This window comes from Phacochoerus africanus, chromosome 2 (assembly GCF_016906955.1).
Source record: "Phacochoerus africanus isolate WHEZ1 chromosome 2, ROS_Pafr_v1, whole genome shotgun sequence".
Classification (NCBI taxonomy): Eukaryota; Metazoa; Chordata; class Mammalia; order Artiodactyla; family Suidae; genus Phacochoerus; species Phacochoerus africanus.
Window position 1 is genome coordinate 128,652,766 of NC_062545.1, and position 140,637 is coordinate 128,793,402.

General features: G+C 40.1%; 3 protein-coding genes, 1 long non-coding RNA gene and 1 pseudogene across 8 annotated transcripts; 1 reads left to right on the forward strand and 4 right to left on the reverse strand.

The window, feature by feature from the left end:
- Positions 1-247: 247 nt before the first annotated feature.
- On the reverse strand, positions 248-33,363 carry TERB2 (telomere repeat binding bouquet formation protein 2). Its single transcript, XM_047769446.1, has 7 exons — positions 33,282-33,363; positions 33,072-33,153; positions 31,936-32,075; positions 29,613-29,674; positions 23,574-23,659; positions 13,702-13,790; positions 248-647 (listed from the first exon to the last, which is right to left on the reverse strand). The coding sequence occupies exons 1-7, from the start codon at positions 33,343-33,345 to the stop codon at positions 505-507; spliced, it is 666 nt and encodes a 221-aa protein (XP_047625402.1). The 5' UTR covers positions 33,346-33,363; the 3' UTR covers positions 248-504.
- Positions 33,364-41,259: 7,896 nt separating this feature from the next.
- TRIM69 (tripartite motif containing 69) lies at positions 41,260-88,589 on the reverse strand. 3 transcript variants are annotated; one of them, XM_047769447.1, is made up of 7 exons: positions 88,183-88,589; positions 68,854-69,330; positions 67,863-67,958; positions 64,861-65,094; positions 63,775-63,797; positions 63,568-63,692; positions 41,260-41,856 (listed from the first exon to the last, which is right to left on the reverse strand). In XM_047769447.1, the coding sequence occupies exons 1-7, from the start codon at positions 88,186-88,188 to the stop codon at positions 41,315-41,317; spliced, it is 1,503 nt and encodes a 500-aa protein (XP_047625403.1). In that variant the 5' UTR covers positions 88,189-88,589; the 3' UTR covers positions 41,260-41,314. The 3 variants fall into 3 exon arrangements, with proteins under 3 accessions (XP_047625403.1, XP_047625405.1, XP_047625406.1); XM_047769449.1 differs by lacking the exon at positions 68,854-69,330; XM_047769450.1 differs by lacking the exons at positions 64,861-65,094; positions 68,854-69,330.
- On the forward strand, positions 60,805-61,180 carry LOC125121178 (uncharacterized protein C12orf31 homolog; annotated as a pseudogene).
- A 6,984-nt stretch (positions 88,590-95,573) lies between the features above and the next one.
- On the reverse strand, positions 95,574-102,790 carry LOC125119467 (uncharacterized). Of its 2 annotated transcripts, XR_007133105.1 has the most exons (3): positions 100,748-102,790; positions 96,371-97,015; positions 95,574-95,758 (listed from the first exon to the last, which is right to left on the reverse strand). It is a non-coding gene; the product is annotated as an uncharacterized LOC125119467 (long non-coding RNA). The 2 variants fall into 2 exon arrangements; XR_007133104.1 differs by lacking the exon at positions 95,574-95,758 and having other exon boundaries at positions 96,053-97,015.
- Positions 102,791-112,382: 9,592 nt separating this feature from the next.
- On the reverse strand, positions 112,383-118,881 carry LOC125119468 (beta-2-microglobulin). 2 transcript variants are annotated; one of them, XM_047766474.1, is made up of 4 exons: positions 118,736-118,881; positions 114,760-115,035; positions 114,168-114,195; positions 112,383-113,160 (listed from the first exon to the last, which is right to left on the reverse strand). In XM_047766474.1, the coding sequence occupies exons 1-3, from the start codon at positions 118,800-118,802 to the stop codon at positions 114,182-114,184; spliced, it is 357 nt and encodes a 118-aa protein (XP_047622430.1). In that variant the 5' UTR covers positions 118,803-118,881; the 3' UTR covers positions 112,383-113,160; positions 114,168-114,181. The 2 variants fall into 2 exon arrangements, with proteins under 2 accessions (XP_047622430.1, XP_047622431.1); XM_047766475.1 differs by lacking the exon at positions 112,383-113,160 and adding an exon at positions 113,183-113,512.
- Between the last annotated feature and the right edge of the window lie 21,756 nt (positions 118,882-140,637).

The following is a 140,637-nucleotide window of genomic DNA, read 5'->3' on the forward strand; positions in this document are numbered from 1 at the left end:
CTTCATGTATTATTTAAATGTTTTACTTTTACTTTTTTACATATTTTTCAGTCAGAAACAGTTATTCAAAACTTAACTATTGCATTCTAATTTTTTAAATCACAATAAGATGGCCAGAACCGTAAAACTTAGCATTCACAGCATTAAACCTAGGAAAAATATATACGCAATTAATAGAATATTTAGGGCAACATCTGACACACAGAGAGAAATTGAGATTTCTTATTAAGAATGTTTCAGTGACAATTATTCCATAACAATGTGCATAATTCACTATGCACAGAATTTGTGCACACAATGTTACAAGCTGGGGAAAAGTCCAGCCCAAATGTCAAAACACAGAGCCAAAATGATTCTGAATTTCCTGAAGATATATTTTGAGGAAGAAAGAGAAGAATTCTCCCCCATTTCCCATCTCCCTGTCCCAAAGGATAGAATTTAAAACTATGCACATCTTTGGTAATATTTTATAGAAAACAAATGCCCAGATAGGACAATATTAACTTAATATTTCCTCTTCAATTTGTTCTTTATAGCAGACATGTTAATTTCATTTTGAACATGGTATGCCAAATAACCTGAGCTTCCAGGAATGAAGTCATGTAATTCCCCAAGAAATTTCTTCATGGCATCAATTGATATATAACCTAAAGAATAAAAAATATATATATTTGAAATTCTAGCATATGATCTGCTTTTCAATGTCTTTGATTTATTATAGCTAAGATATCTAAAGAATGTGTTTAGGAAATGAAGTAAAAAGAAGAAACACCAGTGAGAAGATTCTCCACGAAACTTGATAATTATTAGGAAATACCCTCATCCCCCTTTTCCCACTCCCCCTAGCCTTCTACCTCCTTTCAAAACACAGATACTTGATTAGTCAGTTTAACTATAAAGACTGTGACGTATAGGTTGGGGATGGAACATAAAAGCACCTACACTGAAATAACTAGGAAGTATATCTGGCTAATCATTTAGAACTATCCAACTAGCTCCTAACAGCACAGCTAGCTCCCTTTCCCTGGTAGATCTGGCAACACTTTCCTGCCCTGTTAACACTGAGATAATAGTCTTTAATAAAAAAATTAATGGAATTGACAGAATATTGTAAATCAACTAGAATAGAAAAAATAAAAAATTTTAAAAAATTTAAAAACCATAAAAAGGAGTTTATTCGAAAAAAATAATAGGAAAATCTATATCATTGTTTGGGTGTGAGAATGGCAATGGGTGTGAGAAATTCTGAAGTCATTAATAATCTGAAATAAACATGAGTATCAAAAAGAAAACCTAGAATGAGGAGAGATTAAGGACTCAATAACTTTAAGCAGTATTACCTTGATAGCAATTGCTTATCTGAGTGATAATGTTTTATGTATAATATTAGCATTTGGAGTTTATACTATTTGAATTGAAACCTAATTTAAAAATAAATACTGAGCGTTCTTGTCATGGTGCAGGGGAAACAAATCCAATTAGTAACCATGAGGATGTGGGTTCAATAGCTGGCCTTATTCATTGGGTCAGGGATCCAGCACTGCTGTGAGCTGTGGTATAGGTCACAGACGTGGTTTGGATCCCACATTGCTGTGGCTGTGGTCTGGGAATTTTAATGTGCTGTGGGTGTGGCCCTGAAAAGCAAAAAATAAAGTAAAATAAAAATAAATACCGTATGAAAAAAATTCTCATAGAGCTCAGGAATGAATGAATTTAGAACACCATCATCATCAAAGATGCTCCTCATTGCTAATTATTAGAGAAATGCAAATCAAAACAATAATGAGGTCACACTGGTCAGAATAGCCATCATTAAAAAGTCTACAAATAGAAGTTCCTGTTGTTGTGCAGGAGAAATGAATTTGACTAGGAACCATGAGGTTGTGGGTTTGATCCCTGGCCTTGCTCAGTGGGTTAAGGATCTGGTGTTGTCGTGAGTTGTGGTGTAGGTTGCAGATGAGGCTCAGATCCTGTGTTGCTGTGGCTGTGGTATAAGCCGGAAGCTCTAGTTCCAATTAGACCCCTAGCCTGGGAACCTCCATATGCCATGGGTGTGGCCCTAGAAAACAAACAAACAAAAAAAGTCTACAAAAAACAAGAGAGAACCCAGAAATACACCAGACACCTACAGTCAATTAATCTTCAACAAAGGAAGCAAGAATATAAAATGGGAAAAAGACAGTCTTTTCAGCAAGTGGTGCTAGGAAAACTGGACAGCTGCATGTAAATCAATGAAACTGGAATGCACCCTCACACCATGCACAAAAATAAACTCAAAATGGCTTAAAGACTTAAACGTAAGACAAGACACCATTAAACTCCTAGCAGAGAACATAGGCAAAACATTCTCTGCTATTGACCTTACAAATGTTTTCTTAGGTCAGTCTCCCAAGGTTACAGAAATAAAAGAAAAAAATAAACCAATGGACCTAATCAAACTTAAAAGCTTTTGCACAGCAAAGGAAATCATAAAAAAACACAAAAAGACAATCTACAGAATGGGAGAAAATAGTTTCAAACAATGCAACTGACAAAGGCCTAATCTCTAAAATATACAAACAACTTACACAACTCAACAGCAAAAAAGCCAACAACCCAATGGAAAAATGGGCAAAAGACCTGAATAGACATTTCTCCAAAGAAGATATACAAATGGCCAACAAGCACATGCAAAAATGCTCAACATCACTGATTAGAGAAATGCAAATCAAAACTGTTATGAGGTACCACCTCACACCAGTCAGAATGACCACTATTAATAAATCCACAAATAACAAATTCCGGAGAGGGTGTGGAGAAAAGGGAACCCTCCTACACTGCTGGTAGAAATATAAATTGGTGCAACCACCATGGAAAATAGTGTTGAGGTACCTCAGAAAACGAAATATAGAACCACTATATGACCTAGCAATCCCACTTTTGGGTATATATCCAGACAAAACATTCCTTGAAAAAGACACATGCACCCACATGTTCACTGCAGCACTATTCACAATAGCCAAGACATGGAAACAACCTCAATGTCCATTGAGAGATGAATGGATTAAGAATATGTGGTATATATACACAATGGAATACTTCTCAGCCATAAAAAAGAACAAAATAGAAGAACAGAGACAGGATTAAGATGGCAGAATAGAAGGACTGGAGCTAAGCTTCTCTCCTAAAAACAACAAAATTCACAACTAAAGACTGAGCAATCTCCACCCAAATGGACTGGAAACCTTAAAAAAGATATCCTACTCCAGAAGAAAAAGAGGAGGACACATCAAGAGGTAGGAGGGGCGATTTCGTGATATAAACAACCCCATACCTCCTGGGTGGGAAGCTCCACAGACTGGAAACTAACTGGTTCACAGAGACTCACCTACAGGAGTGAGAGTTCTGAGCCACACATCAAACTCTCACGTGTGGGGATCTGGCACTGGGAGAAAGAGCCCCTGGAGCACCTGGCATTGAAGGCCAGTGGGGCTTGTGCACAGGAGCTCCACAGGACTGGGGGAAACAGAGACCCCATTCTTAAAAGGCGCACACAGACTTTCACGTGCACTGGGTCCCAGGGCAAAGCAAAGTCTCCAAGTGAATCTGGGTCAAACCTGACTGCAGTTCTTGGAGGACATCCTGGGAAGACAGGAGTGAATGTGGCTTGTTGTGAGGGAAGGACATTGAAAGCAAAGCTCTCCAGAATATTCAGCAACAGTGCCTGTCTCTGGAGGTGGCCATTTTGGGAAAATCTGGTCCCACCCATCAGTCAGCTGCTGAGAAGCCCCAGGGATCACAGCCCCACCCCTCAATAAACAGGCTACCTAAAGACCCCTCAGGCACAGAACTGCCTCTAATCCCATCCAGAGACTAAGCCCCACCACCAGAGGGATTAGAATCCTCTCCACCTACCAAGGGGCAGGCATCAGCCCCTCCCATCAGGAAGCCTACAGCAAGCCCCCATACTGACATCAGCCACAAGGGGGGCAGACACCAGGAGTAAGAGAGGCTACAACTCTATTATCTGTAAGAAGGTCACCACACCAAAAAGCTATAAAAATGAAAAGACAGAGAACTATAACTCAGATGAGGGAGGAAGGAAAAACCCCAGAAAATCAGCTAAACGATGAGGAGATTCTTAGCCTCCAGGAAAAAAACTTTAGATTGTTAATGCTGAAGATGATGCAAGACATTGGAAATAAACTGGAGGCAAAGATGGATAACTTACAGGAAACACTGAGCAAAGAGATACAAGATATAAAACTTCAACAAGAAGAGATGCAAAATTCAATAACAGAAATAAAAAATTCACGAGAAGCAGCTAACAGCAGAATACAGGAGGCAGAAGAACAAATAAGCGAGGTGGAGGACAGATTAGTGGAAATTACGGATGCAGAACAGAGAAGAGAAAAAAGACTGAAAAGAAATGAAGAGAGTCTCAGAGAACTCTGGGACAATGTGAAATGCACCAACATCCATATTATAGGGGTGCCAGAAGGACAAGAGAGAGAGAAGGGGACAGAAAAAAAATTCCAAGAGATAATATTCCAAAAACTTCCCTAACATGGGAAAGGAGCCACTCACTCAGATCCAGGAAGCACAATGAGTACCATATAAAATAAACCCAAGGAAGAATACACCGAGACACATATTAATCAAACTAACCAAAATTAAAGAAAGAGAAAATCTTGAAAGCAGCTAGGGAAAAGAAACAAATAACATACAAGGGAACCCCAATAAGATTATCAACAGATTTTTCAGCAGAAACTCTGCAGGCCAGAAGGGAGTGGCGTGATATACTTAACGTGATGAAAGGAAAAAACCTCCAACCAAGATCACTTTACCCAGCAAGGCTCTCATTCAGATTTGAAGGAAAAAGCAAAACCTTCACAGATAAGCAAAAATTGAGAGAATTCGGCAACTCTAAACCAGCCTTACAACAAATACTATAGGATCTTCTCTAGGCAGAAAAGAAAAGACAGCAACACGAAACAAAAATTCCACAAATGACAAAGCTCACCAGTAAAGGTATATATACAGTAAAGATACAAAATCATCCATGCACAATTATACCACCAAAGTCAGAAATCATGAGAAGAGGTGGGTGCAAATGCAGGACACTGGAGATGAACTTGCAATTAAGAGAACAACAACTTAAAACAATCTCATATACATATAGACTCATATCAAAACTTCAGAATAACTGCAAACCAAAAATCTACAATTGATACACAAACAAGGAATCTCTGGAGAAGAAATATATCTCATAGTAAATAAGTGCATAATCCACCATGAAGGGGGTCATTTGACATCATTCTTGGAATGATGAAATCTTCTTAGATCTGATTCTGATTTCCTCTCTATCAAAGAATTTATGATAATTATAATTAAGTAATGCATGCTGGGAAACCTGGACAGCTGCATGCAAAGCAATGAAACTAGAACACACCTTCACACCATGCACAAAAATAAACTCAAAATGGCTGAAAGACTTAAATATACGACAGGACACCATCAAACTCCTAGAAGAAAACATAGGCAAAACACTCTCTGACATCAACATCATGAAAATTTTCTCAGGTCAGTCTCCCAAAGCAATAGAAATTAGAGCAAAAATAAACCCATGGGACCTCATCAAACTGAAAAGCTTTTGCACAGCAAAAGAAACCCAAAAGAAAACAAAAAGACAACTTACAGAATGGGAGAAAATAGTTTCAAATGATGCAACTGACAAGGGCTTAATCTCTAGAATATATAAACAACTTATACAACCCAACAGCAAAAAAGCCAATCAATCAATGGAAAAATGGGCAAAAGACCTGAATAGACATTTCTCCAAAGAAGATATACAGATGGCCAACAAACACATGAAAAAATGCTCAACATCGCTGATTATAAGAGAAATGCAAATCAAAACTACCATGAGATATCACCTCACACCAGTCAGAATGGCCATCATTAATAAATCCACAAATAACAAGTGCTGGAGGGGGTGTGGAGAAAAGGGAACCCTCCTATACTGTTGGTGGGAATGTAAGCTGGTACAGCCACTATGGAGAACAGTTTGGCGATCCCTTAGAAATCTATCCATAGAACTTCCATATGACCCCGCAATCCCACTCTTGGGCATCTATCCGGACAAAACTCTACTTAAAAGAGACACGTGCACCCGCATGTTCATTGCAGCACTATTCAAAATAGCCAGGACATGGAAACAACCCAAATGTCCATCGACAGATGATTGGATTCGGACGATGTGGTATATATACACAATGGAATACTACTCAGCCATCAAAAAGAATGACATAATGCCATTTGCAGCAACATGGATGGAACTAGAGAATCTCATACTGAGTGAAATGAGCCAGAAAGACAAAGACAAATACCAGATGATATCACTTATAACTGGAATCTAATATCCAGCACAAATGAACATCTCCTCAGAAAAGAAAATCATGGACTTGGAGAAGAGACTTGTGGCTGCCTGATGGGAGGGGGAGGGAGTGGGAGGGATCGGGAGCTTGGGCTTATCAGACACACCTTAGAATAGATTTACAAGGAGATCCTGCTGAATAGCATTGAGAACTTTGTCTAGATACTCATGTTGCAACAGAAGAAAGGCTGGGGGAAAAATGTAATTGTAATGTATACATGTAAGGATAACCTGACCCCCTTGCTGTACAGTGGGACAAAAAAAAATTAAGTAATGCAACTGTACAATTAAATAATACAGTTCTACAATTGTATTATTAATAACCATTTCTCTCCATGGTACAATGTAAGGTCTATGATGTCTTATTCATCACATCACCTGGAATGATGTAATGGCTATACAGAAGAATCAATAAGATGTAACAATTGTGAGGACATATTTATATAGTTACACTGTTTTTTAACCAATTTATGCATTTTATATTTTACTTATTTTCAGAGGGTATATTATTTTTGTTATTCTTACCAGTTAAGTTATTCTTTTTATTATCCTATATAAAATGTTTAGTGGTATATAAGGCTGTCTTCTTTATAAATTTTAGTTGCATAATATAACAATTTTAATATAATGCTAATTTTTAAAGAAAAATTGAAATGTAATAGATAATACTAAATAGTAAGGATGAAAGCCATACAAATGGGATAAAGTATAGAATAAATTTCCTATTTGTCTCAGCATATTTTCCATTCCACTTCTCCAGAGGGAGTCACTTAATCTGTTTCTTAAGATCCATGATATAATAATCTGTGTGAATGTAATTGTGTTTAAATGTATTTTATTCTGTAAAAAATAAAAATAAAATTTCAGAATAAAAAAAAAGAACAAAATAATGCCATTTGCAACAACATGGATGGAACTAGAGACTTTCACACTAAGTGAAGTAAATCAGAGAGAGAACGACAAATGCCATATATCACATATCTGGAATCTAATATACAGAACAAATAAAACTTTCCACGAAAAGAAACTCATGGACATGGAGAACAGACTTGTGGTTGACAAGAGGGAGGGGTAGGGTTTGGGGCAGACTGGGAATCAGGGGTTAATAGACGCAAACTATTGCCTTTGGAATGGATAAGCACTGAGATCTTGCTGTATAGCATTGGGAACTATGCCTAGTCACTTGTGATGGAGCATGATGGAGGATAATGTGAGAAAAATAATGTATATATATGTGTGTGTGTGTGTGACTGGTCACTTTGCTTACTGTACAGTAGAAAATTGACAGGACATTATAAACCAACTATAATGGAAAAAATAAAAATCATTTAAAAACATAAAAAAATAAACTAAAAATTCTACAAATAACAAATGCTGAAGAGGGTATAGAGAAAAGTGAACCTTGCCCCACTATTGGTGGGAATGTAAATTGGTGCAGCCACTATAGAAAACAGTATGGAGCTTCCTTAAAAAAAACTGAACATAGAGTTGCCATATGATCCAGCAACCCTACTCCTGGGCATATATCCAGATAAAACTATAATTCAAAAAGATACATGCACCCTTATATTCATAACAGCACTCTTTATAACAGTCAAGACATGGAAGCAACTTAAATGTCCACTGACAGATGAATAAAGAAGATGCCATACATCTATATTTATGTCTACATATTTATATATGTACATATATAATGGAATACTACTCAGCCATTAAAAAAGAGTTAAGTAATGCCATCTGCAGTAACATGGATGGACCAGAGATTATCTTACCAAGTGAAGGAAGTCAGAAAGAGAAAGACAAATACCATATGATATCACTTATATGTTGAATCTAATATATGACATAAATGAACTTATCTATGACACAGAAACAGATTCATAGACATAGAGCACAGACTTGTGGTTGCCAAGGGGAAAGGAGGATGAGGGAGGGATGGACTGGGAGTTTGGGTTTAGCAGATGCAAACTATTATATATAGAACAGATAAACAATGAGGACCTACTCTATAGCACAGGGAACTATATTCAATATCCTATAATAAAACCATAATGGAACATATGAAAAACAATATATATGTGTAACTGAATCACTTTGATATGCAGGAGAAATGAACACAACATTGTAAATCAACTATATTTCAGGAGATCCCGTCGTGGCTCAGTGGTTAACAAATCCGTCTAGGAGCCATGAGGTTGTGGGTTCAATCCCTGGCCTTGCTCAGTGGGTTAAGGATCTGGCATTGCCGTGAGCTGTGGTGTAGGATGCAGATGCAGCTCGGATTTGGCATTGTTGTGGCTGTGGCATAGGCCAGCAGCTGTAGCTCCGACTGGACCCCTAGCCTTAACCTCTGTATGCCGCAGGTGCGGCCCTAGAAAATACAAAAAGACAAAAAAAAAAAAAACCAACAAAGAAACCCCAGCTGTATTTCAATAAAATAAATTTTAAAAAACCACTATCTTCATCAATAGGATATCTATGTGTATAGCTTGACCATTTATAATAATAGATAATTCACTGTTAATAAACTATGAAGACAATCATATAAAATTGATTACTATTTTAAAATTTACTTATTTATTTATTTTTAGGGCCACACCTGGGGCACATGGAAGTCCCAGGGTAGGGGTCCAATCGGAGATACAGCTGCCGGCCTACGCCACAGCAATATTAGATCCGAGCTGCACCTGCCACCTACACCACAGCTCATGGCAAGTCTGCATCCTTAATCCACTGAGAGAGGCCAGGGATCGAACCTGCATCCTCATGGATCCTAGCTGGGTTCGTTAACTGCTGAACCACAAAGGGAACTCCCTTTAAATATATTTAAGTCATAGCAACTTACTTCAGAAAAAAAAAAATATTTTTTTAATTTTATGGCCGCATCCACACTATACAGAAATTCTCAGCCCAGTGATTGAATCCAAGCCACAGCTTCCACCTACGCCACAGCTGTGGCAATGACGAATCCTTTAATCCACTACACTGGGCTTGGGATCGAACCCATACCTTCACAGCAACCTAAGCCACTGCACTAAGATTCTTAATCCACTGTGCCATGTGGGAACCCTCAGAAAATGTTTTAAAGCACTATTACTATACTCCCATATGGTTCATGGTCTTGGCCTAATGGCTAAATTTCTATCTAAAATAAAATAGTGCATAAAAATGTTAATGTTTAATTAATTGTGTATGTATACCGTGTGAAGTTTCTAAAGATATGTGAGGATAGAAAAATTTTAAATTATTACTATATTAATAAAAATATGCCTGTAAGTTAAAGAAGAATAGGATATTTATGCATCAGAAATGGATTACTATAGCAGTTTTGAAGTGGTTAGGACTTTAGGCTAAAATTGACAGATATCCAGTTTAAACTAGCTTAAATACAAGGGGCATCTACCCAGAAGAACATGGCCATATCAACCAAACTGTGAGGAAGGCCTCAGTTATAAACAACTAGAACCAGCTCTCATGGCCATCTCACTGGTCTCCAGTTTTCCCTCTGCACATTAGTTTCATCTTCCTCTCTTATGGCAACTTGGCTTTCCTTACATGTTAGAAAACGTGGCAGCTGATACCGCTCTACCATAGAGCTATGATCACTTGAATAAGAATGATGTGGGAGTCCCCGTTGTGGCTCAGTGGTTAACAAATCCGGCTAGGAACCATGAGGTTGCAGGTTCGATCCCTGGCCTCGCTCATTGGGTTAAGGATCCGGCGTTGCCGTGAGCTGTGTTGTAGGTCCCAGACACAGCTCGGATCCCACATTGCCGTGGCACTGGCATAGGCCAGTGGCTACAACTCCAATTAGACTCCTAGCCTGGGAACCTCCATATGCCATGTGAAGAAGCCCTAGAAATGGCAAAAAGACCAAAAAAAAAAAAAAAAAAGAATGATGTGACTTGCTGCATTCCATGTCTAGAAATACAGAGAAAGAGCTGTGATTGGCCCAGCTCAAATCAGGTATTCTCTCCCAAAGCAACTGCTGGGGGTAGGAACTAGATTATGTTTTAGAATATGACTGTTCCTACGTATCCCAAATGAATTGGGAAGAAGAAAAGAGAATTCCTAGGAAAGGCATTCTTGGTGGACAACTCCATATAAGACTGTGGTAGCTAGCCTCCCAGATGGCCTTCAATGATCCTTATCTCCTGGTATTCACAAATTTGTTTAGTCTCCTTCCACTTTTTACTTGGGTTGGTCTATATGATCAACAGCACTTGACAGAAATAATGATATGTCACTTCTGAGAATAGAATATAAAAAAGACAGTAGCTTCTGTTTTGGCACACTCTTTCTCCCACTTGCATTTCTCACTCTGAGGAAAGCAAGCTACCATGTTGTGAACTGCCCTTACAGAGAATACTGAAAACCAGCAAGAACCCAAGACCTGATCACAACCACATACATGAGCTTTAAAACAGATTTTCCAGTCCCAGCTGTCCCTTGAAATAATTGCAGAAAAATTGACTGCAGCCTTATTAGAGATTTTGAGGCAGAAGTATCCAACTAAGATGCTCCTGGACTCCTGGCCCTCAGAAACTGAAATAACAAGCACCCATTGTTTAAAGCTGCTAAGTTTTGGAGCAATGTGTTACACAGCAATAGATAACTAATACAGTATCTAAGTTCCCAAACTTTTAATTATCAGAACTTTTCGGTTTGAAAATTTTTGTCTGTCAAGATATTTATAAATTATTAATAATTTTTTCCTTTTATTAATCACAAATGTAGCTATTAATCAGAACTTTTTATCATGGGTGATATCCAGTGACCAAGGGGATTTAATTCCAGTTAAAAGCAAAAACAAAAAAATAAAGAGCAGAAAATAAAAAGCAAAAATAAAATCCCTTGATATTCTATGGGACAGTCAACAATGTTTGGAGGTATTTTTGACTGTCACAACTTGGGGGTTGAGGTGGGGGAGGGGGAAGGACAGAGAGTTCTGGATGGGATGCTACTGGCATCTAGTGGGCACCGGCCAGAGCTGCCCTCTCCAACAAAGAATTATCTGACCTAAAATGGCTATAGTTCTAGCACTGAGAAACTCTGTTCGAGGGTATAGCTCCAACTTGCATTTTCTAAAACCAAACATATAATGAGTTCTATTTTAAGAGATTTAACATTCATTGAGTTGACCTCAATGCATTTTGAGAAAGAGACAGTCAAGTTACAAAATTGATACTATTGCCTAAATTAGAACTCTCACTAACTATATTGTCAGTAGCATAAGCTTATTTTTTCCCAACAAGAAGTTATTTCTTCCAGTAAAGCAGATGGGCATGATAAAAAAGGAAGGACTGTCAATTCACATCAAAATTAAAGGCAAATTAATTAACCTTTTTAAAAATGAAGTTTTCGGAGTTTCCACTGTGGCTCAGCAGGTTAAAAAGCTCGAATGGTATCCATGAGGATGTGGGTTTGATCCCTAGCCTCATTCAGTGGGTTAGGGATCCTGTGTTGTCACAAACTGTGCAGATGCATCTTGGATCTGTCTGTTGCTATGGTGTATCCGGCAGCTGCAGTTCCAATTTGACCCCTAGCCTGGGAACTTCCACATGCCATGGGCATGGCCCTAAAAAGACAAATAAAAAGTGCTGTTATAAAGCCTATTTTATATTACTCAAATGAACAGAAGGAAAAAAGTAATAAAACAAGTGGTTAGACAAATTGGTTAGAAAGAATAGCAGAAGACATTTAGGAATTTATGAACTTGTTATAAGAGGTAATTTTGACACTGCTAAATAGAGAAAATAATAAATATTCAAATGATTGTTAAATGAAATCTTTAAAAAAACCCTATTCTTTTTAAATTGCAGGGATTTGGGGGGTTTTTTTGTTTGTTTGTTTTTGGCCACACCCATGGCATCTGGAAGTTCCTGGGCCAGGGATCAAACCCATGCCACAGCAGTGAACCCAGCCCAAGCTATTACAGTGACAACACTGGATCCTTAACCCACTGTGCCCCAAGAGAACTCTAAAATTGCAGTGTTTTATTTATTTATTTATTCATGTATTTATTTATTTTTAGAGCTGCACTTGTAGCATATAGTTTCTGGGCTAGGGGTCAAATTGGGCCTATGCCACAACCACAGCAACTCGGGATCCCAGCCACATCTGTAACATACACTGCAGCTCTTGGCAGTGCAGATCCTCCACCCACTAAGTGAAAACAGGGATCGAACCTACATCTTCATGGATAGTAGTCGGACTTTTTTTTTGTTCCTTTTACGGCTGTACCTGTGGCATACGGAGGTTCCCAGGCTAGGGGTCAAATCGAAGCTACAACTGCCACTACACTACACCTCACGGCAACACCAGATCCTTAACCCACTGAGGAAGGCCAGGGATTGAACCTGCAGCCTCATGGTTGCTAGTCAGATTTGTTTCTGCTGCGCCACAGTGGGAACTCCTAGTTGACTTCTTAATCTGCTGAGCCACAATGGGAACTCCAAAACTGCAGTGTTTAAATTTTTTTTAAATTATCAATCACCTTAATGAATACTACCCAGATCAAATTATCCAAATATAATTTATTCACCTCACCTCAGCCCTATCCAAATCCCAATGTCCACTTTTCAACTAGTTCCCATGTTTGCACCCTCTCAATGCCAACCTCAGTTAGCTGTCTTCTCTTTATGTTGGGCACTAGGAAACCCAAATGTGGAGTCTATCAACACTTGGGTGATCCATGAATGGGCTTCTGGTCATATGGGAAACTCTTTAATTATACGTAAAGTTTGTTTGTTATGTTTGTGTATGTATGCTTAGGGAAAGAGGACGATGTTTCATCAGATTCTCAAAGAAAACCATAATTAGAGTTGTCCATACAATTCATCTTCCAAACTGGGACACTAAGAGTAAAAACTAATGCCAGAAAACAGGCATAAATGGACTTATGCAAACAGGTATTCACCCTACCTATAGACTAACATTTTAACACAGAAAAAACATGGCCTATCTTAGGTTACTTCTGTAGATTAATTTATTTAATGTGTGAATGGTGTCTCCTATTAGCATATATAATAGAGAGGGCTCTACTTGCTAGGTTAGTACACAATAGCTTTTTTTTTCTTTAAGGGTTGCACCTATGGCATATGGAATTTCCCAGGCTAGGAGTCGAACCAAAACTGCAGCTGCCACCTACATCATGGCTCACAGCAATGCTGGATCCTTAATCCATGAGTGAGGCCAGGGATCAAACCCATATCCTCATAGGTACTAGTTGGGTTCATTACTGCCAAACCACAGTGGGAACTCTTCTAAATTTTATTTTAAATTACCTGTTACCATGTTGTTCACTGGATAATTCTGAAGAGGGAAGTACATCTGCTTTTCTACAACTGGAGTCCTTATAAAATGCTTTTCTGTGCTATAAGATGAAACATATAGAAAGTCATATTTAAATTTGTTTTTCTGGACCTGTTTTACAAATGAGAAATTAGTCTAGGCAATATATATAGTAATCTAATTATTCTCTAATCAGACTTCAGTCTTACTGGATGAAAATGTTCTTTTGAAAGAAAATGAACTTTTGTGGAGTTCCTGTCGTGGCGCAGTGGTTAACGAATCCGACTAGGAACCATGAGGTTGCGGGTTCGGTCCCTGGCCTTGCTCAGTGGGTTAACGATCCGGCGTTGCCGTGAGCTGTGGTGTAGGTTGCAGACGCGGCTTGGATCCCACGTTGCTGTGGCTCTGGCGTAGGCCGTTGGCTACAGCTCCGATTCAACCCCTAGCCTGGGAACCTCCATATGCCACCGGAGCGGCCCAAGAAATAGCAACAACAACAACAACAACAAGACAAAAAGACAAAAAAAAAAAGAAAATGAACTTTTGTGTTTCTAAGTAATACAAGGGCCCATACAAATATTTTTGGTTTTCTTGGGTGCTTCACAAAACATATTTATTGAGTAAATAAAGACTTGGGTCTTTTTCTCAATATGCTTGAAAGCATAATAACTCAAAATACTTTATAATTAGATAAAATATATATATATACTTATATAATCTTAAATATACTAAAAAGAAAAGCAAGAAGAAAAAGCTCTATTTTTTTTTTTTTGATCATGCCTGTGGCCTACAGAAGTTTCCAGGCCAGTGGTTGAACCCATGCCACAGCAGCTACCTGGGCCACAGCAGTGACACCTGATTCTTAACCCACTGCACCACCAAGGAACTCTGAAAAAGCTCTATTTTAAATAAGCACAGCATTTATTGTTATTCAGTAGTGGTCAAGTAACTGGAATTCTATTATTTTGTCCTTTCATATTTTAAAATAAATTAAAAGTTATGTCTGTGGGAGTTCCCGTTGTGGTGCAGTGGTTAACGAATCCGACTAGGAACCATGAGGTTGCAGGTTCAATCCCTGCCCTTGCTCAGTGGGTTAAGGATCCGGCGTTGCCGTGAGCTGTGGTGTAGGTCACAGACCTGGCTCAGATCCCTCGTTGCTGTGGCTCTGGTGTAGGCTGGTGGCTACAGCTCCGATTCAACCCCTAGCCTGGGAACCTCCATATGCCGTGGGAGCGGCCCAAGAAATGGCAAAAAGACAAAAAAAAAATTATGTCTGTGAAAATCATGAGAAATGCTAAATGACTTCATAGTTAAAAAAAAAGCTATAAATTATTTTGAGTGTGGCTCTATAGTATAATTAACTATATTCTAATTTTTAAAGAGCAAAACATTTTTCAACTAAAATATCTTATCAACTAATTGTGCCAAACAGCAATATTTACTATATTTAGACTACATATAACCAATAGGTAATTGTATGAAAATTAAAACTTCAATAATAAAGAACTGGAGTCATCCTTAAATTTATTATTTTCATAAAAATCTAAAATTACACTGAGATAACAAATGTTTTATTTTCAATTTGTTTAGAAGTTAGATTTCACCTAAACTCTCTAAAAGAAACTATAGCTTAATTAGGATGAGAACCTACAAATAAAGCAAAACAGTGTTCCCAGAAAAGTCAGGGACTAAACAAAGATACACATTATCATTGTTATTGTTTATCATGACTTTAAAACTTCTTTTTTTTTTTCTTTTTTGCCTTTTTCCAGGGCCGCACCCGTGGCATATGGAGGTTCCCAGGCTAGGGGTCTAATCAGAGCTACAGCTAGCTGCCAGCCTATGCCAGAGTCACAGCAACACCTGATTCGAACTGCGTCTGTGGCCTACACCACAGCTCACGGCAATGCCAGATCGTTAACCACTGAGCGAGGCCCGGGATCGAACTCGCAACCACATGGTTCCTAGTCGGATTCGTTAACCACTGAGCCACAATGGGAACTCCATGACTTTAAAATTTCTGGCCAAGCAAAAAGAGACAGGGAAGGGGAGAGAAAGAAATTGGAAGGGATTTCTAGGGAAATGGAACAGTTATCTAGTGAGAAGAAAGAAGCAATACATTCATTATTAACAAATGACTTGAATGTGTACTCTGAAAGACCAAGAGAATCAATTGAAATAGTTTTAGAATCTTAAAGATTCTAAGTGGGTAAATATAAGATAAATATCCCCAAATAAATAACTTTCCTATATATCAGCAATAACTAATGAAAATAAAATGGAAAAAAAGATCCAGTCCACAATGGCAACAAAATTTATAAAAATCTAGGAATAGCCATAACAAGCAGTTTCTGATTCTATCTGTAGAAAAATTAGGAAACTTTACTCAGATATAGAAAAGAAAAACAAAGAAAAACAAAAAAGCATTGTCCTGGGTAGGAATACTGAAAATTATAAAGACATTAATTCTTCTCAAATAACACAATTCTCAATAAAATTCCAGAGGGAGTTTGTTATTTAAGAAAAAAAAATTCTAAAATTCACTTAAATAACCACATGCTAGAAGATATAATAGGAAGCAAGACCAAATTTATCATTTATTTTTATTTTTTCTTTTTAGGGCCTCACCCACAGCATATGGAAGTTCTTAGGCTAGGGGTCGAATTGGAGCTGCGGCTGCCAGTCTACATCACAGCCACACTTCACTAGCTCTGATCCACATCTGCAACCTACATGGCAGCTCACAGCAACACCAGATCCTTAACCCACTGAGCAAGGCCACAGACAGAACCCACATCCTCATAGATACTAGTCAGGTTTGTTTTGTTTTGTTTTGTTTGTCTTTTTGCCATTTCTTGGGCCGCTCCCGCGGCATATGGAGGTTCCCAGGCTAGGGGTCGAATCGGAGCTGTAGCCACCAGCCTACACCAGAGCCACAGCAACGTGGGATCCGAGCCGCGTCTGCAACCTACACCACAGCTCATGGCAACATCAGATCCTTAACCCACTAAGCAAGGCCAGGGACAGAACTCATATCCTCATAGATACTGGTCAGGTTCTTAACCCACTGAGCCATAACGGGAATGCCCATGGACCAAACTTATAATAGAATGAAAAAAAATAGGAATAATTAAAAGAAGTGTAAGATTTATATGAAGAAAATGCAAAAATGTTTTTTAAGGGCCACAAAAGAAAACTTGAACAAATGAGGAAAAAAACATCATTTTCTCAGATAGGAAGATTTGGCATCATAGATAGTCTCCCTAAATTAACCTATAAATAACACTAAAAATAACAACAGGAATTTTTGTTTTAATATGAACAAGCTGGTCCTAAAATTCAGACAGCAAAATAAACCAGGAAGAATAGCTAAGAAAATTTAGAAAAGAGTAAGGAAGAGGAACTAGCTCTACATATTAAATCATATTATAAATAATTAAAATAGAGTGGTACCATTGCATGACAGATGAGTGGAACAGAATATAAAGCCAGAAATAGACCCAAATACTTATAAGGATTTAATTTGGAATAAAGGTGGCATTTCAATACAGTGGCGTACTCATATCAATAGTCATAAGCAAGCATCGATCTGGGGGAAAAAAAGGTGGATCCCCAAATGTATCAAAGATTTATATGTAAAAATATAGAAATTATTGGAGTTCCCTGGTACTGTAGCAGGTTAAGGATCTTGTGTTGTCACTGTGTGCCTTGGGGCATTGCTGTGGCATGGGTTCGATCCCTGACCTGGGAACTTCCACATGTCACAGGCACAGCCAAAAAATAATAATAATAATAAAGAAGATCAAGATATCATTAAGAAGAAACCATAGCAAAATTATAATAATAGCAATAATCTTAGAGAAGATGTTCTTAAGTATGACACAAAACTCAAAAAGCCACTAAAGATAATATTAATAAAAATGAATACATACAGTGAAAAAAAAGTCTGCATGCAAAACCCAACATTTTTAAAGTCAAAAGACAACAGGCTAACAATTGTAATTTATTCACAAAGAATTCTTTCTCCTCAAAGGGTTCTTGCAAAAAAATAAAAAACTCAGTCAATAGAAAAACATGCAAAGGATATGAGTAAATAGTTGACGGAAGAGGAAATACAAGTGGTTCTTAAACATATGAAAAGACACTCAACTTCACTCATAATAATAGCAATTCAGACAAAAAACTAGAGTCACCACTTTATCAGATTAGTAAGGACCAAAACATATGATAGCACACTGTGTTGGATAAGGTACAGAAGAAACAAGGGTGACTAAGTTTACCCTAAGTTGAGGGGTTTCTCAGGACATGGGGCTTTTCAGTGCTAAAACCAGGTCAATCCCAAGCAAACCTGGATGGCTGGTTACTCTGGCCCAGAAAACACACTTAAATACACACCCAGTAGGAATGTAAACTGGTTTAACCTCTACAGAGGGCAATTTGACAAGACCTATTAAGGATGCAAAATGTATGTGCCTTTTGACCTAGCAATTCCCTTTCTAAAAATTACCCTACAGATACTTGTACACACAAAAAATGGTATTACATGTCCAATCACCGAAGAACTGTTTTAACAGCAAATTAGAAATTACCTAAAACTCCAGTAAAATAGGAGAGTAGTTAAATAAATTACGGTAAATCCATACAATAATACTACATAGCACAAAAATGAAAAATCTCTTTATGTAGTAATATGGTATGAACTCCAAGGTAAATTATTAAGAAAAAGAAGGAAGGGTGCTGAACAATGTTTACAGAATATTACTATTTGTGAAGAATAGGAGAACTGAAAGAATATTTATTTGTATACTAGTATATGTATATTAAGAAAGTGATAATATTGGTTGCCTCTGGAAGAGAAACTGGCTAGCAAAGAACCAGTATATTCCATAATTTCCCCATTTATATATCTTGGATTTTGAACCATATGAATATATTATCTATTAAAAATAATTAAAACTTGAAAGTAGGAGAATAATAAGTAGGCAGGAAAAGCTAAGGAAAAGATTTTTAAAAAGAAAGTAATGAGTTTGGGACTTGCCTTGTTAAGTATTAAAATATATAATTTAAAAGGATATTATGTCAAAATAGATCCATAGATTAATGGAATAAAACAGTTTAAAAACAGATCTCCAGATACATTAAAACATATGACAGGAGTTCCCACCGTGTTGTAGCGGAAACGAATCCGACTAGGAACCATGAGGTTGTGGGTTTGATCCCTGGCTTTGCTCAGTGGGTTAAGGATCCGGCATTGTTGTAAGCTGTGGTGTAGGTTGCAAAAGCAGCTCGGATCTGGTGTTGCTGTGGCTGTGGCTTAGGCCAGCAGCTATAGCTTGATTAGACCCCTAGCCTGGGAATCTCCTAGCAGGTGGGGTCCTAAAAGGAAAAAAATATGACAAAGGGAAACCACTCATCAGTTGGAGATAGATTTATTATTTTAAAAAACTGGTGGAAATTTCTTATTTGTTACACAAAAATAAATTTCAATCTTCACTTATATACCAAAACAAACATCTGCGGAATCAGAAACCTATTTGAGCTCTGAATGGGAAAGGACTTTTCTGAACATAAAAGAAATAGAAAAAATAATAAAGGAAAAATGATTAACAATATAAAAATTCAAAATTTGTATCTCTAAAAAATATAAGCCAGACAACAAACTGAGGAAACAATGTGACAGACTGGCAATAAGACTCCCAATAGAAAATGACAAAAGGGTAAAAACAAGCCACAGAAAAGGAAATGCAAAATGCTAATAAGCAAATTCAAAAAGATTTGAACCTATTAGTAATCAAAGAAAAATGCAAATTAAAACAAGATGCCCCTTTTTATCTATTAAACTGGCATAAGACTTTTTCTTACTAATAATGTACTGATGATGAGGTGGTGAGACCAACAGTGGTGGCAGCTTTATTTATTTTTTTATTTTATTTTTAAAATTTTAGGGCCACACACAAGGCATATGGAGGTTCCCAGGCTAGGGGTCAAATTGGAGCTCTAGCTGCTGGCCTATGCCACAGCCACAACAACATAGGATCTGAGCCATGTCTGTGACCTACACCACAGCTCATGGCAACCCATTGAGTGAGGCCAGGGATCAAACCTGTGTCCTCGCGGATGCTAGTCAGATTCGTTTCCCCTGAGCCACAACAGGAATTCCAGTGGTAGTAGTTTTAAATTTGCGCTTTTGTGGGAAGCAACTAACAGGCACTGTGGGTTTCAAAAACACTCATAGCTCACCAGAGAATATAAGGAATGAAGGAGAAACCCAAAGGAATGTAAAATTACAATTTGTGATAAATCATACAAAGGACAATTTCAAGATGACCTTGGACTTGTCCTTATCTAGGAAATAGTGCTATTTAGCATTTTATGATGTTTTATTGTCTGGGTAATTCCCATTAGTATTTTTTGCTTTCCAAGTTGTCTGCTACCTCAAGTTGGGAAGGAACAATGTAATCATGTGCTGTATCTTTTTTACTCATCACTTTGAATCTAGGTGAATGGACTATATGACAGTTTATTAACATGAATCAGACTGTATCATTATTATGATAGAAATTTTATAATATCCACTGAGCCAAGTTTCTAGAATTGTATTTTTTTAAATGTCATAAAATAAAACACTTTTCTTTACCAAAATTACCTAAAAACAAAGAAGAAAAACCACTCATAGGTCATTAATACTGTAAATTCCACATCTGAGAATTTATATTAAGAAAATTATCTAAAAACTAGAGAAAGTTTTATTTTTAAAAAAAGATGTTCATGAAGATGCCACAAGAGTAACAAATTGTAAAAATTTTTTAAAAATTGGGGGAGGGAGTTCCCATTGTGGCTCAGCAGGTTAAGAACCTGACATAGTATCCATGAAGATGCAGGTTCAAATACTGGCCTCGCTTAGTGAGTTAAGGATCCAGCACTGCTGCAAACTATTGCACAGGTTGCAGATGCAGTTCAGAGCCCATGTTGCTGTGGCTGTGATGAAGCCCAGCACTTACAGCTCTGATTCTACTCCTAGCCTGGGAACTTCCATATGATGCAGGTGCTGTCATAAAAGAAAAAAAAAAAAATTGGGAGTTCCCTGATGGCTCAGCAGGTCAAGGATCCAGCACTGCTATTGCTTTGGCTCTGGTTACTGATGTGGTGTGGGTCTGATCCCTGGCCTGGAAACTTCTGCAGGCCTCAGGCATGACCAAGAAAACAAAACAAAACCCCCAAACAGACAATAAGATTAAATACCATATATAGCCATTACAAATAATAATATTGAATAAGATTTTTCAAAATGGAGACCTGCCCATAGAATACTAAACAGAAAATCAAGGGACAGACTAATATATGCAGTCCAACCTCAACTCTAGTTAATGTGCATATCTGTATAAAACTGGCAAGAAATGTACTAATGTTGATGGTGATTATCTGAGTGGTAGGTTTGCTTAAAATTTAAAGCTTTTTTATTTTTTTCTGTAGTTTTCATTTTGACAAATTACATGCATTATATTTATAATAAAATAACTAAGCGCAAGAGAAAAAAATAGAAATTCATGCTATTTTCAGAAGATTTGAGAAAATTTGGGGAAAGGAAAATAGCATAGTGATTTAGAGTACGGACTCTGGATCGGCTAGAATTGGTTTAAAACTAGTTTTACTACCGAATATTGGGTAAATTAGCTCTATGAACCTGTTTCCTCAACTGTAAAATGAGGCTTATAGTATTGATCTATCTTATAAGATTGGGAGAAATGAAATACTGTGAACTGCTTAGCTCACAAGGGTCTAATGTGAGTAGATGGGCAAGTGTTCACTAACTAGTTCACCACTTAGTCTTCAATATCAGCAGTAGCATGCCAACGAAATAAACTTTAATAAGTAGGTTCAAAGTGTATTTAATTTACGTTCACACTGCACCCTCTTGTGGTAACACAAAGACAAAGGCTCTAGGTAGACACCTACCCTTCCCTATTTTTGAAGTTGTTACTGTCTATTTTGCTGTTATTGGAAAATACTGAACATATTTGCCCCAGATTTGTAAGCTTTCTTTGTATATTAAAGGAACTAACCCTTGGTCAAATGTTCTTAAAGGTGTATATTTTCTTTTGACTTTGGTTTATGGTATTTTCATTGCATGTACAAGTTTAAAATATTTTTTGTCATATTATCAATCTCTTCCTTCTGGCTTCTCTGTTTTTTAGGACAACCATTTCTCAAAAAAACAAAACAAAACAAAACAACAACTTATGACGTTTTTCCTAGTCAAGTGAATCACTGGGAGTTACTTTTTTTTTTCTTTTTTCTTTTGGCTTTTTAGGGCCGCACCCATGGCACATGGAGGTTGCCAGGCTAGGGGTCTAATCAGAGCTACAGCTGCCAGTCTAGGCCACAGCCAGAGCAATGCCAGATCCAAGCCTCGTCTGTGACCTACATCACAGCTTACAGCAACACCAGATCCTTAACCCACTGAGCAAGGCCAGGGATCAAACCCACAACCTCATGGTTCCTAGTTGGATTCATTTCTGCTGTGCCACGAGAGGAACTCCTGGGAGTTACTTTTTAACTTGTATTTCCCATTCTTCTCTTATACAGTCACCTGGAATAACCATTCTCTCCTCTACTAATTCCTTAGGAATATATTCATGGTCTCACCTCTTCTATTTTCATTTTGCTTCCCTTCTTTATCAGGTTCTTATCTCAAAAAGCATAAAAGGTTCAAAGGAGTGCTAGACATAGAGATCTCAAAGACCTAGAATATGGATACTCAGACTTAAGTGGTGGAATATCTAGAAGCCATGGGATCATAAAACAATAGTTTATAAACTTAACATTAAATACACAACTTGGTACATATGTCAAATCATAACAAACCAGATAGGTATGAAAGTACAGAAGAAAAAATTTGGGAGAAAAATGTTAAATGGAAAGGACTATATAAATTGTAGTTTTTATATTGAAGGAAGATCATTTTTATTTCAGCACTAAACACCGGACTTGAATATCTAATGCTTTCTATGAACATTCAAAAACCACTGAATTGGAAAGTATGAAATTAGGACTAGATAAGGGGGCCTGTAATAGACTGGCCCTAACACAATGCTTGTTTTTCTTTTTCCTTTATCTAGCTAGCTAGCTAGCTAGAACAACACCTGCAACATATGGAAGTTCCCAGGCTAGGGTCGAATCAGAGCTGTAGCTGCCAGCCTGCACCACAGCCACAGCAACAGCAACATCAGATCCAAGCCATGTCTGCGACCTACACCATAGCTTGTGGCAACTTTCGATCCTTAACCCACTGAATTGACGCCAGGAATCAAACCCATGTCCTCATGGATACTCGTCAGGTTCATTATCACTGAGCCATGAGGGGAACTCCTTGTTTTTTTTTTTTTAATTTTTATTTTTTGTCTTTTTATTTTCTAATTTAATTTCTTAAAGTAGCCACGTTAAAAATTTGGTAATGGAGAAATCACCTAGAACTTCCAACCCTAAGAAAATTACTGTTAATATTTAGTTTATTTCCTTATTATTATAATACATATTTTAAAAATAATATAACAGTGATCACAATACACATAAAATTCTTGTCTCTTCTGCAACGATAGTCTTAGCATAATCGACTAAATTAAATGCATGGGCTCTGGGATTGGACTGACCCAGTTCAAATCCTACTTCTCTCCACTTAGTGGAAGTTTGTATGACTTTGGGCAAATTAATTTACCTAATCTTAGATCTCTTTTTCTATAAAATAGCAATGGTGATAATGATATCAATCTCACAAGAAGACTGTGAAAATTAAATGAGTTAAACACACAATGTTCAAAGATGTCTACATTGAGTTGAATGTCAATAAAGTATATGAATTCAATACCTTGTGGATAATTCTTTTTTGTGATCTGTTGCTAATTCACTGCTTTCCCTAAAGGCCTTTATTTCATTTGGTGTTACTTCATCATGCTGTGGATAGCAAAAGAAAGCACATTTTAAAAAATCAGAACACCAATGATCCAATCAATGATTTTATTTTTAAAGCAAAAAAATAAATTGGTAATACGTCAAGAGTCATGTGGAATTGTCTTGTGGCATAGGCAGCAGGTTAAAGATCTGGCATTGTCACTGCAGTGACTTGGGTCGCTTCTGTAGCTTGGGTTCAATCCCTGGCCTTGGAAATTTCACATGCCATGGGTATGGACAAAAAAAAAAAGAGAAAGTCACAAAAATATCTATTCAGTTAGGTTCATTTCCATCTAGTTTGGAGGGGAAAACTTAGAAAATTTTGTACACACACATACAGAATTATATAGATTTAGAGAGTCATAAAGAAAGAAGACTAGGATTTCTTATTTTAACTATTTATTTAGTTATTTTTGGCCAGGCCATGGCAAATAGAAGTTCCCAGGCCAGGGATCAAATCCATGTCACAGCAGTGATTCCAGCCACAGCAGTAACAATGACAGATCCTCGATCTGCTGTGCCAAAAGGGAACTCCAAACTAGGATTTTTAAAATATCAGCTGTGGTTATATGGAACCCAAGGCATGGAGAAGCTCCTGGCCAGGAGTCAAATTGGACTTGCAGCTGTGGTCTACACCACAGCCACAGCAACACTGGATCTGAGTCACATCTACAAGCTAGGCTGCAGCTTGTGGCTATGCCAGATCCTTAACCCACTGAGTGAGGCCAGGGATGGAACCCTCATTCTTACAGAGACAATGTCAGGTCCTTAACCCACTGAGCTACAACGGGAACTCCCATGTTACTTTCCAGTTTTTTAAAAAGGAGAAAACCAAGAAAATGTTATTAATTTAAATTTTCTTAAAATTCTTGACTTGAAAATTCCTAGGCTTGCTTTGAGCTACAAATCAAAAATATGAAGCAAGCTGAACAAATTATGTTTCCCTTCAAAATTAAAGTGGAGTATTTAGTTATGAAGTTACAAAAGAACTAAATGTATATTAAGCTTTTCCAAAAGATTATGTGAAAATGACTCAGATACTGGTGCCTATTCCATAATATATTTACTTAATATACCATGAGGAAATTTCTAAATTTAGGTCACAAATCCACTCCAAACAATAATAATGTTCCTCAAATTACTTTCCAGATTTACCCTTGTTACTGCTACTCAATGAAGTACCTTCTACTTATATACTCCATGGTTATATTATTATAATTGTATAATATGCAAAACCAATCAATATTTGTTTTTTGAGGGTTTTTTGGTGATTTTTTAAAAATTGAGGTATAGTTTGCTTTACAATGTTTCAGGTGTACAGTAAAGTGATTCAGTTATACATATATACAAATATTCTTTTCCAGGTTCTTTTCTTTTCTTTTTTGATTTTTAGGGCTGCACCCACGGCATATGGAAGTTCCCAGGCTAGGAGTTGAATCAGAGCTACGGCTACCAGCATATGCCACAGCCATAGCAAGGCCAGATCCAGAGCTGAGCTGTGTCTGCGACCTACACCACAGCTCATGGTTAACACTGGATCCTTGACCTACTGAGCGAGGCCAGGGATTGAACCTGTGTATTCCTGGATACCAGTCGGGTTTGTTTCTGCTGAGCCATAAGAGGAACTCCTCGGATTCTTTTCCATTATAGATTATTACAAGATATCGAATATAGTTTTCTGTGCTATGCAATATGTCCTTGTTATTTACCAATCAATATGTGAAAGAACAAAATCCTTTATCATGTTTTAATCATAAAATTTCTAAAGTCAATAGTCAATACAGTAATCAATGTTCTACTAATTTTTTAGTAGGAAAAGCATTGGATTGGTTGGAGCTGAGAAAATTTGGTTCCTCTTTGCTCATATCAGGCTATGTGATCTAAGTCTTTACTATCTCACCTCACTTTTCTCATTTCTAAAGAGGAATGATTAAATTAATGATTTTTAAATTGGTACAACCACTATGGAAAACAGTATGGAGGTACCTCAGAAAACTAAATATAGGACTACCATATGACCCAGCAATCCCACGCTTGGGCATATATCCAGACAAAACTTGCATTGAAAAAGACACATGCACCCGTATATTCACTGCAGCACTATTCACAATAGACAAGACATGAAAACAACCTAAATGTCCACTGACATTTGAATGGATTAAGATGTGGTATATATACACAATGGAATACTATGGCCATAAAAACAACAAAAAATGCCATTTGCAGCCACATGAATGGAATTAGAGACTCTCATACTAAGTGAAGTAAGTCAGAAAGAGAAAGACAAATAAATGATATCATTTATATCTGGAATCCAATATATGGCACAAGTGAACCTTTCCACAGAAAAGAAACTCATGGACATGGAGAACACACTTGTGGTTGCCAAGGGGAGGGGAAGGGAGGGGGGATGGACTTAATCTGGGGTTAATAGAAGCAAATTATTGCATTTGGAATGGATAAGCAATAAGATCCTGCTGTATAGCACTGGGAACTGTATCTAGCCACTTGTGATGGAGCATGGTGGAGAATAATGTGAGAAAAAGAATGTATATATGTGTACGTGTGTGTGTGTGTGTTTGTGTATGTGTGTGTGTGTGTGTGTGAGACTGGGTCACTTTGCTTGCTGTATACTAGAAAATTGACAGAACACTGTAAACCAACTGTAATAGAAAAAATAAAAATCATTAAAAATAAATGAATGTTTTTAAGGAATTTTTGGTATATTCAATAATTATTGACAAATAATAACCATTCTATCATCACTCATGTCTCTGGAAATACTGTGACAAGTTAAGGATTAGATATCTGATCCTTAGTACAACACAGCCAAAGGTACTAAAAGACCTAATATTTTCAGATGATGACACTTTGGGAAGAAAAAAAAACAAGTTAATGAAAGGAATACAACATGTATAAATTAATTGGCTTTAAATATATTATAAAGATTTTCTAAATTTTATTTTGAAAAATGTCAAGTTTACCAAAAAAAGTTAAAAAGTAATATAATTAGGACTATATACCTTTTGCCCAGATTCACAGTGTTAACATTTTTGTCACCCTGCATGCCCTTGCTCTCTCTCTCTATTTATTTATTTATTCTCTTTTTGCCTTTTCTAGGGCCGCTCCCGTGGCATATGGAGGTTTCCCAGGCTAGGGGTCTAATCGGAGCTGTAGCCGCCGGCCTACGCCAGAGCCACAGCAACACGGGATTCAAGCAGCATTTGTCACCTGCACCACAGCTCACGGCAATGCCGGATCCTCAACCCACTGAGCAAGGCCAGGGATCAAACCCGCAACCTCATGGTTCCTAGTCGAATTCACCAACCGCTGAGCCACGACAGGAACTCCGCTCTCTCATTTTCTATTTTTACTGGACCATTTGAAAATATTTGCAGGTATTATGAAATTTCATTCCTTAATCTTTAGTATGAAGTCTCTTCAAAAATCCATTTTTCTATTTTTTAATACCATCATAATGATTAAGAAAATTAACATTAATTCAGTATCACCTAATATACTGTCCATATTAAAAAATTTCTCCAAGTTTCATTTTCACTTTTTTAAAAATTCAAAAACCCAGAAGTCAAAGTTCATATATCATATTGACTGTTATGTATAGATCTAGAACAGTTTTCCTACCTTTTTAAAAATGTTTTGTCTTTTTAGGGCCGTACCCACGGCATGTGGAAACTCCCAGGTCTGGGGTTGAATCAGAGCTCTAGCTGCTGGCCTATACCACAGCCATAGCAATGCCAGATCTGAGCCACGTCTGCGAACTACACCACAACTCAAGGCAACGCTGGATCCTTAACCCATGGAGCAAGGCCAGGGATTGAACCTGCATCCTCATGGATGCCAATCAGATTTGTTTCTGCTGAGCCATGATGGGAACTTCCTGCCCTTTGTTTTTTATGACATTGTTTTAAAAAGTCTAAGCCAGTTATTTGTTTTGTGACATGTTCCATAGTCTGGAATCATCTGAGTACTTACTCATAATTAGATTCAGCATTTTGAACAAGAACAATACAAGATAATATTGCCTACTTTTGCTCAGATCTGATCTCTGGCCCAGGAAATCCATATGGTGCGGGGCACCAAAAAAAGAAAAAAAAAAAAGCAGTATTGCCTACTTTTCATTATATCACACCAAGCTGAACATAACAAGAGGTTATTCCAATACTGGTGATGCTACATTTGATCAGTTGGTTAAGGTGGCTTCTGCCAGATTCCTCCATTGTAAAGGCATGTTGCTCGCCTGTGTGGGTTTATTTTATTTTACACTTTATTTTTTATTTTGCTTTTTTAGGGCTGTACCTGAGGCATGTGGAAGTCCCTAGGCTAGGGGTCAAATCGGAGCTGCGGGTGCCGGTCTACACCACTGCCATAGCAACTAGGGATCCGAGCTGCGACTGTGACCTATACCACAACTGATAGCAACCCCACATCCTTAACCCACTGAGCGAGGCCAGGGATCAAACCCATGCCCTCATGGATACTGATTGGGTTTGTTTCTGCTGCACCACAATGGGAACTGCTGGGCTGATAATTTTAGATCATGGTTTTAAAATCTATTAATGACCCTCACCTAAATCAATTTTTTTTTATTAGGAGGGTGGTAAAATGAGGATTTTCTACTCTATCATCCTTTCTACATTTGTTTGCTTTTATTTTGAAACAAAATTTTCCCTTATCCCACCTTTTCCTTCCTGTCTTCCCCCTTTCCTTCCTTCTTCCCTTTTGCATGTTTCTTCCTTCTTTCCTCTGTTCTTCCTTTTTCCCTCTTTCTTTACGCTTTTGGAGTATCACTATGGAATCATGGTTTTTTAAATTAATTCATTATAATCCACTACTGTTATTATTCTTTTTGATGCTCAGATTACCCCAAATTTGGCTTTACATGAAGTTTTTTTTTTTTTTTGTCTTTTTGCCATTTCTTGGGCCACTCCTGCGGCATATGGAGGTTCCCAGGCTAGGGGTCGGATAGGAGCTATAGCCACCAGCCTACACCAGAGCCACAGCAACGTGGGATCCGAGCTGTGTCTGCAACCTACACCACAGCTCATGGCAACGCCGGATTGTTAACCCACTGAGCAAGGCCAGGGATGGAACCCGCAACCTCATGGTTCTTAGTCAGATCCGTTAACCACTGGGCCATGACGAGAACTCCTGCATGAAGATTTTGAAGAAAGTCAAAAACAAAGGCAAATTTGAGGCAGGATGGCAAAAGCTAAAAAAATTTCAATATTTCACACATGTATAAAGGGCTATTATTCATAACATTTAACAAATGGCATATCACAGAAATTAATCAGAATCTACACTGGCAGTAAAGAGCTGGTAAATACTGTTTGGTTTGTATTTTTTTTTTAGGGCCAGATATTTAACACACTATGGCCGCAGAGTGGAACTTCCAAGAATTGGTAAATACTGTGTACCTATTACTTCCTAAAATATTACTGACAGAAGCAGATTTTCAAGTTTCTCATGTGAATAATTTTTTTTTCTTTTTTTTTTGTCTTTTTAGGGCCATACCTGAGGCATATGGAGGTTCCCAGGCAGGAGTCAAATTGAAGCTGTAGCTGCTGGCCTACATCACAGCCACAGCAATGCCAGATCCGAGACACGTCTGCGACCTACACCACAGCTCACAGCAACACTGGATCCTTAACCTACTGAGCAAGGCCTAGAGATTGAACCTATGTCCTCATGGATACTAGTCAGGTTCATTTTCACTGAGCCACAATGGGAACTCCAATGTGAGTTCCCAATTTTACTAATGTACCAGTGCAAAGATAATGTCAAACTAGATAATGTTCAATAAAAGCATGTCCTTCCAATATCATACTTTGGATCACTGGTGCTAACACGTCAGAAGCACATATTTTAAAGATTATACTGATTTCAAAATTTTTGAAACAGTAAATTCTAACCAAGTACCTTAATTTACTCTTACCTTTTCTATTAGAAAACGTTGGTCTTGTTCCCAAATAAAACTACCAATTTTTCTTCTTATTTCTGTGGTAAGAAAAACAAATTCAGTACCATTCCTTTAAAAAAGTAACTGTAGAATTTTCTTTTCTTTCTTTCTTTTTTTTTTTTTTTTTTTTAATCTTTTTGCTATTTCTTGGGCCACTCCTGAGGCATATGGAGGTTCCCAGGCTAGGGGTCGAATTGGAGCTGTAGCCACTGGCCTACTGGCCTACGCCAGAGTCACAGCAACGTGGGATCCAAGCTGTGTCTGCAACCTACACCACAGCTCAGGGCAACGCCACATCATTAACCCACTGAGCAAGGCCAGGGATCGAACCTGAAACCTCATGGTTCCTAGTCGGATTCGTTAACCACTGAGCCACGACAGGAACTCCAGTAACTGTAGAATTTTCTGAATTTTGCTTGAGGTTTGACATTTTTGTCAGCATTATTCCACTGGCATCAAAATTATTTAAGATACTTATTTAAAATGCAGATTCCTATTGATCCAGATTATTAAGGAGAAGCTTAGGAATTTGCATGTCTAATAAACTCTCCAGATGATTCCAATGCATTGAGAATCATTGTTGTAAACTTTTTTGCTGTAATACATATCTTCATCAGATGTCAGCATCTTTAGGCCAAGCATTATTAAAAAAGGCAATTGTTGAGTCAAAATAAAAGGCATAAAATTCCTCAATTTGTAAAAAAGAGGTCCTCAAGAATTCAATAATTTATTTTGCTAAAAGAAGGTTGGATGAGCAACATGTCTAGTGGGCATGGTAGTGCAGGAATTCTGCAATGCTGAGCTTGTCAAAGGACTACACTGTCATCTTAAATCAACTATCTCAAAAGTTTCCACAGTAGCCACTCAAGGACAAGAAGTTAACATTCCTCTAAACTTAAGCTGTCCAAAATAGCCACTAGACTACGTGGGTACCATATTGAAAGATGTGGCTAGTCCAACTGAAATGTGCTGTAAATTTAAAATTAACAAAGGGTTTCAAATCCAGTATCAAAAAAAGATGGAGTTTCCTTTTGGCACAGCAGGTTAAGGACCTGGCATTGTAAAATATCTGAATAATTTTTATACTGAATATATATTGAAATGATAATGCTTTAGATACATTAGTTTAAATAAAACATTCTTAAAATTAATTTCACATATTTCTTTTATTATGACTACTAGAAAATTTAAAATTAGTAAGTGGATTACATTTGCCTCTGACCCTTCTACTAGACAATCCTGGTTTAGGTAAAAAATAAAATATACTTTTTATTTTTATTTAATTAATTTATTTATTTTTTGTTTTTTTAGGGGTGCACCCGCAGCACATGGAAGTTCCCAGGCTAGGGGTCGAATCACAGCTGCCGGCCACAGCCACAGCAATGCAGGATCCAAGCCGCATATGCCACCTACACCATAGCTCACAGCAGTGCTGGATCCCCAACTCACTGAGGAAGACCAGGGATTGAACCTGCATCCTCATGGATACTAGTTGGATTCATTAACGACTGAGCCACGATGGGAACTCCAAGTGTGTGTGTGTGTTTTTAATACTCTGCTTCTTGGAAATCTGTACTACTTTCAGCTTTTCTAGAGATGGTCATATAAACATCAAGAAACACATCAAGAACTGGATAATAATGCAACCTACAAAAATGGGATATTTAAAGTAGCCCATAAAAAATAGAATTTGGACAGAACCCAGGATAAGAAAGGGTGCTCCAAGTGGAAAAACTAAAAGAACCAATCTCAGAAGCAGTTTATTTACTTTTACTTCACAGGGTTGCTAAAATAACTAATGTGAAACTATTTTCAATACCCTATAGAACAATATATAGATTTATTATCATAATGAATCTTGAAATATCAGGGAAAATCCAGAAAAATAATGATGAGATTCAAAGCTAATAAAAAACATTTATTGTACTCACAGGTCAGATTACTTAACATATTATCTCATTTTATTCTCAAAATAACTTGAGAGAAGTTGCTAGAGGTCACAAAATTAGTAAATGTTGGATCCTAGTTGTGAGAACATGATCTGCATCTGTCTTATTCACCACTATGAATTCCCAGCATCTGGGTTGAAATGGGGCACATAGTAGGAGCTTGGTGAATGCATGAATGATAAACAGAGCTAGGATACACACCCAAGGCAATCTGACCCAAAGTTTATGCTTTTCCATTCACATTAAATGACAAAAAACACAAAAATCTCTGAGGACAAAAATCAGTAAAGTTGGATAACATAGCTGGATTTGGCAGTCTAACAGAGATGAGATGAAAGATCTTTACTAACCTTTTTGAAGGCATGCAGGAGGAAGAATGAAATGACCTAAAGCCACTGAGTTTTTAATTTCAGCATTAGCTACTGCAGAGAGATAGTAGGCATGAAACACTGTAGCATTATCTTCTATGTAATCAAGGCTTTGATATATTCTAGGAGAAAGAAAGGAAATATTTTAGGGTATGAATTATACAACAATGTAGTTAACCTTTCAAAAGAAAGAATAAATGAATGGAAGTAGGTAGAAATATCCGTAGGTAATCAGGAGATTGTAGGTGGGAGAAAGGTGAGGACTGGGGCAGCCAGGATGGTGATCAGACCTCTGTTTGTTAACCATAATCTGACCACAAGGGGGAATCATAGTTGGACAGACTGGAGGCAGAGCAACCTCTCAGGAAGTACTATGATAGTTTGGGCGAGAGGTTATTTCGGGTGTGAAAGAACGAACATTTACAGGGATACAATTCATGGTGTTTAATTAACAGGATTAATAAGGGAATAGGGATTATTATTCAAAAGAAACTACCAAAATTTTAAGTTTAAGAACACAGCAGGAGTTCCCGTCGTGGCGCAGTGGTTAACGAATCCGACTAGGAACCATGAGGTTGTGGGTTCGGTCCCTGCCCTTGCTCAGTGGGTTAACGATCCGGCGTTGCCGTGAGCTGTGCTGTAGGTCGCAGACGCGGCTCGGATCCCGCGTTGCTGTGGCTCTGGCGTAGGCCGGTGGCTACAGCTCCGATTCAACCCCTAGCCTGGGAACCTCCATATGCCGCGGGAGCGGCCCAAAGAAATAGCAAAAAGACAAAAAAAAAAAAAAAAAAAAAGAACACAGCAGCTGGTGCAGGTACGAGGGGCAATCAGGAGATCTGGTTAAAACACACTGGCTATGAGGACCCGAGGGGCACCATAGGGATGTGGGAGAAACAACTGGAACCGGGAAGAGACTCAAGAACCGGGTAGGAGGCGATGCCATTGGGGCCGAAAGGAGAGGAGAAAGGTTATCTCCCATTATCTGCCCCTGACCCTGTCTCCCCCTCCCACCCCGCCCCCATCTAGGACTGTATCTTCCCATTATCAACACTTATTAGTGTAATGAAGCTTCTGTCCCAACTCCTGGCTCATCACGACCCAAAAACACTGCAAGGTACCTCAGCGTGTCTGGGTGTGAGGCGTCACAACTGAACAAGTAGTCCGCGGCTCTCAGGTCACTTATCGTTCCCCCTTCAGCCACTATGGAGGCAAGCACACAGAGTAAAGCACAAGTACTAGCGTGGTGGAACGGTGTCAAGAAAGGTACCAAAGGAAGGAGGAGCGCTCCCCTCACCATCTCACACACCCCCTTCCACCCAACTTTCTACCCCAGAACTGCCTCAGGTCTCCGCTGACGCTGCCGCAAAACCAACCCCGCTGCCCTTGAAACATGGCACCGCCTCCTCCCGCTCCTCAGGCACCTCACACGCTAGGACAAGGGGTGGGGGTAGGGGACTGGGATTTGGGAGCCGAGATCGCTGATTGGTTGGTCCGAAGCCAAGCCCCATGATTGGTTGTTAGAGTAATGGGCGGGAAAAGCCTGAGACCCTGGGGAGAAGGTTTTGGTCGCGCCAGCCTGTGCGAACCAGTTCTTGGAATTGTGCTTGGGATTGTGACGAGGAGTCTCCGTTTTTCCTGGCTCAGGTGAGGAGGAAGGTCAGCCATGCTTGTGAGTTTTAAACCCTAAGTCTTAGCAAAGTTACCATGCTGTGTTACTACTTTGAAGCAAACAAAACTCTTTTTTTTTTTTTTTTTTGTCTTTCCTGGGGCCGATTCCGCGGCATATGGAGGTTCCCAGGCTAGGGGTCCAATCGGAGCTGTTGCTGCCGGCCTACGCCAGAGCCACAGCAACACGGGATCCAAGCCGCCTCTGCAACCTACACCACAGCTCATGGTAACGCCGGATCGTTAACCTCCTGAGCAAGGGCAGGGATCAAACCTGCAACCTCATGGTTCTCTAGTCAGATTCGTTAACCACTGCGCCACGACGGGAACTCCGAAGCAAAACTCATTTTATCACTACATCTATGAATATTTTAGTTGGAATCTCTAAGAGATGAAGACTTCTTTAAAAAACGTACATAGTTAACACACTTAAGGAGTAATAATTATTTAATGTAGTCCTGTATATCACCAGTGTTCAAATTATGTTTTTCTTTACAGTTTCCCAGCTGCTCTCCCCCCTTATATCAGTTTTGCTAAGCTCTATTTTTCTGGTGTTGGGTCCATTTAATCTAAAATTTCAAAAAATACCGATATAAAAATGACCATGAAATTTTTATAATGTTTTTTAATGTCTGTAGGGTCAGTGGCAATGATTCCTTTTTCATTCTGATATTAGTTACTTGTGCCTTCTTTTTATTTCTTAGTTTCACCAGAGGTTTGTCATTTTTATTTGCCTTTTCAAAGAACAAACTTATGACATGATACTCATATATTTCTTTTCTCTACCATTAATTTTTGCTCTTACAAGTTCCTTCTACTTTGGGGGGGGTCTTTAAATTGTTGTTCTTTTTCTAATTTCTTGAAAGAGATGACTGATTTTCATCCTTTGTGTTGTTTTTTGTTTTTGTCTTTTTAGAGCCTCACCTGCGGCATATGGAAGTTACTAGGAGAGCGGCGGATAGGAGCTGGAACTGCCCGCCTATACCACAGCCACAGCAATGGGAGATTCAAGCTCATGTCTGTGACCCACACCACAGCTCACAGTAACGCTGGATCCTTAACCCACTGAGCAAGGCCAGGGATTGAACCCACATCCTCTAGTTGGGTTTGTTTCCTCTGAGCTACAATGGAAAAGCACCCTTTGTTTTTTTAATATATGCATCTAAGACTATCAATTTCCTTTAAACTGTGTGCTAGTTTTTCAGATGCCATTTTTAAAAATTATCATTTAATTCAAAATATTTCCAGATTTCCAATAGGAGTTTTTTGATCCATGGATTAAAGTATTTTAAAATTTCCAAATTCATGTGGTTATTTAGTTATTGACTTCTGGTTTAAATGCATTAAGGTAAACAAATATAGCTTGTGTGATTATAATCCATTTGAATTTGTTGAGGGAGTTCCACAGTGGTCTAGTGGTTGGGATTTCGGGCTTTCACTGCTGTGACCCAGGTTCAGTCCCTGGTCTGGGAACTGAGATCGCCCATCAAGTCACTTCACGCTGCAACCATAACTAAGTATTTGTTGAAATTTTCTTTTTGAATGAAGTGCATGGTCAGTGTCCTGTGTGTTTACAAAGAATGTCCTAAAGCTGTTGGATGTTCTTGAGTGTTGCATACAGTGATCTACGTATGTTCATTGAGTCAAGTTTGTTAATCACATTGTCTGATTCGTCTGTCAATTGCTGAGAGAGGCATGTTAAAATCTTTTATGATATTAATAGATTTATTAATTTCTTGTTAATTTTACTTTATGTGTTGAAAGTATGTTGTTAGGTGCATGCAAATGTATACTTGTTACTTTCTACTTGATTGAAAAATTAAGCACTTAAATATAAAAGGCAAAACTTTAAAACATATAGAATAAAATACAGGGGAGTATCTCTGGCCTCTGAGAAGAATTTTTTTTTAAATGAGACACAAGTATTAAGCAGTGGGAGAAGATATTTGCAATGCAAATAACCAACAAAGGATTGGTCTTCAGAACATATAAGTAACCCTCTGAATCAGTAAAAGACAATCTGATACACAAATGGGCAAACAAGTGTAGAGGCATTTCACAGAAGAGAAAACTTAAATGGCCAATAAACTACTGAAAAGATGCTCAACCACAGTGGTGATTAGGGAAATGCAAATTAGAACTACAAGGTACCATTATATATGCACCTTACTGATAAAAACGAATTGGCAAAGACATGGATTAATTAGAACTCCCACTCATGTTAGCAGTGTAAATTGGCACAGTTGATTTGACTAACAATTCAGCATTACCTACTTGAAGATGTGCATACTGTATGTACCAGCAGTTACTAGATACAAACCTAGAGAAATTCTTGCTCCCATTTACGACTACCATATACAATAATGTTTATGACAGCTATTCTATTGCTATTAGCAATAGAAACACTGACAACAGCAACAACAACAACAAAAAAAACCCCAACAACTAGAAACAACTACTTACCTATTAACAGTAGTTTGGATATTCAAATTGTTGAATTTTCATACACTGGAATACAGCATAAGTTTGAATTTTATTTTATTATTATTATTTTTGTCTTTTTGCCATTTCTTGGGCCACTCCATATGGAGGTTCCCAGGCTAGGGGTCGAATTAGAGCTGTAGCCACCGGCCTACGCCAGAGCCACAGCAACGCGCGATCCGACCCGCATCTGCAACCTACACCACAGCTCATGGCAATGCCAGATCCTTAACCCACTAAGCAAGGCCAGGGCTCGAACCCGCAACCTTATGGTTCCTAGTCGGATTCTTTAACCACTGAGTCACAACGGGAACTCCGCATAAGTTTGAATTTTAAAAAGCTAAGGAAGGAGTTCCCATCGTGGCTTAGTGGTTAACCAATCCTACTAAGAACAAAAAGACAAAAAAAAAAAGTTAAGGAAGATATACAACATAATTCCATTCATTTAAAGTTCAAAGAACAGGCTTAGTGAAGCCATACTTTTTAGGAATACATATATATGTAGAATGGAAAAGTTAAACAATGCATTTGTTGGAAAAACATACCTATGAATTATTTGCAAAAAGGAAAAAAAACGGATACAAAATGTCAGGGTCTTCAAAGATTTCGATACTGTTTTATTTCCAAAGCTGGAAGGTTAATAATGAGAGTTTGGTGATTGGTTTGTTTTGTTTTAGGTTTTTGGGGGTTTTTTGGTGTTTTTTTGTCTTTTTACCTTTTTTAGGGCCGCTCCCTCGGCACATGGAAGCTTTCAGGCTAGGAGTCCAATAGGAGCTACAGCTGCTGGCCCATGCCACAGCCACAGCAACAAGGGGTCCGAGCCTTGTCTGCCACCTACACCACAGCTCATGGCAATGCTGGATCCCTGATCCACTGAGCAAGGCCAGGGATCTAACCACATCCTTATGGTTACTAGTCGGATTCATTTCTGCTGCGCCATAACTGGAACTCCCTCCTCAAATATATTTTCAATCCTCTTTTTTTTTTTTTTCTTCTTCCGAAATCCTTATTATGCATAGGTTGGCCCACTTCATATTATCCCATAGATCTCTTATATTGCTTTCATTTTTTTCATTTGGTTTTCTATCTGCTGTCTTGATTGGGTTATTTCCATTATTCTATCTTCAGAGTGACTTATTTGTTCCTCTGCATTATTCATTCTGTTCAAAACCCTTTAACTCAGCTTTCATCTCTGCAAATGAATTTTCTGACTTTTCATGGCTTCTCCTTATAGTTTATAGTTCCTTTTTAAAGTGATCTGTATTATTGTATATATCCATTCTTAATTCCTTCAGTATTTTCAATACCTCCTTTTTGAACTCAGTGTCTGTTGGACTGCAGAGATCTTGTCCCATTGTTTGCTCCTCCAGGGGAATTATCCTGTTTTATTTTATTTTTTTCTTTTTAGGGCCATACCTGCAGCATATGGAAGTTCCTGGGCTAAGGGTTGTGTCGGAGCTGCAGCTGCCAGCCTCCACCACAGCCACAGCAATGCAGGATCCAAGCTATGTCTATGACCTATACCATATATAGGCAACATTGGATCCTTAACCCACTGAGTGAGGCCAGGGATCAAACCCATATCATCATAGATATTATTTGGGGTCATTATCACTGAGTCACAAAAGGAAATCCTCTCCTGTTCTTTTAACTGGGAATAACTTCTGTGCTTCTTTATTTTGCTTAAATTTTTCTTATTCTGTGAGTTTAGGAAAAAAAATTTATTTACTGTAGTCTTGGAGGGCTCTTTATATGCCGGGGCATCCCTGGTAGCTTGTGAGGGCTTACTATTTTTTTTTTTTTTTTTTTGACATGAAGGCTGCTTTTCATTTGGATGCTTGCTGTCTCTTTCCACAGTGTGTTCAGGCCATTATCCCATTGATAGGGGGTAGGCAGGTGTACAACCTGTACATGCTTCTAAGAAGGTGAGGGCAATGGGCAGCACCTGTACACAGTGCCTGGTCACCAGGCCCTTGGAAGTGGCAGTAACTCTCAGGGAGGTGGGAGTGGTGCCCAGAGCCTTTGGCAGTGGTGGCAGGAGGGCACATCTATTCCTAGGGAGGCGAGGGCAGTGGGCAGCACTTGTTTGCAAGGCCCTCCATGGAGGCAACCCCTAAGGGTGATTGGGGCTTCAGGTGATGCCTGTTCATGGGACTCTTAGTGGTGACAGGCCATAACTACCTCAGGAGTTGAAATGGCTGTGGCAGTTTGCCTCTGCCCCTGTAGCCCACACAAGAGCCACCCTGCCGCCTGAGAGCCTGCGGTTCCTCCCCTCTTCCTCTTGCCCTCCCCAACAATGGCACCTTGCTTTTCTGGTGTGCTCAGGCCTCTTCCTGCCTTGATCCCTAGCCCCCTCAGGCTGTTTCCTCACAGCCAACCCTAGTCCTCTTGCCTGAATTCACCTCTGCAAATGGTACTGATGGTCGGTGTGTGTCTCTCTCTCTGCTTTGCCTTTCTCATTCTGGCTGCTGTTCTTTTCTCCGAGGCTTTGAGGCCCTCCCTCCATCCTGGCTGATCTCCCCATCAGTTAGGTGGCCTCCCAGGGTACACATTCCTGTCCTCTTTCACAGCTCCCTCTCTGGAGTGCTGGTCCTGTCCTGCTTCCCCCTTTTTTTCCTTTTCTCTCTCTCTCTCTCTTTTCTTTGGTTGTACCCAATCATGTGGAGGGTTTCTTGGCCTTTTTGGAAGTCTGAGGTGTTCTGTCAGTGCTCAGTAAATGTTCTGTACAAATCGTTCTACATGTAGATCAGTGGGGTTTTTTGTTTGTGGAAGAAATTGAGCACCTGTCTTATTCCTCCACCATCTTGATCCCACCCCTGAATTCATTTTTTTTTTTAAGTAATTTCTTGGAGTTTCTGTTGTGGCTCAGTGGAAACAAATCTAACTTGTATCCATGAGGACGCAGATTCAATGCCTGGCCTCGATTGGTGGGTTAAGGATCCGGTGTTGTGAGCTGTGGTGTAAGTCACAGACACAGCTCAAATCTGATGTTGCTGTTGCTGCGTTGTAGGCCAGCAGCTGCAGCTCTGATTCAACCCCTAGCCTGGGAATTTCCATATGCTACAGTGTGGCCCTAAAAAAACCAAACAAACAAAAAGGTAATTTCTTAAATGTAGCCATAATGTGCAAGAGCTCTTTGCCCAAATCAGCAGCTGTAAATGAATGTGTATGCCATGCATATCACCTGTAGTGTGTACATATCCTCATTATGACAGATAGAATAGTGGGCTTTTGCTTTTCCATAAGAGCTATGGTAATTGTAATTTTAGAGGGCCATGCTATCAGTCCTGAGTGCCATGTGCCCCCTACCCCCACCAAAAAAATCTGTCAGATATGAAGAATGAAGCTCAATTAGCTGGTACTTCCAAGGAAAGGAAATAGGGATAGTTCATCAAGGATACTGCTGAGGAATTCCTGTTGTGGCACAGCAGAAACAAATCTGACTAGCGACCATGAAGTTCCGGGTTCGATCTCTGGCCTCAGTGGATTAAGGATCCAGTGTTGCTGTGAACTGTGGTGTAGGTTACAGACACAGCTGGGATCCTGGGCTGCTGTGGCTGTGGTGTAGGCTGATGTCTGTAGCTGCGATTTGACCCCTAGCCTGGGAACCTTCATACACTGTGGGTTCAGCCCTAAAAAGCAAAAAAAAAAAGGGGGGGGGTTACTGCTGAGATCAATAACCCTAAGAACTTTAGCCTTAGAAAGAAGGCTCAAGCTAGAAGTTCAGCATATTGGAGAGGACCTGATGAAATATACTGATATTTAAATTATAGGCAGTGGGAGTTCCCACTGTGGCTCACTTGTAATGAATCTGACTAGTATCCATGAGGATGCAGGTTCAATCCCTGGCCTTGCTCAGTGGGTTAAGGCATTGCTGTGAGCTTTGGTATAAGTCACAGATGCAGCTTCGATCCTACATTTCTGTGGCTGTGGCATAGGCTGGCAGCTGTGACCCCTAGCCTGGGAACATCCATATGCCACATGTGCAGCCCTAAAAAGCAAAAAACAAAAAATTATAGGCAGGAATGATTAAAAGGATATAGTCAGAAGTAGATTGAAATACTTAACTGTATTTGAATATAGAAAAAGAAGTGCTCCGTGGATAGATAAAGCAAGAAAAAAGGACTGAGAAACAGTTAAGAGATTTGCTGGACTAAAAAGTGTCTTGAAAGAATTCAAGACAAGATTATAAACTAACCCAGACCATTTCCTACTTTATTCTGTAACTCTCTGAAACCTTTTTTTTTTTTTTTTGCTATTTCTTGGGCCGCTCCCATGGCACATGGAGGTTCCCAGGCTAGGGGTCGAATCGGAGCTGTAGCTGCCAGCCTACACCAGAGCCACAGCAACACGGGATCCGAGCCGCGTCTGCGACCTACACCACAGCTCATGGCAACGCTGGATCGTCAACCCACTGACCAAGGGCAGGGATGGAACCCGCAACCTCATGGTTCCTAGTCGGATTCGTTAACCACTGCACCACGACGGGAACTCCTGAAACCTTTTTTTTTTTAATTACAGTAACAAGTTCTAGAAATAAATGTGTTGCAAAATTTATATTAGGAGTTCCCAACGTGGCACTGCAGAAACGAATCCGACTAGGAACCATGAGATTGCAGGTTCGATCCCTGGACTCAGTGGGTTAAGGATCTGGCTTTGCCATGAGCTGTGGTATAGGTCGAAGACGCAGCTTGGATCTGGCGTTGCTGTGGCTGTGGCAAAGGCCAGTGGCTACAGCTCCAATTAGACTCCTAGCCTGGAAACCTCCGTACGCCGCAGGTGCCGCCCTAAAAGGACAAAGAGACAAAAAAAATTTTATGTTAAAAGATAAGGGGAACACATCTAAAAATGAATCTATTAAGAATAATTATGTTGGAGAATAAGGATAGCATGATAGAATTTCTAAACGAGTTTGTACAGGCTTCCTGAGCATTGCAAACTCAAGTTGCATTTTGCCCTAGTAATAATAGATTACTATGATGGTCACACTCCTGAGAGTGTCTCCTGTGCCATAGTAGACCTCTGAGAATTAGAACTACATCTTGAAAAGCTCCAGTGAAATCCACTTAGCACACTGAGTATGAAATTCCATTTGTGAATCCTCTTTTCATTATTTTAGAGTTCCCCATGAATTGGGAAGAGAAACCAGCGAGACTGGTAAACTATTTTGATACCTCTTTAATAATGCTCCGAATTTATACAACAGTATGACAAATTACTGTGGATGTACGATATGCAATGGTTCTTTATTCTCTCCGCCATCATTAAGGCAAGGACAGAAGTAGGGATATAGTTTCTCCATGAAATTGCTACTGAAGGTGTAAATGTGGTTCATAGTTTTAGCATTGTAGAAGGATACTTGCCCTCCCTCATAATCCAGGTATATGCCCACCTTGTTGAGGTTGTTATTCAGTTTCAGACTGCAAGAAGGCAAATCTAGAGCCTTTAGATCAGTTTGGTTCCTTAGTCGTAAAAGCCAGAATCCTTGCTCAGGAGTTAGAGGACAGCTGCCCTTCCGAAGGATGGATTCTCTGACAACTCCAACTGTCCATTTTGTCTTCTTTGCTACTTCTACTTCCCAGTACCATTTTCCAGATGTGAAGCCTTTAGAGCCCAGCACAGCCACACTTGAGTCAAACCTCTCTGGATCATCAGGCATTACCTGCTTAATGTCACCATGCCACACACTGGTTCGGTTTTTGGAGAGCACGAGATTTGGGTGAGCAGTTTTAGGGTCCAGCGTTAATGGAGACAGGCCTAGTAAAAAAGAAGAGAAAGCAGGGCATGGGGGTAAAGGGATGAATGCAGGTTCCCATAGACACCAGTGCTTTATCTCCCTAGGCACATATACATTTAGATTAGCAGGTTATTACTTATATACTTTATATTGTTTTGATATCTATGTGGCTATATTCTATATATTTTTACAATGTGGTAAAAATCAGACTTTACTCTGAAGTAACATATGCTTTAATAAAAATACAAATAACATAAATCTATGCTGATAAATATAAGAAAATATGAATACTGGAAGGGTAAAGATTAGGTAAATGGACCCTAGGAAAGTTATCTAAGGGCAATAAGCACCTCAGTTTTGATATAACATCTTTAAGATGTATCAGGATGCTTTGGGTAAACAGAGACAAAAACAGAATGTGTTAAAAACGGTACCTTGTGTTAAAGAGAAGATAAGGGCTTTCCTGTTAGAGGCAAGTGAGACTGAGCTAACTGGTACAGAATTTTTAAGACCATGGCGAGAAGTTTATATTTGGTTCAATAGACAGTGAAACTTTTGAGGTCTGAATGCTTAATGCTACTGATAATCAGAATGTGGTTTACAAATGGTTTAATTACCAGTCTGAGGCAAGATATTTTAGAAATTGAGAGTAAGCTCTTAGAAACTTATACTTTTTTTTTTCTTTTCAGAAACATATGACTTATTTACATGTTCATGCAACAAACATTTATTAAGTGTCTAAATGTAAGCCCATTTCCTGTGAGGTAATGGAAATACAGAGATCAGATACATCTTATATTCATAATGCCCAAACTTTGTGGAGAAATGGGTATGTGAACAATTACAACGGTGTAATACTATGATAGAGGTATATAGAGAGTAACTGCTGAACATAAAGGAAGGATATCTATTTTAGGGGTAGTGTCAAGTAAAAGTAAAGGTCTTCTGGGATGAAGTAAAAAGTAAGCTGATATAAAAGTAAAAATAGAATTATCTAGGTGAAAAAGGAGAAAGATATTCCAGGCAAAAGGAAAGCAAATACACAAACAAGAAAAAGGGTGCACAATATTTTCAAGAGCTGCAGGTACCTTAGCAAGGCTGAAACACAGGGTTATATGGCAGATGATGGCAAGAGATAAGGGTATAAAAGTAGGCAGAGGTCTGATTATGAAGACTTGGTATATCAGGCTAAGGAAGAAACTTACACTTTGATAGAGTAATTTTTTCTTTTTTTTTTTTACCTTGTCCATAGTATGTGGAAGTTCCTGGGCCAGTTCCTTCGACCCTAACCATGGCAGTGACAACACCATACCCTTAACCTGCTGTACTAGGGAACTTCTGATAGAATAATTTTTATGTCAGTTGATTTAGTTAAAAAACTGGGCTTGTACTTTGTAATCTTTTTTTTTAATTCCACTTTTTCAAGTAATTAACTTGTATTCTATAAACATGACAGGTTGAGATTTAAAAAACTGGTCCTTCATCACAGGTAATTTAGACAAATCAATGGGCAGCAGTATAAAAAATAATTTCTAAATGAAGAGAGTTTGGAAGTGTATCAGCAGCACAAAGGTGACACAAATTCTAGATGTGAGATAATTGAGTCTTGGCACAAAATTTGCTAAAGGAAATACAAAAACTATGCATGTTCACATCATAGACACATATACAAATATGCATACATTTGTTTTAATGGATTTATTTATCCTTGGAAAAAAAGATCAAAGCAGTCCATCTCTCTCATCTGAGAAAAGCCTGAGTCTTTCCATCATCCCAAGGATTTTTTTTTTTCTTTCCAACAGGAGACTTGAAGAATCCTGAAATTTTCCCATATAGGCTGAATCTTCTCTCTCACATAAATCCTCATCCACCTTGGGTTGTCACTCTTTCCAATGTGAGAACTAGGATTTCTTTGGAGGTACTGAAAAGAATTCCTGTCAACTTTTCTTTAGAACCCCAGCCTGATACTAAGCCTCTGACATATCCACCTAGCTCAGTTTGCCCTGGCTCTGAATATTCCTAGGAGTCAGCTGTGTGTCCCCTCTTTTTTTCTTATGCCCTGTTCAGTCCAACAGTAAGTTCTACCAGCTCCACTTTTAAAATGCATTCTAAGCCTACTCCAAACATATAGACAAACAACTTTCACCACTGACTTAGAACTACTACAGTAGCTTTTTAACTATTCTCTTTCCAGTCTTGCCTGTCTTCAGCCTATTCTGTGCATAGCATGAATAAGTTCACTTAGTTCTCCTGTTCAGAATACTTGTATGCCTCCCATCACCCAAGATAAAATCCAGAGTCCTTACAGAGTAAATGAGACCTACCTGATTTACCCACTTCTCTTGACCTCATCTCTCACCACTTACCCTAGCTCCCTCCATTTAGTTTGGCCCAATTGCCTTTGCCTTTTAGCTGTTTATTGAACATATCAAGCTTATTCCTACTTCAAGGACTTGATACTTTCTTTGTTCCTAAACACTCTTTGCCTTTATGGTTCACTCCTTCACACTATGCAGGCCTTTGTTCATGAAAGTTCAATAAAATGTTAATGATAGATTCTAAGTTGGTATAGGATTGTTCATTGTAAAATTCTTTAAACTTTTCAGTATGTTTAGAAATGTCTACAGTAAAACACAGGGAGGGAGTTGTTTGTTCAGACAGCTTTTCTCTGGCCAATCTATTTAAAATAACATGTTCATCTATCCATCACTGTTTGGTACTCTTATCCTGCTTTATTTTCTATCATGAATAATTACTGAGTTTATCATGCTTTGTTTTCTTCACAATGGTTATCATTATGTGAAATTATTTACTTGCTTATTGTCTTTCCCTTCCACTAGAATGTAATCTCTGGAAGAGCAGGGACTTTATCTGTTTTGTTTCCTCATATATCTTCAAAATTTGGAGCTGTTCCTAGATATTAAAGTAACTATTTGTTAAACAAATAAATAAACTTCAATTAGAGTTCCATTTGAAATCTTGACACTAACTAATTTCACCATGCCTTATATTCCTGTTAGCCTTGGCCAATATCCAGAATGTAGACCTCTCTAATGATTTATTCTTTATAGTACTCTTATCCTCACTATTCTGTTTTATACTTCCTCTACCTTCACCCATCCTTCTACTGCTCCCACCAACCATTTCCACTGTGCCCTTTAGAACTACCTCCCTAATTAATTCTCCTGTGTCCTCAGTTTACAGAACTCTTTCATTACCTCCTTAATTTAACATAAACCTGGTTAGTTCTTCCAAAAAAACAAACTAACTAAAAAACAGCTTTCAGAAGCTCATGAGACTATTCATTTTCTAAATTCATTTCCAGACCCATACTCTACTTCTTATCCTCATGTAAAAATCACTCTTCATTTGAGGCTCTTGTCATTTCATTTCATATTTCCCTGTATCTCTATTTGATGCTATCATGTACAAACTTCCTGGTTACACCCTTTGCATTTTGGGTTAACCTTACTCCTTTACCTCAAATCTAGCCCATCAGGTGATTTTACTCTTTTGGCTGTATCTACTCTTCCACTCTTGCAGGTCCTTAACATTACATTTAAGCTGTCCATATCAAAGACTATATTCTGTATCGTGTAGTTATCAGAACTATTCATTCTGTAAATTTTTCAACTCAGATATGCTGTACTCTTACTTTATGAGCTTTCTCACTCTCATCTCTTCCTACAACCATTACTTGACTTCATTAACATCTCTAGTCCCCTATTTCTTTATTATCCTAGTCTGTCTGTTTCCTGGCTTAAAATCCTTCCCTAAACAGCTTAGTGTTGACAGTTTTGTTGTCAATAACCTTGAACTTTTATCCTCTTATGTTTCTATCTTTGCAGCATCTGCCATGCAACTCTCCAACCTTGGCTCTATTCAGCTATCCAAATTAACATCTCAATTCCTGACCACTGCAGGAGGAAAATCACGGAAGTGTGCATACAGATAAAACTACAAATTCATTATTTCCACTCTGTGCATGACCATCAGCATTACACAGAACTCCTATATTTCCCAAATCAAATCATCTCCAGTTACAATAGCAATTTCAAACCTTCAACTCCCCATTCAAACTCCTATTCCAACACTTCTCCTCACTCCCAGACAGGAGACCTCATCTCTTGTTTCATAGAGAAACATCTGTGCATCTTATAGGAATCCCTCAATTCTTCCCACTCACACTGCAAACTCCATTTGATACAGGTTTCTGCCAGTACCATCTTTACTTCCTCTCCAGGATTGGAGGAAACTGAGGAAAGTCAGTACCTCCCTCTACCTTAGACCTCACTCTTTCCTGCTTGCACCAAGTATTCTCTTTCTTATATTGTTGATTTATTCCTTTCTATGGACTGCTTCCCTTAAGCATATTTTTAAAAGTCCTTTTTTGTCTTTGCTTCCACACATACATCTTCCCTTCTTAGTGAAACTTCTCAAATGGTGATCTATTCACTTCTCTACTGCCTCATTCCAAATTTCTACCAAACCCTACATAATACACCTTTTTTTTGGGGGGGGGGGTCTTTTTGCCATTTCTTGGGCTGCTCTCACAGCATGTGGAGGTTCCCAGGCTAGGGGTCAAATCGGAGCTGTAGCCACCGGCCTACACCACAGCCACAGCAATGCGGGATCTGAGCCACGTCTGCGAGCTGCACCACAGCTCAGAGCAATGCCGGATCGTTAACCCACTGAGCAAGGCCAGGGATCAAACCCGCAACCTCATGGTTCCTAGTCGGATTCGTTAACCATTGCGCCACAACGGGAACTCCAAATATAACTTTTCATTCCACTCTTTGAAATTACCCTTGCCAAATTCACCAATTGTCATTTAAAAAATATCTCTTTTCTAGGTTTTGTTTTTGTTTTTTTGTTTTTTTTTAGGGCCACACCTATGGCAAATGGAGGTTCCCAGACTAGGAGTCTAATCAGAGCTATAGCTACCTGCACCACAGCAACAGCAATGCCAGATCCGAGCCTCATCTGTGACCTACACCACAGCTCATGGCAACACCGGACCCTTAACCCACTGAGCAAGGCCAGAGATCAAACCCACAACCTCATGGTTCCTGGTCAGATTCATTTCCACTGCACCACAATAGGAACTCCTCCAGTCATTTTCTGAATTAACTTTACGTTTGGCATGAATGACCACTCCCTTTTCCTTGACATTCTTTTTCCTTAGATTCCATGTGGATTTCATTTCCTGGTTTTCTTTTTCTCTTGCCAGAATTCTACAGTCTCTTTGGGGGCATCATTGCCTTTTATCTGTTGGTATCCTCTATAACATGCTTTCTTGATTATATGCTCTCATTTTCCCTAGGAAACCTCACTTACATCAATAACTTCAGCTAGCCCCACTCTATACTGATTATTTCAGCCCTGGCCTCTCTCCTAAGCTTCAATTAGAATAATTACCCATTTGAATATACTCATTTAATTATCCTATAGGTCAACACACCATGGCCAAAACTGAACTCATCAAACCCCTCCAGAATCTGCATCTCCTATATTTCCATCCCTGACATCACCTTTCTTTATTCCTTACTGTTCATCCCGGGAAAACAAGACTTAGCTCTAGGCTCTCGCCTAGCTCCTGGAGAGACATGACTAAGACATAACTAAGTCTTCCCTGAAATCATGTGGCCCAATCTTAAAGACTACCCCACTACCCAGGAGAATATCTAAACTTCTGTTCGTATCCTACTAACAATTCCCCCAAACTGATTGGTCTGTTCCTTTTCACCCTATTTACATAAGAAATGGCCAATCAGCTTCTGCACAGAAACCCCCTTTCTTGGCACCCACATATAACCTCCCTTCTTTTTTTTTTTTTTTTTTGGTCTTTTTGCTATTTCTTGGGCCGCTCCCGCAGCATATGGAGATTCCCAGGCTAGGGGTCCAATCGGAGCTGTAGCCACCAGCCTACACCAGAGCCACAGCAATGCGGGATCCGAGCCGCCTCTGCAACCTACACCACAGCTCACGGCAACGCCGGATCGTTAACCCACTGAGCAAGGGCAGGGACCGAACCCGCAACCTCATGGTTCCTAGTCGGATTCGTTAACCACTGCGCCACGACAGGAACTCCTAACCTCCCTTCTTGAACAGGCTGACTGCTGACCTCCCCCCAGTGAGTCAGCCAGGCAGTATACCCTGCTAATAAAGTCTTTTATGCCTGTGAGTCTCATCCTTTCGGCCGACCTTACACTTACCACCAATTACTGTCTGGTGCATTTCAGCTCTTGGAATTCTGTCTCTGGAATCTGTTCTTTATTTTCCATTCCCATACCCAGGCCTTTGCCTTAGATCTTAATTTTTCACCTAGAGGGTTGCTACAGACTCTTAGTCTTTTAGTCTCTCCTGGGGGAGCAGAAACTATGTCTTTTATTCTATATCCTTAATGCTTAATGCTTACCATGTAGTAGGCCTTTTATAAGAGTGTGCTGAATGAATGAGTGAACTTTGGTGATATTTTACTCATACACATAAAACTAAAGGAAATATATTAAAATATTCTAAGTTAAATGATTCCTTACAGTGGAATTAGTAAAACTACAATCAGCAGGGCCAGATATGGGCTTATAAATAGTTTTTTGGAATACACGAATGGCTGTTCATTTACATATTGTAGTTGCTTTTTCACTATAATGGCCAAGTTAAGTAGTTTCAACAAAGAAAAAGCCCACACAGCTTAAAATATTTACTACCTGGAGTTCCCGTCGTGGCGCAGTGGTTAACGAATCCGACTAGGAACCATGAGGTTGCGGGTTCAGTCCCTTGCTTTGCTCAGTGGGTTAACGATCCGGCGTTGCCGTGAGCTGTGATGTAGGTTGCAGAGGCGGCTCGGATCCCGCGTTGCTGTGGCTCTGGCGTAGGCCAGTGGCTACAGCTCCGATTCAACCCCTAGCCTGGGAACCTCCATATGCCGCGGGAGTGGCTCTAGGAAAGGCAAAAAGACAGAAAAAAAAAAAAGAATAATTCTTTAAAAAAAAAAAAAAATTACTACCTGACCCTTTACAGAAAAAGTACCAGCCCCTGCCCTTAAGCAATAGCCTCATTTATAAGGCAGGAAAGAAGATACCAACCTACAGAATACACAAAGGCCTAGATATAAGAAATATGAAGTATATATTACCAAGATTTGACCACAGTTATATTATTAATAAAATAGCTATATATTAAATAAATCCCATTTGATTTTATTAGAGGTAAAATTATTCCAAAAATAAAAAAAATCAGTTTGTGCTTTAAATGGTTGCTAGAAGTGAAGTTTGATTTTACAGAGCAGAATACAGGAAGAAAAACACTGTGATCCTGAGACTGTTAGAAATTGCAGGGTAGAGTAACACAGAGAAGGGAGCTGCATAGAGACTTTCAAATGTCTCGAAAAGGACTCCCTGGAGTTCCCGTCGTGGCACAGGGGAAACATATCCATTAGGAACCATGAGGCTGCATGTTTGATCCCTGGCCTTACTCAGTGGGCTAAGGATCTGTCATTGCCCTGATCTGTGGTATAGGTAACAGACGTGGCTTGGATCCTGTGTTGCTGTGGCTGTGGGGTAGGCTGGCAGCTATAGGTGCCCCTAGCCTGTGGACCTAAAAACCACATACACACACACACACACACACACACACACACACACACACACACACACGACTCCCTCAAGGCTGTGGCTTAGTATTGCTACATGCATGCAGTCCAAGTCCAGAGAAGGAATCTACAGAAAGCAGTAGGCTGAATAATTTCTAGTGCTCACACCGTACTGAGAATATGCTAGGGATGGAGTAGGATAGTTACAGGATAGTTGCACAGGTAGTTGTAGAAGTCCCAATAGGGGGCTATAGATAGAGGGAAACCTTGGGAACTTGGGGAGATCACTCAAGAAAGCCCTCAGAATGAAGCAGGCTTGCTTAACTGTAAAACCACGAGATATGCCTCAGGTCATTAAGTGAAAGATAAGTTGAGGCCTGCATCTAAATTCAGCAAGACAATGACCCTTAGAACCAAAGAATTTAAGGACCACCCTTCTGCTGATTTGAATAAGCACCATGACAGTCCTAGTTTGACCTTATATTGTCAAATACTCTCTTACAGTTTCTTAACTGGATACTAAGGAGGAGCTAATGATGTAAGCCTCACTTCTACTCAAAGAAAGAGATAGACGGTGGTCTTTCCCACTCCCCACTTCCCTTAGATTATAAAAATGTAGCCCACCTAATCCTTGGGGCAGAGCCTCTTTGCCTGCCTGCTTGCATCTCTCACAAGCATCTTATCTTAATTAATCAATTTCTGGCCTAATCTCTTTGTCTCTTGCTGAATTCCTTCTGCACAAGGCACAAATAACCTGAACCTCAGTAAGTCCAGACACTGGATGAGTGATTCTAATTTAAAAACTGTGGGTTTGAAGTGGAGTTTTAACTAAAGAACAACCCCCTCTTGGCTAAGAAGGCAGCTGCAAGCCTTTCCAGCTGTGCTAATCACTATGCCACCCTTCTTGTAATAATGTAACAACTGTGTGCTCTCTGTCCAAGCCAGCAGCCCTGCTACTTAGGTACCCAGCATTGCTTATCAGTTCTGCTTCTGTAACCTTGCTTGCTCAGTTTCTTAGGGAGGAACACTGTCTGCTTGGGGATGGGGGAGGTCCGGGATGCTTACATGGGAAAATCAAGACCTTGTAGTGTATAAAAGTTACTGAGAACAAAGACCTGGTGCTCAGACTCTGGAGGTGACTCCTCTGAGCCCGCACCGGTGCTGAATAAACCTTGCTTTTCCATATCTCCGAGTGCTGTTTGTCTCCTTCCGTTGCCACAGTTTTTTCGGTTTCCGCAACATTTTGGTGCGTTGGCTGGGAAGCCAACAACCGAGCTGGCCTCTTCTGCCACCGTTGTCGGGGAACCGGGTCGCCGGCCCGGTGACAGGTGGATAGTGCGCACCGGCCATTTTGCCAGATCCATACCCTCACTCAGGCCATGGCCTTGGCCCACACCGCTTCCCGAACGGACTCAGAAGGAGAGTGGAAACAGGTTCCTGGACAGGACGTCAGACTGGTGAGTGCCCCGGGGACATCTGCCCAAGTCAGGACCCGCCATATGGCGGAAGAAGAGACTGATCACCTCTCAGTGACCAAAGGGTCACTCAGGTCAGGGTTTGCTCCCTTGGGATCGGGAGGCTTGTCAATTCTGGTGTGTGTGTGTGAGTGACTAGAGAGAACGAGAGCCCGTGCTCCACCGTCTTTGGACTACGGAGCCAGAGTGAGTCCTAACCTGCAGTTCCACGGCGACCTCATACGGCTTATGGTGGCCCTCTTCGGGGGGATCCTGACATTGGGGTTTATACAGTCCCACCTATGCTAAGAGGCGCCTGAAATATCTCCTCCAGGGGAGCGGTCAGGCGGACGAAGCGATTGTTACCTGAGGCCTTGTCCTCACTGTTTGTCTTGCGTCACCGGCACAGGGTGGGACTTCACACAATGGGTAAATCGGCTTCCAAGCCCACTGTCTTAGAGTATATGGTTAAGAATTTTAAGAAAGGATTTTCTAGAGATTATGGTGTTAAGCTGAGTCCTGGAAAACTGTGTACCCTCTGTACCCTAGAGTGGCCCTCCTTTGGTGTTGGCTGGCCTCCAGAAGGGACCTTAGATGTGTTCACAGTTACAGCAGTATATAATGTTATAACAGGAGACCCTGGACACCCAGACCAATTTCCGATATATTGATCAATGGTTAGAAATTGCCTATTTGAGGCCCCCATGGGTTCGGTTCTGCACCACAGACCAGGGACAGTGTAGAGTGCTAGTAGCCCAGTCCAAGAAGAAAACATTGTCTCAAAAGAAGGTGCCACCTATTTATCAAGGGGAACCTGATGACTCACCCCCTATGCCACCACCTTATGTGCTGCCGGCCCCACCTCCAGGAGCCGAAGGTCCCCAGATGCCAGATAGCCCACCGCCTTCTGTTTCTCCTCCTGCTTCTGCTTCTGAAGTTCCCGAGGCGATATCACCCCCCGCAGCCAGATTCTCCAGAACCTATGAGCAGGCGTCTCCGTTCAGCTCAGGGAGCAGCCACTCCAGCGTTACAAATGCCCTTACGGGAGACACGGGGACCACAGCAAGTCGCCCCCGATGGGACCATACAAGAGGGGGGACGTTTTTATTATTACCAGCCCTTTTCCACTGCCGATCTCCTCAACTGGAAACACCGTACTCCCTCATATTCTGAAAAGCCTCAGGCACTGATTGATCTCTTAGAATTCATTTTCCAGACACACTGTCCCACCTGGATAGACGCCGGCAACTCCCTTTTACTCTATTTGACACTGAGGAGCTCTGGCGAATTGTAACAGAAGCCCAAAAATGGCTTCAGGCCAATGCGGGGGGTCGAGCAGACTTGGCAAACTGGGTGAGGGAAGTCTTCCCAGAAGAAAACCCCCACTGGGACTATGACGCTGAAGAAGGGAAACGTAACCTAGAGAGGTACCGGCAGGCCTTCCTACAGGGGGCAAAAGCTGGGGCTAAAAGGCCCACTAATATAGCTAAGATCAGTGAGATACTACAAGAGCCTAATGAAACCCCAGCCAAATTCTATGAGAGACTATGTGAGGCTTTCTGAATCTACACCCCTTTTGATCCCGAGGCCCCTGAGAACCAATGGATGATAAATGCTGCCTTTGTGGGACAAGCCCAATCAGATATCCATAAAAAGCTACAGAAATTAGAAGGATTTGCAGGAGAGAATGTCACTAAACTGTTGGAAATAGCCAACAAGGTTTTTATTAACCGAGACCAGGTGGCCCGCCATGATGCAGAAAAGAGAATGAAACAAAAAGTGACTCTTCTGGCAGCTGCCCTGTCAAAACCGGTGCCCCCAGTGGGACTACCCTGTAGGGGACAGGGCACAAGGCCAGGGAAAAGGAGTCCCCTGGAACATGACCAATGTGCTTACTGCAAAGAAAAGAGACATTGGAAAAATGAATGCCCCAACCATCCTGAGAAAAAGACCAAGGCCCCACCTAGCCGGTACCGATCTGAGCCATTCAGCACCAACCTGATCGGCCTAGCTGAGTCTGATTAGGGGAGACCAGGCTCTCTCCAACTGGGCCCCCAAGAGCCTATGGTCAGAATTCAAGTGGGGGGCCACCCCATAGACTTTATGGTTTACACAGGTGCTGAACTTTCTGTGGTTACACAACCTGTGGCTCCCCTCTCAGGGAAAGAAACCACCATTGTTGGGGCCACAGGTAACCAAACCCACAGGCCCTTCTGCGGTCCTTGATGATGTCAGTTAGGAGGCCATGAAGTAATACATGAATTTCTTTATCTGCCTGACTGCCCAGTCCCCCTGATGGGAAGAGACCTGCTGGCTAAAATGGGGGCACAAATTTCCTTTTCTACTGATGGATCAGCCCAACTTAAATTGACAGAACCCCCCTCTCCTTTAATCATGGCTCTTGCTGTAAAAAGGGAAGAGGAATGGCGCTTGTACTCTTCCCCTTCAGAAATGGGGACCATTCCCCCAGAACTAGAGACTAAATACCCATTGGTTTGGGATGAAGGAAACCCACCAGGACTGGCAAAGTGCCACTCTCCTGTCTTAATTGATCTAAAACCCGGAGCTCAACCGGTAAAGCTACGGCAATACTCAATTCCCAGAGAAGCTCGACTGGGAATCCAGGTTCACCTGGATAGGCTGCTTCAGCATGGACTGTTAATAAAATGTCAGTCCCCTTGGGACACCCCTTTACTGCCTGTGAAAAAACCGGGAACACAGGACTACCGCCCAGTACAGGACTTGAGAGCCATAAATGAAGCAACAGTCAGTCACATTACTCCCGTCTGTCCCTAACCCATATACCCTGCTAGGGCTGATCCCCTCCACTGCTGAGTGGTTTACTTGCCTGGACTTAAAAGACGCTTTTTTCTGCCTCCAGGTGGCACCTGCCAGTCAGCCCTTGTTTGCTTTTGAATGGGAGAATCCACATACAGGGACAAAGGAACAGCTCACCTGGACTAGACTCCCACAAGGATTCAAAAACTCTCCCACTCTTTTTAGCGGTGCCTTAGCTGCTGACTTAGCTGAATTTCCTGGACAAAAACTGGGCTGTGTTTTGCTACAGTATGTTGACGACTTCTTACTAGCTGGCAACACGGAGGCTCAGTGCCTAGAGGGAACAAGAGCTCTCCTTTCCCTACTGATGGAGGCAGGGTATCGGGTATCAAAGAAAAAGGCACAAATCTGCAAAAAAACAAGTTAAGTATCTGGGCTTCAATATCATGCAAGGCCGACGAATGCTGGGGACTGAAAGAAAGCAGGCAGTTTGTGCCATTCCTGTCCCTACCACCCGCCAGAAGGTTCGTGAGTTCCTAGGGGCAGCAGGATTCTGCCGGATATGGATCCCCGGGTTTTCAGACCTGGCCAGGCCTCTGTATGAGGCTCTAAAAGGGGAAGAAAAGGCTCCCCTTAAATGGGGACCAAGCCAGGAGACAGTGTTTCAGACAATCAAAACTAAACTCACTGAGGCTCCAGCCTTGGGACTTCCTGATGTAACCAGAGAATTTAACCTTTTTGTTCATGAGAAAAATGGGATGGCTTTGGGAGTCTTAACTCAAGAATTTGGGCCTTGGCAGAGGCCAGTGGCATATCTGTCTAAACAAATTGACTCAGTTGCTGCCGGATGGCCTCCTTGCGTCCGAGTGCTGGCAGCTACCACCTTGTTGGTAAGAGAGGATGACAAGTTGACCCTGGGACAAAACCTCAATGTTAAAGTCCCACACTCAGTTGTAACCCTAATGGATACCAGGGGCATGGATCACACATGCACGAATGACTCAATATCAAGAATTACTATGTGAAAATCCACGGGTAAAATTGGAGGTTGTACAAACTCTGAACCCAGCTACTTTTCTGCCAGATGAAGCGGGGCCCCCAGACCATAACTGCCTGGAGGTACTAGATGAGGTGTTTTCCAGCAGGCCTGACTTGACTGATAAACCACTCCAAAATCCTGACCTGGTTTTATATACTGATGGCAGCAGCTTTATGGAGGATGGAAAAAGGATGGCAGGATATGATGTGGTATCTGACTTAAAAGTGATAGAAGCAGAGGTGCTTCCTCAAGGCTGGTCGGCGCAGAGAGCAGAATTATGGGCCTTAATCAGAGCACTGGAACTCAGCCAAGACCAGCGAGTTAATAACTATACCGACTCACGATATGCCTTTGCAACTTTACATGTCCATGGAGCCTTATATAAAGAAAGAGGGCTCCTCACTGCTGAAGGAAAAGGAATTGAAAACCATGCTGAAATCTTAAAGCTCCTAGAGACAGTATGGGAACCTAAAGAAGTTGCAGTTATCCACTGTAAAGGCCACCAAAAGGGGGATGACCCAGTGACAAAAGGAAACCATAGTGCTGATGCAGCTGCCAGACAGGCAGCCCGGGGACAACAGCCAGACAAACCTAAGGTCTTGCTGGCCCCAGAAGTGCCAGCTGTCCCCAAATATTCTCCAGAGGAAGAAAAATGGATAAGGTAGGAAGGAGGAACTAAAACTAAAATGGGATGGTGGGTCACACGGGACCACCAAGTTTACATTCCAGAACAGCTGGCCTACAAACTAGTCCTCCAAGAACATGAGCTAACCCACATGGGCAAAACTGCCTTAGAGACCCTACTGGGCCGGTACTATCTCATTGCTCGTCTTCCTGCACTCTGCTCCTCTGTCTCCCAAAGATGCATAACCTGTTTACAGAATAATGCCTGCCAGGGGCCCCACAGACCAGCTGGGCACAGCACTGCGGACTGTCCCCATTTGAGGGTATGGAAGTGGACTTTACTGAGGTGACCCCTAGTAAGGGGTACAAATATTTACTAGTTTTTATCTGTACTTTTTCAGGATGGGTAGAGGCCTTCCCTACCCGAACTGAAAAGGCAAGGGAAGTAACCAAGGCACTCCTGAGAGACATTATTCCCAGATATGGAATGCCTCTGACCATCAGGTCAGATAATGGACTGGCATTTGTGGCCGAAACAGTACAACAGGTGGCAAAAGCTTTACAGATCCGATGGAAGCTACATTCTGCGTATCACCCTCAAAGTTCAGGGAAAGTAGAACACATGAACCGAACCCTTAAACAGACCCTGGCAAAGTTATGTCAGGAAACTGGCTTGCCCTGGATAGACATGTTGCCGGTGGCCCTCTTAAAAGTGAGATGCTCACCCTGAGTGGGAATAGGATTCTCACCATTTAAAATCTTATATGGAAGGCCACCTCCACTAATCAGTTTAAAAGAAAACACCAGGGAGTTGGAAAACTTGGAATTACATAAACAATTACAAGGACTGGGGCTCACTATTTCTCAGATATATAAATGAGCCACAGACAGAATACCTGTGTCCTTAGATATAACAGTACACCCTCACAAGCCGGGGGACCAGGTGTGGATGAAGGACTGGAAAAAGGAGCCTTTGAGGCCAGTATGGAAGGGCCCCTATACTGTAATTCTAACCATCCCCACTGCTCTTAAAGTAACAGGAATAGATGCTTAGATGCATCATTCTAGAGTTAAACCAGCTGGCACAGCTGACGACCGTGGAGAGTGGGAGCCTGCCCTCGATCCGGAGAGACCTCTTCGCCTGACAATACAGAGAAGGAGACAATGATCTCAAAGCCCTGCTCTGACCACACCGGAAGCTGGTCAGTCAACACACGGCTGAAGCTTGAGGAATCGGCTGCCTGTGAGCCCAAACGGAAGGAGGGTTTCAAAATAATCATTCACATTGATAGACGAGGACTTGACCCTGGAGCTCTGCTACATTTCCAGAGAATCACATTTGCGCTCGAAGCTGCCTCTCACAGGGTCTTTCATTCCTTTTGCGAAAAGATAAAAAACACCCCACCTCCCATTCCGGCCACAACTAAGAACTTGTTCTTAGCCCTGGCAGAAAATATTGCACAAACTCTCAAGGTCTCCTCTTGTTATGTATGTGGGGGAAAGAACACAGGAGACCACTGGCCTTGGCAAGCCAGAAAACTGAACCCATTAGAGCCTCATAATGAGACTGCATACCCCCAACTCACCGATGGGGTATGGCTCCTCAAAACTGCTATTATTGGGAGAAATTGTCTTGCAAGGCGGGGAGGACGGTTTAATGTTTCAGTTGGAAGCCTAACATGTTTAGGCCTAAGGTATTATAATCTGACTGCCCGAAAGACTCAATGGTGGTCATCCTCCAGTCTCTCAGAGCCCAAACCTAATCCCTTGTCTAACTTTTCCCTCCTTCGACAAGCATGGGAAGATATCAGTACTAATATCCAGTGGTGGGCACCAAAGGGATTATATTGGATTTGTGGAAAAATGGCCTATTCCATACTCCCCCCAAATTGGGCTGGGGCATGTGTACTGGGAACAATCAGACCTTCCTTCTTCCTGCTCCCGCTGTCACTAGGGGAGCAACTGGGAGTTCCTATATATAGGGCACAGGGTGCCCAGAGAGACCGGAGGGCTCTCCAAATTGGAGACTGGAAAGATGATGAATGGCCCCCAGAATGGATAATTCAATATTATGGACCTGCCACCTGGGCAAAGGATGGCTCTTGGGGATATCGCACCCCTGTCTATATGCTGAACCGCATCATCAGACTACAGACGGTTTTGGAACTTATAAAAAATGACATTGCAAGGGCCTTGACTATATTGGCTCAACAACAAACTAAAATGCGCAGTGCAATCTACCATAATCGCTTGGCCTTGGATTATTTACTTGCTTCTGAAGGAGGGGTTTGTGGAAAACTTAACTTAAGTAATTGCTGTCTACAAATAGATGACACCGGAAAGGTGGTAGAAGAAATTGCTGACCGCATGACTAAACTAGCCCATGTACCTGTACAAACTTGGAAAGGATGGGATGCAGACAGTCTCTTTGGTAAATGGTTTTCTTAGTTGGGAGGAATTAAGACAATGGTCGGAATAGTCATGGTTATACTCACAGGGTGCCTACTCGTTCCCTGCCTTGTACCTCTCCTGATAAATTTATAAAAGGTTTTATAAAAACCATGGTTGAAAGAAAAACAGCCTTCCACCTGCTACTTATTAGAGGCTACCAAAGGGTTATGACTGATGATGATCTGTAAAGGGTGCAGATGCACCCTGAACATCAAGAGGGGGGAATGAAATGGAGTTTTAACTAAAGAACAACCCCCTCTTGGCTAAGAAGGCAGCTGCAAGCCTTTCCAGCTGTGCTAATCACTATGCCACCCTTCTTGTAATAATGTAACAACTGTGTGCTCTCTGTCCAAGCCAGCAGCCCTGCTACTTGGGTACCCAGCATTGCTTATCAGTTCTGCTTCTGTAACCTTGCTTGCTCAGTTTCTTAGGGAGGAACACTGTCTGCTTGGGGATGGGGGAGGTCCGGGATGCTTACATGGGAAAATCAAGACCTTGTAGTGTATAAAAGTTACTGAGAACAAAGACCTGGTGCTCAGACTCTGGAGGTGACTCCTCTGAGCCCGCACCGGTGCTGAATAAACCTTGCTTTTCCATATCTCCGAGTGCTGTTTGTCTCCTTCTGTTGCCACAGTTTTTGCGGTTTCCGCAACAGGTTCATTCAAGTCCCAATCTGGGTTCTGGCTAGGTTTAAGTCATAAGTGTTGTCAGCTTCAAATAGCTCTTGGCCTTGCCATCCAGAATGGGAAAATGCTATAATATAAAAGATCAGGCAGAGCACTCAGAAGAATAATACCTTAGAATATGGGCAAAGTTAACCCTAGATTAAAGACTGCTCTTGAACCACTCTAACAAAGCTTAAATGCTCAACAAAGCTTAAAGTGTCAAAAGGAACAAAATTATTTCAAATAACTTCACTAAATGCCCAAGTTAAATTAATAGAACTTAAAGGATTAAAACAAAATTCAGCAAATAGCAATGTAAAACTGATCATATTTGACATCCAATGGAAGTTTACCAGCCAAAAGAGACAAATCTCCTAAGCAGAATTACAAATAATTTATGTAGGTACTCCGCCATCAAGGAAGGGGAGACCATAACCACCCACTCCCCTTCAGCGTGGGCTGCCCATAGTAACTTGCTTCCAAAGTGTACAGTATTTTAAAAAGGGGGGGGGGGGGAAGTAACTTTACAGTGGAGAAACCTGACAAACACTACCTGAGCTAGGTAATTAAAGCCAACATCAACAGTCATAAATCATGTTGACAGCATGTATGCTTGACATGATGTGATGAAAATGGCACTTTAATGCTGTGGTCTTCCTCTCAATAACTCATAACCCTGGTCTTATGAGAAAAACAGCGGACAAATTGCAGTAATGTGGTATCCTACAAAGCACATGACCAGTATACCTCAAAACTATCAAAGTCATCATAAAACAAGGAAAGGCTGAGAAACTCTCACAACCAAGAAGAGCTTAAAGAAACACGATAGCTAAATGTATTGTGGCACCTTAGATGGGATCCTATAAAAAGAAAAATACATAGTAAAAATTAAGGAAATCTAAAGAAACTATTAATTTTAGTTAATACTAATGCATTAGTATTGGTTCATTAATTATAAAAATGTATTACACTGAATGTAAGATATTAATAACATGAACTAAGGGTGAGAACTCGACTCTATATTAGCTTCTCAATTTTTCTGTAAATCTAAAAGTATTCTAAAAAATAAAGTCCATTAAAAAGAAAAAAGCACCAGCCAGGCAATACAATAGGAAAATATAAGCCACAGTTAGGAGAAAACTCAAGCAATAAAAACATGTTAGAAATTACAACAGTGGTGGAATTAGCACAAAAGACATTAAAACAGCTATCATAAATATATTCTATTTGCATGAAAATGTAGACAAAAACATGAACAGGTTAAGGAGAGAAACTGAAGCTAGAAAAAGACCCAAATGAAACTTCTAGAAAGTTATCTGAAATGAGAAACATCTTGAGCAGGATTAATGGAAGATTAGACAGTGCAGATGAAAGATGAAAGTATAAGCTATTCAAACTGAAGCACAGAGAAGAGTTCCTGTGTGGCTCAGTAGGTTTAGGATCCTGCATTATCACTATAGTGCCTCTGGTTGAACCTGTTGTGCAGGTTCGATCCCTGGTCTGGGAACATCCATGTGCCATGGGTGTGGCCAATAAAAAAACAAAACACAAAAAACAGACATCTAGATCAATGGAACAGAGTAGAAAGTTTATAGTAGATTTAGAGTTAGTTTTTGGTAAAGGTGCCAAGATATTTCAGTGGTAAAAGAGTAGTCTTTTAAACAAATGATGTGGAAACAGTTGGGATATTCATATGGAAAAAAATCGATCTTTATCCTTACCATATACTACAGGATTAATAGACCTAAATATAAGAGCTAAAACTGATAAAACTTTTAGGAAAATGTATAGGAAGAAAATCTGTGACCTTGGGTTAAGGAATGATTTCTTAACACACACAGAGATTAAAACATAAAAGAAAAAAATTCTTAAGTTGGACTTCGTCAGATTTAAAAACTTTTGCTCTTCCTTGCATGGCCCTGTAATTAACCTTTCCCTGCTCCAAAAAACAAAAACAAACAAACAAACAAACAAAAACCACTTTTGCTCTTTGACAGACCCTGTTTAAAAAAAACAATGAAAAAACAAGTCACAGACTGAAAGAAAATATTTGAAAAACATAAGTCTGATAAAGAATTTGTGTCCTGGAGTTCCCACTGTGGAGCAACAGGATTGTCTCTACAGCACCAGAATGCAAGTTTGATCCCTGGACTGGCACAGTGGGCTAAAGGATCTAGCATTGTTGCAGCTGCAGCATAAGTCACAACTGCAGCTAAGATCTGATCCTGGCCCAGGAATGGCATACCCTGCAGGGCAGCCAAAAATGAAAAAAAGCAAAGCCATAATGAGATGCTACTATACATACAATAAATGGTTAAAATCAAAAAGACCTCTCTGAGTTTCTGAGCTTTCTCTGGTAAAATATGGCTAAAAGCTTACAGGGTAAGTGGAAAAGAAGATGGTTCTTGAAAAGAGATAAGAATGCCCCAGCTCTGCTCAGCTGACTTAAAGTATTCTTAAAGTAGATAGTCATGTTTTAATGAAAGATGTTCATGAGATAGCGACTGTGGTGGCACCAAAACATTGTCAAGAGAAAACCCAATGTGTAGTGAAAGATGAAAAAGATGACATGAAAATGGAGACTGATTAAGAAAAACAAAAAGAGTTCTAAATCAGCAGGGAAATTACTTCATATGGGTAAACCAGAGGCAAAGATAAAGGCTGAAGGCAAAATGAGAGAAAGGGAAGGGGAAAAGCAAAGCAAGAGCAGCAAAGGCAGTAAAAGGTTTGGTCTACTAGACTTGAAAATGCCACATGGGATAGTTTTTTGGGTTTTTGTTTTTGTTTTTGTTTTTTGTCCTTTTAGGGCCACACCCACAGCATATGGAGGTTCCCAGGATAGGGGTCAAACTGAAGCTGTAGTTGCTGGCTTACGCCACAGCCACACAATGCAGGATCTGAGCCACATCAGTGACCTACACCACAGCTCACGGCAACGCCAAATCCTTAATGCACTGAGCAAGGCCAGGGATTGAATATGCATCCTCATGGATACTAGTCAGATTTGTTTTCTCTGAGCCACAGTGGGAACTCCCACACGGAGTAGATCTTTGACTAGAATGTATACATTGATTTCAGTGTCTACCAAGTGAAAACTTTATTTCCATACTTTAACTTAGCCTTTTTAAATTTAAACCCATCATAACTCCTCAAATTTGTTTTGGGAACTTGAATAAAATACTTTCTTTGATGAAAAAATATCAAAAAGATCAACAATATCAAGTTTTGGCAAGGATTTGAAAAAACTGGGACTCTCATGGAGGTTAGAATTAAAATGGTACTACCATGTACCAAAAAAAGTTTCTTATGGTTAAGCATACATTTAACACACAACCTAGCAGTCTCCTTACCAGATATTTACTCTAAAGAAATTGAAACACAAAGATTTGTAAACAGGATGGAGTTCCCATCATGGCTTGGCGGAAACGAATCTGACTAGCATCCGTAAGGATGTGGATTCAATCCCTGGCCTAGCTCAGTGGGTTAAGGATCTGACATTGCCAGGAGCTGTGGTGTAGGTCAAAGACTTGGCTAGGGTAAGGATCTGGCATTGCCATGAGCTGTGGTGTAGGTTGAAGACTTGGCTAGGATCTCTCGTGGCTATGGCTCTGGCATAGGCCAGAGATTATAGCTCCGACAGGACCCATAGCCTGGGAACCTCCATATGCCATGGATGTGGCCCTAAAAAGACACACACACAAATTTGTAAACAGGAGTTCCCGCTGTAGTGCAGCAAGATTGACAGTATCGCTGCAGCACCAGAATGTAGGTTTGATCCCAGCCCAGCACAGTGGGTTGGTTAAAGGATCCAGCGTTGCCTGTGTTGCAACTGTGGCTCAGATCTGATTGGTGGCCAAAAAAGAAAAAAAAAAAGATTTGTAAACAAATGGTCAGGGAAGTTTATTCATAATAGCTAGAAACTACTCAAATGTCCATCAGTTGAATGAATAAGCAAATTGTGTATATCCATAAAATACAGTTATTGATACATACAGCAACACAGGTGACTCTCAAACGCATTTTGCCAAGTGAAAAAAGCCAGACACAAAGGACTACATAAGGTATGGTTCCTTACCATTACCTTATGAGATGTTAGAAAAGACAGCTAAAGTGAAATAAAGTAGATCGATGAGTGTCAGGGCCTGAGGTTAGAAGGAAAGGATTGATTGCAAAGAAGTATGCAGGAACTTTGGGGGATGACAGAAATTTTCTATATCTTGATTTTGGAGATGTTTAGCTAAGTATACACATTTGTCACACTCATCAAATTGTACATTTTATTCTGTGTTAATTATACCTTAGTGAAACTGATTTGTTTCAATGTCAGTTACCTGGAAAAATTAGCAGGGAGAGATTTGTGATTTTCATTAAATTAGTAACTACAAACAATTATAATAATGAGTCTATATGACTTCCATAAAAACTTCATTTAGAGCTTTACTTCTGTAATGATATTTATTTAAAACTTTATGTTCTTGAAATATAATTTGTGTTCTTTTGTCCTGCTGTCTTTTGGTATCTACAAAATGACGAAAACTTAGTATTCTTATTAGGCACAGCTGTTGAAATAATTGGCTTTCTTTTGAAGCACTTAAGATTTCTAAACAGGAGTTCCTGTCATGGCTCAGAAGAAACGAATCTGACTTGCATCCATGAGGATGCAGGTTCAATCCCTGGCCTTGCTTAGTGGGATAAGGATCCAGCATTGCCGTGAGCTGTGGTATAGGTTGCAGACGTGACTCGGATCCTGCATTGCTGTGGCTGTGGTGTAGGCCAGCAGCTACAGCTCTGATTCGACCCCTAGCCTGCGACCCTCCATGTACCATAGGTGTGGCCCTAAAAATTAAAAAAAAAAAAATTCTAAATAATCTCCTAAGATGATATACTCTATGTTGTGGACATCAAGCACAAGAGGAACTGAAAAGACCCTATTACATGCAAGAAATATGTATAATAACCTCTTATCCAGGAACTTAGATAACTGTTTTTGAAAAGCAGGTTAAAATATAGAATAGTGAAACAAAATCATAGGCTGAGAAGTAATTCTGACATCAGACTCTGTTTACAAAGTCATAAATTACATAAACTGGGAGCTCTAGAAACTAACAGCTACTACCCGCTGATACCTGGAGAAAGAGTGGACTGCATTTCCCTCCACATCATGTATTGGATGGGACCTTTGAATAGGCCTAGGTTCAGCTTTCTGGAGATAAGTTCTCTGGGTGTCAGCACCCTCATTCCTTGGTCCAAGCTGCAGGGGACATAAATTATTTATTCTTAGACATCCTCCAGGGACTGAAGGAAGAGTATTAATAACACAAGAAAACACTTACCTATCCAAGAGAGGCGTGATGTCCTAGAAAAGGAAAGGAGAAATAGAAAGATCAGATGCCTATTCATCAACTCCACACATTTCTTTAGTGATATTGGCCACCACTAGAATTTAATGGTGCAATACTGGGCAGATGGTCCCCATCCCATTGCCACCAACTCCTTTCTTCCTCTGTATGCCTTTTCTTTTTCTTTCTTTTTTCTTTTTATTTTTTTGCTTTTTAGGGCCACACCCACAGCATATGCAAGTTCCCAGGCTAGGGGTCAAATCAGAGCTACAGCTGCCGGCCTACACCACAGCCACAGGAACTTGGGATCTGAGCTGTGTCTGCAACCTACACCACAGCTCACGGAAATGCTGGATCCTTAACCCACTGAGTGAGGCCAGGGATCGAACCCACATCCTCTTGTGGATCCTAGTCAGGTTTGTTAACTGCTGAGCCACAAAGGGAACTCCCCTCTGTATGCATTTTATGGTCCATGCCTTTCACTTATTCCAGGATAAACTGGTTTATTTTGCTCTAATTTCACAGGAAAATTAATAAAATTTAGAAATTTTCTAAATTTCTAAGAGAAATTAATATTAAACTATTTTTTACCTATACTGTCACATAGTCTCAGGAGAAAAATGCAACAGGTATTCTAGCCTGAAGGCCACATTTCCTTACTCTGACTAATTAAGCCTCTGAGTGCTTGAGGTGGTAACCAATGCCACTTTAGAGGTGAAGCATCAGGGAGCAAAGGCTGGCAAACAGCTTTTCAGACAAGTCAATTTATGATTGCTGACAGCCAATAAAAGGTACAGCTTAAGTGCAACATTCTTACTTTTGAGAAATAAAGCTTCATATTCTTTATAGAGAAATATTAAAACATATTGGTTTTAGTAGCATTTTATTATCTTTTGTAGAAGTGTGAAAGTAAGCTTTCAACTGAGAATGAGACAAAAATAGCCTCCTTGCTTTTCTCCCAGGGAATCTTAAAAGCACATCATTTTTTTTAACCCGCCTGGAGGGGAAAATCACTTCTACTTCCTTTTTAACCCTCCCCCCCCACACTGTACCCATAGTCATGTTGGTATGGAATCTCACTTTGAGAAAGTCGAAGGAGTTCTGCTGTTCCATGCGTGCCTGGATGGTCACCAACATCTCCTTGGCTAGGAGACACTGTTCCTGAATGTGGCTTAGATTCAGTTCCATCTCCTCATTCAAGGCTTTCCCCTCTTCTCGGAGCTCATTTAAAATGTCCTTTTCTTTGCTGTGCAGGAACTGATGCAGCTTTAGAAACTCCAGGGAGATGTGTTGCTGCAGATGTAGCTTGTTTTCCTGGAAACCTCCATGATCATCACCATGGTAATTACTGATACTAGCACTTAGGGATGGGGGCCCACACCACCAATAAATACTCACACAACTTGGGAAATACCGTAACAGAAAGTAGCATACAAATGGCTGTCAACATTCCACTGTACTAAAAGGAGCCCTTTGGGAGACTTACTCTGTCTTCCCCAGCAAGTTTAATAGTTCAGCACAAAATAGTAAAAAGTCATCTCTAGGTTCCTATTGCAGTACAGAGGTGGTAACCAATGCTGTGTTAAATAAGACTGTGGGGTTAATCGAGCATTTTAGAATGATAATTCCCTCCTATACAGAAGTACAAACCAATATCTACCAAGTGATGCTGTTAGACGGGCCCATAAGGAGGCTGGAAGAACTGTCCTTTTCTAGAAATCAGAACTGGGAGAGATGCCATTCCTGCTGTGAGGACAGTATAGAAGAAGCAAGAGGTAGGCAATGTCTGAAGCACTGAAATTGGTAACTACTACATAGGAAGCTCTTTTCTTAGGTGACCTCAATATCCTCATGGGCAAGCCATCTGACATCCTGGCTTCTCAGTTCCTCATCCCTATTTCTAGTGATTTTTACCTTCGTCTACTCATTCTCTTAATCACACTGAGGATTTTATCATCCCCAGCAATTATAAACGTCCAAAATTTATTTTTTATGCTTATTTACTCAGGAACTCCTACTGCAACAATTATTGGGTGTCAATGAATACTTCCATTCAGTGACCCTCTTACCCAGCTTATTCTATGGTCAGTCATTATAATTGCGCTCTGTTTTGTTTTGTTTTTTTGCTTTTTAGAGATGCACCCTCGGCGTATGGAGGTTCCCAGGCTAGGGGCCAAATCAGAGATGTAGCTGCCAGCCTACACCACAGCTCATGGCAACACCAGATCCTTAAGACACGAGTGAGGCCAGGGATCAAACCTGCAACCTCACGGTTCCTAGTCAGATTTGTTTCTGCTACACCACAATGGGAACTCCTAATTGCACTCTTAAACTCTCACTGTCCTCTAGGTCAGACTTTTCCAGTTTTCTTTTTACCTATTTAACTACTGTTTTTCAGTTTTGTTGGTTCTGTCTCTAACCAAGCCCTAAATATTAGATTACTTGATATTCTGTCCTGGGCTGTTTCCCCTTCTCATTCTACATTCTCTTTCTATGTAATAGCCTCTCCTCTCACAACTTTAAATACAATCTATACATGGACTTCTTATTTTCAGTCTAGACCAGCTTTTGACCCCCAGATTCCTATATCCAACTGTCTGTTTGATATCACCACTTACCTCTTTTGTCTAATTAATCACCACATGTGGGTAATTTTTATCTTGGAAGCATACACTGAAGCTATTTATTTCTTTCTATATCTCCTGTTTTTCTAGTCCAAGCCATCATTGTTCTCTGCAGTAGCACTCTTCTAACCATTATCTCTGTTATTGGCTTTCTCTAGCGCATATTCCACACGGCCACCAGACTGATGCTTTCAAAATAGAGTGGAACCATGTCCTGTTTAAACCCTTTAATGGCTTCTGATTATTCTCAAGATGAAGTTCAAAATTCCTAACATGATCTACACATGATATATTATCTACATGATTAGTCCCATATCTGCCTGATCTTCAGTCTCATCTTGCTTACCATGACCCAGCTTACTTGGCCTTCTCTCTGTTTAACATAGCAGCTAACTTCCTGTCTCAGGACTTTTCCATATGCTCTTTCCTCTTCATAGAACTTTCTGGCCAAAACCTTCATATTCCCCTCACCCTGTTCACTAGACTAAGGAAAATATTTATCCTTTTAATTCTCAATTTTTAATAAGTAGCTTCTTCAGAGAACACTCAGTATAGGTTAGGTTCTCCATTTATATGCTCTCATACTATATTTTCATTTGTAGTAGTTATCACAGTTGTTATTTTATTGTTATTGTAGGATTAATTAACATCTATCTCCCACCATAGTAGGAATATAGTGTCTCTTATGCATGACCCACTCAATAAATATTTGTTGAATGAATAAATGTTGACTGTAATGGCTGAACTAGGAACTCTTACAAATAGGAACAAGATTCTCTTGAGACATCATTATTTCCATCTATCCTTCTTTTCTCTCACTGTACATGTTTTTTCCAGATGCCAAATGCCAGAGGAGATTCTCTTTCATAGAATAATTAATGAAGAAACAGAACTCCCAATTTATTCCCTCTACCTAGGACCTGATTTCCCAAGTCTCTAACCATTATTGTCATCCTAGAGCTCCTGTGAAGTTGAAAGTATAAGCAATAGCTTTATTTAGTTTTGGGGAAGGTAGGAAAGATAAAATGAGAAAAGCCAGCAATCCAAGAGAACTTGGTTCAGAGGTAGCCTGGTTTTAAGCCCAAAGAAAAGTATTTCTTTGGACACAGAAATTTTTAGTGGACTTTAAAAAAATAAATTCCTTATTTTGCCATAGATAGTAGGAAACATCAGACAGATCACAACCCTACAGCAATCACCTGGTGACTCTACCATCAAAAGGATCAGCATATTTAGGGGAAAGGTCAGTCTGCTCTTTCTGTTGATCAGCTATTGGGGACCTACTCCACTGCCATATTTCTTTCCACCTTACAGTGTCTGTTTTCTGCTTCTATAGCCCAGGTTCCATTTAGTGCATCGATAATATATGTAAAGGTACCTCTCCACCTTTATGTGGCGGAATTTACAAGGAGGGTATATTCCAGTTCTATCTCATTACCCTTCTACCCTGCTCCTCACCTTGTAAGCAGCAATAGCGTCTTTTTGCATGTTCCTCAGGGACTGAAGCTCCTTCAGGGTTGCCTCCAGTTGACCCTGATGGATGATAAGCTCCTCCTGGGAATACCACATAGAATTAACCCATGCTAATTGGGAGATGAAAGGCCCTAAAGAACATCTCCTCCAAAGCCCCAGGGTGTCAGGGAAAAAAAGCAAGCTCTTACTACAGTAATCTCCTTTCCCCTGTATCATAGTTCCTATCTCTTCCAAAAATTGTGAAGAAAATTACAAGCAGAAGAAAAACTTAGTTTTATACTCTTTTTAACTAACCACCAGGGTTTGAGGAAGATAATAAAACTATACTATATATGTATAGTATAATAAATACCATATATTATATATATAGTATATATATAATATATACTATACATATATACATTTTCTACTCTAGTTACACTGTTCTATCTATACTTTTACTTACATTGTTCTCACTTAGAACACTCATTTCTTCCTTCTGCCCATCCAAATTCAAATGATTTCCCACTTCAAGCTTTCTTTCACCATGCCTTCCCCAATTTCAATTTTCTCTAAACTTCTCTGAAATTCCAAATATTTGTGATTACAAATGTGACAAAAGAATTTAACTATCAATAATAGACCAGCTCATATTGCTTCTGTTGTTTTATTCAATTTAAACTTGACTAAATTTCAGGATTTTATAACAAAAGCAATATCCATATTCTGTACAGTGTTTAGTAGAATGCCGTCAAGGTAGGATTTATGTAAATATTTGCTTGGTTGAGGGAGTAGATAGATCAATGCTCCTTTACTGCTTTCCTATGATCAGCAACTCTAGAGAAATAACTTAGCAAGATACATTGTATTTTCTGAGCACTCTGAGCTTTCTAACAATCATTTGAATAAAGGGGTGGGATTGGGAGAGAGAAGAAGCTCTACAAAAGATTTTTCCCAGCTTTCTTAAGAAATTGCTCAAGACCCAGGGCTCACCCACCGTGAAGAAACGGACAGCATCAGCGATCTGCAGGAACTCTTTAGATTGCCCCACAGACAACCGAGCATCTTTGCATTGAAAGCATATCAGTTTCCCATCTGGCTTACTGAACAGTTTTAGGTTTTCTCCATGCTCTTGGCACTGTGGATGACCCTTGAGTAGGGGTAGCTTCTTAATCTTCTCTATCAGCTTCTCCAGTACAAGGTTAAATGTACAGTTGCTGTATTGACATAGCATCTTACACTCAGGACAGAATGTTTCTTTTGCTTCTTGCTTCCAAAAGTTCTCGATACAAGATTGGCAGAAGTTGTGGCCACAGGTTAGCATCAGTGGATCACGGAACCAATCATTACACAGTGGACAGTGTAGCTCCATAGTAATATCTTGTATTTGTACTTTAGAGGGTATCTGGGTGATCAAATCATTCACTTCAATGTAGTTGTCTGAGTCAGTGTTACAGGAGGGGTTGGAAGATACCTTTGGAAAAGAACAGCTAAAATGAGTTTCTCTTGTCTCTTCTCATTCCAGGATAGTGGGCTTTATTCCTAAAGAAGTTGAAATTGGTGCAGACAGAGTAAAAGCACCATAATCTCTTTTTTGAAAGTGATCAATAAATTCAGTGTTATCTAACATCATAGTTTATCACTACTCCCAACATTATTAAACTTTAATAGAGAATCAAGGCAGAAGAAGAAAGACTAGTCAACCAAAGAAATGTATTTTGTTATACATCACTTCTTCCACCTACTTTCTCCATGTATCTATCAGTTGAAAGTTTTACTTTCAATGTCTGTTCTACCAGTTATTACCTTTTTGTTTTGCTTTATTTTCTAAAAGTTATGTGCAAAGAAATGGAATATCTGTCAGATTCCTCAGTCAGTGGCATAAGGTCACCAACCATAGTATCATCTAGGCCCTCCACACCTTCTTTTCAAAAAAGCACATTACAGAAATAACATTTATACAGAAAAATGGAGAATAATAAGTACAGATCAGTAACTTTTCACAAAATAAACACATCTATGTAATCATTACCCTGATCAAGAAACAAACACTTTCAGCACCCCAGAAACCTCCCGTATGCCTTCTTCAAGTCACTGTCCCTCACCAAGGTTGATCCCTATCCTGACTTCCAACATTGTACATTAGTTTTGACTGTTTTTGAATTTTATGTAAATGGAGCCATGCACGATATACTCTTTTGTTGTTGGCTTCTTTCTTCAACATTGTATTTGTGAGATTTATCCATATTCTATGTAATTATGATCCATTCATCCTTATTGCTGTATAGTATCCATTGTGTAAATATTCCATAATTTATTTCTCCATTATTTCTACTGTTGATAGACTTTTGGGTAGTTGCCAGTGTGGAGCTATTATTAATAGTGTTACTTAGAACATTTCTGCTCATACCTTAGAGATACTGCAGATTGGGTTCCAGAGCACCACAGTAAAGTGAGTCACAAGAAGTTTTTGGTTTCTTGGCGCATATAAAAGTTATGTTTAGGGAGTTCCTGTTGTGGCTCAGTGGGTTACAAACCTGGCTATTATCCATGAGGATGCAAGTTTGATCCCTGGCCTTGCTCAGTGGATTAAGGATCTGGCATTGCTGTGAGTTGCAGCTTGGATCTGGCATTGCTGTGGCTGTGGCCAGCAGCTGAAGCTCCTCTTCAGCTCCTAACCTGAGAATTTCTATATGCCTCAGGTGCAGCCCTTAAAAAAAAAAAAATTCTTCAGGGAGAAGTCCCTTTATGGCACAATGGTTTAAGGATCTGGCATTATCACTGCTATGGCTCTGGTCACTGCTGTGGTGTGGGTTTGATCCCTGGCCCAGAAACTTCACATATGCTATGGGTATGGCCAAAACAAGAAATCTCCAGGAAGACTCATTTATCACTTATACCCCAGATCAAGATAGTTAAGATTCTTTTTTCCCTTTTTTATTAAAGTGTAGTTGATTTACAGTGTTGTGCCAATTTCTGTTGTATAGCAAAATGATGTAGCCATGTACATGTGTCTGTGTGTGTGTATACATATTTTTTCTTATAATGGTCTATCCCAAGAGATTATACATAGTTCCTTGAGGTATACAGTAGGACTTCATTGATTATCCATTCTAAATGTAATAGTTTGCATCTACTAATGCCAAACTCCCAGTCCATCCCAGTCCATCCTCCCTCCCCCTTGGCAACCACGTGTCTGTTTTCTTTTTTTTTTTTTTTTTTTGGTCTTTTTGCCCTTTCTGGGGCTGCACCCATGGCATATGGAGGTTCCCAGGCGAGGGGTCTAATCAGAGCTGTAGCTGCTGGCCTACGCCAGAGCTACACCACAGCTCACGGCAACACCGGATCCTTAACCCACTGAGCAAGGCCAGGGATCGAACCCACAACCTCATGGTTCCTAGTCGGATTCATTAACCACTGAGCCACGATGGGAACTCCACAAGTCTGTTTTCTATGTCTGTGAGTTTGTTTCTATTTTGTTAGATAGGTTCATTTGTGCCATATTTTAGATTCCATATTTGTGACATTGTATGGTATTTGTCTTTCTCTGACTTAGTATGAGAATCTCTGGTTCCATAAGATTCTTAATTATTTCTCTTTTCCACTCCTTCATTGAGAATATAGCTCTTCAAATGTCTCACCTTTATTAAAGAAGCTCAGGTTCAACTCCTTACTTGGTGTGAGTCTAAAGATGTTTAAATTTGGGTTTTCCTGAGATACCTTCAGTGCAACTACAGCTCTCAGTAACTCCAGCCCATCTTGCTGCTTTCCTGTCTATATTTCCTTTTTTATTTTTTGGCTGTGGAATTTCTCTCTACTTTCTTGTACACTCAGGTATGCGTTAAAAAGGATGTTTGTTACATCTTAACTGGCCTTTCTAGGTGTTTTATAGTGGTAGGTTTTTCAGGATAAATGTTTCACAGTATTGCCAGAAATGAAACTTAAAGAGTATATCTTCAAGTAATTTTTAAAGAAAGGCTGAATATAGAGTATATTCCATTGGAATAATTTTACTTCCAGTAGTAGCAACCTTATTGTGACCTAGCATTTGAATAAAAGTTTGTGTAAGTTTAGAATTTTTAGTTCTAAACCTTTTCCTCTCAGTACTTTGTGGTCATTTTCCATTTTTTTTTTTTTTTTACATTTAGTTTTGCAGATGAGAAATCTAGTGCAGTTTGACTCTCACTTCTTTTAGGAATGAGTTTATTTCCCTATAGAAATTTGCAGGATTTTATTCTTATTTTGAAATTCACAAATTTTTAGCAGAATGGCTTTAAGTTTGTTTCTCTTTTCAGTATTTCTCAGTATTAAGTGATTTTTTTAGTCTAAACAATCAAAACATTATTTGGCTCAGATAATTTTTATTTAAATTTATTGGTTATTTCTTCCTTTTTATCTTCTGTTTTCTTCTTTTAGACTTCATATTAGATGGACATTAAATCTAATGCTTTTGTCTTTTAATTTTTCTCTAAAATTTCCCCCTCTTTTCTCCCCGCCCCCACACAGTAGAAAAGATTCTTTTCCATTTGGCAATTAGGACCCAGATTCTGAGCGATTTCCATAAGTCAGTCTTTATTCTCAAGCTCATGTCAAGAGCCAGCAAACATGCCCTCACTCTACCTAGACTCAGGTGTTCAAATCCAAACTCAGTGGGCCAAGCAGGTACTGTAACTACCTAGTATTTCCCACCCCTCATTTTAAGAAGAGAACTTAGGAGGAAAAATCTTTCTCTGTCATTCTGAAAACTTTGGGAAATTCAGTTTGGGGAGCCAGCAGAGGATTCAGATAGACTTTAAGAACATTAACCAATGAAACAAAAGTAGCTTTGATAGGTTAGGAAAAGCATTAAACCTATCAAAAGGAGCCCAGCCCTTCCTATTGATTGAAATAGTAACCATTGCACACTTTCTATGGGGGAATATTCAGCTGGGCCTTTAGCAGCTGCCTGACTCATTCTATTTCTTCACTTGAACTAAATATGCTTAATCCATAAATTTTAAATTTAGGTACTAAATGCAGTCGATTTATAATTTCAATTCAGGACTGACATCACTGCAAATGGTAGAGTAGGGAATTTCAGGGAGAACTCCACAAAAGCAACTAATAAACTTTCAGAAATTGTCAAAAACAACCTTTGCAGAACTTTAGTTTTTTAAAAAATTATAACAACTAGGGGAAAAATTAAGGAAGAAAGAAGCTGTTACATTGTAAGAAGAACATATTGTGGAGTTTTCAGTCATTCACTTATCTTATCATTCCTCACATCCCAGATTGGTGGCAGCCATGAAGATGGCAGCTGCACACCTGGTACAAGTTGCTAGTGCTAGAGAAAGTATGGACCTGTTCCCAAGAGTTGTGGAAATTTTTCCACTCTGGCAGCTCCATCAATGATAAGAATGAAAGCTTACTTTTGATTTGCCCAACCCAGAGAGTTCCCAGGGCTGGGGCAACTCTTGGGAGGCTTTTGCTAAAGGTATTTAGAATCAAAAGGATTGGATGTGGTACCCTGTGGAAGGGATAATAAGACAAACTCAAAAAGCCTGGGAAGGAAGAAATTGGAAAATAAGATCATGGGGAATAAGAAATTTTAAAAGCTTCCATGTGTACTGGAGAATTGAAAAGCCTAAGTGTATGCCCAGGTCTGGATACATGCTCAGAGGAGAACTGAGAAGACCCTTAAGCTTTCATTTCTGGCTGAATGTCAGGCTTCATATGAGCAAGAAGTAAAGGATAAGGCAGAGTCGTAAATGGCCTGGCTAAGTGTTGGAGTGTCCCAACACAGAGCCAACTGGCAAAGACTGGAAGGTTACATTTTTCTTTTTTTCTCTCCTTGGCGCCAAGCATTTGAGCCAAACTTTGTCAAAACAGTAGATGAACTAAGTTAATGGAACACAGGTTTCAGTGCCACACATGACAAAGATAACAAACTTTACAGAAATAGTTTAGAAATGTCACTAAATAAAAAGCAACAACCTACAACAGGTTACAACAACAAATAGCATGGAGGAGGAAAATCTTCCAGAGTTGCCACATTATAAAATTCAAAATATCCAGTTTTTTTTTTTTTTTTAAAAGACATGCAAAGAGACAAAGTATGGACCATTCACAGGGGAAAAAGAAAAAAGAAAAACTGATAGAAAGTTTCCTTAAGGAAACCCAGACATTGAAATTATTATAAAAAGACTTTAAAACATCTATCTTAAACATGCTTAAACAGCTAAAGGAAACATGGACAAAGAACTAAAGGGAGCCAGGAAAACAATGTCTCATCAGATGGAGAATATCAAAGAGACAGAAATAATGAAAAGGAACCAAATATAAAATTTAGAAATGAAAAGTACAATAATTAAAACTGGAGTTCCCATTGTGGCTCAGTGGGTTAAGAACCCAACACAGTGTCCAAAAGGATGTGGATTTGATCCCTGGCCTCACTCAATGGGTTAAGGATCTAGCATTGCTGCAAGCTGTGGTGTAGTGATAGATGCAGCTCAGATCCCACCTTGCCATGGCTGTAGTGTAGTGTAAGCCCGAAGTGGCAGCTCCAATTCGACCTCTAGCCTGGGACTTCCATATATCATGGGTGTGGCTTTATAAAGAAAAAAAATTTACTGAAGAGAAGAGAATTAATAAAATGAACAGAGCCTAAGTGACCTCTGGTATACAATAAAGCATATTAACATGTGCATAATGGGAATCCCAGAAAAAAAGAGAAAGGTGTAGAAACAATATTTGAAGAAATAAGGGCTGAAAAATTCCCAGATATGATAGAAGACATGAATATATACATCCAAGGAACTCAACAAACTCTGAGCAGAATAAATTCAAAGAGATCCATGCCAAGACATATTACAGTAAAACTGTCAAATGACAAAGACAAAGAGAGTTGTGACAGCAGCAAGAAAGAAGCAATTAATCATGTACAAGATATCCTCAATAAGGTTTATAGCTGATTTCTTCTCCAAAAATCTGGAAGCCAGAAGACAGTGGGATGACATATTTAAAGTGCAGAGGAAAAAACCCTGACAAACCTGTCAACTAAGAATTCTGTATCCATCAAAATTAACCTTCAAAAATTAAAAAGGAGTTAAGACTTTCCCAGACAAACAAAAACTATGGAGGTAATCACTAGTACACCTGCTCTACAAGAAATGCTAAAGGGAGTCCCTCAGGCTAAAATAAAAGGACGCTAGAAAGTAACTTGAAGACATATGAAGGAATAAAGAACAATGGTAAAGGTAAACATAGGTAAATATAAAAGCCAAAATTGTTGAAGTTTTTGGTTTTTAACTCATTTATGTTTTTTAATTCATAAAAACAATAATTATATGTTCATTGGAACACAATATATAAAGATGTAATTTGTGACAATGATAACATAAAGGAGGAAATGAAGCTGAAAAGGAACAGAGTTTTTTGTACTGTTAAAACTAAATTGGGGGAGTTCCCGTCGTGGCGCAGTGGTTAACAAATCCGACTAGGAACCATAAGGTTGCGGGTTCGGTCCCTGGCCTTGCTCAGTGGGTTAAGGATCCGGCGTTGCCGTGAGCTGTGGTGTAGGTTGCAGACGCGGCTCAGATCCCGCGTTGCTGTGGCTCTGGCGTAGGCCGGTGGCTACAGCTCCGATTCAACCCCTAGCCTGGGAACCTCCATATGCCGCGGGAGCGGCCCAAGAAATAGCAACAACAACAACAACAAGACAAAAAACAAAAATAAACAAACAAACAAAAAAAACCCCAAAAAACAAAAAACTAAATTGGTATTGATTCACATTTGAGTTTAGAAAATTCAGATAGTAATTTTAATTCCCTGGGTAACCAATAAAGAAAAATACTAAACAAAATATAGAAAAAGAAATGGGAAGGGGAATATGCCTTGGATGTGAGGAACAGGCCCAGATCATTTCTGCTGTGTTTTGAGATGTGCATCTGTTTCTTCTAAGTTGATTAAAATTGTTTTAGAACTGTTAAGTACCTCAAAAAAAAAAAAAAAAAAGAAATGGGAAGAGAATAAAAATAGTATACCAAGAAAACATTTGAATGTAGTAATAGAGGAATTTAAAAACAAATATGCTATTACATGTAAAAAGAGGAAAATGTCATAAGTGAGTTTTCCGTTATCATTAATTACTTTATATGAAAGTGGATTAACCTCTGATAAAAGGTAGATACTAAAAGAATGAATAAAAAGAACATGATGCAACAGTATGCTATAGGAGACTGACTTTAGAGCAAAACCATAAATAGCCACCAAAAGAGAGGTGTAGTAGCTATGCTAATATGAGACAAAATTGACTTAAGACAAAAATTGTTACAAGAGACAAAGGAAGACATTATATATTGTTAAAATGGTCAATCTATCAAGAAGATATAACAGTTATAAATGTATATACATACCTAACAATAGAGCACCAAAGTATCTGAAGCAAAAACTGACAGAATTGGAGTCTATATTCATAGTTGTAGATTCCAGTACTCAACTTTCAGTAATTAATAGAACACTAGAAGACTATCAGTAAGGAAACAGAGGACTTGACCAACACTATAAATCAACTAGACCCAGCAGACATATATAGAACACTCTACCCAGCAATAGCATAATACACATTTTTCTCAAGTGCACATAGAACATTCTCTGGAATAGACCATATATTAGGGCACAAAAGTCTTACCAAGTTTTAGAAGATTAAAATCTTATAAATTATCTTCTCTGACTACAATTAAATGAAACTATATATCAATAACAGAAGTAAAACTGGAAAATTAACAAAAATGTGGAAATTAAACAACACACTCAAAAATTATAAGTGAAATGCAACTTAAACACAAAGCTAGTTAAAAAGAAGGATGTAAAGATTAAAGTGAAGATAAATGAAAGAATAGAAAAATGAGAAAACTGGAAGTTCCCATTATGGCTCAGCGGAAACAAATCCTACTAGGAACCATGAGGTTGTGGGTTCGATCCCTGGCTTCACTCAGTGGGTTAAGGATCCGGCATTGCCGTGAGGTGTGGTGTAGGTCACAGACACAGCTCAGATCTGGCATTGCTGTGGCTGGGGTATAGGCTGGTGGCTACAGCTCTGATTAGACCCGTAGCCTGGGAACCTCCATAGGCCACAGATACAGCCCTAAAAAAGAAAAAAGAAAGAAAGAAAGAAAGAAAAATAGAGAAAATCACTGAAACCAAAAGTTTATTCTTTGAAAAACACCCACAAAACTGATAAACATTTACAAGACTGAGGCGGGAGGAAGGGAGAAGGAAGGAAGGAAGACAGGAAGCACAGAGACTGAAGTTACTAAAATCAGAAATGAGAGTAGGGATATTACTTCAGATCTTACAGAAATAGAAAAGAATAATAGGAGAATACTATGATTAATTGCATACTGACACATTGAGTAACCTAGATGAAATAGAAAAAAAAACCCTAGAAAGACAGAAATTACCAAAACCAACCCGAGAAGAAATTGAAAATCTGAACAGACCTATAACAAGAAATTGAATCAGTAATTAATACCTGCCAGCAAAGAAAATCCCAGGGTCAGACAAGCTCATTGGTGAATTCCACCAAACATTTTTTTGCCTGCTTGTTTTTAGGGCCACATCTGAGGCATATGGAAGTTCCTAGGCTAGGGGTCGAATCAGAGATGCAGCTGCTGGCCTATGCCACAGCCACACCAATCTGAGCCGCATCTGTGATCTATGCTACAGCTTGCCACAATGCCAGATCCTTAACTCACTAAGTGAGGCCAAGGATCAAACCCACATTCTCCTGGATACAACTTGGATTCTTAACCTGCTAAGCCATAATGGGAACTCCACCAAACATTTTTTTTAATATTTTTTAATTGAAGTATGGTTGATACACAACGTTGTTGATGTACAATGATATACAATGTTCTGCTGTGAAGGAAAGTGACTCAGTTATACATATTTGTACACTTTTTAATATTCTTCTCCATTAGGGTTTATCATAGGACATTGGATATAGTTCTCTGTGCTATCCAATAGGATCTTGTTTATCCCCTCCATATATAATAGCTTACATCTGCTAACCCCAGTCTTCCACTCCATTCCTTTCCCAGCCCCCTCCCCTTCTCTATGTCTGTGAGTCTGTTTCTATTTTATAGATTGGTTCATTTGTGTCATATTTTATATTTCACATACAAGTGATATCATATGGTATTTGTGTTTCTCTTTTAGACTTACTTCACATAGTATAATAATCTCTAGGTGCATCCATACTACTGCAAATGGCATTATTTCTTTTTTTTTTATGGCTGAGTAGTAGTATTCTGTTATATACATGTACCACATCTTTATCCTTTGATCTGTCAGTGGACATTTAGGTTGTTTCCATGTCTTGGATATTGTGAATAGTGCTGCTATGAACATATATATGTATTTTTTCAAATTACAGTTTTTTTCTCAATATATGCCCAGGAGTGGAATTGCTGGATCATATGGTAACTCTATCCTTAGTTTTATGAGAAATCACCATACTGTTTTCCATAGTGGCTGAACCAACTTGCATTCCCACCAACAGTGTAGGAGAGTTCCTTTTCTCACCACACCCTCTCCAGCATTTCTTATTTGTAGATTTTAGTGATGGCCATTATCACCAGTATGTGGTGATACCGCATTATAGTTTTGATTTGCATTTCTCTAATAAGTAGCAATGTTGAGTATCTTTTCATGTGCTTATCGGCCATCTGTAGGTCTTCTTTGGAGAAATGTCTGTTTTGGTCTTGTGCCCATTTTTCAATCAGGGTATTTGTTTTTTGCTTATTGGGTTGTATGAGCTGTTGGAATATTTTAGAAATGAAGCCCTTGTCAATCACATCACTTGCAATATTTTCTCCCAATTCATAGGTTGTCTTTTCATTTTTTTTTATGGTTTCTTTTACTGTACAAATGCTTAGAAGTTTGACTAGGTCCCATTTTTTTATTTTTGCTTTTGTTTCTTTTGCCTTGGGATCCCGACCTAAGAAAGCATTGCTGCAATTTATGTCAGAGAATTTTTTGCCTATGATCTCTTCTATGGGTTTTATGGTGTTATGTCTTAAATTTTATGTCTTTAAGCCATTTTGAGTTTATTTTTGTTTATGGTGTAAGTGTGTGTTCTGACTTCATTGATTTATATGTGGCCATCCAGCTTTCTCAATACCACTTGCTGAAGAGACTATCCTTTCTTCATTGCATGTTCTTGCCTCCTTTGTCAAAGATTGACTATAGGTGTGTGGGTTTATTTCTGAGCTATCTATTCTGTTCCATTGATCCATATGTCTGTTTTTAGGCCACTGCCACACTGTTTTGATTACTGCAGCTTTTCAGTATTGTCAAAAGTTTGAGAGGGTTATGCCTCATGCTTTGTTCTTTTGCCTCAGGACTGCTTTGTCAATTCTGGGTCTTTTTATGGTTACATATAAATTTTAGGATTATTTGTTCCAGTCCTTTGAAAAATGCCATGGTGATTTGATAGGGATCATGTTAAATCTGAAGATTGTTTTGGGTAGTATGGCCATTTTAACAATATTAATTCTTTAATTCTTTCAATACAAGAGCATAGGATATATTTCCATTTATTTATATCATCTTCAGTTTCCTTTATTAATGTTTTATAGTTCTCAGCATATAAGTATTTCACCTCCTTGGTCAGGTTTATTCCTAAGTATTTTATTTTTGGGGGTGCAATTTTAAAAGTTTTTTTTTTTTTTTTACATTCCCTTTCTGATATTTCATAGTTAGTGTAAAGAAATGCAACTGATGGGAGTTCCCATTGTGGCTTAGTGGTTAACGAATCCGACTAGGAAACATGAGGTTGCAGGTTTGGTCCCTGGCCTTGCTCAGTGGGTTAAGGATCTGGCGTTGCCATGAGCTGTGGTGTAGGTTGCAGACATGGCTCAGAACCCAAGTTGCTGTGGCGCTGGCATAGGCCGGTGGCTACAGTTCTGATTCGACCCCTAGCCTGGGAACCTTCATATGCCATGGGAGCAGCCCTAGAAATGGCAAAAAGACAAAAAAAAAAAAAGAAAAAAGAAATGCAACTGATTTCTATATATTAATCTGTAGCCTCCTACTTGCTGAATTCATTTATCAGTTCTCGTAAATTTTGTGTGGAGTCTTTAGGGTTTTCTATGTGGAGTATCATGTCATCTGCATATAATGAAATTTTACCTCTTCCCTTCCAATTTAGATACCTAATATTTCTTTTTCTTATCTGATTGCTATGGCTAAGATTTTCAATACCATGTTGAATAGAAGAAGTGAAAGTAGGTATCCTTGCCTTGTTCCAGATTTTAGTGGAAAAGCTTTTAGCTTTTCACCATTTAATATTATATTGGCTATGGGTTTGTCATAATGGCTATTATTATATTAAGATAATGTTCCCTTTATAGCTACTTTGGTAAGTTTTTATCATGAATTGACTTTGAATTTTGTTAAATACTTTTTTCTGTATCTTTTGAGATGATCATGTGGTTTTTGTCTTTTCTTTTGTTTATGTAGTGTATCACATTGTTTCATTTATGTATGTTGAACTTCAGATGCATCCCACTTGGTCATGGTATATGATCTTTTTTATGTGTTGTTGGATTCAGTTTGCTAATAATTTGTTGAAAATTTTTACATCTATATTCATCAAAGATATTGGCCTGTAAATTTTTTCTTTTTTTTTTTTTTTTTTTTGGTGGTGGTGGTGGTATCAGGGTAATGGCTTCTCAGAATGTCATTGGGAGTGTTCACTCCTCTTCAATTTTGGGGGAGTTTGAGAAGGACCAGTATAAGTTCTTCTTTGTATATTTGGTCAAATTTGTCTGTGAAACCATCTAGGCCAGGACTTTTGTTTATAGGGAATTTTTAAATTACATGTTCAGTTTCATTTCTAGTGATCAGTCTGTTCAAGTTATCTATTTCTTCTTGATTCAATTTCTATCAAACATTTAAAGAAGAATTAACATCACTTCTTCTTAAACTCTTTCAGAATATAGAAGGGAACATTTCCTAACTCATTCTATTAGGCTAGCATTATCCTGATATTAAAGCCAAATAAAGACATCACAAGAAAAGAAACTAATTTTAGTTTTCTTTTCACAAGAGAATGAAAGGCAACTCACAGAATGGTTTCTCAGGGGTGGCGGGGTGGGGGGAGGCAAAATTTGCAAATCTTATACCTGCTAAGGGTCTAGTATCCAGAATGTATAAAGAACTCCTATAACTCAACAGCAAAAAGACAATTTAAAAATGAGCAAAGGACTTGAATAGACATTTCTCCAAAGAAGACAGACGGATGGCCAACAAACACATGAAAAGATGCTCAATGGCATTAGAGAAATAAAAAAATAAAAACTACATGAGATACCACATCATACCCACTAGGATTGTTAGATTTTTTTTTTTCATGGAAACAATAACGAATTAGAACCCTCATACACTGCTGTTGAAAATATGAGATGGTGCAGCTTCTGTGGAAGACAATTTGTTAGTTCCTCAAAAAATTAACCATAGGAGTTCCCGCTGTGGTACAGCAAGTTAAGGATCCAGCCTTGTCTCTTAGGCAGCATGAGTTTGATCCCCAGCCCAATGCAGTGGGTTAAGGATCCAGTGTTGCCACAGATGTGCTGTACATCACAGATGCAGCTTGGATTTAATCCCTGGCCAAGGAATTTTCATATGTTGTGGCCACAGCCAAAAAAAAAAAAAAGGAAAAAAAGTTAACCATAGAATTACCATATGACCCAACAATTCTACTCCTAGATATATACCCAAAAGAATTGAAAACAGATAGTCAAACAAACACTTGTGCACAAATATTAATAGCAGCACCATTCACAGTAGCTATAGACGGAAACAGCTGAAACATCCATCAGTTGATGAATGGATAAGCAAAATGTGGCATATCATTAAAATGAAAATTATTCAGTCATAGAAAGGAATGAAGCATTGACACATGCTACAGCAACATTATGCTACATAAAGGAAGCCAGACACAAAAGATCACATTTAATATGATTCCATTTATATATATGAAACACCCGGAACAGGTAAATTCATAAAGACAGAAAGCATATTAGTTGTTGCCAGAGGCTAGGGGAGGGAGAAACAGAGCGTGCCTTTTTTGGGGGGTAGGGGGGCCTTTTAGGCTGCACCCATGGCATATGGAGGTTCCCAGGCTAGTGATCCAACCAGAGCTACAGCTGCTGGCCACAGCCACAGCAACGCCAGATCCAAATCATGTCTCCGACTCTTACCACAGTTCATGGCAACGCTAGAACTTTAACCCACAGAGCAAAGCCAGGGATCAAACTTGCATCCTCATGGATGCTAGTCAGATTCATTTCCACTGAACCATGACAGAAACTCCCAAGAGAGTGGCTTCTTAATGGTATGGGGTTTCTTTTGGGGGTGATGAAAACATGTTGGAACTAGATAGAGGTAGTGGTTGCACAATATTGTCAATGAACTAAATGTCACTGAATTGTATATTTTTAAATGGTTAAAAAAATTTTTAAATGGTTACTTTCATGTTATGTAAATTTTACTTCAATTAAAAAAGATTGGAGCTTTATCTGACTCCAAAGTCAGAATTTTTATGCTGAACAGTATCCTGCTTTGCAGAATTCTATATTTTAGCTATTATCATCAAAAGGAGCCAGCAGAAGTGGCTTCGATCTCAATACTTCAGAGTCTAATGAAATAAACATTCAGCAATGCCAGCTCTGTTCTAATCCCATATTTGCTGGGGCATGAAATGGGTAAGATAGAGGCTCCACCCAAGAGCTGCTCAAATCTGAGTTTCTACTGGCATTGTGGCAAAGTACAATTGGAATCCCCTTGCCTATTCTTCCTCATAAGCATATGAATGAAAAACCCAGCCCACAGAACCAAGCTCCATACCCCGCCCCCCGCCCCCACCCCTACACACAGCTGCCCTTTGAGCGCATATTTGCCTGTGGGAGCTACGAAGGCCCTTGTGGTCGGCTCACAATCTTTTGGACAGGTAATTTTATAGTCATGGATACATGGCATGTGGTTTAAAGTAGGAGAGAGCATAAACTCCTTGAGCTCATGGACTCCTCCTCTTGTAAAGAGGATCATAGCTCGAGGCATGGGCCTCCCATTGTCCAGACCTCAGGGTGGTACTGCCCTCCACATTCCACTCACACTCATTCTTTCTCATCTGAGCACTAACCATGACTTGAGCCTGGAATCAGCAAGGAGAGGCTGGCTCAAAAGCAGGCCTGGAGTTTCAACTCAGAGGCCATGTTCTGACCAGAACTGAATTCTTAGAGTCTCAGGGGCCCTGTAGGGTTTGCCTGATCTAGCTGTCTGAAGATATTTTCATCTGCTGCAGTTACTAAAATGATTTTGTCCACCTTAGACTTATAAATGCCAGCATCCACTACTTCCAGTATGTATCATTACCTACTCTGTGCATTCTTATCCTTTCCTAAAGGGTAAAGCTAAAAGGCTGTGATTCAGGGGTATAAAAATAGGGACAGGAGTTCCAGTCATGGCGCAGTGGTTAACGAATCCGACTAGGAAACATGAGGTTGCAGGTTCGGTCCCTGGCCTTGCTTGCTCAGTGGATTAACGATCTGGCATTGCCGTGAGCTGTGTTGTAGGACGCAGACGCAGCTCGGATCTCATATTGCTGTGGCTCTAGCGTAGGTCGGCGGCTACAGCTCCAATTGGACCCCTAGCCTGGGAACCTCCATATGCCGCGGGAGCGGCCCAAGAAATAGCTAAAAAGAAAAAAAAAAAAAAAAATAGGGACTGATGGAGTTGCTGTCGTGGCTCAGTGGTTAACGAATCCGACAAGGAACCATGAGGTTGCGGGTTCGATGCCTGGCCTTGCTTAGTGGGTTAAGAATCTGACATTGCCATGAGCCATGGTGTAGCTTGCAGACACGGCTCGGATCTCACATTGCTGTGGCTCTGGCATAGGCTGGCAGTTACAGCTCCGATTGGACCCCTAGCCTGGGAACTCCATGTGCCACGGGAGTGGCCCAGGAAATGGCAAAAAGACAAGAAAGAAAAAAAAAAAAACAGGGACTGAGATGAGACCTCCTCAAAGTAGGAGTATAATTTGTATAAAGGAGATAAGTATGTTTTAGGGGGACATTATAGATAGGTCCCTGATGCTTGACTAGGGGGTGTGGTCAAGGGAAGTATCTAGGATATCTAAGAGGGACTTAAAAGACCAGATCTTAGGCAGATGAAAGAAAGATTATTGTGAGGAGGAAATGAAATGTTAAATATACGTATACTGTTTTGTAATTTGCATATTGTTTCCTATGAAGGATGAAAAACTTAAATATAGACAGAAGACTTATTATGAGGCAGAATCTCTGAGAATTGGTCCATGGGTTACTGTCATGTTCTTGAGACGGAAAGTAGAACTCAGAACTTGCTCTGACACTTGAGTCAATGGTAGAATCGAGGAAATCCAGAATTCTAATCCTAAAACCAGAGCTGTCTCTGTCTGCTGTACATCCCCTTGAAAATTTGAGTATACAGAACTGCTTTATTATTCATTCCTAATCCTCCATTCCCAGTTATAAGTTTGTATTTGCCTCTACTTTGGGACTTAATTTCACTCATACTCGAATCTGTGCTAGTCAAGAGAACGTGACTAAAAATCCTTTGCCTCACCCATTCTCACTGATGACTATTTTTCTGTTGCTCTCTTTCCATACCTAGATTTGAGTCCCTAGACCTTTGCTCCCTAGTTTCCCACACTGCCTGTGTTCCTTAACCCTGACACCTCATATCCCCAAGCCTGGGTCTTCCCTGACTGGGCTTAATATAGCCATTTTCTCTTGGAAGATTACCTCTTGGAATAGTGATTCTTTGAAGCTCCTATCGGACAAATATTAGAGTTTCTCATTCTAGTCTCCATTTCTCTTAGTTTCCTTCTCCTATTCGCTAACTCTGTAGTTCTTTGTCCTTTGCTCTGGACATTTCCCCTACCATTGTTTTATAGATGCTACTTATTTTTTGTTTATTTAAACATTGAATGAGGTGAATCAGTTATTTGCAAGAGACTTGCAAGAGGGTGGAGGCAGGATCATTTTTAAGATGATTTTCTTTATGAAACAGTCTGTGCATGAGTTCTTATAGCCCTTTCTTTTCTCCATGATCAGCATTGCAGGGTTGCTTATAATGCAGAGTCTATGTCCCTCACTCTGCCTCACCAACAGACTGCCTCCTACAAATATGGCTGTTTGTCCTTGTCCAGCGCTCCATCTTCCCTAGATCTTAAATCTTTGTAACAAATGGGTATAAAAAAAAAAAAAGCTCCTACATAGCCAGCTTTCCTGTTCTCATTATTCAGTACAAGGACTTATGGGTCTTGAGTTACTTTCCTTGGAAAGCTGATGTCACTCTCACTTTATAAAATCTGTATCTGTAGGCATCCATTATCATGTTCCTGATTGACTTTCACTGTATTGGGCAGTACTTAATCATAGGTGGTTGTCCAGGCTTACAGATGTCTCTAGTTACATTATGAATAGTGCTTGTCTATCTTTCATTCTCCCTGTGGTTTTGAGTTAAAGAAGGATGCCTTTTCAAGAGGAGAAAAACATCAGTTTTTATTCTGCCATTTGAAAACCAAGGCTTAAATTGTTTTTGACAATTTATCCAATCTTTTCATGTATTCAGAGAAGGGCTGTGGGAAGAGAATGGGAAAGATATTTCAACATATTCCCCATGTATCATCTAGACCACATTGAGTAATGGACTTTCAGCAGTAATCAGGGTGGATGCCTCTCTTCAAAAATTACAAGTTGAATTTTCCTCCAGCAACAGGAATAAGGACCCAAAGTCAATATTAAGCAGTATTATAGGAAAGGCTATGTGCTATTCTTTCTCCCCTCAATTTGTTTTTTTGGGGGGGGTCTTTTGTCTTTTGTCTTTTTAGGGCTGCATTTGCGGCATATGGAGGTTCCAAGGTTGGGGTCGAATTGGAGCTGTAGGTTCCAGTCTATGCCACAGTCACAGACAGCAACGCGGGATCCGAGCTGCGTCTGTGACCTATACCACTGCTCACGGCAATGCCGGACCCTCAACCCACTGAGCAAGGCCAGGGATCAAACCCGCAACCTCATGGTTCCTAGTCAGATTCGTGGACCTCTGAGCCACGACGGGAACTCCTCCAGTTTTGTGTTTTTTCAAAGGACCCCAGAATTCAGAATTCTCTACAACATGTTTCAAACTCATATTTCTAGTCTTATTTCCTACAGTTCTGTCATACAGTGAGAATTTTTAATTTGCCATCCTTTTGCATATTAATGATTCATTTAATTCCATTAACCAAAGATAACAAATGCTTTTCTAAAAGATTATTCGATTTTATTTTGTATTAGGCTGAATGAAAAATTCTGTGAAAGAGGAAAAAATATATATTTATTCTCCATCCTCTCTCAATATGTGCCTAGAGGATCAAACTCAGAAAATTATGCCCATCAGGGAGCATGAAAGGACAAAAATTATTGCATTTTAAGCCTTGTAAGACTGTCTTGAAAACTTTAAAATTAGATACATTCTGTATAAGATGAAACTTGTGGTAGAACCTGGCCAATTGGAAGTGATTTAAGAGAAAGGCTTGCCTACCAGAACCAGTTTTTAATCTACATGAATGCAGTATCTTTTGGAAGTGGATGCCACTTAGGAATTTATTTGATGTGTTTTATACATATATTTAAAATAGATTAGTGGTTTCTAGGACTGGGGCAAGTGGGAAATGAAGAGTGATTGCTAATGATATGGAATTTTGGGAGAGATGAAAATGTTCTAAAACTAGGTAGTGATGATGGTTGTACAGTTTTGTGAATACGCTAAAAAACCACTGAGTTGTAAGTTTAGAAGGGTGAATTTTATGATATGAAAATACATATTTAATGTTATTAATCGTTGACATAATTGAATTGTTAACTCATTTTGCCAGTTGAGGTTTTGGCAGTTACCCTGACTTTCAAAAATACAGCCTCTGCTATAAAACAAGGGATACTTTTACTCATATTAGCTAATATTTTCTGAGCACTCCTTGTGCAAAATGATTTCCACACATTAATTCTCACATAAGTTTATGGAAAAGATATTCTCATGTAAGTTTATAGAAAAGATATCCCAGTTTTAAGAAAATTGAAGCTTAAAGTGGTTAAATAACTTGCCAAAGCAACACAGTAATTAAGTAGTGGAGTGGGGATTTGAACTGTTTATCTGACCCCAAAACACATATCCTAATCACTGAGTCACCAGAGAGCCAGTCAGTGTTTTGTGAAATTGAATTTATTAAATGGGTCAAATTCGTGAGGCAAAAAAGCTACAATTTCCCACAGCTTTAGAGGGAAGAATAGAATTGGAAACCAAAGAAGACTCTGAAGTTTTTCTACCTGGATATCTTAGGAAATCACGCCCACTGATAGCCCCTTAAGGAACGTCTGTCTAACTTTAAGGCAGAGGGAGAGAAATTCATCTCTCTAAAGCCCACGGCTGGCAGAAATCACTTTCTAAGAAAGCCCATCCTCTTCCTCTCACTACCAAGCATATTCTCCTAGAACAGAGAAAAAGCAAGGAGTAATGAAGTACTTGGAAATTTGCAGAAGAAATACTTATTTTTTCCCCAAGGTTTTTTTTTTTTGTTGTTGTTGTTTTGTTTTGTTTTTGCTGAGAAGTTTTGGATTGTGAAATCATGGTTACTAAAATATTTAAGGGAACATGTTTTTTGGTAAGGGCATTTCTTGCATATTTAAGAGCATTTGCTGCTCTGCTTTTATTCCTTCAAAGAAATGTTTTTAAAACTCTAATGGATTTTTTTTTCTTTTTAGGGCCACACCCATGGCATATGCAAGGTCCCAGGCTAGGGGTTGAATCGGAGCTGTCTGTAGCTGCTGGCCTACACCACAACCACAGCAACATGGGATCTGAGCTGCATCTGCAACCTACACCACAGCCCATGGCAACACCAGATCCTTAATCCACTGAGCAAGGTCAAGGATGGAACCTGTGTTCTCTTGGATGCTAGTCAGATTCATTAACTGCTGAACCATGACAAGAACTCTGTTTTCAATCTAAAATAATAGTGATTGCATTAATAAGGAAAGTACATTTTTGTATAGTATTTAATTTTTTTCAAAAGTTTGTGATGGGTTTCATTACTTTCCTACCAACCTCTATTCTCTAAATTCTCAATTGTTCCAAGTCCAAGAGAGAATATAGAAGTTATAAGGTGCCACAAGTGAACTATTTCCTTGAATTTTATTTCATGCTCTTAGAGCCACACCCTCTTCTGTGATCTGGTTTTCTACATCATGCTTAGGAAACTTACCTCCATGAAGCCACCAGGGGGCAGAGGCAGGTTCTTGACCAGAGCTTGATAGGCCTAGGACAGCTGCAGAGCTGGAGTCTGTGACCTGTTAATTTGCTAAGAATGGGCCCAGAGCATGACAGAAGGAGGGAAAGTTCAGGAGCTGGGGAGAAGGAGAAGGCCAGAGTGAGGTCTGGCAGATTCCGTGACAGTTTGTCAGTTGCTTTGATCATCATTTGCTTAAGAGAATGAGAAAGCCTTTCACTGGGATGGCCTACTGGCCCACTATTTTTTGTGGGGCAAGGAAAGGCAACTTATTTAGATTTGAGGTAGCAGTCTAATCTTAAGGGTCACATATCCCATTTTTGATCTAGGGTGTTCTACAAAAGAGGAAATAAACATTATAATCTGCCTATAAGTCTAACAAATGAGAACTAACCACCTCATCCATGCTTTAATCATGGCATTGAGACAGCAGCTAAGCGGCTTTAACAGAGAGCTATTCCACCTCTCAGACCTCACATTCCATTGAAACAGCTTGGACTCTATCTCTGAGGAAGTAACAGATGCCTGGAAAACTGCAGACCATAGGTGTTTTGCCAAATGTCCCTGGGAATATGGGAGTGGAATACAACACCAGCTGAGAGCCATAGCTTTACACATTTCTATAATACCCTAGATCTTTGTACATGCTTGTACATAATTATTTTAATTGTTTGATTGCATGTCTGCCCCTTCTCTAAGTTGTGAACAACTGCTGGGTTGTGCTGTGTTTTGTTTACCTTGATAGTACATGGCACTCACTGGATCAAATTCTTTGTCAAGTAAATGGCTATGAAATGCCGATGACCTAGAAATCATGTCCCTATGTGAAAAAAAAATTTTTTTGTTTCATCTTGAATGTTTGTTGTTGGCTTAAATCTTTAACAATGTTTAGTAAACAAGAATACTAGCCTAGGGAGTTCCCATTATGTCTCAGCAGTAACGAACCCAGCTAATATCCATGAGAATGCAGGTTCTATCCCTGACCTCCCTCAGTGGGTTAAGATCTGGCATTGCCACGAGCTATGGTGTAGGTCACAGATGCAGCTTGGATCTGGTGTTGTGGCTGTGGTGTAGGCTGGCAGCTGCAGCTCCGATTCAACCCCCAGCCTGGGAACTTCCATATGCCTCCAAGTACGGCCCTAAAAAGATAAATAAAATATAATATAAAATAAAATACTGGCCTAGAAGAGAGAAGCCTAGTCTCCCACCAGGACAATGAATAACTTTGGCTAAGATGTTTAACTCCTATGGGCATCAGTTCTTCCATCTGTAAATTATGAATTCCTAAGATTCCCCTTCTACCTCCAAAGTGTGTGATTCCAAAACATGTATAGTAAGAGGTCCCAAATCTTACAAAGGGGCACTTCAAGTTTTTGTTTCACTATTTGAAAACAAAGTTTTGGGAAGAGGGGCAGTGGACAGTGATGTTTAATAACCTGCATACCAGATTTTACTGCATAATGGGTATCGGGTGAGAAACAAAAACAAAGTCATAAACTAAAGATACTTTTCTTTTCCCTTCAATTTTATCATATATTAAATAGAAATAATAACACTTCCCTTACAGGATTGTTGTAAGAATTAAATGAGATGATGTATATAAAATGCTTAACAGTACTTGGCACACAGCACTCAATAAATGGCCATGGCTATTATTGTTATTGCACTAACATTGGTATAGAAAATGGTTTTAAAATTTCTGCTCCCTCAAATTAACTTTCTGTCTTGAAATATAACAAGAAATATAAGTAGGTATTAATCTTCAAGAACTCCAGTGGGGCTAAGTTATAAAGTTTGGTTTTCCATCTTCTAGACTCCAAGGAAGCTAGTGAGAAGTCAGAGTTATTTCCTCTTTTATGCCTCAGCAGCACCTAGCAGATATTTCAATCATAGCTTTTATTACACTGCATTATTTCTTTCATTGTATTATAGCTATTTATTTTCACATTTCTTACCCACTAGCTGTGAGTTTCTTGAAGACTGTCTCATTCCCTTTTAAATTACTTTTTAATATAGGCCTACCACACTATCAAAATTTAATAAACACTACGTAAATGAGCAGATGAGTAAATGATTAATAAATGGTCTATGCCCAGCAATGCACTGCACCTTCTCTTTTCTGGTTGGAGAACAGAGTAGCTGTTGTGTCTGTGACTTGGGTCTATTCTGAGGAAAGAAAGAAAGAAGTTTGTTCTCTAAAGGCCCTCATCTCAGCAAGGAAACCAAGTACTGTAGGTAACTGTTGCCTCTATCTTGTCACATCACACCAACAGCCCTCCTGTCCTCCCTTTAAAGGGTCAGTGATGCTGGCAGAGTCACACCTGGGGCCACATGCCTTCTCCATGCCACTCCACAGAAGAAAGGAGTATGTCCTGTAGGATGTTTTTGCCTAATGAAAGCTAAGGGGGCAGGGAAGGCCCCATATCAAATGCTACCATGATTATTGTCCCCCATATGGGAGGGTTTCCGTGTTAGAGCTATCTATAAATGATCTCTGGATAGTGAAAAAGATTTCCTCAAAGTTAGAAACCTATCTGCAAAATATCATGAAACTGAACTATGAAATTGGAGGTGGAAAAAGAAAACTACATTTTACTTTCAAAGTACTATGTTCTAAAATAAATGTATAAAACTGTTATAAAGAAGGCTGGCAGCAGAGCCCACTGTTCGTAAACATGAATATCTCTTTAAGAACCACCAGTAGAACCCAATCTTGCCTATCAGCCTCACATCCCACCCTAGCAAGAGAAAACTGGAGGGGTCCAGGATTGGAGGGCGCTAGGATAGAAAGGCTTACAGACCAAGACCTGTGCCCTCCCTGAGACTTTCCTTGGTCCTGAGTCTCCCTGAGGCTGTCAAAAAAGCCAAGGAGGAGTTCCCGTCGTGGCGCAGTGGTTAACGAATCTGACTAGGAACCATGAGGTTGCCGGTTTAGTCCCTACCCTTGCTCAGTGGGTTAATGATCCGGCGTTGCCGTGAGCTGTGGTGTAGGCTGCAGACGTGGCTCGGATCTCACATTGCTGTGGCTCTGGCATAGGCTGGTGGCTACAGCTCCGATTTGACCCCTAGCCTGGGAACCTCCATATGCAGCGGGAGCAGCCCAAGAAATAGCAAAAAGACAAAAAAAAAAAAAAAAAAGCCAAGGAAACCAGTAGTTCCCTACTGGCTTTTGAACCCTGTGCACCTGGGGAAGTGCTGTTGCTGCTGCCTGCTCTCATTGCAGGGAGACCACTGTTTTAGAGACAAGATACTGAGCCAGCGATACCATTGAAACCTAATTTACTCTGTTAACACTCCCGAGGATAGTCATACCAGTATGCAGATTTTAATAGCTAATTGATATAGCTAAACTTTTAGGAAACCTAAAAGTTTATCCCTCTGAATAATTTTAGGTTCTCTGAGAATAACTTGTTTCTTCTGGCAGCAAGAATGAATTCAGGAGTTCCCGTCGTGGCGCAGTGGTTAACAAATCCGACTAGGAACCATGAGGTTGCGGGTTCGATCCCTGGCCTTGCTCAGTGGTTTAAGGATCTGGCGTTGCCATGAGCTGTGGTGTAGGTTGCAGACTCGGCTCGGATCCCGCGTTGCTATGGCTCTGGCCTAGGCCGGTGGCTACGGCTCCGATTCGACCCCTAGCCTGGGAACCTCCATATGCCGAGGGAGCGGCCCAACAAATGGCAAAAAGACAAAAAAAAAAAGAATGAATTCATTGTTGATCAGACAATAGAAAGAGAAATGATTGAGAAATAGCTCCAACTTCTCCACTCTCTCTCCCTTAACCCCTTTCTTCAACAGCTCAGTTTCAATCTGTGGTTGATAAAACCCCCACATATTATAGATCAAGAGGTTTGGCTTTAGTTCTCTGCTTTAACCTCAGAGAGCATTAGGAAATGGCAAATTAAAATTGCCAGCTTGTATCACTGTGAGGCTAACTTGTTCTAAAGCTAAATCAGTCATCAAGTGGATAAATTTAATTGTGCAGCCTCCTCTAATCCACTTATACTCTGGTCATATGAGCTTCTACTTTTCCAAAAAGGTACCTGAAAGCTAAATCCAAACTGCCACAGCTATTCCCTCACTTCCCATCACTGCCACCTCAGATCAACAACCATATCCCAAGAACTGCCGTAGCTCAAGAGACTTGGACATCTCTGCTGGCTGTGCTAAGATGAAACTGATAACATCAAGGGCAAGAGAGTACCAGTACATTACCACATCCCTCAAACCAAGGTTACTTCATCCTTTTTCTTATACATTTCATAAAACGCACTTCTATTTGGAGAGGAAAATTAACACCAGAATCTTTCCTTCCTAATTCTACCTCCATGTTTTCCCCTCAGTTTTCAAACAGTATCTTCATCCTTCACTGCTGTCATGCTGAGTCCTTAGGAATCTTTCTTTGGAGGCTCTCCTTCAGACCCTTTAATGGTTCCTTAGCAACTATAGAATAAAATCTAAACTCCATAACACAGCACACAATGCTCTACTCATGATGTGACCTTAATCTTTTTCTTTTTCTAGCTTTAGTTCTCACTTCTTCCCAAAGTCATATCATTAGTCAGCCAAGTTATTCACACTAATGTGCCCTGTGGCAGCTCCCTTCAGCTTTTGCTCTTACATCATGTTGGGTCCCTGCTGTTGCATAGATGTATACCTTGACTGTCTGTGATGTGTGAAGTCCCTATAGTATGCCTGGAACATAGTTATTTAATAAAAAGCAGGTGTACCTTCTTCCTTCAAATCTTTTTTTTTCCTCGTCTTTTGTATTTTTAGGGCCGCACCCGCGGCATATGGAGCTTCCCAGGCTAGGGGTCGAATCAGAGCTGTTGCCACTAGCGCGCCAGAGCCACAGCAACGCCAGATTTGAGCCGCATCTGCAAACTATACCACAGCTCATGGCAATGGCGGATGCTTTACCCACTGAACGAGGCCAGGGATTGATCCTGAAACCTCATGATTCCTAGTCAGATTCGTTTCCCCTTCGCCACAATGGGGAACTCCAATTCTTAAGAGAGATAATCTGTCATGCTCCCACTAAAATAAACTCTTGATCCTTGCCTCGTTGATTATACTCCACGTATCCCTATTAATCTTTCTTCCCTGATGAGCTGGGCTAGACTATGAAGTAATAAAAGTCAGTGTCCTTTGAGTTCCCGTTGTGGCTCAGTGGTAGCAAACCCAACCAGTACCAGGAGGATGCGAGTTCGGTCCCTGGCCTCGCTCAGTGGGTTAGGTATCCTGTGTTGCCATGAGCTGTGGTAGTAGGTCACAGACTCATCCCAGATCCCTCATTACTGTAGCTGTGGCATAGGCCTGCAGCTGCAGCTCTGATTCCCTAGCTTGGGAACTTCCATATGCTACACGTGCAGCCCTAAAAAGAAAATAAAAAAGAAAAAGTGACAGTGTCCTCAAACATATCTATGGTGATAGTAATTTAAAAAGTGGTTGCCTGTGGGGGATAGGGATTGACTAGATGGGCGCTTTCTGGAATGATGGAATTGTTCTTCATATTAACTGGGATTTTGGTCATATGAATATATACATTTTCCCCATTGCCCCAACCCACCTAATTATACACTGAAGATTGGTAAATCTTTTTTTTTTTTTTTTTGCCTTTGAGGGCCATACGTGTGGCCTATGGAACTTCCCAGGCTATGTGTCAAATCAGAGCTACAGCTGCAGGCCTATGCCACAGCACACCAACACAGGATCTGAGCTGCATCTGTGACCTACACTGCAGCTCACAGCAATGCCAGATCCCCAATCCACTGAGCAAGATCAGGGATCGAACCCACATCCTCATGATACTAGTCAGATTCATTTCCGCTGTGCCACAATGGAAACTCCAAGATTAGTAAGTTTTTCCCTATCTGTAAAATTTATCTCAATTTTTCAGAAAAGTCAGAATCCTTTCTATTTTTCCCTCTAACACAGAGATCAAAAACTCAAATGTTTGCATAAGTTTGGCAGATAAGATAAATATGTTGTGGACTAGATAGAACACAAGAGGAGGGTAAGATAAATATGTTGTGGACTAGATAGAACACAAGAGGAGGGTCGAGGGCTCCTGGCAAGCTGGAGAGAATATGCTCTTTTTCCTGATCACATGGACAATACATGTAAAAGCTGAATCTGTATTTAACAGCTACTTCAGGTGTTGCGATCATTAGCCAAGTTTGTGATACATTGTGCTGTATCACAGAGAAATTAATAATCTCCAAAGTGAAAAGCATAAGATAGTCTATTGAAATGTAGGAATTTATACATCTAATTATTTAGAACTTTTGCCTTTTTTGTTATTTTTCTTCCTCATTTCATTTTGGAACATACAGAGAAACCCACAGAGCATACAAAGATACCACATTTATCTTGCACATCCTGTGCCATGTCAGACAACTGACATCTGGAGTGTGGGACATTGCAGAGAGTGCATTGAAGAGAATACAGACATGATGCTGGGATAGGCACTGCTCCATTGACATGACTGAGCCTCCACAGAGGAAAGCAACATTGCTACAACCACTGTAATTACAGAACAAACTTAACGGTACATTTCGTTCTGAAGGATAAGGAGTGAGCACAGAAGAAATCACATTCTCTATAATTTTAAAATGCAGACCGAAATCTGAGTCTTATGTGATTTTCTTCAAAAGAAAAAAGAGCTAGTGCGTGCGTGTGAGGGTGGTGGTGTAGGGAGTGGTTGCGAGGAGGGCTTCTCAAGTTCTGCGATGCAGCCAGGCTGCTGGAGGAGCTAGGATGGCAATGCAGTATTTCTTCACAGAGAAGCATGCCAATTTGTTGATTAGCTGACCAATGTGGTGGAAGGCAGTCTTTGGCACAACAGGTCAGAGAGAACAGAACCACGATTTTAGATTCCAGTGTGTTTAGACAACTCCTCAGGCTGGTTTCAAAAGCTACTAGGATTCCCAGCAGGCCACGGTGCCTGCCCATATACCCACCTCCACCCTGCTGATTGGAGTCAGAAGGACTGAATTCCTTCTACTGCAATGAAGTCAGGAAATCCAGAGAAACTAGGAGATATCACTCTTCATGGTCCATTAATTAAAACAAAGTTTCCACTGGGAGTTCCCATGTGGCGCAGCAGAAACAAATCTGACTAGTATCCATGAGGATGCAGGTTCAATCCCTGGCCTTGCTCAGTGGGTTAAGGATCCGGCGTTGCTGTGAGCTGTGGTGTAGGTCACAGATTCAGCTCAGATCCTGCATTGCTATGGCTGTGGTGTAGGGTGGCGGCTGTAGCTCTGATTCACCCCCTTAGCCTGGGAACTTCTGTATGCCATGGGTGCAGCCCTAAAAACCAAAAAAAAAAAAAAAAGGTTCCACTGCTCTAAATAATACCCAATATAATGGTTGCTTAAACCGGAATGAAGTTTATTCATCTTTCAAGTAAAAGCCCAAACTTGTAGGTGCTCGGGTTTACAAAGTTGTCAGTCTTTCAGGTTCCATCCATCTTCTTGCTCCATCATCTCTAGGATGTTGCCCTTATTTACATGACCCAAAATCCCACATGTGGCCAATTAAAACTTGATTGCTATGAGAAAGAAAGGAAAATTTGCTTTGAGGACAACCACCGGTCTCTGGCACACTATGACAACCAAGTCCACCCCTGCAGCACGAAACAAATCAAAAGTAGCCTTGGAGTTCCTGCTATAGCACAGTAGGTTAAGAATCCTACTGCCATGGCTAGGGTGGATCCCCTGCCCACACAGTGGGTTAAGAAATCCAGCATTGCCACAGCTGTGACATAGGATTCAGTCCCTGGCCCAGGAACTTCCATATGCCATGGGTGGAACCATTAAAAAAAAAAAAAAAAAGTCTCATAGTATGTAGGAAATGAAAGACTTTTTAATATACTCCAGAGAGCAATTTTTCAAATCAGGCTTTTTGAGCTCAGTGCACTGAATGCCAACAACCCATAGCTTCTGCATAAGGACATGGAAAAATCCAGCTAGGGTGTCTGTCTGTCCTAAGCAACATAGTACACATCATATATAAATGCTGTGGTACTGATGGCAGCTGATTTTTTTTCAAACGAACTGGGCAATTTGTATTATGTTTAAGGGAAGTACACAGGCACTGCCTACAGAAGATATGGCCACATTCTGTCATTTACTCAGTTCAGTCTCTGAGTACCCATACTTACAAATTCAATACCATATATAACCAGATACCGAGCCATTTAAAGTTTTTTCTTCCAGGGCATTATGGTAGGCACTGTTGGTCACATATACATCTCTGTCCCTCATCAAGCCCTCCTTATCACTGCCCACACAGCTGCCAGCTTGGCCTTGTTTCCCCTTGACCTCCTCCTTTCTTCAGTAATCACAACGGACTCATGGTGAGTTAGGTCGATCACTGCAGGCTCCAGAGATTCACAAGTGAGGTTAACTATTTCATCACTTTCTCCAAGTTCTAACAGTTCTGCTTCCAAGATCACCTCAGGAATTGTGCTCCCTATCCCAGCTGTACGGAATTCTCATGTCTATCTGGACTTGACCCTGGTACCATAGGACATTTTTGTGTTCATTGTGCTTTTTGGATCCAGTCTTCAGAGAAATAAGTGACGTGTGCTAAAGTTTACAGTGAATGCTAAAGTCCTCAGTGTCTCACAGCTGCTGGCCAGTCACCCTCTGACATATAAGAATTTAGAGCCCAGATTTTCCAGGATATTTGAATTCTGATTCTGATCCCATTCCTATCTCTTCCTCCACAACTGCTGTGTTCCCATAGTGGGGTAGGGTGAGTCTTCTGAGAACCACTTATGAGAAAACACAATTTGAATTTTTAACTGAAAAAAAGAGAGAAAAGTTAAGCATTAGTAATATTTAAAATAAGACTGACAGAGCATAACATATAGAGATATATAGAAAATATGTATACTCAAAAAATTTTGATAACTATGCATTTAAACAAAGTCTAATTTTTGTGTTCCTCCTCATTCCATCCCCTGATGGTAGTGGGGAGAAGGAGAAGCCCACCAGGCACTTACACTAAGAGAAGCACAAAGTCATTAAACCAGGAAAGGATCATTACTTTATCCAAGATCCATTATGAGGATCTCAAGAAAACATTTATTTTTTTCAAAGTAAAAATGGAGAAACTAAAAAACTCTTTATATTGAGTTTCTAATAGCAAAGAAGAAATTAACTATTGAGGGTAGATGAAAAAATGTCCACCTTCACTAATCATTAGAGAAATGCAAATCAAAACTAAAATGAGGTGTTGCCTCACTTTGGTCAGTATGGCCATCATCAAAAAAGTCTACAAATAGGAGTTCCTGTCATTGCTCAGTGGTTAACGAATCTGACTAGGAACCATGAGGTTTTGGGTTTGATCCCTGGCCTTGCTCAGTGAGTTAAGGATTCGCTGGTGTAGGTCGCAGACGTGGCTCGGATCCCAAGTTGCTGTGGCTCTGGCGTAGGCCGGTGGCTACAGCTCTGATTCAACCCCTAGCCTGGGAACCTCCATATGCTGAGGGAGTGGCCCAAGAAAATGGCAAAAAGACCAAAAAAAAAAAAAAAAAGTCTACAAATAATAGGGAGTTCCCCCTTGTGGCTCAGCAGTAATAAACCTGACTGGTATCCATGAGGATGCAGGTTCAATCCCTGTTCTTGCTCAGTGGGTTAAGTATCCAGTGTTGCCATGAGCTGTGGTGTAGGTTGCATATGTGGCTTGGATCCTGTGCTGCTATGGCATAGGCCGGCAGCCGCAGTTCCAGCTCTGATTTTTCCTCCATCCTGGAAACTTCCATATGTCATAGGTGTGGCCCTAAAAAAAAAAAAAAAAAAGTCTACAAATAATAAATGCTGGAGAGGGTATGGAGAAAAAGGAACCCCCCTGCATTGTTGGTGGGAATGTAAAATGGTACGGCTGCTATGGAGAACAGTATGGAAGTTCCTTAAAAAACTAAAAATAGAGATACCATATGATCCCACAATCTCATTCTTGAGTATATATCCAGAGAAAACTATAATTCAAAAGGATACATGCACGCGTGTTTATTGTAGTAATATTTACAATAGCCAAGACATGGAGGCAGTCTAAATGTCCATCAACAGATAAACAAAGAAAGAATACACACACACACACACACACACACACACACACACACACACGCATACACACTCTGGGCTATTACTGAGCCATAAAAAAGAATGAAATAATGCCATTTGCAGCAACATGGATGGACATAGAGATTATCATACCAAGTGAAGTAAGCTAGACAGAGACAGATATCATATGATATCGCTTATATGTGGAATCTTAAAAAAAATGATACAAATGAACTTATGCATAAGACAGAAATAGACCCAGAGACATAGAAAACAAACTTATAGTTACTAAAGGGGAAATGGAGGGGAGGGATAAGTTAGGAGTTTGGGATTATCATATACACACTACCATGTATAAAATACCTCCAATTTGACCCCTAGCCTGGGAACTTCCATATGTCACAGGTACAGCCCTAAAAAAGCAAAAAATAAAAAAATAAAATAAAAATTAAATAGGTAGCCAACAAGGACCTACTGTATAGCACAAGGAAATAGACTCAATATTTCATAATAATCTATAAGGGAAAAGAATCTGAAAAAATATGTGTGTACATATATATATACACACACACATATACACATACATTTACATATATATGTATAACTGAATCAATGTGCTATCCACCTGAAACTAACACAAAATTGTAAATCAACAATTCTTCAATTAAGAAAAAAAAGGAATTAACTATTTAGTCCATGCATCTTGCCACGATTCCCTAACAGTGGCACCAAGTAGGGTTATGAAGAGTTTTATCCTAGATTCTTTCTAGGAAAGAGGGGATGGAGTTCAAGCATTTGCCAGAGAGAGATATGGTTTGAGTTGAGGCTCTGTGACTTTGGGGCATGTGACCTAGATTAAGATCTCAAAACCACTGCATAAAAATAATTTTTTAAAAGTATTTTGTAATTTTAAAAACTATATAATTAAAAAACCACATCATTAGTTATCACCAGGGAAACTCAAAGCAAAGCCATAATTAGATACCATTTCACACCAACTAGGATGGCTATAATTAAAAAGATAGATAATAACAAGTGTTCCCCCGACACAGAAGCATCAAAATACATAAAGCAAATATTAACAGACATAAAGGGAGCAATTGACAGTAACATCATAGTAGGGACTTTACACCATATACATCATACAATGGAGTATTATTTAGCAATTAAAATGAATAAGGTGCTGATGCTTGGTATAATATGGATGATTTTTTAAAACATTAAGTGACAGAAGCCGATCACAAAAGACCACATATTATATAATTCCATTTATATATCAAGAATAAGCAAATCCATAGAGATAGAAAGATTAGTGATTCATTAGGGCCAGGATGTGAGGGAAAATGGGGAGTGATGGCTAATCAGTACAGTGTTTCTTTTGAGGGGATGAAAATGTTCTTAAATTGAGAAAAATGGTTGCACAACACTGAAACCCACTCAATTGTACATTTTATTTTTTAATTTTTTAAATCAGAAAATATCTAATTTATTATTATAATAAGAATATAAATGGAAAAAATACTGAGAAAAGAATAATAAATCTAAACAATTGAAATTAGGGAATAACATTTTTTATGAAAAATAATCTTGACGTGTAGTTAACTTACAGTGTATTAGTTTTAGGTATACAGTACACTGATTCAGTTCTACAAACATATATATACACACACATATATATTTTTTCAGATTATTTTCCCTTATACTCAGTATTACAAAATACTGAGTATGGTTCCCTGTGCTATATAGTAGGTCCTTGTTGGTCATCTTGAATTTTACATTTTAAATAGGTGAATTGTATGGTTCGTAAATTATGTCTCAATAAAGCTCAATAAAGCTTTAACCAAAACAAACACCTAAGATGCCACAGTAATGATACACAAAAAAGGTGAGGGATGATCTGGATTTAGGCACAAGCACTAGTACCTGGTGAGGAGGTGTAGAGCTCCAGAATAAAACAGGGCAGCCCAGAGGAGGGTACAGTGCTCAAAGCTCTACCAGCTGCACCAACCTATTTAAGAGGCATTTCTTATCTTGGATCCCACAGACACCTGCCTCTAGTAGGATCACTACCCTCGTGATTGGCCTACCCCTCCTCTGCTCTGGGCCCAAGACTAAGAGAACCCTTGGGATGACACTAGGACCCTGAAAAGCGGTGTGCACCATGCTCGACTCCACCCAGGCACCTAGCAGCTCTTCAGTGATCTAGATATTTTGTCCTGTCCCTCCCTGAGCTGCCCGGTAGCTACCCAGGAAGAATAGGGCAGTAAGCGTGCGCTCCAGCAGCATGCCCCTTTGCAGCTTCTCCGTGCCTTGTGGTCTGTCCTCTTGGGACCAAGCCTGACCGAACCGAGCCCAGATGCCTGGCTACAGTGGGCCGGGAAAGAGGGCCCAGGAGCCAGAGGCCAGGGAATGCCAAGGACAGAAACGGAGAAGCAGAGGGAGGGGGCGGCGCGGGAGGAGGTACTCACGGTGAACACGCCCAGGCTGGCGGCAGGGCTCAGTGAAGAATAGAGCCAAGGTCATGAAGCCTGGAATCGCAGTCCTTATTCCCACCCCCTGGATGGTGGTAAACTCTGGGGTTTTCTGTTTTTAACCCTCTATTCTAGTTTCTCAACTGTGCAATCAAAAATCTGAGCCCAAGGTACTTCGTCATCAGTCTCTGGGCAGAAAGCGCTGTTCCAGGTTAGAAAAGGGGACTTTCCCATCCCTAGTCTTTCTCTGAAGTCTCGTGTTTCCTTAGAAAGAGGAAGGGCGGGACTGAGTTTAGTTGATGTTGTTGTTGGGTTTTTTTGGTTGGTTTTTAGGTGGTTGTTTTTTGAGGGGGGGGGGGGGGATTTTGTGGTCTTTTTGGGTTCTTTGTTTGTTTTCTTTTTTTCTTTTTCCTATCACTAGATAAGCAATTTTCACTGTCTAGAAAAGTGGTTCTCAGTGGAGGCAGTACGCCCCTCTAGGAGAAGTTTTGGGAATTAATAGGGCTGGTTTTGGTTGCTCCAGTGATGGGGGTCACTATGGGTATTTGAAAGCTAAGGGCGGGGAATGCCAGCCTACACACACGCATGCACGCACGCACACACACTCTTTCTCTCTCTCTCTGTCTTCCTCTGAAAAACAAACTTATAATCTTTATAACCTGGGCTTTACAATCACATATAAAAGTATGTTTCATCTTTCAGTTATTTTAAATTTTCTCCTTGATTATTTATTGACCATTTAATATGCCAGGCCCATATATAATGAGTTTTCTAGGAGTGCAACTACCAGGCAACTCGAAGATATGATTTTGGTTTGTTTTGGGAATTTTATGTAGAGACTTCAACCACTTCAGAGAAACATACCATAGCCAGCAATACCCAATCTGAATTGGAACCATTGATATAATGCAACCCTCAGTTTTCAGTGTCTTGGGTCACAGAAATTCGAGGCCAGTTGTGAGCATCTGACACTTCTTTCACCAGTGTAGTCAGTCTAGAGCATTCACATACTCAGTTGCTTATCTTTCATAATCAAATTAGTGAAAGGATCACCATTAAACAGTTGATATAAAAAGAAGCTATTGGATCTGATTGGAGTTGTAACCTCTAATCTACACTGGAGTCGTAGGGACTGTGCCCAACTCAGTACCAAGCCCAAGCCTAAGTACTGACTCCTTGTCCTAGAAATCTGGCAGATAAGACTCTAGTACGCAAGTGACCTGCTTACTGTGTCATCAACAGTTAGCAGTTCAGAACTGTTCATTTTACAGGTAAGGAAACTGAGGCCAGGAAATGTTATAAGATTTGAAAGAGGATGAACTATGACAGAGGCAGTACTAGACACTTTGGAAAATGCAGTTAGATTTTGTGAATGGGCTCTGAGCAAGATCATTCTCAGAAATCCTGAGACTGCCAGAAGAGAGCTCTGCCTGCAGGCTTACCTTTGGAGGAAGAGTCCACAGTGAGTGGGGACCATATTTTACCTAAGGCCTTTGGAAAAAGGAATTCCTCATTTCTTTTTTTTCACCAGCTCAGTGCCAAGAAGTTTTTCCTTGTACTTCCTTGCTGCAGTTTTTGATAATTTTACGTGTTCTAGTGAGCTGTGAAATGAAATAACCACTGGAAGTAAAATAAGTTGCCTAGAACTTTACATTTTACAGAGGTTTTATTATCATCATCCCCTTCTCAGAATAACTGTGAATGGAAAATGACTTAGACGCTCCATATTTATTAGGTGAATGATTGAGCAAATAAGTGAATAAATTTCATGATTTAGGGATAACTTTCGCATTTTATGGATAAAGTGACAGAGTCAAGACAGTAATAAGACTTTTCCAATTTCTTTTGTCGAGTTAGGATTCAGACTTAAACAGTGATATAACTTTTCCCCCATTTCTTTTGTGGAATTAGAATTTAAACTCAAGTGTAAGTTCAGTGGCATTCACACTTAGAAACAAGCTCTTAGAAACTTTGATTTTTTTTTTTTCTGTCTTTTTGCCTTTTCTTGAGCTGCTCCCACGGCATATGGAAGTTCCCAGACTAGGGGTCGAATCGGAGCTGTAGCCACCGGCCTACGCCACAGCCACAGCAACACAGGATCCGAGCCGCGTCTGCAACCTACACCACAGCTCACGGCAACGCCGGATCCTTATCCCACTGAGCAAGGGCAGGGACCGAACCCGCAACCTCATGATTCCTAGTCGGATTCATTAACCACTGCGCCACGACGGGAACTCTGGAAACTTTGAATTTTTAATAGCAATTTGGGATTGTATGTATTGTGGGCCCTGAAGAGGAAGTTAACAGGAAACCCATAGTAGCAGACTAATGCCACACCCTTGCTCTATGAGCCCATCACCAGCTTTTGTATTTTGCTGCTAACAGCTAGCACCTGCACAGTATCCCCTACAAATTGCTGTCCGGCACTGGAGTGAGCTGGAAGTACCTAGGAGTTTTATATTTCACCCCACTGCACACTCCTGGCAGCCTATAGCCAAAGCCAGGGTGATGTGGACTACCAGAGCCTAGCTCCTTTCCTTTAAGGCAGGACAAACTCTGAGATGTATCCTTTTGTTCTGAGCTCCTGTAAGTAGGTTGAGTATAGGACTTATGAAATCACACTCTCATTTGGCTTCTTCCCATTCCCTATCCTTCATTCCCCATGCCCTATTGGTTTCTCCTGGAAGCCCTTTCTTAATAGTAAATCACTTAGTCCAGATCCTTGGCTTAGGGCCTGCGTCTACAAGAACTCAATCTGAGACATTCACTGATTCTTCAGATAATGAAAATGGTATGCCCAGTTGCAGACAGCTGAGCATACCTGTAAAACCATTTCAAATAACAGTATAGCATTGTGTGGCATCAAGAGTCCTCTGTTTTTTTTTAAGTGAAAACAGTAAAAAGAGGAAGTGGCCCATGGGAGACGGGAGGCCTGCACATCACTGTGGTCTTCAGTTGGGCCTGTGTACTATAGAGATATAAATACCTCCTTAGTTTCATAAACTTTTTTTTTGCTTTTTAGGGCCACACCCAAGGCATATGGAGGTTCCCAGCCTAGGGGTCTAATCTGAGCTGTAGCTGCCGGCCTACACCAGAGCCACAGCAGTGCCAGAGCTGAGCTGCATCTGCAACCTACACCACAGCTCACAGCAATGCAGGATCCTTAACCCACTGAGTGAGGAGGCCAGAGTTTGAACCCAAAACCTCATGGTTCCTAGTTGGGTTTGTTTCTGCTGCACCACAACGGAAACTCCAGTTTCATAGACTTTTAAATCGTCTGTGCTGTGGAGGAACAAAGAAGGTGAATAACTCTGCATCCAATTAATGAGAAGATGTATGAAATTTAGTACATAGTGAGTGCTTGATACATGATCAAATTATGATTTTTGAAGTATATTTACTGTTTGTTTGTTTTTTATTAGCCCTTCTTGTGCTTTCTAAAGTATCAGAATAGTTTTTAATGCGTAAAGTTTCCAATCATGGTACTCACAAATACTTTATTTCTTTTTAAGATATCTAGGGGGAGTTCCTGTCGTGGCACAGTGGTTAACGAATCCGACTAGGAACCATAGGGTTACGGGTTCAGTCCCTGCCCTTGCTCAGTGGGATAAGGATCCGGCGTTGCCTTGAGCTGTGGTGTAGGTTGCAGACACGGCTCGGATCCCGTGTTGCTGTGGCTCTGGCATAGCCAGTGGCTACAGCTCCGATTCGACCCCTAGCCTGGGAACCTCCATATGCCGTAGGAGCGGCCCAAAGAAATAGCAAAAAGCCAAAAAGCCAAAAAAAAAAAAAAGATATCTAGGAACCAAATAATAGTCTTCAGGGTTTTTTTAAATAAAGGCCTAGGATTTAAGAAAAAATAGGCTAATTTTTTACCCCTAAAACCTTGACGGCTACATCACAGACAAAATACTGATTTTATTAAAGAAAGACTTTGAGTTTTGCCTCAAGAGTTTACAGTATAAGAAGCATAAGCAAACAGCAACAGCCCAAACATATTGGGAAAGTAGTTGTTGACAAAAACAGAAAAGAACATTTGCTGGTTCTCTGTTATTTCCTTTTTTTGCCATTTTTTCATTGGGGATAGTGAGATATAAAAATTATTATTTCAATCATGGACTTGGAGAAGAGACTTGTGGCTGCCTGATGGGAGGGGAAGGGAGTGGGAGGGATCGGGAGCTTGGGCTTATCAGACACACCTTAGAATAGATTTACAAGGAGATCCTGCTGAATAGCATTGAGAACTTTGTCTAGATACTCATGTTGCAACAGAAGAAAGGCTGGGGGAAAAATGTAATTGTAATGTATACATGTAAGGATAACCTGACCCCCTTGCTGTACAGTGGGAAAATAAAAAAAATAAAAAAAAAAAAGACACATGCACCTGCGTGTTCAATGGAGCACTATTCACAATAGCCAAGACATGGGAACAACCCAAATGTCCATCGACAGATGATTGGATTCGGAAGATGTGATATATATACACAATGGAATACTACTCAGCCATAACAAGAATGACATAATGCCATTTGCAGCAACATGGATGGAACTAGAGACTCTCATACTGAGTGAAATGAGCCAGAAAGACAAAGACAAATACCATATGATATCACTTATAACTGGAATCTAATATACAGTACAAATGAAGCTTTCCACAGAAAAGAAAATCATGGACTTGGAGAATAGACTTGTGGCTGCCTGGGGGGTGAGAGAGGGGGTGGGAGGGATCGGGAGCTTGGGGTTAAAGGAGGCAAACTATTGCTCTTGGAATGGATTTACAATGAGATCCTGCTGTGTAGCATTGAGAACTGTGTCTAGATACTTATATCGCAACACAACAATGGGAGGAAAAAGTATGTATACATGTATGTATAACTTGGTCCCCATGCTGTACAGTGGAAAAAATAAAATAAATTAATAAAAAAAAGAAAAAAATTATTATTTCATAAATTTAAAAGTAAATGTAATAATGTGTCCATTTTTTTAAAGATAGAACAAAAATTTAAATTTCCTGAAACGCCAACCGCACCAAAATGAACACTAATAAGTGATCATCTCTAGATTGTAGGATTAACAAGGATTTTTTTCTGCCTATGTAAACTTCCTATTTTAAAGTTAATAAACATATACTCAAATAATGAAAGTCGTAAAAATTCAAATCACATAGAAGTATGTAGAATTATATCTTAAAAAGTCTGCCTTCATCTTTCTCCTGCCCTTAGGTAAACATTGTTAAGAGATTGTTGTATATATTTCTGGACCTTTTCCTGTGGCTGTATCTGCTTGGAGAGGTTGAGAAAAAAGTTAAAACGTTAATATAGTTTGTTTTAAATCTATAGGAAAATGATATCAGAGGTAGCACTTCAGCTTAGAGTACCTGAGATGGCAAATGCTGCTGCTCTGAAGGAGGAGATGAACAGGATGATTGCCACAGATGCCAAGATCTGAGCATTATTCTTGAGAAATATTATGCACAAACCACTAAGAGTTATAGTCTCATCTCTTGATGTTTCCTTGTATCCTTGGGGCAACAGAGCAGTTCCAGGTTAAAGTTGATAAATTCGAACTCACATTTCTGTCTTTCTCTCTGTATTTGACTCTCTCTTCTTGGTATGTTTTTTCTCCCTTTACCTTAGTGAATTGCCTTAGACCATGGCTCCCACCTTATGGCTTTTTCTCACTATCATTTGGTTTGGTCAGTTAAGATATGGGGTCCCTTCAGGCTGTCCCTGCAGTTCTAGAACCTGCACGCAATCATATGCTGTTTTTCTCTGATTTCTTCTGCCCTTGTAAATTCTTCTCAATAGGGAAATATAAGGAAATGCAAGAACTATTTAACAAAAAATAGCCCTAACATAAAATGGAGAATGATGGGTACACATTGAGAGAATCCAATGGGGTCCAAAAGGTGGTGTTCTTATTATAAAAGATTGCAGAGGTTTATGATATTTTTCTTTATTTTTTAATTCGATGATGAGGTGGACAGTTTTATCTTTTGTCTTTTTAGGGCTGCACCTGTGGCATATGGAAGTTTCAAGGCTAGGGGTCGAATCAGAGCTGTAGCTGCAGGCCTCTGTGCAGCCACAGCAACACGGGATCTGTGCCTTGTCTGCAACCTACGCCACAGCTCATGGCAATGCCAGCTCCTTAACCCACTGGGTGAGGCCAGGGATCAAACCCGCAACCTCATGGATCCTAGTGGGGTTTGTTAACCACTGAGCCATGCAGGGAACTCCCAAGGAGGGCAATTTTAAAACAACTCTAAAATCAGTGTCCTGAAAGAAAAATTTTGTTTATCAATTGCGAAATAATTCTTCAAATAATCAATTTGCCTCAAGCTAAGAAACAGCTTCCTTGGGCCCTTTCACCAACGTAGTCTGGGGTGAGATCAGCCCTTTGCCTAGGAGAATGGAGGAGTCTTGTGGGTTCCACCCTCCTCCTGTCTGGCCAGGCCACGGTAGATGATGTTGGCTCAGCTGCCACTTCCTCTATCTAGTGTTTAGAAGGACAGGACACAGGCCGTACTGTTGGCCATGGTGAGCAGCAGTAGGGAAACACTGCTGCGTAGGGTCTGAGCCTACCTTGTTTCCTCTTCTACTCCTCCACTCCCATTCCACCCCCAATCCCTCCACACCCTCCACCACATACATATGGTTTCAGAAAAACATCAGCTGACACTCAGGAAAATGGCTTTTAGCAAATTGACTCTCTAACAAATTAGTCTTCTCCTTTTATTTACTCCTTCATCTGTGCCTTGAGAAACTACTAAAAACAATTCAGGGCATTACCTACCAGACCTGCTTTTGCATGTGACACCAATATGAAATGCATGTGTTTGTGTATAATAGTTTATAGAAAATATTTTCTAGAACCTTTTTTATTTTAGCAACATAGCATGGATATTCTTCCATGTTAGTATGTAAGATCAAATTCTTTATTACTACAATTGAGACTTTTTAATTTGCATTGCATAGTTATATTTAATAAGCTAAATTAAGCTCCAGTATTTCTCCTCTTTGATCAGTCTCTTCTGAAATGGTCCAAATGGGCATTACATTGGACCATCAGCCAGCAAAGCAGCTTTTCACAAAATAGTTTTGTTGAGTGACATGGAACAAAAAGTCCTTTATGATGTAGCCCAATGGATCTCTACCTTGGCTGCACGTAAGAACTATCTAAAGATTTAAACAGTACTGTGAAAACTTATCTCCACACAAAAATCTTCCCACACTGTTTAATTCATAATTGCCAAAATTTGCAACAAGCCAAGATGTCCTTCATTAGGTGAATGGATAAATAGACTGTGGTACATCCAAACAATGGAATATTATTCAAAGCTAAAAAATGAGTTACCAAGTCATGAAAAGACATGGAGGAACTTTAAATGTATATAACTACCTGAAAGAAGCCAATATGAGAAATCCACATACTGTGTGATTCAGGATATGACATTCAGGATAAGGAAAAACTATGGTGACAGAAAAAGATCAATGATTACCAAGGGTGGGAGGAATTAATAGGCAAAGCACAGAAGACTTTTAGGGAAGTAAAATACTCAGATACCATAATGATGGATACATGTCAATATACATAGTATATTCTCATTGAACAAAACACCAAGAACAACCTTAAACTATGGACTTTGTTGATTAGGATGTGTCAGTGCAGGTTCATCAGCTGTAACAAACACCACTCTGGTGGAGGATGCTGATAATGGGTGAGGCTGTGCATGTATGGGGACGGAGGTATATGGGAAATCTCTGTATCTTCCCCTCAGTTTTGCTGTAAACCTAAAAACTGCTTTAAAAACATAAGGTTTTAATTTAAAAAAAAAAAAACAGTAATAGAATACTGATAACTGGGCTCCATACTTACAGATTGTGATTTACTTGGTCTGGATGGGTGCCTGGGAAGCTGAGTTTTGTCTTGTTTAATAGACTCTATTTTTCAGAGTTGTTTTTTTTGGGGGGGGGTTGTTTGTTTGTTTTTGCTTTTCAGGGCCACACATGTGGCATATGGAAGTTCCCAGGCTAGGGGTTGAATTGGAGCTGCAGCTGCCAGCCTATGCCACAACCACAGCAACATGGGATCCCAGCCACATCCACAGTCTACACCACAGCTTGTGGCAACACTGGCTCCTTAATCCACTGAGTAAGACCAGGGATTGAACCAACATCCTCATGGATACTAGTCAGGTTCGTTTCTGCTGAGCCATAATGGGAACTCCAAGCCGGTATTTTTAAAATAAGTTCCACAGGTGATTCAAATGTGCATCCAGGATAGAGAGTTCCCATCTAAGTTATTGATCTTGTCAGTTAAGTTCCTACAAGTCTTCCCCCAGGTACTTCCCCCAGGTAATTTATTTATTTTGCGTCTTTTTAGGGCCACACCCTCGGCATATGGAGGTTCCCAGGCCAGGGGTCAAATCGGAGCTACAGCTGCTGGCCATGGCAATGCAGGATCCAAGCCATGTCTTCGACCTATACCACAGCTCACGGCAATTCCCAGGTCCTTAACCCACTAAGCAAGGCCAGGGATCGAACCCACAACCTCATGGCTCCTAGTTGGATTCATTTCCACTGTGCCACAACTGGAACTCCCCCAACAGGTACCTTCACCACTGTTTGGAGTTTAGTCACACATGTCATAGCTCTGTACTTCTCATAATTTTACCCACTTACCTCAGGCACCATTTACCAACTGGAAGAACCACTACCCACCAAGTCTCAGCTCAAGCAAATGTCTTCCATAACACTTAAGTTTTTGTTTTTGCTAATGTTTGGAAGTTAGTTAGTTGGATGAATGGATGGAGAGAGAGAGAGAGGGAGATAAAGATAGATAAATATTGGAGAAAAGAAAACCCTAGTACAGAGTTAGTGGGAATGTAATTTAGTACAGCCTCTGTGGAAAACAGCGTGGAACTTCCTCAAGAAATAAAAACAGAACTACCATACAATCTACCTAAAGTTTTTGTTTCCCTGAATACATTTTCCTATCATCTAGCTCTTCAGGCATTCCTGTGTGTACTTTTTATCGCAATATATTTTAATTTTTCAAGTGCATGTCTGTCCCTCCACTAGGGTAATTTGAGAATAGTGTTGTTTTATTCATCTTGTCAGTACCTAGCACTAACTAACTCAAATTCATAATAAAATAAAAAAATAAACAAGGCTAGTCATCAAGCATAAAATATGTCTTGAAATCGAAGTCTAGTGTTTCATTTAAGTATTGCTTGTTAAAATATGAAGTGCTCCAGATTCTTTTGCTCCCTCTTAGAATCTGCACATTCATTATGTCTTGGCCCAGGGAACAGAATTCTGGTTAAAAGAAGCTATAAAGCCTTAATTATAAGACAAGACACCATAAAACTCCTAAAAGAGAACCTAGGCAAAACACTCTGTGATGTAAATTGGACCAATGTTTTCTTAGGTCAGTCTACCAAGGCAACAGAAAATAAAAATTGGAGTTCCCATTGTGGCACAGAAACTTACTGCAGCAGAGAGAGTCTCTGCACAAGTGTAGGTTCAATCTCCAGCCGGCGCAATGGGTTAAAGAATCAGCATTGCCACAGCTGCAGCTAAGCTTTAATCCCTGGCCTGGGAACTTCCATATGCTGCAGGCAGGTGCAGCCATTTAAAAAAAAAAAAAAAGGAAAAATAAATAAATAAATAGGACTTAAACTTATAAGATTTTGCACAGCAAAGGAAACTGTAAACAAAATGAAAAGATGACCTATGGATTGGGAGAAAATATTTGCAAATGATGCAACAGACAAGGGCTTGATTTCAAAAATATAAAAACAGCTCATACGATTCCATAACAGCAACAACAACAAAAAAACCCAATTGAAAAATGGGCAGAAGACCTAAGTAGAAAGAGTCATACAGATGGCACGTGTATCTGCCATACTCATGGCAGAGCATGAAGACATACAGAGAAGGCCAACAGACACATGAAAAGATGCTCATCATCACAAATTATTTGAAAAATGCAAATCAAAACTACAATGAGTTGGAGTTGCTTTGTGGCTCAGTGGGTTAAGGGTCTGGCATTGTGGCTGCTGCGGCTTTGGTTACAGCTTTGGTGCAAGTTTGATCCCTGGCCCAGGAACTTCTGAATGCTATGGGCATGGCCAAAAAAAACCAAACAAACAAAACAAAACAAAAAAAACCCACAAAACCAAAAAACAAAGAAAAAAACTACAGTGAGGTACAACCTCACACAGGTCAGAATGGCCATAATTGTTACTGTATATAAAACAGATAATCAACAAGGACCTACTGTACAACACAGCAAACTTTACTTAATGTTCTGTAATAACCTATGTGGGAAAAGAATCTGAAAAATAATGATGTATTTATAACTGAATCACTTTGCTGTATACTGAAACTAATACAACATTGTAAATCAACTCTACTCTAGTATTAAATAAAAATTAAATTTATATTTAAATATTTTTTGTCTTTTGGGGCCACACTCACAGCTTATGGAGGTTCCCAGGATAGGGGTCGAATCACAGCTGTAGTCGCCAGCCTATGCCACAGCCACAGCAACACAGGATCTGAGCTGCGTCTTCGACCTACACCAAAGCTCATGGCAACGCCAGATCCTTAACCCACTGAGCAAGGCCAGGGATCAAACCTATGTCCTCATGGATGCTGGTCAGGTTTGTTAACCACTAAACCAAGATGGGAACTCCTTAAAAATTAAATTTATAAAAAGCCTACAATTAATAAATATTGGAGAGGGCATGGAGAAAAGGGAGACCTATTGAAGTGTTGGAGGAAATTGTAAATTTGTGCAGCCACTAGGGAAAACAGTATGGAGGTTCATAAAAAAAACTGAAAATAGAGTTGACATATGTTCCAGCATTCCCACTCCTGGGCTTATATCCAGACAAAACTGTAATTAGAAAAGATACGTGCATGCTTATGTTTACAGAAGCACTATTGACAATACGAACATACAGAAACAACATAATGCCCATCGACAGAAGAATGAATGAAGAAGACTGTGTGTGTGTGTGTGTGTGTGTGTGTGTGTGTGTGTCTACAATGGAATACTACTCAGTCATTTAAAAAGAGTAAAATAATGGAGTTCCCTTGCGGCACAGCAGATTAAGGATCTGGCATTCTCAGTATAGTGGTTTGGGTCACTGCTGTGGCAAAGGTTCGATCCCTGGCTCAGAAAATTCCACATGCTGAGGGCAGGGCCAGAAAAAAAGAAGAATGAAATGATGCCATTTGCAGCAACATAGATAGAACTAGAGATGATGATATTAAGTGAAGTAAGTCAGAAAGAGAAAGACAAATACTATATGATACCATTTATATGTGAAATCTAAAATACAACACAAATCAACATATCTATGAAACAAAAACAGACCCAGAGATATATAGATAACAGATTTGCAGTTGTCAAGGCAGATGAGGAGAAAAGCACTGGGAGTTTGATATTAGTAGAGGCAACTATTATATATAGTATGGATAAACAACAGGGTGCTACTGTATAACATGGAGAACTATATTCATTATCCTGTGATAAAACATTATGGGAAATAGTAAGAAAAGGAGTATATAACTGAGTCACTTTTTTATACAGCAGAAATCAATACAACGTTATAAGTCAACAATACTTCAATAATTTTTTTTATGAAAAGACAGAAGCCAGGCCTCCCAGCAGACATCTGTGTCCCCTAAGTCATTTAACTTCTTGGAGATGTAGTTCTTCATTTGTAAAATGCAGGCACTGATACACCTTCAACTGTGAACCAAACCCAACATATACATGAGGAGTTTCACTCTTCTCCGAGTGATAGTTGAAGACAATTTCCCTGTTTGAACAAAGGTGTTAGAAGGCATATGATATTTAAGTACTAAAAATCAAGTTTTACCATCAGTTTAGTTGGACAAACAAAATAAAAACAAGCACAACTATGTCTCAATCAAAAGATGTAAGAAGTAAATATGATTTTACATGACAAAACGTCAACTCTATAACATATTTCCAATAATTCTGACATTATCTTTAGAAAATTTTCCCAAAATTCTGAGAAAAAGGACAAACTGGAGGTTTACTCTAAAGTTAGATTGCTGTCTTATTATCTAGTTTTATGTGCATTTGAAACTGAAGACTTTATACATGACCAAGATGTTTGATGTTAACCCTGAAATTCTTTCCTCCACATCTCTAGGCTACCGGCACCCCCTCTACATCTACCTGCTCAGACAGTTTAAACATGGAGACTACACCCAAGGTAGAATTACAAAGAAGACAACATTTGTGGTAACATCAATACGATTTCTGATTTATGTGCATAAAGTATAAAAGCTTATTAAAAAGCATAAAGTATTAAAAAGCAACAAATCAGAACTTGGATTCATCCAACCCAGATGCAGCATCTTCATAAGCTGAAAACAAGGGGAGAAAACGTAATTAGCAAATACATTTATTTTATTTGAATTACAGATAGCACCGCCAATTTATCTAACCTGTGCTGTAGGAATCACTGTGGGTCAAAGAAGTAGCTGCAAGCCACCTTCCAGACCCCTTACAGAGAGCATATCCAGTTAGTTTATCCCACTGGTTCTCCCACAACCTTAGAGGAAAGAATGCTGGTATTAGAGATTAGATCCTGGCTCTACCATTTAGAAACTGTGTCTCTCTGGGAAGGGCACCCAAACTCTCTGATGTTCCTCACATTGATCGGCCAGTCCCAGGATGTAACAGGAAATCTGAACAGGTTTTCAGTGCCAAGGTTCCCTGTGGAGTAGAATTTCCCAGAAAAGCTGGATTATCCCCCTGTAAACTCCAAACGAAGACGCAGAGGTGTCCAATGAATGCCTCCGTGCTTCATGCAGTTAGAGCTACTTGCAGGAAACATCGGCTGCAGTATCTTTATACTGAGTTACAACAGTCTGTTTCCATTCTCTCCTGTACTGGACTGAGAGCCTCCAGAAGCAAACATAGTGCCCATACTGCTGAGAAACGGTACGTCTACAGAACCAGGTCGCTCCTGGCTTGTGGCTGAATAACAAAGCAATTGCCATGCAAAGGAAAGGACGGTTCCCTCTTGAAGGCCCAGAGATGCCCAGTGTAGCAATGGCAGAAGAAAGAGCAAACCCTTGCGAGTGCTGTGGGTAAATGCTGCCTCTGCCCTGTCACAGCAGCCCTGCGGCTCCTCTGTCCTTCCTTTAGAGGGTCAGTGGCGCTGGCAGTGCCACACCCAGGGCCACATGCCTTCCTCACGCCACTCCACAGGAGGAGGGAATGTGACCCCATGGGATTCTTCTCTGCCTGCTCAACTGCTGCCTTGATTAATGTCCTGCAGACAGTGAGTGCCAGCACCTTAGAGCTGTCTATAATAGTTCCCAGGACAGTGACATTTAAAAAGACCACTGTGAGGTTAGAAACTCACCTCTGTGATGCCGGTTAGTGGTCTCGATCTATGCAAAAGAAAATGGAGAAAGGAAAACAGTTAAAGTTTACTTTTGAAATACTATGTACTAACAAGTGTCTGAAACTGTTATACTACAACTGGCAGGAGAGCCCCCCGTCCCTGACCATGAGCGCCTTGTTAGGACCCAACCTTGCCTGGTGGCCTAGATCCCACCCCAGCCAGACAACTGGAGGGGTCCAGGATTGGAGGGCACCAGGAGAGCAGGGCTTACAGACCAAGGCCTGTGCTTCCCTGAGACTCTCCTTGGTCCTGACTCTCCCCGAGGCTGTCAGGAAAGCCAAAGAAGCCACTAGGGAAGAACTGTTGGAAGTGTATGTGCACTTGCGCAAGTGCTGCTGCTGCTGCTGCTGCTCCTTGCTCTCACTGCAGGGAGACCACTGTCTCAGGCACTGTGCCAAGCAGAGGTCTCTCAGAAGGTGCTACTAGTTGGAGCTTTAATAAAGTCCCTGATAATCCCAGGATGCAGATGCTTTTAGGTCAGAGCAGCATTCTGCTGTGGCTATGCTCAGATTCGGTTGGCAGCAGTGAAGGAAAGAACTTGAAAACTCACCCCACTTAACTGTCTTGGGCTTATCGAGAGTCACGTGTTTCACGCGGCAGCTATACTGATCCACAGCGTTAGGAGTGAAATTAGCGTGGACCAGAAGGTAGAAAGACCAGTCCTTGCTGAAAGACAGGTCTGACTGCTCCACCTTCATCTTCTCCCCGTTTTTCAGCAAGTCAATTTCAATCTGGGGCGGATGGAACCCAGATACATAGCAGTTCAGGTAATTTGGCTTTCCGTTTTCCGCTGGGTGGCGTGAGTAAACCTGAACCTTCGGGGGACCTGAGGAGCATCAAGGAAAGACAGATGAAACGCCAGAGGATTTCACCAGGGGCTACCTGTGTCTAAAGCCAGGTCAGGCACCAAGTGTTTAAACTTGGCCATCCATTTCTCCCAGCCCATTTCCCTTCAGGCCAAATGAGCTTCCATTTTTACACACTGCAGCATATGGAGGTTGCCAGGCTAGGGGTTGAATTGGGAGCTGTAGCTGCTGGCTTACACCACAGCCACAGCAATGCAGGATCGGAGCCCGGTCTGTGGTGTAGCTGCTGGCCTACACCACAGCTCACGGCAACACCGGATCCTTAACCCACTGAGCTTGGCCAGGGATTGAACTCCCAACCTCATGGTTACTAGTCGGATTCGTTTCCGTTGCACCACAGCAGGAACTCCACAGCCTCCGTTTTGAGCGATAAACCCTGACTTAGTAACTTGCCCACACAGTTCCCCTACACAGGCCTTTTAGGCTTTTTTTCTAGCAGATTTCTAGTAACATCTTTTTCTGTCAGTGGAGACTGTGCCAAATCGTCAAGGACCTTTCTGTGAGGCTCCCAAGAGCTTCTCATGGCTCCTCAGCAGACACTGAATTCGTGCTCACTCCAGAGTCTGCATGATTTGGTCCCACCTACTTCTCATGCTTCATTTCTCACTGCACAACCTTCCAGAGTAGCCACATCAAAAAACTCACATTACTGTGCCCTGTTTCAGCCCCGTCAGTTTTCTTCCTTATGTTTACTCCTTTCATTTTTGCCTCTTGCCTAGATCCCCACCCAACAGACCTCTCGGTATGTGCCTAGTACATTGCCTGGCACACAGCAATTGTTCTGTAAGTGGCAGGTGTTGTTATTACTACCTCCTTGCTCAGGTTCCTGAGAGAGTCAACTCAAAGTAGGTTTGTACTTGGAGTTCCCGTCGTGGCTCAGTGGTTAATGAATCCGACTAGGAACCATGAGGTTGCGGGTTCGACCCCTGGCCTTGCTCAGTGGGTTAAGGATCCGGCATTGCCGTGAGCTGTGGTGTAGGTTGCAGACACGGCTCGGACCCTGTGTTGCTGTGGCTCTGGCATAGGCCGGTGGCTACAGCTCCGATTCGACCCCTAGCCTGGGAACCTCCATATGCCGTGGCAGCAGCCCAAGAAAATGGCAAAAAAGACCAAAAAAAAAAAAAGTAGGTTTGTACAAAACACAACCTTTTTACCATGTCCAGAGCCTATGTGACAAATCTCTGACTTTGTACCTGATTTCATGAGCTAGAAAACAAAGGAACAGAACCAAAAGGCCTAGAGGAGCTGGCAAACACCTTAAATGAGTGAGTTGGGATGGGTAAGAACAATAGGGAGGGGTGAGGACTGTAGCAAATGGGAGAAAACATACTCTCCATTAAGGCCAAGTGTGTGAGAATGGAATTCCCACTCTTAATCAGCATGTCAAGGTTGACTGCCGTCATCTGCCAGGCTGTCAATATTGTATAATGCTGTAGAACAGTGGTCTCCAAAATGGGATGCATGACTAGATCCTCCATGGGGATGTGGGAAAAAAGTACTGTCAGTTGTCTAAGTGTTTCTTCCAAAGTGCAGAGAAGTGTTACTGCTACTACAAATACAGACTGACACTTCTACATGTTAATAACCCACCTTTAAATACAGCTACATTCAGGGTACATGGTTATAAAGGTCATCTCTTCCTCCATGTTCAGAAGGTGGGGAGGTGGGTAGTACCTGGTCAATGACCAGATGTATCTGCCTAGAGACACCCCATCGTCAAAGAAAAGGTCCCTAGTCCCACCAAGAGCTAGACTGCAAATACCACGAAGCCCTGATATGTTTTCATAGTTAAAAATGAAGATAAATCAGAAATCTCTTTGCTTTTGAGCTTCTAGTAATTAGAACATAATAAATGCTAAAGTCATGAGAACACATGTTCATCCTGCCTGGAGTTCTCTCTTTGTGGTCGCCAGGCAGGTCTCTGCAAGACCATCACAATAATCTCTTCCAAGAAAGCAGCAATAGCAGAATCTGGTCAGCCACTACTGGCTATGTGACTTTGGGAGAGCTGAGTTGCTATAGCTAAACTGAAAAACTAACTTATGCCCACAGTGAAATGAAATCCACACACACAGGAAACAGCACAAAATACAACCCCACAGGCATTCCCAATTACACTTTCTTATATGTCTTCCAGAAACATTCTTGTGTATCTTCCAGGCATGGATTATTTTGGAAATTATCAAATTAAGATAGTTTTAATGTCGAGGGAGGGTTGTTTGTTTTTGTTTTGTTTTGTTTTTGCTTTTGGGGGCTGCACCTGTGGCACATGGAGGTTCCCAGGCTGGGGGTCGAACTGGAGCTACAGTTGCTGGCCTACACCACAGCCGCAGCTGCATCTGCGACCTACACCACAGCTCACGGCAACGGCGGGTCCTTAACCCACTGAGTGAGGCCAGGGATTGAACCCACCACCTCATGGTTCCTAGTCGGATTTGTTTCCCCTGGTCACCATGGGAACTCCTCAGTTTGTTTGTTTGCTTGCTTGTTTGTTTGAAAGACTTACATAGTCACTACCAAATATCAATAACAGTGATGACACACATTATGTTTTATATTGTCAACAACTTATAAATTCCTTTTTCTCTTGATCAAAACAAAACAAAACCAAACCCGACTTCACAAAGGCTTTTGTGAGTGAGAAAAATCTGAGGGTCTGATATACTGCGGAGTATTTAGAAGGTACTGGAGATCCACAGTGTCCCGACAGACAGCCTGGGTGAGCGTGTTAATTACTCCTATCTGGAGTTTTACGGCTGATAAACCTTCTGACTGATAAACCTTCGCTTACTCAAAACTGAAAGCAGACTCAGCTCATCTCAGAAAGAACCAGGCAAGGAGCCAAAGAGGAAGTCCTCTGTGAAGAAAGGCAACAGGGGCCATGGCGCCCAGCTTGCTCCCAAGAATCTCACCCTAGAAGGATGTGGAGAGCGCCCGGATTACAGCCAAAGGGCACACAACCCCGCCAAATGCTCCGGTCTGGCTCCCCTGTCTGCCCTTTGTCCCCGGTGTAATTAAGTTACTTCAAAACTCTTCGTGCCTCCCTTTCCTCATCTGTGGCGTGCTGATGATAAGACATCTTGTTCGCCTCGAGGACGCATTTCACGATTAAATGGCAAACATATTTGGGGAAAGTACAGAAGGGCAGCTGAACCTGGCGGGTGCCTGGACGAAGCTCAAGACCCTCAGGCTCCCGGCCGATTGACAGACCTGGACTTGGGGGCGACTCCACCCATTCGCCGGCCCCACCCCTGCGCTTTGGGACCCGCTAGCGGGTCCTCTGCTCCAGGTGCGCCTAGGGAGCCTGAAGTCCCTCCGAGCAGCGGAAGAGAACCCCTCCCCCACCTCGGTCGATCTGAAGCTTACCCGCACCCCGAAAGTCTACCGCTTCCCACCAGGCACCCGCGTGTCAGAGGTTCCCTCCGCCGAGCCCACACAAGCTGGACTCGCACCCGGCCCCCACACCTAGCCCACCCCACCGACTCCACAGCGAGGAAGCCCGGGGCTTGTCCACCGAGCCGGGAAGGGAAACTTGGCGAGCGGGACCTGACCCCCAGCGTTCGTGCCCAGAGTGCCCCCAGAGTTAGCGCCCGGAGTGCCCGATGGCTTGAGCGGGAGAGGGAGGGCTGGTAGAAGAGGGAGGGGAGGAGGAGGACTCACGCGCGACCGCATCCAGGCCAGACAGTGAGAGCAGCCCGAGCAGGACCAAGGCCACGAGGGGAGCCATCGCTACTGGAGCGGTGCTGGCGGTGGAATGAGAGCTCGGCTCCCTGCCCGCATTTATAGCCCACGTCCAGGCCGCCAATCAGAACCCTGCCCGCCAGGCCCGTCACCCGTCTCTTAGCGAGCGCTGCCCGAGCAGGTTAGAAAGAGGGACCAACCCGTTTTCAGTTTCATTTTCTAAGTCTTATGATGCGTAGGAAGGCAAAGGTTGGACTGGGTGGATTCACTCTTTGTACATCTTCGCCCTCCGATCTGGGCGGTGCACCCAAGCTAGGAGCGTGAGCCTTCTGCCTTAGCAAAGCAGTTTGCACCAACGTTCGCTTTTCAGATCAGCGCCAGAAACGCCGGGGGACTTATGAACCCAGAAACTGTAGTTTTAAATCACGAAAACAGAAACCCAAAGCAGTTAAGGCTAAGGACAGAATGGAACCGGGCAGAATCAGAACATGGGTTCACAATTACAGCCTAGAAATAAGCTCTGGGGCTTTTGTACTCGTTGGACAGGAAGAATAGTCCAGGCACCTCGAGGCCTCCTGAGGGCAGCTCAGAGAGCCAGCAGAAGTGAAGGAGGACCTTCTGGCTTCCTGAATCCCTCCAGGAAAAAGTTTCTTTTTGGAAAGCCCTGTGCCAACAAAGTCTTGCTTGTATCTTGCCTCTGTTGTTTAGGTAATCTTCTTTACTGCATTTTCTTTGTCTTGTTGATTTGGGGGAATTGACCGTTGACAGTAAAAAATAAAAACAGTCACTGCTTACAGCAGTAGAGCTTACAGACCTCTTGAAGGACATCATTCCCATCCCGACACCACACAAGACTCGTGCTTAGCATAGAGTAGGTATTTGTGAAATGAGTGAATCAAATGAAGGAAGGAAGGAAAATTGGATCAAATATGTGAATAATCTCTAGGAGGTTTTGGGGGCTTTTTGTTTTGTTTTTCTTTTTAGGGCCGAATCTTGTGCATATGGAAATTCCCAGGCTAGGGGTAGAATGGGAGCTGCAGCTGCTGGCCTAGATCTCAGCCACAGCCAGGCCAGATCCAAGCTACAACTGTGACCTAATCCCTAGTTTGTAGCAATGCCAGATCCTTAATCTACTGAATGAGGCCAGGGATCCAACCAACATCTTCATGGACACTAGTCGGGTTTTTAACCCACTGAGCCGCAACAGAACTCCTAGGTTTGTTTTTATGTATAGGGAAACAAAGGCTAAGTACTAGATTTCAAACTGGTCTGATTCTGTTGTCATTCATGCCTCAGGCACTTATAGGATAGAGGCCTGGGCAATTATAGTGAGAATTTGGCTTGCTTCTACATTTAGGTCTAACCCAAAAATTAGACTTATAGACTAAGACTGTCAGTGCTAAGAGAGAGACTCCTTAAGAAAACCTGCCCTCCAGAGGTAGAATAAAAAGATGCTGCCATCCCAAGGTGACTGAGTCCAAGGGTCTTTTCTGGGGGAACAGAAGAGGAAGTGACCCTGGGGGTGGGGAGGAGCAGCAACCTGGGAAATCCCCTGGTTTGCAGCTGAAGGGAGTTGGGTCCTGCTTCCCCAAAGAGCCCAGCAAATGTCACCCTCATTTCTTTTACATATTTTTAGACCTTTTCGTAATCTTTATTGTGGAGGTTGTGTGGACACCAGAGAAAGTGGGATACTCTCCGAAGCCCTGGTGAAGGGAAATAATGCACAGGGAGAGCCTCAGAAAATGTTGTGCAATGATTAACAGGTGTACCAGGATTATTGATGCTATTTACCTAGTTTTTCTATGGGCTCTACTTAGAACTCTTTTGAAATACAAGGATAGTTGTTAGGCACATAGTCATGAGTAAAGACAGTCCTGCCCCTCCCTTGTGTTTGTTTGTCGTTAACTCATTTAAGGCTCTTAAGGCCTGGATAGTTGGTGTTGAATTGTTTTCTAGTGCCCTGGGAGTATGGGAAGAGACGAGGCTGGAGGTTATCTCCCAGTATTGGGATGAGTAGCTGGAAACCAATTTGACAGTGGGTTTCAGTTTTGTTTTGTTTGTAATTTTTACTGAGGTATGGTTGATTAGTTTGACAGTTTTTTATTTATTATTATTATTGCTTTATTTTATTTTATTTATTTTTTCCACTGTACAGCATGGGGACCAAGTTACACTTACATGTATACATTTTTTTTCCTCCCTTTGTTCTGTTGTGATATAAGTATCTAGACATAGTTCTCAATGCTACACAGCAGGGTCTCATTGTAAATCCATTCCAAGAGCAATAGTTTGCATCTGATAACCCTACGTTCCTGATCTCTCCCACTCCCTCCCTCTTCCCTGGGCAGCCACAAGTCTATTCTCCAAGTCTATGATTTTCTTTTCTGTGGAAATGTTCATTTGTGCTGTATATTAGCTTCCAGTTATAAATGATATCATATGGTATTTGTCTTTGTCTTTCTGGCTCATTTCACTCAGTATGAGAGTCTCTAGTTCCATCCATGTTGCTGCAAATGGCATTATGTCATTCTTGTTATGGCTGAGTAGTATTCCATTGTGTATATATACCACATCTTCCCAATCCAATCATCTGTCCATGGACATTTGGGTTGTTTCCATGTTCTGGCTATTGTGAATAGTGCTGCAATGAACATGCGGGTGCATGTGTCTCTTTTAAGGAAACTTTTGTCCAGATATATGCCCAAGTGTGGGATTGTGGAGTCATATGGTAGTTCTATGTATAGATTTCTAAGGTATCTCCAAACTGTTCTCCATAGTGGCTGTACCAGCTTATATTCCCACCAACAGTGGATGAGGGTTCCCTTTACTCCATACCCAGCATTTGTTATTTGTGGACTTATTAATGATGGCCATTCTGACTGGTGTGAGGTGGTATCTCACAAAAAAGAAAAAAAGTTTAACATATTTGGCCACTTGGTACAACCACTCCATCCTAGGTATTACCCAAGAGAAAATGAAAGTGTGTATCTGTACAAAGACTGGTTCACAAAGTTCAAAGTAGCTTTATTGGAAATAGATAAGCAGCAAGGACTTGCTTACTACACAGCACAGGGAACTCTACTCAGTATTCTGTAATAACCTATATGGGAAAAGAAATCTGAGAATTGATATATGTATATAAATAACTGAACCACACCAGAAACTAAGAAAACTTTGTAAATAAACTATACTCAATTAATTTTTTTTTAATTTTTAGAAAACTTAAAGAAGTTTTTTAAAAGGCAGCTTCATTGGTAATAACCAGAAACTAGAAACAATCAAAACTTCCATCAGGCAAATGGATAAACACATACTGGTAGCTATCTATTCAATGGAATACTATCAGCAATAAACAAGGAATGAACTATTGATACACACAGTAACATGGATGAAATACTCAGACTGAAAAAAGGAGCAAGGCAAAAGAGAGTACATGCTGTGTGGTTCTTTTTATTTAAACCTCTAGATAATGCAGACGAATCTATGTAACAGAACCAGATGGTTGGTTTCCAGGGGATGGAAGGAGCATCAGAAGCATAAGAAAACTTTGGGGTGATGGATATGTCCATTATCTTGAGTATGATGATGGTTTCTCAGGTGTGTACGTGTAGTAGAACTTATTAAATTATAGGCTTTATGTCAATTTTACCTCAATAAATCCCCATTGAAAAGACCAACCGAAAGCACAGATGCCTGTATCATTGTTAGGCATTGTAGGCAGCCACCTGTATGGCCCTTTTTGTTAGTGTGGCCTTGTAGGGGGTAGTCTGCAGCCTAAGCCCTGCTGGCCCCTTGGCTCCCCTTGTTGGTGGAGAAATTGGGTTCTCCTCTTCTTTTTTACTGCCCTTCCAGTCTCCTGGCATGCATAAGTTCCTGGCCAGGGATCAAACCCATGCCACAATAGAGGCCCTAACCAAAGCCATGACAATGCATAATCCTTAACCCACTGAGCCACCAGGGAACTCTTGGGTTCACCTCTTGATCAGTGTGGAACCAAAGGACACAACCAAGCCAAAGATCAGGAAAAGGAGGAATTTATTACTTGCAAGTTAAGTGAACACCAGGTATCTTTCCCAAAGCAGTGTCTCCTAGAACAGCAAAATTGTGGGAGCTTTAAGCTAAGGGTACATGCATATTCCTGAAGGTACTGGGAAGGGGGAGAGTCTAAGCTTTAGTTGAGTGAAGTCACAAGGGTCTGAAAGGTCAACATCATCATACGTTAAGTTATAATTGACCTGGTGATTGAATGCTTCAGGTTCATCTTTACCATTGAAACAGAACTGGAAGTCTTTATAATTGATATATTATCTTTACTACTTTTATACTTCTCTAGCTTGATAACAGCCATGAGTTCCTGCATTCTTTTATTCCTTTAAGGTCATTAATTACTGGGACCCGTTCAAGAACAAGCGCTGTAGCCAGGCTTAGATCACCAAATGGCTTCAGCCTAAAATGGCTTCTCTTATGTCAAGAAGGCCATGCCTGGTTCTTTCTCCCAGGACCCCCTCTCCTCTCTGATTACACCCTTCAGGCATGGAGGTAACAGGAGAGGAATGACAGAGGCAGCAATGCCTTAGAGATAGCCTGGCTCCTTCTCAGAACCTTTGCTCCTTTTGTGTCCCTATATTTGCTTCCTGGTTCTGGGTGGGTAGAGACTATGCCCTGATCCTCTGCAGCCCCGATGAACCTGGAATGGGTCCCGGCTTGGTCAATGAGTCTTTTATTTATTTAATATAGGTTGATTAATTGACACTGCTGTGTACCATGCCCATTTTCTTCAGTTCAACCTGTTGAAGATGCCAGCTGAGGTGGAGTCATCTCTAATTAGAATAATTCTGATACTTTTTTCTCATCCCTGAAACTAACAGCTATTTCCTTCACATTTGACCTCTTTCTTTTCTTCAAGGACAGAGTTTAGTTTATCCATCTGTTTTTTCATTTATTCAGTGAACAAATAGTTATTACATGCTTACTGTTACCAAGGAACAGTGCCTAAGAAGTTTGCTTCCTACTCAAAGTATATATGGTCTTTTTGTTGTTGTTGAAATCACTGTTCACTCTATAGCCTGTTCACTGAAAAGATGTCTTTTCATATGGACATATAGTTCATGTGCTAATGATGTTACTGGTTTCACAGTATTCTGCCTTTTAAGTATATCTTATTTTGTTTAATCTTTTCCATAGTTAGTATTTAGATTTTTTCCCGATTTTTCACTCTGAACCAATATCGAATGTTTATGAAAAATCATTAATCTAATTATAAAGATAGAAATATAAAATGTGTCCATCTTTGGAGTTCCTGTCGTGACTCAGTGGTTAACGAATCCAACTAAGAACCATGAGGTTGTGGGTTCCATCCCTGGCCTTGCTCAGTGGGTTAAGGATCTGGCATTGCCATGAGCTATGGTATAGGTTGCAGACACAGCTTAGATCCCACATTGCTGTGGCTCTGGCTTAGGCTTGGCAGCTACAGCTCTGATTAGACCCTTAGCCCGGGAACCTCCATATGCCTCGAGTGTGGCCCTAGAAAAGGCAAAAAGACATTAAAAAAAAAAAAAGTGTCCGTCTTTTTCTCCAATAAGGACATAATGAAGTGGTACAACATTGGAAAGTAACTATACTTTAATAGAAAAGAACTTTTTTTTAGTTTTAAAAAAGAGCATAATGGCACTGAGTCCAGTTTTTTAAGATATAAATCTTAATACTTTTTGATAAAAAACTGTTTTCTATTAAATGCAAAACTTTATCAACATAGTAGCCTCATCTCACTCCATTGCATTATTTTCAGAATTAGGACTCATTTAAATATGACTTCATTTTATGATTTAATTTGAAGCTGTAGCATCATTAGTCCCTCAGTTGCACTACTCACATTTTCAAGTGCTCAGTGGCCACTGTGGCTACTGAACAGTGCATAGAACACTTGCATCATCATAGAAGGTTTTGTTGGACAGAGTTATCCTATAGTATGCCACTTTGGAGTCTTCAAAGTCTGTAAATACAAATAATCACTTTTTTAAAGTCATTGAAAGCATTCATATTAGTTAGCAAAATGTATTTTGTCAATTGTGAAGACCACCTTCTATAAATAATAGACATATTTGGTTGTTGGGACTTATCCTTGATTATGACAATTCCTTTAAACATGTCATCGTCTTGGTTTAGGATGAAGAAATAAAAGCAGCCACTATTCCTTACTCCTTGCCCCCTTTTCACCACCCACTTCTATATTCTTGGTTTGCAGTGAAAGAGGCTGTGGGGAAGGAGGTGAGGAAGGGAAAGGGGCAGAAAATCCTAGAGCAGTTTATATTCCCTTAAGTTGTATATAGAATTAATGTTATTAGGTGAACTAAAGAGTTGTTCTCGGAGTTCCCGTCGTGGCACAATCGTTAACGAATCCGACTAGGAACCATGAGGTTGCGGGTTCGGTCCCTGCCCTTGTTCAGGGGGTTAACGATCCGGCGTTGCCGTGAGCTGTGGTGTAGGTTGCAGACGCGGCTCAGATCCCGCGTTGCTGTGGCTCTGGCGTAGGCTGGTGGCTACAGCTCCGATTTGACCCCTAGCCTGGGAACCTCCATATGCCACCGGAGAGGCCCTAGAAAAGGCAAAAAAAAAAAAAAAAAGAGTTGTTCTGTACTCATTCTGCGCATCTACCCTCACCACTGTGGATAGAAGAATATAATAAATAATCTAAACTTTTCCTTAGGTTTATATAGGAGGATTCTCCTAACAGTGGAAAACCACAGCAAGCCCAGACTGCTTGCTTTAGTGAAAATTATACTGTTCATCTCTGGATTTAATTTGAAAGATGGAAGGTGTAATGCAACTGTTTTGTATAGTTATAGAGAGGAGACATTGCAAAAGCCCATGAAGATCAAAATATCATAAATATTTGCAGGTGGTCTTTTAGCATGTTTGAATCTGTGAATTACTATGTAATTTTATGTATTTTAGGGAAAGTAATCAGGGAGGGATATGAGCCTTGTCCAATATAGACCATATTTTGAAGACAGTACTAAAATAAAATATCTCTTTAATAGTTTTTTGTAATAAGTACATGTTGAATGATATTTGGGAATGGGAAGGTAAGTGATATATATTACAACTAGCTTCAGGAGTTCCCGTCGTGGCTCAGTGGAAATGAATCTGACTAGCATCCATGAGTTTGATCCCTGGCCTTGCTCAGTGGGTTAAGTATCTGGCGTTGCCATGAGCTGCGGTGTAGGTCGCAGACGCAGCTTGGATCCCAAGTTGCTGTGGCTCTGGCATAGGCCAGCAGCTGTAGCTTGATTAGACCCCTAGCCTGGGAACCTCCATATGCCACGGATGCTACCCTAAAAAGACGAAAACAAACAAACAACTAGTTTCACCTGTTTCTTTTTTCGGTGCAGCTACTGGAAAATTTAAAGTGATAAGTGTGGCAAACATTGGTGGCTAACATTGTATTTCTATTGGACAATATGCTGACCTAAACTGGCTACAGAGCTATTTACTATGTCTCATCCTGAGGGCTCAAGGCAGCAGAAATCAAAGCACTCAGATTTTTTTTTTTTTCTTTTCTAGGGCCACACCCTCGGGGTCCGAGCTGCGTCTGCAATCTAAACCATAGCTCATGGCAGCGCCGGATCCTTAACCCACTGAGCAAGGCCAGGGATCAAACCCGCAGCCTCATGATTCCTAGTCAGATTCATTAACCACTGAACCACAATGGGAACTCCCAGGCTTCTGTTTTTAAGTCAGAAATATCCTCACCACCCTTGATTATAAAATTCCTTCTTTTTCTTTGTAAGACGTCTGAAGGAGTTCCCTTGTGGCATAGTAGGTTAAGTATCCGGCATTAACTGCAGCAGCTTCAGTAGCTGCTGTGGCAGGGGTTTGATCCCTAGCCCAGGAACTTCCAGATGCCATGGGTGTGGCCTAAAAAAAAGTCTTAATTGTTCTTGTGAGGTCCCATGTGTAAGTAGGCTTTTTTTGATCTTCTGGTGTGCTGTCAGAAGGCACAGAGACATCATGGTCATCTTTATCTATCCCCTTAGCTACCTTCCAACGACTACCTGCTAAGGAGTGTTTGAACAATAACTGCCTAGAGTTGGGTTAAGTACTGTTTCCATTTTGTTTTACCTATTATGTTAACAATCAAACTTCCGAGTTGTAAAATTGTGACCAGAGAATTTGAAACAGTATCATTTTGTTTTATAGGTATATCCTTATTATCATAGACATGTCTGTCATTTCACAGTGACAGCATATTGTTGTTCACCAACAAATGTACCTTCCTACACATTATATTTCCTGAAAGAGATGCTTAGAATAGGGACTCTACTGTTTCACATTTCTCTTGCCTGTACAGGCAGTGGACAGGATTATTGACACATAGCTCTGCAGAGGAATTCGTCTCGTTTTGAGTGGTTTAGGTTGGATCTGTACCTTTGTTGGTAAAGATGTTGATGGTGAGGGAGAGGAGAATACCTAGAAAGATAAGCATTTTTAAGCTTTTAGTTTTAGGGACTGGGATATAGGGAGAATGGTTAGTTCTGTAGTAAAACTTCCAGAGGAAAAAATACTCATGAACTTAAAATACTCAGCTGCTTTCCAGGATATATGTATTTACCCTGCATGGAGTTGTTTCTTAGTGGCTTAAGGTCCTGGATGCCTAGATCACTTCTTAAAGAACTTTGACAAGATACATTAATCTCACTTTCTCCAGTTGAATATTTCCTGAAATGTTTCCCTTGGAAAGTCCACATTTCTGGCTCTCGAAACATACTAGCAAAAATTGAATGCTTTTTTGTGTTGCCTTTTTTTTTTTTTTTTTTTTTTGCTTTTTCTGTGTACTTGTGGCATGTGGAAGTTCCCAGGCTAGGAGTTGAATGGGAGCTACAGCTTCTGGCCTACACCACAGCCACAGCAACACTGGATCTGAGCCACATCTGCAACCTATACCACGACTCACTGCAACACCAGATCCTTGACCCACTGAGCAAGACCAGGGATCCAACTCACATCCTCATGGATACTAGTCAGGTTTGTTACGGCTGAGCTACAAAGGAACTCCCTACTTCTGTTTTCTAATGTTTGAGAGGAATATGTATATATGTGAGTGTACACACACACAGAACAGCCTATTTGTTGCAACTTGCTTATCTTAAAGTAGGCTTATCTGTGACTTTCAGTATTTAGGGCCATTTCAAACCATTAGGATTTTTGGTCATAACTTCATATGAATGAAATAAACAAATATCTGAGTACAAGTTGGAAATGTACTTTGATGGGCTAATTGCTCATTGTTTGGTTCACATAAAAGGGTTAATTTCCTCTTCACTTATCAGCCAGAACTTCTTCCTACTGTGATATTTTTCATTTGTTTCAAATGGCCTTTTAACACTTTTTTCTTTTTAAAAAAAATCTTTTCTCTATGTCTGAGTCTATTTCTGTTTTATAGTTATGTTCATTTGTGCCATATTTTAGATTCCATATGTAAGTGATATTGTATGGTATTTGTCCTTCTCTTTCTGACTTATTTCACGTAGTATGAGAATCTCTAGTGGCCAAAGGGGAGAGGCGAAGAAGTGGGATGGATGGGGAGTCTGGGGTTGGTAAATGAAAACTATTATGTTTAGAATGGATAAGCAATGAGGTCTTACTGTATAGCACAAGGAACTATACTCATTCTCTTGGGATAGACCATGATGGAAGATAATGAGAAAAAGAATGTGTACACACACACACACACACACACACACACACACACACACACACACACACACACACACACACACACACATATATGAATATGACTGGGTCACTATGCTGTACAGCAGAAATTGACTCAACACTGTAAATCAGCTCTACCCTAATAAAAAATAAGTTTGATTTAAAAACATCGTTGAGCAGGGACGATGAGCACATTTTAAGACTGTGTGCTTATTTATCTGTAGGTCATTTTCACCAACTAAAATATGTCCTTATGTGTAGAGTTGACTCCTAATCTTCTTCCTTGGAAAACAGTTTGACAGGTGAGGAGGGAGGAAAGCCACCTCGGCTGCTCTGGTGAGTGTAGGGTTCTTTTCCTCTGCATGTTTTGGCTGCATCCCAGGAGAACACTGAAGAGAGCACCAGACACTTCCTCAGGACAAATTTCACTGAAGTCAGCCCCTGTAACATCAGCCAGTGAAGACTACTGTTCTGTCAATTTAGGGATCTGTCCTGTCCAACTAAATGAGTGATCGCTATCCATTAGGAGTCAATTTAGGGATCTGTCCTGTCCAACTAAATGAGTGATCGCTATCCATTAACTGTTTACATCGGTGCACTTTAATGGTGTGACTTCTCCAGGAAGTTGACTGGGTGTTTCTTTTCTAAGAGTGCTCTGAAATATGAAAGTGTTTGTACCGTTCTGGCCTCCTGACACTAGTTCTTTCCCACCCCCACCAAATGTCAGTCCTCTCTTTTCATTTATCAAGTCCTGTCCATGCTTTGAGTTCCACCTCTTTCGTAAAGTTACTCCTTATTAAAATTTCTTCCGTTTGTACATTTCTCCTCATTTTATGATTCTCCCCTTCAGACTTCTCGAGCACCTCTGCTTTGAACTACAGTTTGGCACTTAATTGGGTGTTCTTGTTTCTCTGATTGTGTGTGTGTGTGTGTGTGTGTGTGTGTGTGTATGTTTCCTATGGAGTTTGTAAGCTCCCTGTAAGTTCCTCATGGTTTGTTCATTCAGTTCACTGTCAGTGACTTTTCCGTCTAGTTTACGTTAGCTGTCCTTTCCCATAGTTATACCCTGGGCTTTGTCATTATGTGAAACTGCTCCTGCCATGAATCACTGTTCTGCACACCCCAATCTGACCACAGTTGCTCCAGCTTTAGCGCTTGCTTACCCAAGTACCCCCACTTCTGTCATCTGGCGTCATTGGAATCCCAGTCCTTTGAGTTCACAAGTGAAGACAGGAGGGGGTCCTGTCTTCACGTCCCTCCCTTGGCAGCATAGATTCTGTGACCCGTCATTTCAGTCACTTTCTTGCATGTGCCCTAAACTCTTGCTCCTGCCCTGTGGTAGCACTTGGTCTGACAAGTCCTTTTCTTTTATTCTGCCTTCTCATTCCCTGCACCCAAGCAACTGCACGTCTGTGAGAGAACCAGAAAGGAAAATGGGGACCACTCTAAGTTCACACTCGCTACCTTCTGCGGTCTCTCATGTTGCCTGGAAATTTTACAATGCCTTTTCATGAGTCCATTCTTTACAACAGTGGTATTAAACCTCCATTTTCCTCAAACCTCTGTTCATCTCTTTACCTCCTACTTTATGAAAGAAGTGGAACCCATCTAAAGGGAGCCCTTTCAGTTTCTCACAGGAAATTGCAAATCCCCCTCCCCCCACGTCCTGCACTCATCTTCTCCATCTTCCATCCTCTTACAGTGAAAGGGTTCCCTCCTCCCATGAAGGTCCATCCCTCTGTGTGTGCTCTGGATCCCATTCCTCCCCTCATGCTCAGGGACTGGTTTCTGTTTCCTCTCTTGTCTACTTCTCCAGCCTCTTTTGAGTATTAGGTCCACGTCCAGTTAATCACCAGGTCCTAGCCGTTCTGTCTCCCGAGTCTTTCTGGAATCTGTCCACTTGTCTTAACTCCTCTGCCATCACTGGTCCGTGCTGCTGTCCTCGCTTACTTGAACTAGCCTAACAGCCTTGTAATTACTCTCCTCATAGCCGTTCTCCCCCGTCAAATCCATCCTCTGTGGAGTAGGCAGAGGGGTGATGGTAAAATGTGTATCTTATTAGAGGACAGCCAGGTCTGAACATCGGGGGACAGGGTGTCTTTTCTCACTGTCACCTGGCCATCTCTAACTTCTTTTTGTCATCTCCTTGACAAATGTATGTCAATCTGTTCCCTTCAAATTGCTGAAAGGGTCAAAGGTTTATCATTTAAGTGCTCAGGGGGTTTACGTGCATCCCATTCTCCCCACAGCTGCTCTTCTGTGTCTGATCATATGGCTTCTTTGCTTAAAACCCTTCTTTAGCTTCTTTCTCTCCCAAGATCCAAGCTAAAAGTCTTGAAGCCTAGCCCCATCTGTCCGCTGCCAAGGTCATCCCTCACCATGTTGCTTCTCATTGACTATCTTTTGCCACCATAGCCTTCTTTATGCTTCTGAAATGTGACAGCCATCTCTTCATCTACACCTGCGCTCATACTTTGTCTTCCTAATTCTTAAGCATTCACCTGGTCTCACCCTGAGCCTTACTTTGTGAGGGTGGTATAGTGAGAAATTAAAAACTTTGGATTTTGGACACATTGACCCTGTTCAAATCTCTGAGCTTTAGTTTCCGTATCTACAAATGGGGGTTAGATTTACCTCATAGGATGGTTGAAAAGTTCAATAAGATATTTTTATGTAATGTTTTTAGTGTAACAACAAATGCTCTTTTTATAAAGCTAATTTCCCTTAAAATTCAATTTCTTTTTAATTGGGATATAATTGACATATAACGTTTAGTCTCAGACGAATATATAATGATTCAATATATGTGCATATTCCAAAATGGTTATCACAATAAATCTAGTAAACATCCGTCACCACACACAGTTACAAGTGGGTGAAATTCTAGGGTTGATTTTATCAGTCTGTCCTAAGCAATGGGGATAAGGAGTCCATGTCAGTGAAACTTAATGTCTTTATACTCCTCCTCTCTGTGACACCTCTCCACCTTGCATTTTTAACAGGGGCAATAGTAACACAGATTTGGGTTTGATCATCATTTATTGCTGTGCTTATTGTTTTTAAAACATAAACAATACCCAGGACACTTACTAGAGTGAAAGAACTCTAGAAGACATTCCTATTCAAGGCCCTAATGGGATAAATGAAGACGATCATATTAATTATGACTACAACATGAAACTGGCCAAGATTTCCTTCCAAGTTGTTAGGTACAGAAAACTTCTTTTTGTTTTTTCTATTCAGAGCCGCACTGGTGCATATGGAAGTTGCCAGGCTAGGGGTCAAATCAGAGCTGCAGCTGCTGGATTATACCACAGCTGTAGCCACACAGGATCTGAGCCACATCTGCAAGTTACACCATAGCTCTCTGCAACACAGGATCTTAAACCCACCGAGCAAGGCCAGAGATTGAACCCTCATCCTCATGGATACTAGTCAGGTTCTTAACCTACTGAGCCACAATCGGAGCTCCCAGAAACCTCCTTTTTGCATTTACTTTATTATTTCCATTTTTTGTCTTGCTGACACTCTACCTTTTCACTCAAAATCTTTACAGAGATAGACACTTTTATACTCTTAAGTACATCTTTGCTTGGTTCCTGCTTTACTTAGTGCCTTTCACTGTCACAGAGTTCTGCCCTAACTTCCAGGTCTTAGAAAGCCCAGCTGTCATTGTTGCATTAAATAATAAAGAGCTACAAACTAGAGGATTCCTATTGTGCTCCATGGCTAGCATACTTCACATTTGGAGTTCCTTGAATCTGGTAGCCACAGTGACAGTGAGCCAAGCTGGACACTCACCTGCAGAATATCTTGTATCAGATTGAAATCCATTGCTGAGAGGTGCTCTCATTTATTTTCTGCTGCCTGAGTGGTGGTAGTACCTACTTGCTCCTGTAAGAGTAGTCAGTGATGGAGACAATTTGGTGTTACTCTCCATAAATTTGTCTCATATGTTTGATTTTTATTTATTTATTTATTTATTTATTTATTTATTTATTTTATTATTATTTTTTTTTGTCTTTTGTCTTTTTTGTTGTTGTTGTTGCTATTTCTTGGGCCGCTCCCGCGGCATATGGAGGTTCCCAGGCTAGGGGTTGAATCGGAGCTGTAGCCACCGGCCTACGCCAGAGCCACAGCAACGCGGGATCCGAGCCGCGTCTGCGACCTACACCACAGCTCATGGCAACGCCGGATCGTTAACCCACTGAGCAAGGGCAGGGACCGGACCCGCAACCTCATGGTTCCTAGTCGGATTCGTTAACCACTGCGCCACGACGGGAACTCCTATTTTTTTATTTTTAAATTATTATTGTTATTATTTGTCTTTTTGCCATTTCTTGGGCCGCTCCTGCGGCATATGGAGGTTCCCAGGCTAGGGGTCGAATCGGAGCTATAGCCCCCTGCCTACGCTAGAGCCACAGCAACATGGGATCTGCAACCTACACCACAGCTCACGGCAACGCTGGATCCTTAACCCACTGAGCAAGGCCAGGGATGGAACCCACAACCTCATGGTTCCTAGTCGGATTCAATAACCACTGAGCCAAGACAGGAACTCCATCATATGTTTGATTTTTAATTAAGGTTATTTGTGCTCAGCTAAATGCTAGAATACTGAGTCAGAAAGAGTTTAAGAGTAAAAAAGGTTGGGTTTAACCCAGGGAATCTTTCACAGGACTTTAGCCTGTACAGGCAGTTGCAAACTGACAGCTTATGGGTCATGTATGAATTTGGATTTATATTGCATGGCCAGCACCTCCTAGGACTTTTTAAAGAGATTTTATGTCTCATAAGCATGTAAAATTACAAGATTTCATACAAAATCTGGATTTCCAGTTGTTACTGAAAAATTAGAAGATCTGGCACCCTGGGGCTTCATTCCTGCACAGTAATTTATGGATCGGAGGTGGATTTCGGTGCTCTTAGATGGGCCACTTTTTTTCAGGTTAAGATTTCTTGTACTTCTCTTTCCACCTGCTTAGCCCCTGTAGGCATTTGGGTTTGGTATGTTAGGTATACCTTCTTCATTCAGCATATGTGTCATAACCTCCTGCAAAGGTACTGAGTGTTCTTTTTTTATTTTTAATTTTTTTAATTTTAATTTTTTTTGTTCTTTGTCTTTTTAAGGCCATACCTGTGGCATAGGGAGGTTCCAAGGCTAGAGGTTCCACAGCCACAGCAACATGGGATCCAAGCCACATCTGCAACCTACACCATAGCTCACAGCAATGCAAGATCTTTAACCTCCTGAATGAGGTCAGGGATTGAACCTGCATCTCCATGGATGCTAGTCAGATTCATTTCTGCTGAGCCACAACGGGAAGTTCCTAAACATTTTAATTAAAGTATAAGTTAATTTACAGTGTGCCAATTTCTGCTGTATAGCAAAGTGACCCAGTCATACATACACACACACACACTCCCCTTCTTAAATTATCTTCCAATATGGTCTATCCCAAGAGATTGTACATAGTTCCCTGTGCTATACTGTGGGACCTCATTGTCTATACTGTGGGACCTCATTGTCTATCCATTCTAAAATGTAATAGTTTGCATCTACTAACCCCAAACTCTTAGTCCATCCCACTCTCTCTCCCTCCTTCTTTGCAACCACAAGTCCATCCCACTCTCTCTCCCTCCTTCTTTGCAACCACAAGTCTGTTCTCTATGTCTGTGAGTCTGTTACTATTTTGTAGATAGGTTCATTTGTGGCATATTTTAGATTCCATATATAAGGGATATCATATGGTATTTGTCTTTCTTTTTCTGACTTACTTCACTTAGTATGATAATCTACAGTTGTATCCATGTTGCGGCAAGTGGCCTTATTTCATTCTTTTTTATTGCTGAGTAGTATTCCATTGTGTACAGATACCACATCTTTTTAATCCATTCATCTATTGGCGGACATTTAAGTTGTTTCCTTGTCTTGGCTATTGTGAATAGTGCTACTATGAACATAAGTGTGTATGTATCTTTTTGTTTTTGAATTATAGTTTTGTCCCAATGTATGTCAAGGAGGGGGATTGCTGGATCATATGGTAGTTCTCTATGTAGTTTTCTGAGATACCGCCATACTATTTTCCATAGTGGTTATATCAATTTGCATTCCCACCAACAGTATAGGAGGATTCCCTTCTCTCCATACCCTCTCCAGCATTTGTTATTTGTAGATGTATTAGTGATAGCCATTCTGACAAGTGCGTGGGAACTCACTGTAGTTTTGAGTTGCATTTCTCTAATAATTAGTGACATCAAGCATGTTTTCATGTGCCTACTGGCCATCTGTATGTCTTCTTTGGAGAAATATATATGTAGGTCTTCTGACCATTTTTCGATTGGGTTATTCATTTTTTGTTGTCAAGTTGTATGAACTGTTTATATATTTTGAAGATTAAGCCCTTGTCAGTTGCATCGTTCGCAACTCTTTTCTCCCATTCCATAGGTTCTCTTTTCATTTTTTTTACGGGTTACCTTTACTGTGCAAAAGCATATAAGTTTGATTAAGTCTCATTTGTTGATTTTTGTTTTTATTTCTGTTGCCTTGGGAGACTGACCTAAGAAAACATTTGTATGGTTTATGTTAGAGAATGTTTTCCTGTGTTCTCATCTAGGAGTTTTATGATGTCATGTCTTATGCTTAAGTTTTAAACTGGAGTTCCCATTGTGGCTCAGTGGTTAATGAATCTGACCAGGAACCATGAGGTTGTGGGTTCCATCCCTGGCCTTGCTCAGTGGGTTAAGGATCCGGCGTTGCCATGAGCTGTGGTGTAGGTTGCAGACGGGGCTTGGATCCTTCTTTGCTGTGGCTCTGGTGTGGGCCAGCAGCTACAGCTCCAATTGGACCCCTAGCCTGGGAACCTCCACATGCTGCAGGAACAGCCCTAGGAAAGGCAAAAAGACAAATAATAATAAGCTTTAAGCCATTTTGAGTTTATTTTTGTGCATGGTGTGAGATGTGTTCTAGTTTCATTGATTTACATGCATCTCTCCAGTTTTCCCAGCACCGCTTGCTGAAGAGACTGTCCCATTTTATATTTTTGCCTCCTTTGTCAAAGATTAATTGACCACAGGTGTGTGGGATTATTTCTTGTCTCTTTGTTCTGTTCCATTGATATTTATGTCTGTTTTTGTGCCAGTACCACTCTGTTTTGATTACTATAGCTTTGCAGTATTGTCTAAAGTTCATTGATACTTACGTCTGTTTTTGTGCCAGTACCATACTGTTTTGATTACTATAGCTTTGTAGTATTGCCTCCAGCTTTCTTGCTGCTTGCTTTTTCGTTCTTTCTTTTTTTCAGCATTGCTTTTTCAATTATGGGTCTTTTATGGTTCCATATAAATTTTAGGATTATTTGTTCCAGTTCTTTGTAAAACGTCATAGGTAATTTCATAGGGATCATAGCACATATTTTTTATCTATTCATCAGTTGATAGACATTTAGGTGGTATTTCCTTTTTGGCTATTATGAATTATCCTGCTATGAATAGTAGTGTACTAGATTTTATGTCATCATATATTTTCATTTCTCCTGGGTATAGACCTGGCAGTGGAATTATGGGGTCATTTAACTTTTTGAAGAACCACCAAACTGTTTTCCAGAGTGGCTGCACTATTTTACACTTCCACTAGCAATGTATGAGAGTTCCTGTAGCTCTCCATCCTCACTAACACTTGTTATTGTCCAATTTTTAAAAAATCATAGCCATACTAGTACCTGTGAAGTCAAAATGAAGTGGTATCTCATTGTGGTTTTGACTTGTGTTTTCCTAATGACTAAGGTGTTGAACATGTTTTCATATGCTTACTGGCCATTTGGAGAAATGTCTACTTAAATTCATTATTCATTTTTTAATTGAGTTGTTTTTATTGTTGAGTTCCAAGAGTTCTTTATATATTCTAGACATTTATGAAGTATATGATTTGTAAATATTTTCTCTTATTCTATGGGGTCTCTTTTCACCTTCTCAGTGGTATCCTATGAAACTCAAAATTTTTTGATTTTGGTGAAGACACCTTTTACCTTTTATGAGTCATTCGTGCTTTTGGTGTCATGTCTAAGAAACCATTGCCTAATCTAAGACCATAAAGTTCTTTTACATGAGTTTTATAGTTTTAGCTCTTACATTTAGGTCTTTAATGTATATTTATTATTTTTTGTGTATGGTATGATTAAGGGACCATCTTCATTCTTTTGTATGTGGATATTCTATTTTTCCTGCACTTTAAAAAAAATTTTTTTAATGCTTTGTTTGTAGTTTACTCTCAATTACATTTGTAACGTTTTCAGTTTCTTTTTTTTTTCCTTCTTCTTCAGTTCGAGAGTGTCTCGGCGGCATACCTAGATCACCGAAAGTAAACCAGGAGAGAACAAAACACGCGACAGGCAGGAACCCGGACCGCTCGTACCGACAAGATGGCAGCCAGGCCATTGAGTCTTTGCAGCACCATTTGTATGAAAACTTACCTTTATGTACTATTAAATATCAACATAGAAAATTTGAGTAATAGAAGAAAAAAGAAAATTTGTCACTTATAAATCTGCTATCCAAAGTGATCTTGTTTACTATTAGGATCATTTCCTTATAGTTATTTTTTAATATCTATGTTCATAATCAGGTGTTATCTCATTAATCTTAACAGTTTTATAGGTAAATACTTCTATTATTTCCATTTTGCAGAGGAAGGAATACAGAGAGGGTAGGAATTCTATTTCAGATATACTTGGACAGTAAGCGGTAGTGCCAGGATTTTGAACCCAGGCAACATAACTGCAAAGCCTCTGCACTTAGACAATATGCATGCATGTGTGAATCAAATTAGGGTTGTGTGGCATAACAGTATTGTTCTGGCCTTCCTCTCCCTATTTACAAATGAATGAATATATATGATTTAAGTGACAACAACAATAATAAAATACATAGTCTTTTTTTTTTTTCTTTAATGGCCACGTGTGTAGCATATATAAGTTCCTGGGCTTAGTATTGAGTCTGAGCCACAGCTGCTACCTACACTGCAGCTGTGGCAACACTGGATCCTTTAACCCACTCTGTCAGGCTGGGGATCAAACCCATGCCTCAGCACAACTGAGTCACTCCAGCGGGATTCTTAACCCACTGTACCACAGCAGGAAGTCCTAAAATGCATAGTCTTGTTCTCACCATCCCAGCAAGAACTCGGTTATCCTCAAAACCTTTAAATTGATTGTGTGTGCTCATCCCCATTCTGTTCCCTTACTTGACCAGCCTCAGGGTTAACTACCATTCTGAAAGTTTCTACCATTCCCTTGTTTTTCTTTATTTTCCTATAAATATATGCCCAAATAATACTATTCAGTTTTGGCTACTGTTTAAATTTTTATAAAATAGAGTCACTGTATTTATCTTGGGGGGAGGGACTTGCTGGGATTTTTTTCACTCTATTTTTTTGTGATTCATCTATATTAATTTTTATAACTATAGTTTGTTCATTTTCAGCCGGGTAGCATTCCATTGTCTGAATACATCTTATTTATCCAATTTTAGATTGTTTCCAGTTGTTTACTATTAGAAACAGTATTGCAGTAAACATTTTCTTTCACATCTATTGCAGCAAGTGTACAAGAGTTTCTCTAGTAGAATTTCTGGGTGATAGGGCATGTGCATCTTTAATTTTACTTCATAATACTCTAGTTTTACAAAGTTGTTTTGTCAGTTTATGCTTCTACCGGCAGTATGAGTTCTCATCAGGGGTATGTCTTTGCCAGTACTTAGCTATCCATATTTGTAAAGCTTTTGCCAATCTGATGTGATGAGTTTTAATTTGCAGTATGGCAAGCATCATATATGTATATATGTGGGGGGGGGTGTCTGTTTGTGTGAGTGTATTTTTTGGTAAAGTGACTATTCAACTATTTTGCCTACATTTTTTCTTCAAAAGGGGTATTGCCTTTTTCTTAATGGTTTGTAATGTTGGATATAGTCTAGATACCAATAGGTGTGGTGTATATGTTAATCTGCGGCTTGACTTTTTTTTTTTTTTTTTACTTTTTTTAGGGCCACACCCACGGCATGAGGAGGGTTCCCAGGTTAGGGGTCTAATTGGAGCTACAGCTGCTGGCTTACACCACAGCCACAGCAACACAGGATCCAAGCAGCATCTGCAACCTAAGCCATAGCTCTCAGCAACGCCAGATCTTTAACTCACTGAGCGAGGCCAGGGATCAAACCCACAACCTCATGGTTCCTAGTTGGATTTGTTTCTGTTGTGCCATGATGGGAAGTCCCTTTTTATTTTCTTCGTGGGGTCTCTAATTTTAATGTAGTCCTAAATTCTAATGAGATTAATCAGTCTTTTGCTTTATGCATGTAATTTGTGGCTTCTATTTTGAGGTCATAAAAAATGGTTTTACATTTGTTCCTATGTTTAAATTTTTTATTTTCACTAAGTCCTTTTCCACTGGAACTTTTTGTGCACAGTGTGAAGTAGGGGCCTGTTTTTCCCTGACATACTGATTCTTTGTCTCAGCACCATTTTTGTCAAAAGTTCTTCCTTTTACTGTTGATCTGAAATGTCTTGTGTGTCAAGTTTCTGTATGTGCATGAGTTTGTTTCTAGGCTCTAGTCTGTTCCATTGGTCTTTATCCATTCCTAGACCAATTTCTTCCTGTTTTACTATAAATCCCTCACTTATATATTATATATTATTCTTCAGGAGTGTCTTTGTCATTCTCTCTCCATTAACCCTCTTCCATCTTTTAGGGTCAGCTTGTCAAATTTCATGAAAAACTATTAAAATGTTTAAATAATTACATTAAATCTATAAATCAAGTTGGGAAGAAATGATATAGTTAGGATATTAAAATTCCTATTCATAAACATATTCTCTCTCCCCATTTTTTTAGTCTTAATTTCTTTCAATGAAACATCATGATTTTTACAACTTTTCCATTAAGATCTTGATTTGTTTTATATCAGTGTATGCATCTGTATTTAAATACTATATATATTTAAATGTGCATATATATATTCAAACACTGTATATTTGAATATATATAGCATATTTATTTACATATATATAAGTACTATGTATGTTGTTTCTTACCTGTACAAGGAAATACATTTAACTTTTATATGCTGATTTTTGTGTTCAGCAAATTTATTAAATTCTCTTATTAATCCTAATAATTTATCTTTTAGATCTTATTGATTTTTCTATGTAGTTAATATTCATATGACATCAAAATAATAAAATTTTGTTTCTTCTCTTCAAATCCTTATTCTTTTTACCTTTTTTCCCTGTCTTCATTTGTTGCTGGGACATCTAGTATAATATCCCTCAGAAGTAGCAGTGGGCATCCTTATCTTATTTCTTATTTTCCCTGTAAAACACCTGCAATATATCTTTATTAATATGTATGTGTCTATTTATGTGTGTTAAGAAAATCTAAGTAAATTCACCTTTTTTTCCCAGCTATGAGATTTTTTTATTGTGTGTATTTGAGATTTTATTGAACACTTATTCTGAATCTTTTAAGATAACCATCTGTCACTATTCTGAATTTTTGAGATAACCATCTGTCACTATACCATATGAATTTTTATTTTTATTGGGACATATAACATTAAAATGTGCAGAATATAATGTAATTTTTAACTAAAAATTACAAAGTAAAATCTCTCTAGCCACCATCTATGTCAAGAAATAAAACACTCTGTGCCCTGTACAAGTTGGATACTAAATATTCGGTTTATATTTTTTGAGAGGATAGCATAGGAAATACAATGTATGTATTTAAATTACCAAAATGTTTATAACTTTAACCTGAGTAATATAAGGCCACTGAATGCTTCAGCATTGTTCACGCTTTCTATACTGATGTTATTGTTGTGTTTTATTTTCTACCACTTTGGCAATCACTACAATTGTTAGATTGATTTCTTTTTATACAAAATTGATACATTTCCTTTGTTCTTTGTTTCTTCTCACATCTTAGGTCTTCCCTTTTCCTGAGGTGTATCATTGAGAGGATCTGACAGGTACTGAAATATTAATTTTTATCTAATTATATCTTCTTTGCTGTCACTTTTGAGAGATATTTTTCTTTCATATGGAATTCTAGGTAGGCAGTTGTTACACCATATTCATCTTTCTACGATGCTCTGATCCCACATTTGAGAAGTTA

Coding starts and splice junctions, on each gene's coding strand:
- LOC125119468 (XM_047766474.1), bottom strand. CDS start 118,802: ATGGCTCCCCTCGTGGCCTTGGTCCTGCTCGGGCTGCTCTCACTGTCT. Junction 115,036..118,735: donor TGGCCTGGATGCGGTCGCGC/GTGAGTCCTCCT, acceptor GATGCTCCTCAG/GTCCCCCGAAGGTTCAGGTT.
- TRIM69 (XM_047769447.1), bottom strand. Junction 63,798..64,860: donor ACTCCTTCGACTTTCTCAAA/GTGAGATTCCAT, acceptor TTCCTTTTCTAG/GACATCACGCCTCTCTTGGA. Junction 41,857..63,567: donor GCAGTCCACTCTTTCTCCAG/GTATCAGCGGGT, acceptor CTTTTTTACTAG/GCCTGTCTCCATTAACGCTG.
- TERB2 (XM_047769446.1), bottom strand. CDS start 33,345: ATGTTTCAAGGGCAGCGGGGTTGGTTTTGCGGCAGCGTCAGCGGAGAC. Junction 33,154..33,281: donor AGACCTGAGGCAGTTCTGGG/GTAGAAAGTTGG, acceptor TTGCCTCCATAG/TGGCTGAAGGGGGAACGATA. Junction 32,076..33,071: donor TCACACCCAGACACGCTGAG/GTACCTTGCAGT, acceptor TCTTTCTCCTAG/AATATATCAAAGCCTTGATT.